This window comes from Geotrypetes seraphini, chromosome 16, assembly GCF_902459505.1.
Source record: "Geotrypetes seraphini chromosome 16, aGeoSer1.1, whole genome shotgun sequence".
Classification (NCBI taxonomy): domain Eukaryota; kingdom Metazoa; phylum Chordata; class Amphibia; order Gymnophiona; family Dermophiidae; genus Geotrypetes; species Geotrypetes seraphini.
Genome location: NC_047099.1, coordinates 50,275,979 through 50,396,084, shown reverse-complemented (window position 1 = coordinate 50,396,084; position 120,106 = coordinate 50,275,979). Strand labels below are relative to the sequence as shown.

The 120,106-nt window shown below is 46.1% G+C and overlaps 6 protein-coding genes across 8 annotated transcripts; 3 read left to right on the top strand and 3 right to left on the bottom strand.

Moving 5' to 3' along the window:
• Window positions 1–4,887: 4,887 nt before the first annotated feature.
• On the bottom strand, window positions 4,888–10,174 carry PGLS (6-phosphogluconolactonase). Its single transcript, XM_033923174.1, has 5 exons — window positions 9,821–10,174; window positions 8,821–8,928; window positions 8,367–8,468; window positions 7,230–7,370; window positions 4,888–5,349 (listed from the first exon to the last, which is right to left on the bottom strand). Exons 1-5 carry the CDS (start codon window positions 10,094–10,096, stop codon window positions 5,212–5,214), a joined length of 765 nt encoding a protein of 254 aa, XP_033779065.1. The 5' UTR covers window positions 10,097–10,174; the 3' UTR covers window positions 4,888–5,211.
• Window positions 10,175–11,216: 1,042 nt separating this feature from the next.
• Window positions 11,217–48,765, bottom strand: SLC27A1 (solute carrier family 27 member 1). The gene is made up of 13 exons (XM_033924312.1): window positions 48,640–48,765; window positions 45,189–45,356; window positions 39,927–40,321; window positions 38,323–38,481; window positions 36,619–36,688; window positions 31,222–31,313; window positions 30,919–31,028; window positions 27,789–27,998; window positions 27,221–27,347; window positions 26,589–26,726; window positions 25,939–26,103; window positions 22,540–22,686; window positions 11,217–16,204 (listed from the first exon to the last, which is right to left on the bottom strand). The coding sequence occupies exons 2-13, from the start codon at window positions 45,353–45,355 to the stop codon at window positions 16,047–16,049; spliced, it is 1,938 nt and encodes a 645-aa protein (XP_033780203.1). The 5' UTR covers window position 45,356; window positions 48,640–48,765; the 3' UTR covers window positions 11,217–16,046.
• Window positions 48,766–51,682: 2,917 nt separating this feature from the next.
• On the top strand, window positions 51,683–58,378 carry NXNL1 (nucleoredoxin like 1). Its single transcript, XM_033923416.1, has 3 exons — window positions 51,683–52,011; window positions 54,142–54,399; window positions 58,276–58,378. The coding sequence occupies exons 1-3, from the start codon at window positions 51,683–51,685 to the stop codon at window positions 58,376–58,378; spliced, it is 690 nt and encodes a 229-aa protein (XP_033779307.1).
• A 3,721-nt stretch (window positions 58,379–62,099) lies between these two features.
• Window positions 62,100–89,347, top strand: GMIP (GEM interacting protein). 3 transcript variants are annotated; one of them, XM_033925234.1, is made up of 23 exons: window positions 62,100–63,209; window positions 65,432–65,575; window positions 74,484–74,577; window positions 75,009–75,075; window positions 76,440–76,503; window positions 76,648–76,773; window positions 77,477–77,541; window positions 78,267–78,377; window positions 78,920–79,000; window positions 79,582–79,770; window positions 80,081–80,218; window positions 82,117–82,307; window positions 83,511–83,638; window positions 83,856–83,954; window positions 84,481–84,576; window positions 84,699–84,859; window positions 85,375–85,563; window positions 85,732–85,869; window positions 86,084–86,289; window positions 86,392–86,665; window positions 87,440–87,560; window positions 88,787–89,207; window positions 89,253–89,347. In XM_033925234.1, the coding sequence occupies exons 1-22, from the start codon at window positions 62,969–62,971 to the stop codon at window positions 89,188–89,190; spliced, it is 3,327 nt and encodes a 1,108-aa protein (XP_033781125.1). In that variant the 5' UTR covers window positions 62,100–62,968; the 3' UTR covers window positions 89,191–89,207; window positions 89,253–89,347. The 3 variants fall into 3 exon arrangements, with proteins under 3 accessions (XP_033781125.1, XP_033781127.1, XP_033781128.1); XM_033925236.1 differs by lacking the exons at window positions 62,100–63,209; window positions 65,432–65,575 and adding an exon at window positions 68,680–68,930; XM_033925237.1 differs by lacking the exons at window positions 62,100–63,209; window positions 65,432–65,575 and adding an exon at window positions 71,206–71,248.
• Window positions 89,348–94,014: 4,667 nt separating this feature from the next.
• SYCE2 (synaptonemal complex central element protein 2) lies at window positions 94,015–102,210 on the top strand. The gene is made up of 4 exons (XM_033925500.1): window positions 94,015–94,025; window positions 96,443–96,552; window positions 99,558–99,768; window positions 101,729–102,210. The coding sequence occupies exons 2-4, from the start codon at window positions 96,449–96,451 to the stop codon at window positions 101,921–101,923; spliced, it is 510 nt and encodes a 169-aa protein (XP_033781391.1). The 5' UTR covers window positions 94,015–94,025; window positions 96,443–96,448; the 3' UTR covers window positions 101,924–102,210.
• A 1,094-nt stretch (window positions 102,211–103,304) lies between these two features.
• On the bottom strand, window positions 103,305–118,224 carry GCDH (glutaryl-CoA dehydrogenase). Its single transcript, XM_033925499.1, has 11 exons — window positions 118,175–118,224; window positions 117,019–117,122; window positions 115,948–116,091; window positions 114,651–114,713; window positions 113,764–113,934; window positions 112,224–112,353; window positions 111,871–112,087; window positions 110,776–110,879; window positions 109,954–110,079; window positions 107,982–108,142; window positions 103,305–103,753 (listed from the first exon to the last, which is right to left on the bottom strand). Exons 2-11 carry the CDS (start codon window positions 117,107–117,109, stop codon window positions 103,680–103,682), a joined length of 1,281 nt encoding a protein of 426 aa, XP_033781390.1. The 5' UTR covers window positions 117,110–117,122; window positions 118,175–118,224; the 3' UTR covers window positions 103,305–103,679.
• Between the last annotated feature and the right edge of the window lie 1,882 nt (window positions 118,225–120,106).

Genomic DNA, 120,106 nt, shown 5'->3' with positions numbered 1-120,106 from the left:
AGTACCAAACTGCAAGCTCTCCACTACAAAGAATGCTGAAACAGTTATGTTAATTAGTCAATGTGTTTCCTGTTACTCATCGATATCAAACCCCCATCTCCACCAGATAAAAATCTTCACCAATCTTTGCTTCTCCCACTAGTGCAGAAACAGGTTCCTCATTTACAGCTGCTGATTCTCCCTTCCATTTACCGCCAGGGCTGGGGAGTCAGTATCCCACACCTTCGACTCCAACTATGGCAGATTAGGCTTCAGATTTCTTGTTCTGGATCCAAAGTACTAGTAAATATAAGCTGGAGTAAGTACATTTTTCCTGGCTCCAGCCCCCAAGTCCTGCTTACTACACCCCACTTCCTTCCCCTTGGGGAAAGGTTTCTCCTAACTATTCCCACTGAACGGGTCTCAGGCCCCCAGCAATCAGGGTAATGTCCTCTGCAGCAGATTATCACATGAGCTGTGTTCCTGGCCTCTTCCCTCCCAACACTGATGACAACTAGAGAATGACACGGTGACAAAATTCATCACCTTTCCCGTCCCCGCGGATAACCGCGGGAAATAATCCCATGTCATTTTCTAGTGTCTATTTCAACCTCGGTCCTTCTACACCAGCATTCTTCAAAGCAAAGCTTGCGGGTCAGTGGTTGTGGCCATTCATACTCTGATTCTTATGGGAGCCAAGGATAATGAAGCCATTGTGACATCATTGATGTGATTGGCTCTTAGGCGTTATGACATCACAATATCTGCTCTGGATACCAGAGACTGTCATTCTGTAGTGTTTGTTTCAACCTCAGTCCTTCTACACCAGCATTCTTCAAAGCAAAGCTTGCGGGTCAGTGGTTGTGGCCTTTCATACTCTGATTCTTATGGGAGCCAAGGATAATGAAGCCATTGTGACATCACTGATGTGATTGGCTCTTAGGCGTTATGACATCACAATATCTGCTCTGGATACCAGAGACTGTCATTCTGTAGTGTCTGTTTCAACCTCAGTCCTTCTACACCAGCATTCTTCAAAGCAAAGCTTGCGGGTCAGTGGTTGTGGCCTTTCATACTCTGATTCTTATGGGAGCCAAGGATAATGAAGCCATTGTGACATCACTGATGTGATTGGCTCTTAGGCGTTATGACATCACAATATCTGCTCTGGATACCAGAGACTGTCATTCTTTAGTGTCTATCTCAACCTCAGTCCTTCTACACCAGCATTCTTCAAAGCAAAGCTTGCGGGTCAGTGGTTGTGGCCATTCATACTCTGATTCTTCCCTCTCTCCTTAAAGAATGACATGAAGATGGTTTCCTGCGGTTATCCGCAGGGACGGGAACGGTGATGAATTTTGTCACCGTGTCATTCTCTAATGACAACTTTTCCATGGTTCTCAAAATGTATCGGCTCTTTACGGATAGTCTTAAACACAGGTGAATGTGGTGGGGATAACTTTCCAGAGACTTGAACACGTACCGCAGCATCTGCGGTGAAAGCAGTTAGCTTAGCAGGGTTTAAAAAAACAAACAAACCCCAGTTTAGCTAACTGGCTAATCGGTGGCTCGGCTGCTAGAGCGCTTTGATCAAATATAGGAGGCTGTGGGTTTTAGTCTAGCTTGGATGGCTAGAGCAGGTAAGTAACATAACATAACATAGTGCTTATTAACCCCGTAACCAGAAGTTCAACGCGGTTTACAAAAGATTATAAAAGTAAGTATATTACATAAAATAAGATGGTTGGTTAGTCAGTCAAGTGCTTAGAAAAAAGATAGGTTTTCAATTGTCTTCTAAAATGTCTGTGAGCAGTAATGTTCGAAATTCTTTGTCATGAAGAGCTGCCTGAAATGCCAAAGTATGATTAAGAAATTTCTTACTCCTACAACCCTGGACAGATGGAAAATTAAATAAAGGATGAGTTTTTTCTACTGTGTCTGTATGAAGCCCAAAAAAAATCTGTTGACCAGATAAAAAGGAGCTATAGCATAAACAGCCTTATAACAGAAGTGGTATGGGTGGATGGGGTTGGAGGTTACTGAGTATATTTGGTAAAAACTCAATAACTGTGGATGGGCCATTGGGACAGATAGGGGGAAGGGATTGGGACTTGTAGCTATACAACCACATTCAGGTATTTCAAGCATTTTCCCTTTCGGTCCCAGTGGGCTCATAATCTTTCTAATGTACCTGAGGCAGTGGAGGATTAAGTGACTTGCTTAGGGTCACAGGAAGCAGCGTGGGGTTTGAACCCATAACCTCAGCTGTAGATCTAACCAGTACGCCATACTGCTTGCCCTGGATCGGTAGCTGCAACTATTTGAGTTTTTACCAGGTACATGTGACCTAGATTAGCCAATCCTGGGCTGCTAAATGGACCATTGCTCTGAACCAGTAAGGCTATTCTTAGGTTCCTAAAACAAAAGTCCATAAGCCATTATTAAAATGGACCCACAGCTTATTCCTAGTATAAAATCTGTTTTTACTCTTTTGGGATCTTTCAACCTAACCCTGTAAACCGTGCCGAGCTCTACGCTTGTGGAGATGGTGCGGTATACAAACCTAAGGTTTAGTTTAGTTTAGTTTAGATAGGTGCTTGGGACCTGGGTTGGCCACTGGACCTTCGGTCTCTCTCCCAGTACAGCAACTCTTAATGTTCTTATGTGAGTCAAGTATAAGACAATCAAGCCATTGTGACCTCACTGCTGAGGCTGGCTCTTAGGCATTGGTGGAATGAGGCATTATGACATCACAGTCTCAGCTCTGGAGTGTTGCTACTCTTTGGGTTTCTGCCAGGTACTGGGGACCTGGGTTGGCCACTGTTGGAAACAGGATACTGGGCTTGATGGACCTTCGGTCTGTCCCAGTACGGCAACTCTTACGTTCTTTTGTGAGCCAGGTATAGGACAATCAAGCCATTGTGACATCACTGCTGAGTTTGGCTCTTAGGCATTGGTGGAATGAGGCATTATGACATCACAATCTCAGCTCTGGAATGTTGCTACTCTGAATTTTTTTGCCAGGTACTTGGGACCTGGATTGGCTTGATGGACCTTTGGTCTGTCCCCTATGGCAACTCTTATGTTCTTATGTTTATGTTGTTATCTGACATACCAAAAACACATACAGCAAATCCCTAACAGCTTAAGGATGCATCTAAGCCATTATACAAAACTAGGACAAAGCTGCATTAGCGCAATAAAAGCTAGATGGTTAACAAGACTAAGAATGTTATAATGCCCCTGTATTGCTCCATGGTGAGACCTCATCTGGAGTATTGTGTTCAATTCTGGTCTGTTTATCTCAAGAAGGATATATGGCACTAGAAAAGGTTCAAAGAAGAGCAACCAAGATGATAAAGGGGATGGAACTCCTCTCGTATGAGGAAAGACTAAAATGGTTAGGGCTCTTCAGCTTGGAAAAGAGACAGCTGAGGGGGGACAGGATTGAAGTCTACAAAATCCAGAGTGGAGTAGAACGGGTACAAGTGGATCGATTTTTCACAGTCAAAAATTACAAAGACTAGGGGACACTCGATGAAGTTACAGGGAAATACTTTTAAAACCAATTGGAGGAAATTTTTTTCATTCAGAGAATAGTTAAGCTCTGGAACGCGTTGCCAGGGGATGTGGTAAGAGCAGTTAACGTAGCTGGTTTTAAGAAAAGTTTGAACAAGTTCCCGGAGGAAAAGTCCATAGTCTGTTATTGAGAAAGACATGGGGGAAGCCACTGGTTGCCCTGGATCGGTTGCATGGAATGTTGCTACACCTTGGGTTTTGGCCTGGTACTAGGGACCTGGATTGGCCACCGTGAGAACGGGCTACTGGGCTTGATGGACCATTGGTCTGACCCAGTAAGGCTATTCTTATGTGCCTTCTTACGAGAGGTCAATGGCTGGCGTAAGAGGATGTTCCAAAGTGCTTCATGCAACATGCACAAATGAGAGTATTACTATAAATGGTCCGTGTCGCTCGGCTCACACCTACACCTACATGGTGAGACCTCATTTCGAATCCTGTGTGCAATTCTGGAGGCCACACTACCGAAAAGATGTGCTGAGAGTAGAGTCGGTGCAACGGATGGCCACCAGGATGGTCTCGGGGCTCAAGGATCTATCGTACGAGGAAAGGCTGAAAAATTTGCGGCTGTACTCACTCGAGGAATGTAGGGAGAGAGGAGACATGATCGAGACGTTTAAGTATATTACCGGCCGTATCGAGATGGAAGAAGAGATTCTCTTTCTCAAAGGACCCTCAGCCACAAGAGGGCATCCGCTCAAACTCAAGGGCGGGAAATTTCATGGCGACACCAGGAAATATTTCTTCACCGAGAGAGTGGTTGATCCTTGGAACGAGCTCCCGGTGCAGGTGATCGAGGCAAAGAGCGTGCAAGAATTTAAGAGCAAATGGGATGCCCATGTGGGATCCCTTAGAAGGTTAAGCCAAGGGAACCTGTCACCAGGAGTGGGATCCCTAGGATAGTAGACTTGGGGGTGGGTCAGTAGAGTGGGCAGACCTGATGGGCTAGGGCCCTTATCTGCCGTCATCTTCTATGTTTCTATGTTACACTCCTGACAGCTGCACACTAAGCACAGTTTACAGAATAACACCCAGCATTAACGCACACGAGTCAATTACTGGCGCCAATCCTGCGCCCAAAGTGAAGCTTTTCAATGAACTAGATACTCTTGGTGTCCAGATGGGCGAAGCGGGTGTAGGATCTGCCCCTGTGTATATTTTACAGAATACGTAAAAGTGTGTATCCTCCATAAACGCGCACCTTTGGAAAATAGGTGCAACCTTTCCACCTTTACGCCCTATTGCAAAACCACCTCCCACCCCATGTGCAAGGAAGAGACTTGGGAAGGGCCGAGTCTGAGGCTCAGGGACTGAAGAACGAGATCCGGATACATTTCTTAGTTTTGATACACTTTATTTCCAGCATTATATATCACAGTAAATGAAAAAATCTGCAAAACAATTTTTATCCATCATCTCTATAAAATTTCCTATCCGCTAGACACCCGCCTCCCCTGATTCAATTTATCGCATCAGACGAAGCGCGTCACAAAGTACCCTCGACTGAAAACTTAAAAAAAAAAAAAAAACACCACGCCTAGTTTCCTGCTACTTTCAGGGAAGGAGAGCGGGGTTATCCTCGGGTCCCTCTCCCTCTGATCTGGAATGTTAAACGGTGAGAGGCCGCAGTGACCCCACTCCCACATGCTTCTTCTACAAGACCGAGTGCTTTTCTACTGGGCCAGTCAGCTCCCTGGCGGCTGCATCGTCCAGGAACCACAGCAACTTCCCGCTGTGCGGCTGGACACGGGCCGCGGGTAAAGGGTCCTTCTCTTCTGTTTCAAGGACATGCTGTTGAAAAGAGAGAGAAAGAGGCAGAGGACAGTTGGAAAAGACTGATCGTGCACAGAACGAAAGACAAATCACAAGAGCTGCGGCAGGATACACAAGGGCAGCCGTAGTGATGGCTGGGGAACCACGAATTGCATCATGGATTACAAACATCCTCTCTAACCCCCTCCCCTCAAAGAGTAAAGGCATATTTTGTGCCGATTAATTAATCAGATTAAACACAGATAAAGTCCAGTGACAAATGCTCCAGTTCTACACAAAGTGAACTTTCAGCGACTCAAATATAAGGAACGAAGACAGGAACCATGTGGGCGAGAACAAGGAAATAAAGAGCAACAGGACACTGAAAACACCATGTTAAGTGAACTTGGGACACTCAGATAGGGTGAAATTGACAGATGCTGGTCCCCATCCCCCATAGTTGGTTCTTTTCCACTCCTGCATCTTCTCTCCATTCCCCAATACCCCATCATATTGCTACTGTTCCCTCACCATCCCCAACCCGCAGTCTTGTACAGTCAAGAAAAACATATTCTTAACACTGGATGGGCCCTTTGGCCTTTATCTGCCATCATGTTTCTATAACCATAAAGCTCTATGATCTCACAATGCAGGTGTTAAGAGCCTTAGCCTATCATAATAAAGCTGTATGAGCTCACAATGCAGGTGTTAAGAGCCTTAGCCAATAGGGAGAAGGGAGGAGATAGTGGATGCTGCCCTTTGGCCTTTATCTGCCATCATGTTTCTATAACCATAAAGCTCTATGACCTCACAATGCAGGTGTAAAGAGCCTTAGCCAATAGGGAGAGGAGGAGATAGTGGATGCTGCGGATGGGCAGACTGGGTGGGCTATTTGGTGTTTATCTTGCATCATGTTTCTATGTTTTCAAAGTCCATAATGTTCTCACTGTTCCCGTGGAATTTACCGCCCAGTGAAATCAGTAGTTTTAAGCTATTATTTTGGTTTTCGTAAGATTTTGAAAACTGGGTTTTCCAGAATGTTACTAATTTAACTTCTGCTTCTTATTGTTTTGGACACTTGTTCATTATTGTTTGTAAACGTATGAGTTATATTTTTTTGCTGTACGGTATAATTGGGGGGGTTTTCTTTGTGAACTGCCTTAATTGGTAAATCCAATCCACTGAGTTCACTAGAGGGATGCATGGATGTACAGCCATTTCTCCAGAAGCTGGCTTGTGGAATTTGGTATACGTGACAAACAGTGAATCTCAGGATACTTCATTGGGGTGGGAGGGGGTGGAGGCTAGTGTAGGCTGGAATCTTATCTTGGCTTAATGAATGTCCAAGCCTGCTGTTTACTACAGAAACACAGAGTGAGACATGATTAGTTTGTCACTTAGCCAGTAATGTGAAAATAGCATAAAAGGAGCAAACGCAGGACTTTCCTTGGAATCCATTGGTGCGCCGTAAAAGGGGTAGTCCTGTGATCGACCCAGTCCATCGGCCGCCTGAAAAGGGGGATTTCCCGGCTGCGAGAGGCGGTATTGCTACGATCATGGTGAAGTTATCATTTGTGTTTTGTATATTAGTGCTATGCAATTTATGTAACGATTAAATTAGTATAATAAGTACTACCTTGTGTATGTCTTTTTGTATGCCGTGAAGTGCTGACTACCTAACGAACTTGGCATTACATAATCTATCCCCCACCCCCAACATAAATGGATCTTTTGTCACCGATATCCCGGATTCCCCCTGGTCCCCATCCCTGTGCACATTTCACACAGCACAACAGTCTGCAGTCTCAGAGGGTTTCTCATCCTCTGCTTAATCAAAGACACACAAGTCCCCCCCACCTCAGTCACAAAACAGCTCTCGATCAACACGTCCAGAACTCAATGGGACCCTCTGCACTCACCTTCAAGATGGTGGCTTTGTTCTCTCCGATTGCCACGAAGACCACAGTGCGTGCTGCATTCAGCACGGGCAGCGTCAGCGTCACTCGCTGGGGTGGCGGCTTGGGGGAATCACTGATTGGTGCAACTATCTTCTCCTCCTCCTGTAGGGGTGTGTGAATAACAGTACGAGTGTGAAGTCTTTCACATCTGTGATCTGCTGTACCACTAATGTGAATTTACAGGAACACCGAGAGCTTAGCACTTTTTCCTCTAGCACAAAACAGAGCTCTGACAACATGAGATGAAATGAACCACGACTCCAAAACTAGCCAAATGCTATCTTAAACATACACAAAGTATTTCAACACACATCAACCCTGAAAAACATACAGTGGAGAAAAATAATTTTTATCAGTGATTTGGTTGTTTCGTTCCACCACCTGATGGATCATTCACCCACTTTCAGCACTTATGGGCTTAATTTACAACCAAAAAACAGACGAGGAGATGGGCACAATTAGAAAAATCTGAGCTGTTTCAATGCTCTCACCCACCACCAGGGGCTCGTACAGTGATGGACACCTTTCACAACTACTGGGGTACAGCAATGTTCTCAAAATGCATATTCAGAAGACAGATGCTCCCTTGGGGATTCCAACAATTTTCTGATGCACTGGAATTCGTTACCAGAGAATGCGGTAAAATCAGTTAGCTTAACGGGGTTTAAAAAAGGCTTGGATAATTTCCTAGAAGAGAAGTCCATAGGACATTATTGAGACGGCTTGGAGAAATCCACTGCTTATTCCTAGGATAAGCAGCATAAAATCTGTTTTACTCCTTGAGATCTAGCTAGGTGCTTGGGACCAGGGTTGTGACATTATGAGAAGTGGCCACCAGGTTACTGTCAGAAACAGGAAAGGGGCAGTGATCACATTAAACCCTTCACTGCCAACAGCTGTTACGAAACAACTGAATCTTGGACTTTGGTATTAAAGCTGCACCAATGAGAAAAGAAGGGTGGTCTTCATCCCTGAGAAATACTGTGATGTTGTGAGACTTACAAGCTACAGATTGTATTAAGGTTACCAAAAACACTTGAGAAAACATGAAACTGTCCCATGTATGTAAGTAAAGATGCTTGCGCTTCTCTGTGGTACCTCTAATAGCGGGTGGTCTGGAAACAAGGACGCAGTGTGTCCATCCGGGCCCAAGCCCAAAACGAGCAGGTCGAAGATGGGAATATCGTCCTCTGGAAACTCCTGCAAAGGCAGAGGAACAAAGACACAATGATGCACTGGGTGACCAAGGAATTCTCTTTCTCACCTTCTGCTCTCTCTTCGTACAAATGACGCAGGAATCTTTACACTTATCCTCTGTCCAGAACACCTTCACTGATAGTCCCAATTCTACACTGGACAGAGAAATGGTTGAGCGAAGCATGTCACATCTTCGGCCTGCTCTCTTACAATAATCCATACAGCAAGGCAGTGATGTGGTACTTCAATCCTTCTCTCCTCCCCTTAAGATAGCAGAGAGCCCCTAAGGCAGGCAGGGGCACCGAGGACAAGGCCTCAGGCCACACAACCCGTGAGCGCAGAACAATCTCCGTACCTCCTTCAGTTTCCTGGCATAGTCTGCGGCGGCCTCTTCCACAGGCAGCGAAGGGTTAATGGCGATCACCTGGTTCTCGGGGATGGCAATCTTGGAGAAGAGGCTTGTCTGTGGAAAAACAGGCAGAAAAAATGTCTCAGTTTTAATTACTGGATTATTCTCTCCATGCACAAGGATACATATCATATTCCTGACTATAATGGACCTATAGATGCGTGGATATATATTGCACTGCTGATCACTCTGTCCATGCACATGAGGATAAGTATTGCATTCCTGATTATCACATGCCTATAGATGTGAGGATATATATTGCACTGCTATCACACTCTCTATGTACGTGTTGCAATCCTAAGTCTAATGGACCTATAGATGCATGGATACATATTGCACTGCTGCTCACTCTCCATGCATGAAGATATGTATTGCATTCCTGACTATAACGGACCTATAAATGCATGAATGTATATTGCACCGCTGATCACTCTGTCCATGCATGTGAAGATATGTATTGCATTCCTGACTATAACGGACCTATAGTTGCATGGATATATATTGCACCGCTGATCACTCTGTCCATGCACGTGAGGATATGTATTGCATTCCTGACTATAACAGACCTATAGATGCGTGGATATATATTGCACCGCTGATCATTATGTCCATGCACGTGAGGATATGTATTGAATTCCTGACTATAACGGACCTATAGCTGTGTGGATATATATTGCACTGCTGCTCACTCTCCATGCATGAAGATATGTATTGCATTCCTGACTATAACAGACCTATAAATGCATGAATGTATATCGCACCGCTGATCACTCTGTCCATGCACGTGAGGATATGTATTGCATTCCTGACTATAACGGACCTATAGATGCGTGGATATATATTGCACCGCTGATCATTATGTCCATGCAATATATCTCCATCTCCTACTTATCACCGAAAGGCGTACGCAGCGCTGTACATGTAGCTATCGCTAGACGGCCCTCACCCGGTAGGCCCCGTAGGTGCTCTCGGGGTGGCCAAAGTCCAGCAGCCTCTCGTCGCAGAAGGCGAGCAGCCAGCTGTGGGCGCTGAGGGCCTCGGCCCGGGGGGGGTCCCGGCTCAGCAGCGCCACCAGGCTCCCGCCCGACAGCGCCAGGCAGAAGCGGCGGCGGGGGGAGGCCAGAGCCCGGGCCTCCTCCTGCACGAGCAGCTGCCACAGCGACGCGGCCAGCTCGGGCGCCGACGGGAACACCTGCACCAGACGCCCGAGGCCGGCGGCCATGGCTCACTCGCTCAACCCGGAAGCGCCGCCTGCGTTCCGCGCCTCCCTCTCGACCCCGAAGCGTCGCTTGCGTTTCAAACCTCCTTCCTGTTTGCAACCGCTTCTTATTGATTGCGTGTTTAGCCTCGCTTTCAACCTAGTAAGGGAAGTCGAGGAGGGCGGGCCCCGTAAACGATTGGAACGCAATAGCTCTCAGCCACGCCTCTTGGTTTCCTTCAGCTGGGAATCTGGCCGAAGAGTGGCGCCATCTGCGGTGTGGCGGAAGTTGAGCACAGTACTAGCCTGAGCACTGTTTTCAAAGTTTTTCGTTTGCATTTTAACAGTTTAATTCCCATATAATCATGCAACTCCACTATTCGCATCCATGGAATTATATGGCATTTTTAGTTTGGGGGTGTGTGCTTGGATGAAAGGGTTCCTTTAGCTTAAATGAGATGTTTATGTATTTGGAATTGTAAATGCTACGTTTTTTAGCAATAGATCAAGTATTCAAATCAAATCAAAAAGTAAAACATCTTCCTACTTGCTAATACAAGTGAGGTCTGACTAGGGTTACCAGATGTTCGCCAGACATGTTCTCTTTTAAAGAACATAAGAATTGCCGCTGCTGGGTCAGACCAGTGGTCCATCGTCCCCAGCAGTCCGCTAACGCGGCGGCCCTCTGATCAAAGATCAGTGCCCTGAGACTAGCCCTACCTGCGTACGTTCCAGTTCAGCAGGAACTTGTCTAACTTTGTCTTGAATCCCTGGAGGGTGTTTTCCCCTATGACAGACTCCTGAAGAGTCTCTGGGTGAAAAAGAACTTCCTTACGTTTTAGAGAGTGCCCTCTCGTTCTCCCTACCCCGTGGGATTTCCCAAACCTGGCAGATTGGCCAGGTTTCGGAAAGGCCCAAACTCAGGGCTGTGGCCAGCGGGCCTTTGCCCATGCATGGACATCAACAGGATACTGGGCTAGCTGGACTTCATGTCCGGTAGTTTGTGGCAGTCATGACATCAGTGTTTCAGTATGGAGCACAGAGAGTCGCTTAATCCAAAATGTTCTAAGCTTCTGATTTGCCTCTCACATTTGCAAGGATAGATACGTTACAAAGAGATTGGAAATGAACATTTCTGATAGTATACAACTGTAAAAATGTCCTTTATTAATACAAGATGGTATATCTTTTTATTGATCTACTAGTAACTTAAAAAAAAGTCATAACAAACCACTTTTCACTGTATTAGACCTGTTAATATCTTTAAAATAACAGCATATCACATTAAGCTACATCACTCAACATTACAGACACAGTCTGTCAAAAGAAAATCCCGCCCAATACTTCAGCATCTATGGTTACAGTTCCTTTCCTCAATAGTGAGGGAGAACAACTTTCCTCGCTCTCAAGTGGAAGGAAGAGTGTATGGATTCACAGTGAGTGACATGGGCCAACAGACAGAAACTCTGCACCAATATTGTGTAGTGTTCATTGCACCTTTCATGTGCGGGTGTCTGAAAATTTCAAGATAAGGCACCTGAAAAAAACATCTACTGTAAGTATTGCTACCAGCAACACAGCTGGATCGGTTCTGCCTCAGAGAATCAGACGGAGTATGGTTGTGTCCAGAGAGAAACAGTGTCTGGACCAGCAGGATTCTTTCTGCCTAAGGCCAGTATGGGGCAGACTCGTACGGTCTGTGTCTGTACAGTATATGGCCGTTTGGTTGAAGATAGGCTGGGGAGGGCTTCAATGGCTGGGATGGTGTAGATGGGCTGGAGTGAGCTTTGACGGAGACTTCAGGAGTTGGAACCTAAGAACAGAACCTGGCAGAGCTTTGGATTCTTGCCCAGAAATAGCTAAGAAAATAAACAACAAATTCTTAGATTGAATCAGGTTGAGCAGACCGGATGGACCATTCGGGTCTTTTTTCTGCCATCATCTATTATGTTACGATAACCTATTATATAACCGCTCAAAATGTGAACGTCTCTCTTGTTTTAAAAACTGAACATATCCTTCCATTCAAACTCAAAGTACTCTATAGTCAGATCCAGACTTCCCTTTATGTTGGTTATCCTACTGATTCCTTACCCCACCTAGAGAACAGGTCGCTCAACCCAACAAAATCTCCTGTCAGTTCCCTCGTTCAGACAAGTATTTCTATATATACACACAGAAATTCATCCTCAAGAATGACTCGGAGTCATATTTGTCCCTGTCCCCACAGGAACTCAATTTCCCTGTCCCTGCCCCATTCCTGTAAACTCTGCCTTAACCGCACAAGCCTTGTACACTTAAGATTTTCAAGTGTTTGAGGCTTGTGCAGATGAGGACAGAGTTTGCAGGACATGGGGCAGGGACAGGAAAAAAACTCACCAGGACTGGAAAATGAGTTCCTGTGTGGATAGGGACAAATATGACCCCGAGTCATTCTCTAATTCATACTTTTCTATTACTCTTTGGAACTGAATTCTGTTCCACTCTATCTCAGGAAAGCAGAGTCTTATAACACTTTTAAGCTTCAGTTAAAGACCTTAGCTTTTACCTAACTCTTTGACAATACCTAGCCCCGGACACTAGCTCTACTCATCACAGCAGAAACTTAATGCTGGAGCAGAATATCCCTATCCATCTGTTTTACCCTTGCCCACTTCCCTAAGCATATTGCAATTCTTCCCCTTACTGCTTACCTTTTGTACTTGTAAGTCTGTTTGATTGCATGTCTTTGTTTTTATTCCCCTCCCCTTGATTTTTGTGATCTGTCAAATAAACTAACCTAACTTACAAACAGTCAAGTTTCTGCACCCCTTGCAACGTGGATAGGGGTGGATTAGACGGGGTATTTATTTTCTGTCATTATCTACTTTGTCAATAGCTAATCCACAGATCCAGTAGGACCCCCAAGGTTTAAAGCCATCGTCCATTGCTCTTTCCCTGTGCTAAGCAGTGGCTTTTCCAAGTCTCCCTGGCTAATAGCAGTTTCTGGTCTTCCAAACCCTTTTCAAAGCCAGCTGCATGAACTGTTCTCATCACATCCTGTGCCCAACAAATCCCACTAATTAATTGCACACTGAATATAAAAATCTTCTCTCTCTCTGATTTATTTCAAATGTGTTAAGTATTAGTTTCTTTAACTCTTCCCTGGTTCTAGAAGTATTTGAAAAGGTAAGAAGCCATCATGCCCTATCTACCCAGCTCTGTGATTTTATACACCTCTTCATCTGTTCATCTTAGAGAACAATCAGCTCTGCCCGACTGCTTTGTAAGCCTTCATCTATCTAGCCTAAAGGAATAAGAGAAAGCCACTAGAAGTTATGCATTAAACCTGACTCTAGCCAAAAACTATTTAATCACAAATACTATATATGCAGCTTCACATTCAAGGACATTTAGAAAGCTCTAGAAGGCCCAAATTCATAGAAGATGGGTCAGCTTTCCACCACAGAAGAGACTGCCAGCCTGAGTCCTTGCTGTCTCCGTGCATCCAGTAATCCTATGCCATGATGAGGGAAATTTGGAGATTATCACACTGTTAGGATCAAATAAACCCTACAGAAACAGTAGGAAGAGGGTTAAGAAGCTACATGCTTTAAAAAACAGATTGCAGAAAGTTGTTTTTTTTAATGACCTATGATTACAGGACTGTTTCGTTCAACTGATCAGCTTTGGCTGGGTTGAAACAATATCAAAATGGTCTGAGGTCTTTTTCCCCTTTTTGGTTGGAAAGGATCCGCGGTCAAGATTTATATTGTTACAAAATAGAAATAAATTCCCTCTGGGCATGTTCATAGTCATTTGTTTACAACTCTACTTTAGACATTTATCTTGGGATTTGCGATTGTAGAGTTTTGTCTGGTTTTTGCCAAGTCTAAAGCACTTATGAAATCCTCTTCCCGCTGTGCATTTTGGTTAGGGGAATGTGTCAGGATTATTTTGGGGTGAGGAATACTTGGATGACTGGAAAATAGGGATGAATAAAAAGGGGAGGGGTGCTTTCCTTGTTAGCAAATGAAGAATTGTACTCCCAAGTAAAAAAAAAAAAACATGGATTACCAAAGCTTAACTGCGGACAGGGCAAGGGGGCCTCCACCCAATCAGAGATAAGGAAGGTGAAAGGAAGCGCTGGGTGTTTATACTGGTCTTGAACACTCACAGGTTATTAAGTATTTTTTGTTTGGTTTTTTTTACAGATGTTTTCAAGTCCTGTAACCATGCCACGCACAAACTGTACTTTCAGCTGGGAGAAGAGGACAAAGCCCTGGCTTGGACAAAAAGGCACTTGAAGAAAGGAGATCCTGGCTCTAGACGTCATATGTGCTCCTGATTGCCTCCCCCCCCCACCAACACTCACAAAATGCTAATCACTTCTTTCAACTTGCTGACCTATATACCGGCAACTGCCTGAAACAGAGGAAACGAGAAATGAAAAAAAGCCAGCCTGTATCTTTTAAAAGAGACCTGCTGTGTCGAGAAGACCTGCCCTCCCCGCTGATTCTATGAACCGTGCTGAGGAGACCTGCCCTGTAGTCAGGCTGCGATCTTGTGCGCTGGGTAAAAGGAGACCTACCCCGGGTTGAAACGTAGACTCCGTGTCAGGTCATCTGCCTGCGTCACATAAAAGGTCCTTTTAAATAAGGTCTTACGTTAATATTAACCTCATTTTCTGAGGTGCCCGAGGTATCGCTTTCTCATAACTTCGCAAAAAAACAAGTGTTTCGTTCCCCTTGTACTGCAGTAAATTGCGACCCGTTTACATCACAAGCCAGCATGAAATACGAGGCACCACCATCTTACTAGCATTGCAGTGAAGCAAAATACCACAGAGGGCAGTGAAAACAGAATGGCCAGGGAGTCTCTGTAGCTCTGGTATCCCGTATCACTGGACTGCAGAATCCACACCGAAACCACCAGCTGCCATTTTGGGGCCTCAAACTGCTCACGAAGCCTGCAGGGCACTTTGCTTTGAAGTTAGTACTGGACAAGAGGACTCCTTCACAAGGGAATAAAGCAGTCTGTCTGCAGGAAGGGGCTGCATGAACTCTGAGACACCCAAAGGTCGGGAGTGAGGGGGAACAGAGAACTGAGCCAATGGATGCTCTGAAGGACTGGCGGCAAAGGCAACTCCTAAGAAGACCATGAGAAGCTTGAATGCCGCTACCCTCCTTGGATTGGTGGGGGTGGGAAGCATATACCCTAGAACGAGCGCCATCCAACGTATTCTGCTTCCAATCAAGGATTCCCCCACGGAGCGCTGGGTCATCTCGATGGCTCATTCCCCCTTCCTTGTCACCTGCCTTCTAAGCAGAAAAAGAGAAACCGCTGTCCATCACCTGTTTAATACCATAAATATATCCCCCCTTCTTTTCCTCCTTGCTCCCACCACCTCCTGAAATTATAAGAATGCGCTCTACATCCCTCACTCTGAACCCAGCAGGCCACGAGGCATCGCCAAGAATAATTAACATCACTTAGGGTACAACAATAAAGTGTCTTTCAGCCAGAATTTATGTCACTCTGTAGCAGCCAGCACCCTGATCTCCTGAGGGAGTATTTGGGATCCTCCTTGGACGTGTAAAGCATCCGGAGGTTGGGAGAGCTTTGCATCACCCAAAGTTTAACAAAAGTCCGCGAAATAAAAAGTTTCATCTGTCGATCGTTGTGGCTGTGCTCTAGAAAATCGTCAGGCCTCAACGATCCCTGCAGACCCCGAGCGATGCGTTCGGCGCTGTCTCTGAAGTTACAGGCGTGAGAAAAAGATTATGGGGTTACTCAGCTGTCCGTGTTCTGCGGCGCAGAGAGGGAGGTGTTAACGTGTCAGAGAGTTAATTGACTTGGAGGAAGCCATCTGTGTTAACCAAGTGCAGCCGTCACTGGGAGACGGAGGAGGGTGGGGGGAGGTGGATTTCTAGTGCACAAGAGTGCTTTTCTCTGCTGATGGGTTGCCGCTCCTTCTGCCTCCACTGTAGCAACATCACAGTGAGATTTTTCCTGTCTCGATGATGCCAAAGAGCCTTTCATCCAGAGGTATGTAACATCCTTGCTTAGCATCCAGGAAGTACATGTGGTCTGATGTGTGGCGGGGGTCAAAGCCCTCCTTCTGCAGACGGGTCTTCTGGATTTTAAAGGTGCCTTGGAAGAAAGGGAAAAGCGTATTAAAAGAAGGGGCCATCAAAATCCTCACAGCTGTGTTACAGGAGCTCTTGACAGAGGGCAACCATAGGTATGAGCCTCCAATTCACTCCTCCCCATCCAGCATGTGCTGTGTGAGCCTCAAAAACTCCTTAACTGCCCCCAAACTCAAACTTTGGTTGTCAGCTCACTGGCACAGGGACACACATCCATGAAATCTTTACCTACTGGAAACTGCAATCGCTTGATAAAAATCATCCCTTCCAAGAAGCAGGTGTATGTTTTAGTTTTACTTACTATATCACGCGTCCTTGGGCCATAACAAATCAGTAAGAATTATTTGGGGCACCCACAAAATCACAACATTTATTTGGGTTGCTCAGAGGACTAAAAGCACAGTTACTTACCGTAACAGGTGTTATCCAGGGACAGCAGGCAGATATTCTTGACTGATGGGTGACGGCACCGACGGAGCCCCGGTACGGACAATTTTAGAGTGACTGCACTCTAAGAACTTTAGAAAGCTCTAGCTAGGCCGCACCGCGCGTGCGCGAGTGCCTTCCCGCCCGACAGAGGCGCACGGTCCCCAGTTAAGATAAGCCAGCTAAGAAGCCAACCCGGGGAGGTGGGTGGGACGCAAGAATATCTGCCTGCTGTCCCTGGATAACACCTGTTACGGTAAGTAACTGTGCTTTATCCCAGGACAAGCAGGCAGCATATTCTTGACTGATGGGTGACCTCCAAGCTAACAAAAAGAGGGATGGAGGGAAGGTTGGCCATTAAGAAAACAAATTTTGCAAAACAGATTGGCCAAAGTGTCCATCCCGTCTGGAGAATGCATCCAAACAATAATGCGATGTGAAAGTATGAACTGAGGACCAAGTGGCAGCCTTGCAGATTTCCTCAACAGGAGTGGAACAGAGGAAAGCTACAGATGCTGCCATAGCTCTAACCTTGTGGCCCGTGACAGAACCTTCCAGTGTCAGGCCCGACTGAGCATAACAGAATGAAACGCAAGCAGCAAGCCAATTGGATAGGGTGCGTTTAGATACAGGATGACCCAACTTGTTAGGATCAAATGACAAAAACAGTTGAGGAGATGATCTGTGAGGTTTGGTGCGTTCAAGATAGTAAGCCAGAGCACGTTTACAGTCCAAGGTATGCAAAGCCTGTTCACCTGGATGAGAATGAGGCTTTGGAAAAAAAACAGGTAGGACGATGGACTGATTAAGATGAAAGTCAGACACAACCTTAGGGAGAAACTTTGGATGTGTACGTAGAACCACCTTATCATGGTGAAAAACAGTGAAAGGTGGATCAGCCACTAGTGCATGCAACTCACTGACCCTCCTGGCAGAAGTGAGAGCTATGAGGAAGACCACTTTCCAAGTGAGAAATTTGAAATGTGCTGTGGCCAAAGGTTCAAAAGGAGGCTTCATTAAAGCGGAAAGAACCACATTGAGATCCCAAACCACAGGAGGGGGCTTGAGAGGTGGTTTCACATTGAAAAGGCCTCTCATAAATCTAGAAACTAAAGGATGAGCCGAGAGGGGTTTTTCCATGAACCGGCTCATGAAAAGCAGCAATGGCACTAAGATGAACTCTGATAGAAGTAGATTTAAGGCCAGAGTCAGACAAGGAAAGTAGATAGTCCAACACCAGTCCCACTGCTAGAGACATGGGATAATGGTGATGTAAGAGGCACCAGGAAGAAAACCGAGACCACTTCTGTTGATAACACTGAAGAGTGGCCGGTTTCCTGGAAGCATCAATGTTAGAACGGACAGGCTGAGAAAGGAGAGAATGAGCCGAAGTCAGCCCGAGAGAAACCAAGCTGTCAGGTGCAGAGACTGCAGGTTGGGATGCAGAAGGGACTGTTGATGCTGAGTAAGCAGAGAAGGAAGCAGTGGAAGAGGTATGGGTTCCCTGGAACTGAGTTGAAGTAGAAGGGAGAACCAATGTTGCCTGGGCCACTGTGGAGCGATGAGAATCATGGTGGCTTGTTCCCTTTTGAGCTTGAACAATGTCCGCAGCATGAGCGGTAGAGGGGGAAATGCACATAGGAAGAGACTGGTCCAATCCAGGAGAAATGCATCGGGCGCCAGACAGTGAGGAGAGTAGAGTCTGGAGCAAAACAGGGGCAGCTGATGGTTGTGGGGAGCTGCAAAAAGGTCCACTTGAGGAGTGCCCCATTGAGCGAAAATGGACTGAAGAGTCGAGGGATCGAGAGTCCATTCGTGAGGTTGGAGAATTCTGCTGAGATTGTCCGCTAAGAAATTCTGTTCCCCTTGAATGTAGACAGCCTTCAGGAATAAGTGACGAGCTGTCGCCCAAGACCAAATCCGTTGGGCTTCCTGACACAACAGGCGAGAGCCCGTTCCTCCCTGTTTGTTGATGTAGTACATTGCAACTTGATTGTCTGTGCAAATGAGTAGTACTTGAGGAAAGAGAAGATGTTGAAACGCCTTGAGGGCATAAAACATCGCTCGGAGTTCCAGGAAATTGATGTGGCGTTTCTTTTCCTGGGCAGTCCAAAACCCCTGAGTTTGGAACTCGTTCAAGTGAGCTCCCCAGGCGTAGGGGGAGGAATCTGTGGTGATGACTAGTTGGTGCGGAGGTAGATGGAACAGCAGACCTCTGGATAGATTTGAAGATGTCAACCACCAAAGAAGTGACTGTCGAAGAGACGAGGTCACAGATATGTGTTGTGAACAAGGATCCGTCGCCTGGGACCATTGGTTCGCTAAGGTCCATTGAGGAGTACGCAGGTGGAGACGTGCGAAGGGGGTGACATGTACTGTCGAAACCATGTGCCCCAATAGCACCATCATGTGATTCGCAGAGATGGTAATCTGTTGAAACACCTGCTGACAGAGATGGAGGATGGCGTGAAGGCGGTTGGATGGAAGAAACGCCCTCATCAGAACAGTGTCCAGAACGGCTCCAATAAATTGAAGTCGCTGGGTCGGAATGAGGTGAGACTTGGGTAGATTGATTTCGAACCCTAACAGTCGAAGGAGGTGAATAGTCTGATTGGTGGCAAGCAGAACCGCCTGAGGGGAATGAGCTTTGATCAACCAGTCGTCCAGATAAGGGAAGACTTGAAAGTTGTGAGAGCGGAGATAGGCCGCTACCACAATCAGACATTTGGTGAATACCCTGGGAGAGGAGGCCAGGCTGAAGGGTAGCACCTTGTACTGATAATGATGTTGATTGATGAGAAAGCGCAGATATTGCCTGGACGTCAGATGGATAGGGATATGTGTGTAAGCCTCTTTGAGATCGAGGGAGCATAGCCAGTCGCCCTGAGCGAGAAGAGGGTAGAGGGTGGCAAGAGAGAGCATTTTGAACTTCTCCTTGACCAAACATTTGTTGAGATCTCTGAGATCTAAGATGGGTCTGAGGTCTCCGGTCTTTTTGGGAACTAGAAAGTACCTGGAGTAAAATCCCTGACCTCGCTGATCTTGAGGAACTTCTTCGATGGCATTGAGAAGGAGGGATTGAGACTTGTTGGAAGCAGACTCTTTTGGCAGGCTTAACGGTGGAGGAGTCTGAAAATTGAGGGAGTAACCATGGGCTATGATCGAGAGCACCCACTGGTCGGTGGTGATGACCTCCCATCGAGAGTGAAAAATGGTTAATCGACCTTCTATGGGCTGTGGAAGAGGACAGGAGGGAGGGAGACTGGCAATGCCCAGGAGAAGGGAGTCAAAAGGGCTGAGTCGGCTTAGTCTGAGTGACAGGCTTTATGGTAGGCGGCTGTTGCTGATGTGCTTGTTGGTGCTGTTGCCGCTGCCTCCGAGGTTGTGGAGGTTGAGGCTGAACTGGCCGAGCAGAAAACCGCCTCTGATATGATGGCTGCTGTCTAAATGGACGAGGAGGAGGAGGCTTCTTTTTATTTTTCAGCAAGGTATCCCACCTCATCTCATGGGCAGAGAGCTTTTGAGTGGTGGTATCCATAGATTCTCCAAAGAGCTCATCACCCAGGCAGGGAGCATTGGCAAGGCGGTCCTGGTGGTTCACATCAAGGTCGGAGACTCTGAGCCATGCCAAAGGTCTCATCGCTACAGACATAGCCGTGGCTCGGGATGTGAGTTCAAAAGTATCATAGATGGACCGGACCATAAACTTCCTGAGTTGCAGGAGACTGGAAGTGCATTGTTGGAATGCAGGAAGCTTACGGTCAGGAAGATACTTTTGAAAAGAAGAGACTTGCTGAATCAAATGTTTCAGGTAAAAAGAAAAGTGAAACGCATAATTACCTGAACGGTTGGCCAGCATTGCATTTTGGTAAAGTCTTTTACCAAATTTATCCATGGCCTTCCCCTCTCTGCCAGGAGGGACAGAGGCATAAACACTAGAGCCTGCCGATTTCTTGAGGGTGGACTCCACCAGCAGAGATTCATGGGGCAGCTGGGGTTTGTCAAACCCTGGAATAGGAATCACTTTGTAAAGCGATTCCAGCTTCCTAGGGGCTCCTGGAACGGTGAGAGGAGTTTCCAAATTTTTGTAAAAAGTTTCCCTCAAGATATCATGGAGGGGTAACTTCAAAAATTCTTTCGGAGGCTGGTCAAAATCCAAAGCATCAAGAAATGCTTTGGATTTTTTAGAGTCAGACTCTAGAGCACAGGTGTCGAAGTCGGTCCTCGAGGGCCGCAATCCAGTCGGGTTTTCAGAATTTCCCCAATGAATATGCATTGAAAGCAGTGCATGCACATAGATCTCATGCATATTCATTGGGGAAATCTTGAAAACCCGACTGGATTGCGGCCCTCGAGGATCGACTTTGACACCCCTGCTCTAGAGGAATGGAAAGGGTGTCCGACATCTCCTTAAGAAACTTGGTGAAGGACGAGTGCTCTGGCTTACCAGCAGGATCTTGCACTGATGTAACATCCTCCTCCGAGGAATAATCTGCCTCGGTACCGAGGGGGTCATCAGAATCACCCACAAATCAGGGTCCCGTACCGATGAAAGACGGCCCTGAGAAAGTGGGGTAGAAGGTTCGGTGTGCTTGGTTTTGCGTACCGATTTACCAGACCTCATGGACACCGTACCGGGTGATTGTACAGCGGTACGGGTGTCGGAGAACGGTACCGGTTCCGAAGTCGAGTAAGCAGTGCGTCGAAGAGACTTCGGTTCCGCCGAGAGAACAGGCATAGAAACAGATTTTTGCGGTGCCGACAACGTCGATGCCGATAAAACAGGCTGCTCGACAATCGGCACCGAAGGCTCAGTAGGTATCGACACTGGAAGGCTCGGAGTCAGCAGAGCCAGGAGCAAGTGTTGTAACTGCTCCTTAAGCTGGACCTGAAGGATGGATGCTATTCTCTCATCCAAAGACGGTCCCGATGGCACCGGTACCGCTTTTTTCTTGCTCGGTACCTGCGGTGCAGCTCGACGCTCCGGAGAAGTCGATGCCGATGAAGAGGCAGTGACTTCAATAGGAGCGGAGCGTTTGCGGGGCCGGCGCGCAGTCTGCAGGACTTGGCTCACTGCTTGTTCGACTGGCGGGCCAAGGACAGTAGGGGATGGCTTCTTAGCCGGCTTACCCATAGGGAGCGACACCGGGGATGGATCTTGCGGTGTCGAAGTCACCGGTGCCGATTTGGAAGAAGATGTCGGTGTCGATGCCGGGGGAACTTCCATGGCGGCACCGAAAAGAATTCGCTGTTGAATTTGGCGATTCTTTAGAGTTCTCTTTTGGAGAGAACTGCAGCGGGTGCACGTTTCTGCCCTATGGTCCGGACCCAGACACTGAAGGCACCACTTGTGCGGGTCGGAAAGAGAAATAGGACGTGCACACCGCTGACACTTCTTAAAACCCGGTGAAGGGGGCATGAAGGGAAGAACGGCCGTAGCAAAATCGAAGCCCGAGGCTTCGATGGTGCCAACAGGCCCCGCCGGGGCCGACCGGATAAAAGTCGAAAAAAATTGACTTTTTTTTTTTTTTTTTTAAATAAAAGAAAGAAACGATAAGGTGAATAAATCACGACAAGAAAATAACGCGCGAGCGGGAAGGTGAGAAAAAATTTGAAAAAAATTTTCCAACAGCAGTTGGAACATGCGTCTTCTTAGCTCCGCGGAAACTAAGAAACTGGGGACCGCGCGCCTCTGTCGGGCGGGAAGGCACTCGCGCACGCGCGGTGCGGCCTAGCTAGAACTTTCTAAAGTTCTTAGAGTGCAATCACTCTAAAATTGTCCGTACCGGGGCTCCGTCGGTGCTGTCACCCATCAGTCAAGAATATGCTGCCTGCTTGTCCTGGGATAATGTGTGGACACAACGTCTTTTTACTCAAACCAGGGGAGAGGCTTCTGAACTGGCGAACACGTACCTGTCTTGTCAACCTGAGGCAGGAAGCGGAGAAAGATGGGACGGGCGTAGGAGGGCAGGGCCTTCTGAAGCTCCTGGTAGAGGACGCTGGGGCTCATTCTACCCTTGGGGTCAGCGATGGCAGCCATCCCCGCCTTCCCTTCCACACCTGGCAAACAGAGAGGGTCAGAGCAGAAATGTTTTCATAGAATAGGAAAGCTGGAGAATTGGGCAACAGTATAACAAAGGGTGATTTCAATTACCCCAACATTGACTGCTTAAATGTTACATCAGGGAGTGCTAGAGAGGTAAAATTCCTAGACGTCATAAATAACTGAGGGGATTTGATAGAGACTTACAAGATCATGAAGGGCATAGAGAGAGTAGAGAGGGACAGAAAGAGAGAGAGAGAGAGATAGAGAAAGATTGGAGAAACTGGGATTCTTTTCCCTGGAGAAGAGGAGACTTAGAGGGGATATGATAGAGACTTACAAGATCATGAAGGGCATAGAGAAAATAGAGAAGGACCGATTCTTCAAACTTTCAAAAAATATAAGAACAAGAGGGCATTTGGAAAAGTTGAAAGGGGACAGATTCAAAACGAATGCTAGGAAGTTCTTCTTTACCCAACATGTGGTGGACACCTGGAATGCGCTTCCAGAGGGCGTAATAGGGCAGAGTACGGTACTGGGGTTCAAGAAAGGATTGGACAATTTTCTGCTGGAAAAAAGGATAGAGGGGTATAGATAAAGGATTACTGCACAGGTCCTGGACCTGTTGGGCCACCGCGTGAGCGGACTGCTGGGCACGATGGACCCTGGGTCTGACCCAGCAGAGGCATTTCTTATGTTCTTAAAAGGATCAGTTGCAAGGGTTAGGACTGTAAACCAGGTGTGGATGTTATTTAAAAATACTATTGTGGAAGCCCAGAACAGATGTATTCCACGTATTAACAAAGGTGGAAAGAAGAGGAAATGAGAGCCAGCATGGTTAAAAGGTGAAGTGAAAGAGGCTATTAGAGCCAAAAAGACATCCTTTAAATGATGGAAAAATCAGAATGAAGAAAATAAGAAGAAACACAAGCACTGGCAAGTTAGATGCAAAGCATTGATAAAGAAAGCTAAGAAAGAATATGAAGAGAAACTTGCAAAAGAGGCAAAAACTCATAACAACTTTTTTAGGCACATCAGAAGCAGAAAAATTGTGAGGGAATCCATGGGACCGATGGATGATTAAGTAGCAAAAGGAGCGTTCAGGGAGGATAAGGCCATAGCGGAGAGACTGGATGAATTCTTTGCTTTGGTCTTTACGTAAAAAGATGTAAGAGATCTACCTGAACCAGAAATGGGTTTCAAGGGTGATGATGCGGAGGAACTGAAAGAAATCTCGGTGAATCTGGAAGATGTACTAAGCCAAATTGACAAGTTAAAAAGTGATAAATCACCTGGACCGGATGGTATACATCCCAAGGTACAAAAATAACTTGAAACATGAAATTGCTGGCCTGCTGTTAGTGATCTATAACCTGTCGCTAAAATGAAGACTGGAGGGTGGCCAATGTTACGCCGATTTTTAAAAAGGGTTCCAGGGGAGATCTGGGAAATTACAGACCAGTAAACCTGACTTCAGTGCTGGGCAAAATGGTGGAAACAATTATAAAAAAAAAATTGTGGAACACGTAGACAAACATGATTTTTAATGGGACAGAGTCAGCATGGGTTCAGCCGAGGGAGATCTTGCCTCATCAATTTGCTGACTTCTTTCAAGGTGTGGATAAAGATGAGCCGGTTGATGTAGTGTATCTAGATTTTTAGAAAGCTTTCGATAAAGTTCCTCACGAGAGGCTCCTAAGAAAATTAAAGTCATGGGATAGGTGGAAAAGTTCAGTTGTGGATTAGGAATTGGTTATCGGATAGAAAACAGACGGTAGGGTTAAATGGTCATTTTTCTCAATGAAGGAGAGTAAACAGTGGAGTGCCACAGGGGTCTTTACTGGGACCAGTGCTATTTAACTTATTTATGATCCGGAAATTGGAACAACGAGTAAAGTGATTAAATTTGCAGATGGCACTAAACTGTTCAAAGTTGTTAAAACACATGCATAAGAACATAAGAACATAAGCAGTGCCTCTGCCGGGTCAGACCACAGGTCCATCCTGCCCAGCAGTCCGCTCCCGCGGTGGCCCAAAAACAGGTCAAGACTTGTCTGAATCATCAGAAGGGGCTCCCTTGCCACCTTGGTTTCCCATTTAAGTCCTGCCTTCCTATCGAAGTCCTAGCCCTCCGGTCTTGCACATGCACGACCAGGTTGGTTTATACTCATTACCTGGTTAACTTCCTATACTTGTGTTACATCCCAGCTCCTCCCTCAGTATCCCACGATCCCTTTATCCCTCAGGAATCCATCCAATCCCTGTTTGAATCCTTGTACCGTACTCTGCCTGATCACTTCCTCCGGTAGCGCATTCCAAGTGTCCACGACCCTTTGGGTGAAAAAAAACTTCCTTGCATTTGTTTTGAACCTGTCTCCCTTCAGTTTCTCCAAATGCCCCCTCGTATTTGCTGTCTCCTTCAGTCTGAAGAATCTGTCCCTATCCACCCTCTCTATGCCCCTCATGATCTTGAAGGTCTCTATCATATCTCCCCTGAGCCTCCTTTTCTCCAGAGATAAGAGCCCCAGCCCACATGCAGATTGTGAAAAATTGCAGGCGGATCCTAGGAAATTGCCCAAGTGGCAGATCAAATGTGGACAAATGCAAAGTGATGCACATTGGGAAGAATAACCCAAATCACAGTTACTGGATGTTAGGGTCCACCTTGGGGGTTAGCGCCCAAGAAAGGGATCTGGGTGTCATTGTAGACAATACGATGAAACCTTCCGCCCAATGTGTGGTGGTGGCCAAAAATCAAACAAGATGCTACGAATTATTAGAAAAGGGATGGTTAACAAGACTAAGAATGTTACGATGCCCCTGTATCACTCCATGGTGCAACCTCACCTGGAGTATTGCGTTCAATTCTGGTCTCCTTATCTCAAGAAAGATATAGCGGCGCTAGAAAAGGTTCAAAGAAGAGCGACCAAGATGGTAAAGGGGATGGAACTCCTCTCGTATGAGAAAAGACTAAAATGGTTAGGGCTCTTCAGCTTGGAAAAGAAAGGCTTGATGGACCATTGGTCTGACCCAGTAAGGCTATTCTTATGTTGCCAATAGCAGCCTTAGGTGAAGCGGTGGGGTGCTGGATCTGAGAAAGTCAGGAGGCCTGGGTTCTAATCCCGGCTCTGCCACAGATATATTTTACTGGCCATGCCACACACACACACACACACGCAACACGTTCTTTCTTTGTAAAGTGGAAGCCAAACATTTCTACTTAATTACATTTCATTCATTTCTGCACCCTCTACCCTTTTCCCCAGTACCTGGAACCTCCACACCGTATACTGCCACGTCCGTCTGACACAGGACACGGCTCAGTATGCCCTCCACCTCCGTTGTGGACACGTTCTCACCCCGCCAGCGGAACGTGTCACCGCTGCGATCCTTGAAATACATGTAGCCAAGTTCATCCATCACCAACACATCCCCTATCAAGGTGAACGAGAAATACAGATGGCATGAAAGACGAATTCCATTTGCTTCTATTGCACACCTTCTTGCGAATCACATTGAGGGATACGGGTAAACAAGGTATTCATCAGGGAACACCTAGCTTAGCCTCCGTGTGCGCGGGTCACCGATCTAGATGGACCTAAGGTCTGATCCGGTGAAGGCATTTCTTATGTTCTTATCTCTGGTACTGCCCTACTTTCTCCTTCCTGCCCCTTTCTCTCCCCGTCAGAAGTTCCTGTATTCCTGGTTATTGCCCCTGTTTTCACCTCCTGTCCCTCTCTCTCCCTCCCTCCCCTCAGCAGTTCTTGAGCCTTTGGCTATTGTCCCTGCCTTTCCCCTCCTGCCCCCCTCTCCCCCCTCAGCAGTTCCTTTATCTATGGTTATTGCCCCTCTTCCCCCCATCCACTCCCTACCTTTGGCAGGCTTCATCAGCGTAAGCCGAGTGCTCAATAAACTGTACCTGACAAATATACACTGTCCCCCTTCTGGAAAACATTCAGTGCGATCTTCTTATTGGTGGCAGTCTCGTTCACATAACCATCAAATCGACGCAGAGGGTCATGCTGGTTAATTCGGCCCACAAGCAGGCCTGGCTCCCCTGAAGAGAAAGGACTAGAAGGTGTGAGACCAACCCACCTTTCCACATGCATGACAGGATATGGGGGAGGGGTTTACAGGATAGAGTTCAAATCCCCAGCTCTGTCACTGATTCTCTGTGCATGTTCAGGGGCGGTCACTTTATCTTCTGTATCTTAGATCCAGTCAGTGCGCACCTATGAGGCACTCTGGGGTCATGTTTAATGTGTCTGAGTGAATAATAATACACAATCTACAAAAAATTCCAGTCAATTTGATTTCATGTATGTGCTCCTGGTGGTTTTACCCTCTGTAAGGTTCAAAGGCCTAGTGCCTTCCAATGGACCACAAGTCCCAGCATGCAGTGGAGCAGGCTAAAACCAGGACCTGATCAGCCTATCCTGCAAACATGGCGGTGACTGACAACCTTAGCAAAAGGAGCTCCACCTTAACAACATAAGCCCCCACCCCCCACCACAACAGCACCAAAGAAGGGTTTACAGTTTAAGTGTTCACCTGGTCGGCAAGGAATGCACAGCCCATGGGCATCTCGGATCAGCTCCATGGTATCCTCGTTCACTTTCACCAGCCGGATTGGGTAGACGTTCGGCAGGATCCGGCTATTAAACCCACAGGCACCAACCTTTAAGGAGAAAGAGAGAGCTAGCTCGATGGAATGTTCCGGAATCCAATAGAGAGAGCTTCAGGAGGATATTCAGGGACACAGTGGGTGGATTGGGGGGGGGGGTCGGGGCAAAGAACCCTCTGAAACTTGAGGAGGGAAAGAGAACCTTCCGGAACCCAGAGTGAGAAAGAACTGTCTGAAACCCAAGAAAGATGAGGACAGTTCAGATATCTCCCTAAAACAGGGTAGAAAACTAATGGAACCTTCCAGAACACAGGATAAGCAATTCATGAGAAGTGTTTGGAAAAATAGACAGCCTTCTAGAACATGAGGCAGAGAGCTCCAGGGAAAAGTTCTAGATTACAGACTGGGAAGCTCAGAACCATCCCCTCCCCCATCCCATGTTTCTTGGGAGAAAGCGAGTGCCTGGTCCCGGCGGCTCTCCCAGAGCCCCCTCACCTTTCCATCGAGGTTAGCGATGCTGCAGTTACACTCCGTGGCGCCGTAGAACTCCCCAATCTGCTTGATGTGGAAACGGCGAGTGAACTCTTCCCAGATAACGGGCCTCAGGCCATTACCCACCGCCAGCCGCACCCGATGCTGGATCTCTGCATCTCGCACTGGCTGATTCAGGAGGTACCTGCAGACCTCCCCGATATACTGAATTACCTGCGGTGGGGGAAGGAATATTTAGTTATTACCTTAAAGTGGAGGGGGATGACTTCTGAAGAGGTGCTGAATTCTTACCCTAGGAACACTTAATGAGGCAATTATGTAACCGGGAGCCACGAGTTCCATGCCTCGTTGCAGCGCGCTGACCACTAATTCTATGACGGCATCTGGGCACCCAGATTCCGTTACCGAATACCGGTTTTAAGTCTGCGCCGATGCACCAACTTTTAGGCGTCTCTTCCGTCAAGTCAACACCAAGCTTAAATTTACATAGTAAACGTAGTACTAGGCGTAACTTACGGTATTCTGAAAGCTATAAGTGGGATCCCAGCTTTGCCCCGTACATGTATATGCGCCCCCTTGCGTTTAACATGCTTAAATTACAGTTGAACGAAAAAATATTAAACTCGATCACCAAAAATCATTCATCCCCCCCCCCCAAAAAAAAGGCCAATGAAAGGACACTGTGTTTAAACTATGACTTAATTACACCACGATCACCTTCTCTCACACCAAGCAGCCTTATGGGGGTAAAGACCTAGATCAACTGCTTTCGCCCACTATCTGCGATGAATTTAGGAAGCGCCTAAAAACACACCTGTTCCTGAAATACCTGAACAACTGACCTGCTCTTCCCTCTCTCCTCTTACCCTTTTCCTCTCTCCCCTCTTAAGTCCGCATAGAACTCTTGGTTCTGTGATATATACAAATTGTTATTATTATCATATCGTAATTTTCGCTGTACTTTCAAAATTGCACATAGAACTCTTGGTTCTAAGATATATATAAATTATCATCGTAATTTTCGCTGTACTTTTTGAATTGCACGGCCTTCTCCTAACGGTGACGGGACTAAATCGCGCGAGACAACTGAGCGCAAGGTTGACGGCGCGCCGAAGAAAAGCACTATTTTAAAGGGCTCCGACGGGGGGTGTGGGGGGGAACCCCCCCCACACTTTACTTAACAGACATTGCGCTGACGTTGGGGGGGGTTGGGGGGGTTGTAACCCCCCCACATTATACTTAAAACTGAACTTTTTCCCTAAAAAACAGGCAAAAAGTTCGGTTTCAAGTATAATGAGGGGGGTTACAACCCCCCAAACCCCCCACAACGCCAGCGTGATGTCTGTTAAGTAAAATAGGGGGGTTCCCCACCAACACCCCCCGTCGGAACCCTTTAAAATAGTGCTTTTCTTCGGCGCGCCGTCAACCTTGTTGGCGTGCCATTGTCTCGCGCGATTTTATCTATGAACCCTCCTAAGGCCCACTTGGAAATTTCTTCCAATCTGTATCTCGCTCAGCAAATTGTATATCTATAATTCTGCTTCCTAAATGTTTCTGCACTCTATATTTCCTCTGACTTTCTGTACATTGTAACTCGCTGAATGTCCAGCTCTCTTGATTGCAAACCGCCTAGAAGTCGCAAGATTGTGGTGGTATAGAAGAATAAAGTTATTATTATTATTATTAATGGAGAAAAAGCCCTCAGTGTCCCTATGAAGTGAGCTTGAGTCTGGGAGCGAGCGGAGAAAAATAACCATGGAGATTTAAAATTTAGTGCTCAAGCCCCCGGAACTTTAATTTCTGCTCTTCTTGCGTTTTGCCGCCAAGAAACGGGACTGCTTGCCAGGTAATTGTCTGGCTATTTTATTTGAAGAATTTTTGAAGGATCGATTTAAAGAATAGAACCCTGCTTGCACCGAAGCCGACAAGGATTCCCCCTCGCAGCAGCCGGAGCACTTTGCGCGCACGCCGGCCGCATCCACCGCTCGTCGGGTACGCAATGAGCACTTTTTTCAGTCTCTTTAAAGCGCTCACCGCGAACCGCTAAAAGGGAAAGCAAAACAATAAAAATCAATCAAAGACAATTAAAAGCTTCCTTTCAGACCGGCACTACCTCAGGATGGGGTTTTTTTGTAAAGTAAAACTTTAACTAACAAATGAACAGACCCCCCCCCCCCCAGATTCTCAAAACTGTAGTCTTTGCCTGGACTATGGCAAGGCGTACGGCTGAGGCACCTCTAATAAAAATTGGGGGAGGTGGGGGAAAAAGAGTGGAGGGACTCAGCTTTCCGAGTGCATCACCCCCGAGGTTGGATGGACCCCCGAAAGGGTCCCCCCCCCCCCCCCAAGATCTGTCCGGGCAACAAAAACAGAGACAAAAAGGCCACTAATCAGATCCAACAGGCCCTAAACTAATCAAAGGAAAGAATGCACAGGCTTACCACCGCCACCTGCTGGAGAATGAGAAGAGACTGATTATAGATGGGACTGCACAGCCCACTTGCACTGCTGCCAAAAGTCAATGTGTTCTCAGGCTCCACCTGCTGGCAGAGGAGCGTAAACTCATCTGTTCTGTGCCGGTCTGGAGGGATGATAAAGAATGGAGTTTTTTTGACCTAGGATGTTTTTCCTTGCCTGGGGACAATGAGGTCATTTTCTCCATAAACCTGGTTTGTCACTTAATTAAGTCGTATTTATACAAGGTGTCCTTTCATTGGCATTTTTTGGATGAATGATTTTTGGTGATTGGGTTAGATTACAGAATAGCATTGCACACCTAAGTATTCATTCACACACTTACGTGCTAGTATTAATATACGGGAGAAAATGCTCAGCAGTGCTTGAATATGAGGGAGTGTTGGGCAGTTCTGATTTGATTCCTAGGTTTGGCCTCTGTTCCTCCTTTCAGCATCGGTGTGGGGGGGGGGGGGGGTGCAGAGAAGACTCTGGACACATGTACATCAAGTGAGATGCAAACCCCACACACACACACCATTAGCTGAAGTCCAGATTGGCAGACTTGGAACTCTTCTGCAGATGAACAGCAGTCACTGCAAAATGCTACTGCAGAGCCCCCTACTGGTGGCTTAGAATAAGTGTCGATCACCCCGAAACACAGATGGATGCTCCTTACCGTGCAGTTATACTTCACACAGTCGTCCCAGAAACGGCTGGCCGAGAACTTCTTCCTAATGACGACGGTAAGGCCATACAGGAGACACTGCCCGACCCCCATGATGTTACCTAGAGAACCCGGGAGAAAGACAGTACTGAAATCAATGGTTCAGTGGCTTCCTCCAGGGCTGAAACCTCCCCACCCCAGCTCTTCTTTCTGTCAGCTCTCTAACTCTATGATGAAGGCCCCAAAATGCCAATTCTCCCCATGCAAGTTGAATTGTAGCATCTCCCCCTCTCCCCTCATGCTGGTGTACCATACCGGCAGAGTGATACAGCGGCAAAGAAGTATACAGGATGTCATCCTGGTGCATCCGGAAAGCATACTGTCCAAAAGCTGCGATGCGATAATACCTGTGGAATGAGAGAGCACGTAAACCATTATGAATAATAAGAAAAATGTAAAATTTTTACTGTGCAGGGGCAGCACAGCTCAAAGTCCACTGTACAAGCCTATGGCCAATGTTCCTTAACCCAAAAATACCAGGCAGAAAACCCCACCCCTCAGGAGGGGATCGATGCGCTCTCTAAGGCTTCCAGTCTCTCCTCATACATCTTCTGGCGCAAGCCTCCTATCATTTTCGTCACCTTCCTCTGGACCGCCTCAAGTCTTCTTGAGATCGTATCTGGCGAAGGACGTAAGAAGACTTGAGGTGGTCCAGAGGAGGGCGACAAAAATGATAGGAGGCTTGCGCCAGAAGACGTATGAGGAAAGACTGGAAGCCCTGAATATGTATACCCTAGAGGAAAGGAGAGACAGGGGAGATATGATTCAGACGTTCAAATACTTGAAGGATATTAACGTAGGACAAAATCTTTTCCAGAGAAAGGAAAATGGTCAAACCAGAGGACATAATTTTAGGTTGAGGGGTGGTAGATTCAGGGGCCATGTTAGGAAATTCTACTTTACGGAGAGGGTGGTGGATGCCTGGAATGCGCTCCCGAGAGAAGTGGTGGAGAGGAAAACTGTGACTGAGTTCAAAGAAGCGTGGGATGAACACAGAGGATCTAGAATCAGAAAATAATAGTAAATATTGAACTAAGGCCAGTTCTGGGCAGACTTGCACGGTCTAGGTCTGTATATGGCATGAGCTTTGACGGAGACTTCAGTAGTTGGAACATAAGCACAGTACGGAGCAGAGCTTTGGGTTTTTGCCCAGAAATAGCTAAGAAAAAATAAATTAATTTTAGATTGAAGCAGGTTGGGCAGACGGGATGCACCATTCGGGTTTTTATCTGCCGTCATCTACTATGTTACTATGTATCACAAACTGTGCGATTCCAGGTGTCCCGTGAGACGCCGGCGAGGTGGAGAGGCATCAGCGCCGGCTGACTGCCTCTTGTGGCGAGAGGCACATCCCGTAGGCAGTCAGCCAGCTCCTCTCCCCCCACTGGCGTAGTAATAGCAAGCTCAGGGCCCATCTGGAGGGCCTCCACGCACGCCAAAGTGATGACATCACACACACGCATGATGTCATCGCGACAAATGTCTGCACCCTCCAGACAGGGCCACGAGTTTAGTGCGCCACGACTTCAAGAAGTGGCCTGGTGTCTGCAATTTTTTTTTTTTTGCGCATGTGCGCGAGAGAGAAGTTCTAAAAAAAAACCCAAAAGTTTTTGATCCCAATATTAGCAATGCACTTCTGTACATAGCAAAAAAAAAACCCACCCCATCACGCATATGATAACTGATTTAATTTAGTTTAATTCATTTTTATGGTTCAATTTTGTTTGCAAGTGGGGCCAGTATTTTTGCGTATAAACGATTGCTCCACTCAGAGGGGCCACAACTTATGACGTGCAAACAGCCCGTGGTTATGTGGCAAATGGTGGCAGACATGGGATTAGAATCCTTCTTGGGCATTTATCACCACAGAGTATCTCGTCACCATCCGGTTTTCAAGAACTTTTGTCAATCGATATTATTGTCATATTCGGATTACTGCAATTCTGTTTACTGTGGTGCATTTGAAAAGGTTCTTACTGGATCACAGTTGTTCCAAAATACAGCTTCTAATCTTTCTGGTTAGATAATTTGATAGGGCAAATTGCACTGGCTTCCAATTAGATACAGGATTAAATTTAAGGTATCAGATCTAGTCCATAAGGCAATTCTCCAAAACAATTAACCTCTCTTTTAAGTATTCCAGATAATTTTATTACTAGATGGAGTAACTGTAGCTTTAAACTTCAGTTTCCAACTGTTTTTAGAGTAATTAGAAAGAGTCAACTGGTACAATTGTTTTTTTATCAGGCAGTTCAGACGTGGAAATTAGAAGCCTGGATTCGTATATTATTTTTCGTAAAGTTTTAAAGACCTACTTTTTTGATAAATGTTATTCTAAATATTTTCTCTCTTTGTGCAATAACTTTTAAGTCTATTTGCTCCGGTTCATAGACAAAATCGCGCGAGACAACGGCGCGCCGACAACTGAGCGCAAGGTTGACGGCGCGCCAAAGAAAAGCACTATTTTAAAGGGTTCCGACGGGGGGTGTTGGTGGGGAACCCCCCTATTTTACTTAACAGACATCGCGCAGGCGTTGTGGGGGGTTTGGGGGGTTGTAGCCCCCCTCATTATACTTGAAACCGAACTTTTTGCCTGTTTTTTAGGGAAAAAGTTCAGTTTTAAGTATAATGTGGGGGGGGGGTTACAACCCCCCAAACCCCCCACAACACCAGCGCAATGTCTGTTAAGTAAAGTGGGGGGGTTCCCCCCCACACCCCCCGTCGGAGCCCTTTAAAATAGTGCTTTTCTACGGCGCGCCGTCAACCTTGCGCTCAGTTGTGGGCGCGCCGTTGTCTCGCGCGATTTAGTCCCGTCACCATTTGCTCCTCTTATCATAGGGCTCTTCTTGTTGTAATCCGCTCTGAATCTGAATTGAAAAACAGCGGATTACAAGACTACCGATTAGGGCTGAGGCGTTTCCAGGATCGTAGCAAGGCTGGTGAAGATACGCATGTGACGCCGGGGATATTCTGGGCTGTATAAAGAGAGGCGTAGTCAGTAGAAGGAAGAAGGTGTTGATGCCCCTGTACAGGTCATTGGTGAGGCCCCACTTGGAGTATTGTGTTCAGTTTTGGAGACCGTATCTGGCGAAAGACGTAAGAAGACTTGAGGCGGTCCAGAGGAGGGCGACGAAAATGATAGGAGGCTTGCGCCAGAAGACGTATGAGGAGAGACTGGAAGCCCTGAATATGTATACCCTAGAGCAGGGGTGTCAAAGTCGGTCCTTGAGGGCTGCAATCCAGTCGGGTTTTCAGGATTTCCCCAATGCATATGCATGAGATCTATTTGCATGCACTGCTTTCATTGTATGCTAATAGATCTCATGCATATTCATTGAGGAAATCCTGAAACCCCGACTGGATTGCAGCCCTTGAGGAGGGACTTTGACACCCCTGCCCTAGAGGAAAGGAGAGACAGGGGAGATATGATTCAGACGTTCAAATACTTGAAGGGTATTAATGTAGAACAAAATCTTTTCCAGAGAAAGGAAAATGGTAAAACCAGAGGACATAATTTGAGGTTGAGGGGTGGTAGATTCAGGGGCCATGTTAGGAAATTCTACTTTACGGAGAGGGTGGTGGATGCCTGGAATGCGCTCCCGAGAGAGGTGGTGGAGAGGAAAACTGTGACTGAGTTCAAAGAAGCGTGGGATGAACACAGAGGATTTAGAATCAGAAAATAATATTAAAGATTGAACTAGGCCAGTTACTGGGCAGACTTGTACGGTCTGTGTCTGTGTATGGCCGTTTGGAGGAGGATGGGCAGGGGAGGGCTTCAATGGCTGTTGGAACCCAAGCACAGTACCGGGGAAAGCTTTGGATTCTCGCCCAGAAATAGCTAAGAAGAAAAAAAAAAAAAAAAAAATTTTAAATTGAATCAGGTTGGGCAGACTGGATGGACCATTCGGGTCTTTATCTGCCGTCATCTACTATGTTACTATGATATTACTGGAAAATCAAAACAATCCCAGCCCATCAATTCATACTGCTGGTGACACATATCAAGATAAGGTCTTCTTTTTAACTACCATCGAGCCTCAGAAGTGGCTTTATTTTCTTGGGCAAAATTACCCGGTAAGTATTTCTACGGCCGCAAGCGGCCTCACCGGCTCCACCAAAATTTCTCAATATATATATAAAGAATGCTTAAGTATTATACGTCCCCCTATGTATTCACGGTTTCACCAATCGTGGTTTCGGTTATTCGTTTGCAGGCTTCGCCCCCAAAATTACATCAGAGAAAAATCGCTGCTCCCAGCGTTGCACAGAGAAAATCTCTTCACAGCACCAGGTCAGGTTATTCACGGTTTTAGAATATTCTCTAGGGTTTTTAACAGAAAAGCGCGAACAACATGCGAAAAGTTATTCGTGGTTTTTCTGTATTCGCCGAGTTGATTTTCCCCTATCACCGCGAATATGGAGAGGGAAGTGTATATTACATCGCTATTTAAGATGAATAAAATTACTATCACAATAATAATAAAACCCTAAGCGCGCATGCGCACTCCTATCTCCGTGATCCGTAGCTCTGTGGCAGAGTAGGCAGAAACATGGTAGTAGCGGCGCGTGTGGCGGTTTTCAGTGCGTGCCTCTGCATGCGCAGTAGAATAGAACTGCCGAGCAGGGAGGAACCACCGAGCAGGGAAGCGTCTCAGGGCAGTGGCAGCAGTCCTGACCTGCCAACCCCTCATTCCTTACCCAAAGCAGCATGGCAGCGCTGTAAACAGGCTGTTCGCGGCAAGCCCTGGCAGGGCCTTTCCTCTGCCTCATCACTTCGGATGCGGTAAAGGAAAGGCCCTGTCGGGGGTGGCCACAAACAGCCTGTTTACAGCGCTGCCACTGAAGAAAGAAAGAAAGAAAGACTTACAGACAGACAGGGGGCAGGGAGACAGAAAGAAAGAAAGACGGGGTAGGGAGAGAGACAGAAAGAAAGGGGGAAGGGAGAGAGACAGAAAGAAAGGGGGAAGGGAGAGAGACAGAAAGAAAGGGGGAAGGGAGAGAGAGAAAGAAAGGGGGAAGGGAGAGAGACAGAAAGAAAGGGGGAAGGGAGAGAGACAGAAAGAAAGGGGGAAGGGAGAGAGACAGAAAGAAAGGGGGAAGGGATAGAGAGAAAGAAAGGGGGAAGGGAGAGAGACAGAAAGAAAGAAATTCTACACATCTATTCTAGCACCCATTAATGTAACGGGGCTAAAACACTAGTAATATAATATTTAAGCATTCCTTATATATATTGAGAAATTTTGGTGGAGCCGGTGAGGAAGCTCGCGGCTGTAGAAATACTTACCGGGTAATTTTCCCCTAAAAAATAAGTCACGTCTGAGGCGCGATGGTATTCAAAAAGATTTATCTTGATATGTGTCACCAGCAGTATGAGTTGATGGGCTGGGATGTTTTGATTTATTGTTGACATCTTTGTCAGTCCTATTAGCTTTCTTATACTACCCCATGTGAAAAGTGATTTATCATAATTGTTTGGTAATATTACTGGGGCCGTTTCACCTCTTGCATCCAACCGCAACACCGCAGGTCCCCTACTCTTCCTAGTCTGGATCGTGGCTTCTTTGCCAGGTCTTAGAGATGGTTGTGGAAACTGTGACTCAAGGGAGGGGGGGGGGCAGGGAGTAGCCATGGACGTATCGTGCATTAACCCACCTGCTTTGAACCACAATAGCAGCCTTGGGCAGCCCTGTTGTCCCCGAGGTGTAGATGTAGAAAAGACGATCTGAAAAACAAAGATGAGCCATTGTTTTGCGAGGGTGGGGGAGGGGAAGACAGGCAGCACAACGTCCATCGCCAAAATTCCTGGGGATAGAGCCGGAGGCCTTGTTAACCACTCAAGAAAGAGCTCCGGCCGAGCTCATCTCGTGCTCAGAGGCAGTGGGAGAGAGCACGGGCGATTAGGAGAGGCTTTTTACTGGACAGAGGCTGAAGGACAAAGCACAACAATGCTTCCTATGTCTTCCAGAAGAATATTCCTCAGCAGCAATTCCTGCCGAGAAGCACAGGAAACCTAAAAGCAACTTGTGGCGTGACGTCCAGGAATTCAATCAAAGTACTAAGATTCGATATGGACACTGTGAAAAGAAAACAACCAGAAAATAAACTGCGGGGCGGGGGGGAGGGGGGTTGCTTTCACCTTGCAGGCTGGCAAAAACCTCCAGTAGCTTTTATCAAGGAATCTAATGCCCAGATCAGGGAGCTGGGAACCGGGTAAGCCAGGGTTCAAATCCCGCCACCGTACCTTGTGGTCTTGGGCAAGACACCCGACCCTCCACTGTTTCAGAAACAGACTGTGGGGGGTCAGGGAAATACCTTCTATATAAGGAAGGAGTGGCACAGTGGTTAGAGCTACAGCCTCAGCACTCTGAGGTTGTGGGTTCAAATCCTGCGCTGCCCCTTGTGACCCTGGGCAAGTCACTTAATCCCCCCCCCATTGCCCCATAGACAGATTGTGAACCCACCAGGACTGATAGAGGAAATGCTTGAGTACCTGATGGTAAACTGCTTAGATAACCTTGATAGGCGGGTTATATAAATGCTTTAAATAAATAAATACATATTTGAAAGTAACTCATCTTGAGCAACGCCAGGAAAAACGGCCCGAGCCAAATTGAAAAAGAGAGAAACAGTGGTATGAACTGCTCTCATGTTTGGCTGCAGCTCACAAGGACTTCCTAAACCCTTGACACGCTGAGGCAGGCGAGCCGAGACCGTTGCCATTCTTAGCTCAGACAAGTGTCTCGAGTTGTGAAATACACAACCTGCTGATCTGAGGTTACAGCTGCTCCAAGACATCCTCCCAGGGGCTGCTCCTCCCCACCCCAGGACTGACTAAGCTGCTCAGGGCGTGTGCCGGCAACATAGAAGGAAGATCACGCCAGCCTGGCTGGGAAGGCCACCAGGCAATAGGTCCCCCCGGGTTCTGCCCCAGGAGTGATGGCTTTTCCGAAACCCTTTTAAAAGCCATCTCCTTCGGGCTTGAAATGGAGACAGCAGTCAATAGATCTGGAGCACACACTGGCTACGATGCCACAAATCTAGCATCTTTGAACAGCACTGGATTTCCTGCTTTAAAAACTAAAAAAAAATCTCCTTTATGGAAACTGCATAGAACACATCCCATGCTTCCTATGCCACTTTCACTCTGCAGTAAAGGAGTGTGCTTAAAGGGAATTTTAAGCAATGTGCCCAGTCAATGCAATTGAAACATTGAGATCAATCCCATGCAGGCACCCCAGGGAGAAAGATTTCAGAGGATACATTAGAAACCTCTCACCCTTTGCTGTATGGGAGATGCAAGACAGCCAAGCAGATGAACCATACACACATGCGCGGCAGAAACACTGGCTAGATTACCGCTAAATCCTTTGGTAGGACAGAGAACCGGAGACTTGGATGCGGCAGCCAGCAGAGGATCAAGGTGCTCCGAGCCAGGGGGCGCCACCCCCGGGTCAAAGTCCCCGCTGCAGAATTTCAGCATGTTCTTCCCTAGCAGTCCATTCACCTCAGCCAGGGCTGCAGAAGAAAGGAAAAAAAATTAGGAATGCCTGTTTATATTAAGAAATTGTCAGACGTTGGAGATTCAACAGAGCAGAGAGGGGCTCAGATCTGGATCCTCCATTCTCTTAAGGGTGCTGGGAATCCAACCACCCCACTCTCCTTACTGACATCACAGAATTAAGTACTGTTTTTATTGATTTCAATTATTTATAATCTGTATTATGTCAATATTCTAAGCGAAGTACATACGACACACACAGTCTAAAACCAGGGCAAACAAATAACCCAGATATAAGTGGTTAAACAAAAGCAAGACAAACCGAAATAAAAACAAAGCTGGAAACAGCTGTCCAGGATAAGCAGCTTAAAATCTGTTTTCCTCTTTGGGATCTTGACAGGTGCTTGAGACCTGGGTTTGCCACTATTGGAAACAGGATGTCAGGCTTGATGGACCTTCTGTCTGTCCCAGTATGGCAGCTCTTCTGTTCTTAGGTGATCCAAGTCTAGGACAATCGAGCCATTGTGACATCACTGCTGAGGTTGGCTCTTAGGCATTGGTGGAATGAGGCATTATGACATCACAATCTCAGCTCTTTGGGGTTCTGCCAGGTTCTTGGGACGTGGGTTGGCCATTGTTGGAAACAGGATACTGGGCTGGATGGACCTTCCGTCTGTCCCATCTGGGTGATGGCCTTCAAGTGCTAGAACCCACAGAGAGTCCAAGTTCCCAAAGATGAAATCAGAGCAGAGTTCAATTCGTAGCACAGACAGAACGACAGAAGAGGCAACTGGATTTGGAGCACTGATGTGACTGAGCTTTCACCCTTAGCCCTCAGGGGACACGGCCATGGACTGAATTCAGGGGGGGGGGGGGTGTGGGGACTAGGAAAGATAACCCTAGGAAAAGCTTAACCTCCCTCTTACCATCCCCTCCCTAACCCCAGATCCTACTTTTCCCTCTCTTGGAAACCTTCTCTGATCTAACGTTGTAACCCTTCTTCCATAACTCTTTTTGTAATCCGCTTTGAACCGAAAGGTAATGGCGGAATAGAAATCTGTCATGTAACCCTGAAAGATGTGATCGTATTGAATGTCACAGAAACTGAGGTGAGCTTAGTTCTCATCTAGTTTGGGTGTCAGTGGCTTTGAGGAAACGGAGGAGTGGGACGGCAAAATCAGCTTCCCTTTTCAGGCCAATCCCAGGAAGTGTTTTAGCCGGGTGTCAGCCAGCTCAAATCCCCGCAACTTCCATCCTAGCCTTAATCCCTGGGTTGTCACCCCCTTTCTGGTGCCTCCGTAGCACCTTCATAAGGCCTGAAAGACAGACGGCAAGCTCCCCGAACCAAACCCAGATTCCTGCGTGGGCTGCTGGATCCCCCAGAGGACTTGGCTACGGGGTGTCCCATCCCCTTCAACCGGCAAGCCATACGCTTCACAAGACCCCGCCACAAATAACCTACCTTTGCTCAGCTCCCCTCCGAAGATCACCGCTTTGGATTCGGAGCTGGCCAAGCAGTGGGCCAGAGAGTCCAGCCTGAGGTTGAAGTTGATCAGGGCAGCCTGGATGCCGGCTTTCGCCATGCCCAGCCAGAGTCCCACGTACTGCGGCCGGCTCTCCATGAAAAGGGCGACGACGTCCCCCTGGCGGAAGCCCCGCTGGGTCAGGAAGTTGGCCACTGCGTTGGCGTACTCGTCCAGCTGCCGGAAGGTCCATCTCTCGTCCGTGGTCTCATAGATCAGGGCCACCTTGTCGGAGTGTCTGCGCACCGTCTCCTGGAAGATCCCTGGGATGGAGGTTTTGGACCGCTGGTGCCTTCTCAACTCCCATTTGACACGAAGCAGAACGGACAACCCGCTAAGATTTGGGGGGGGGGGGGTGGAAGGAATAAACAAATAAAGCAATTACCCTCAACATACAGGTCAAGTTTCACCCAAATATGACAGTGGGTCTAACCTAGCCCTTGAAGCAGTCCTCTGGGTCCTTGTCCTATCTGAAAATCCTGTTACTTTTTGCATCGATTAAGATTCTGTCCCTAGCTGCAGCCTGGACACAGAGTCGCTTAGCTTTAGTAAAAGACCCAAAGACCCACACAGTCTGCCAGGCCATTCCTGTCCGCACTGCCAGTCACTGCCAGTCACTGTCCGTATCCAGGACAGTCCTGGTCCCTTTCCTGAGGGGTAAATGAGGGTCCCAGACCCTGTACTGAACTCTGCAATCAGCCACCAACTCCTTTGTAACCTGTACAGTCACTAATTAGGCTTGAATCCCCTGGCGGACAGTGACCAGCCGCAACCATCCTGCTGTATTTGCAATGCATGCAAATAGATCTCATGCATATTCATTGGGGAAATCCTGAAAACCCGACTGGATTGCGGCCTTTGAGGAGGGACTTTGACACCCCTGGTCTATGGGGTGTTTTCATAGGGGAACTTGGAGGGATTTGGTGCCACTGGGTGATGCAGACTCTGCACCGAATCGTGAGCGGGAGTTGGCTCGTGTGGACTAGAGAGTTGCGCGGGGACAGAAATCCCACCCATCCCCGCCCGTCCCCGCCAGGATCCTCTCCGTCCCCACCCGTCCCCATCAGGATTCTCTCCGTCCCCACCCGTCCCCGTCAGGATCCTCTCCGTCCCCACCCATCCCCGCAAGGAATTACCTCCATCCCCGCCCGTCCCCATAAAAAGCAGCAATTACTTCACACAGGATCATCAATTCCACAGTTCCTTTTGCTGTTTTCCACGTGGAATCTCTTTGGTGGAACCCTTTTTTTGTTTTCTGTTCAGGTAATTAACTTATAAACCCCTTCTTTTACTAAGACTGACGTGTCCATTATATTATATGGACGAACCCTGCTTCCAAAGCCTTCCATCCCCGTGGGAGTCCCGTTGGCTAGAGGGGGACCCCGTGGGAGTCCCGTGGGCCATAGGGGGGGTCCCCGTGGGAGTCCCGTGGGTTAGGGGGGATTCCTGCGATCCCCGTTCCCATGCAGACCTGTAGTGTGGACCCAGACACCTCAGGTATATCTGCTGTATGTAACGTCATAACCTTGTTGCTAAACCTTCTACTACGTATGTAAACTTGTAACCCGTTCTGGGTTCGAAATTCGACTAAATAAATTAGATAGATAAATAAATTTTGTCAGCCAAAGACTAGGCATGATTTGTTATCTACGCAATATCATATATTTCAATGCGTATAATAATTGTTTTTAAAATAACAATTAACAAATTGGGGAGGACAAAACAAGATAATATAGACAAATTTTGGCATTCTATTACAAACTGGTGCAAAAGGGGTGAACTACAAATTGTTTAAGAAAAGAAAAAGAAACATTTAAGGGAAAAAAAACACATATGGAGGGGTCATGGAAAACATATATGGTAGGATCTCACTGCTCAGAGCCTGCATAATTTGAACATGTGCTGTAGTGCTCGATTCGAGAAGTACCACCCGTACGCACACATTGCAACTCCGTCCCGGGACGCCTCCGTGTGCAGTCGTCCATTGTGTACCTGGACACATAACCTTATAACAGCTTCTATCTGCGTGGAAAAGGCACTCGACACAGAAACAACGCTTTCCAAAATTGTGTTTAGGCCTCCCGGGAAGGAGAACAAGCAAAGCCGAGGATGGGAATGACACCCATGAATACATCACTGGCACGCGCAGACAGGATTAGACAGGTACGGGCAGGTGCGCCTTAATTTGTCACTCAACGTATAATTAAACTCTGGAATTCATTGCCAGGGAATGTGGTGAAAGCAACTGAAGTCTGTTTGAAGTCTACAAAATCCTGAGTGGAGTAGAACGGGTACAAGTGGATCGGTTTTTTTTTTTTAGTCTATCAAAAATGACAAAAGACTAGGGGACACTCGATGAAGTTACAGGGAAATACTTGTAAAACCAATAGTTAAGCTCTGGAACGTGTTTGCCAGAGGATGTGGTTGGTTTAGCAGGGTTTAAGAAAAGTTTGAACAAGTTCCTGGAGGAAAAGTCCACAGTTGCTACTCTTTGGGCTTCCGGAATCTCGCTTACTCTTTGAGATTCTGGAATGTTGCTATTATTTGGGTTTTTAGCAGGAACCTATGACCTGGATCGGCCACTGTGGAAACAGATGAATGGGCTAGATGACACAGTATGGCTATTCTTACGTTCTGAGGTTTAAAAGAGGTTTGGATAATTTCCTAAAAGAAAAAAAGTCTATGGACTTATTAAGATGGACTTGAGGTTATCCACTGGTTAGTCCTAGGATAAGCAGCATAAAATCTGTTTTACTCCTTGGGGATCTTGCCAGGAACTTGGGACCTGGGTTGGCCACATTGGAAACAGGATCCAAGTCATTGTGACATCACTGCTGAGGTTGGCTCTTAGGGATTGGTGGAATGAGGCATTATGACATCACAATCTCAGCTCTGGAATGTTGCTACTCTTTGGGGTTCTGCCAGGTACTGGGGACCTGGGTTGGCCACTGTTGGAAACGGGATCCTGGGCTTGATGGACCTTTGATCTGTCTTATGTTCTTATGTGAGCCAAGTCTAGGCCAATCAAGTCATTGTGACATCACTGCTGAGGTTGGCTCTTAGGGATTGGTGGAATGAGGCATTATGACATCACAATCTCAGCTCTGAAATGTTGCTACTCTTTGGGTTTCTGCCAGGTATTTGTTGGAAACAGGATCCTGGACTCAATGGTCCTTTGGCCTGTCTGAGATGAGTATGGCAATTCACATGTTCCCTGGTGCAATTGTAAAGAGGCACGCAGGTACCCAAGGGTCTTTACAAATTATGCAGAAGGAAACAGCTCTGGCAGTGCACAAACGGCGAGACACACATTTCACGAGTGTGTATTCATATGTTTCATACAATACATGCATGCATCACAGCTCTGCCCACCCTAAGAACAGCTACATGCAGAATACATCCTATTCACGTCAACTGGTCCCTGCGTGTAGACCACCATGCAGTCTGAGAAACAGACATTTTTGCATGTGCGAAACCTCTCTATGAAATGGCCCCCTTAAGGGACAAAGTGTCTGTCCTCTCCTTGGGTGACAGACGGTGGCTGCCAGCAAAATCTCAAAAGGAACAGCAGGGGCATTTGATGGAGCGCATCCAGCAAATGAAAGCGTTGAAACCTACAAGGATTTTTACAAAATTAACAGGCAGCCATTGTCGGGCACCGTGAGACTGCATAGGAGCAAAATATCCCACTTTACTGGCTAAAATTCCAATTTTTTATTGGTTACAGAACAGGTTGAGGCAAACACCAGCGCCCGCTGTCTGCCATCATCTCACTTACATCAGCTGGCAATGCCCTGCCGGCTGTCCGACAACATCAGCAAAGAAAACAGCCAGGGCTTCCTCTGGCTTTCTCTCTCTGCAGTAACGGAACATGCATAGTTTCAAAATAAAAAAGGATCCCTTTGAGGGCGGATGTCCTGCTTTTCTCTCGGGTTTCCTTTCTGGGATTGTCCAGTGGGAGGAATTTATTACTGCAAAAAGCTTCTTTATTGGCCAGGAAATGTATCCTCCTCCTGTGGAGACAGGCAAAATTGCTGCCTTTACTCTTTGGAGGAATGAACTGTTCCCTATGCTAAAACTTGAATATTTAGATGTAAAGTGGGGAAGGCCTTGTCAATGGAGAAGGTTTAAGGTCATCTGAGCACCTCTATGGGATGGTTTGTCTGAAAATTCCTAACAAACTGTATATTGTAATATTCACAGTATTTTTTGTAACATTCGCTGCATATTTTGTAACATTCGCTGCATTTTTTGTAATTCGCTGTATTTTGTAACATTCGCTGCATTTTTTGTAACATTCGCTGTATTTTGTAACATTCGCTGCATTTTGTAACATTCGCTGTATTTTGTAACATTTGCTGTATTCTTTCTAATTCGCTGTATTTTGTAACATTCGCTGCATTTTTTGTAACATTCGCTGCATTTTTTGTAATTCGCTGTATTTTGTAACATTCGCTGTATTCTTTCTAATTCGCTGTATTTTGTAACATTCGCTGCATTTTTTGTAACATTCGCTGCATTCTTTGTAATTCGCGACCTCTCTCAAACAGGTCCTCTCGGGAATTTTCGTAACAAACTGTTTATTTTATTTTTCGCTTTCTTAAAGTTTCTGTATTTCCTCTGACTATCTGCATATTGTAACTCGCTGAATGTCCAGCTCTCTTGACTGTAAACCGCCTAGAAGTTGCAAGATTGTGGCGGTATAGAAGAATAAAGTTATTATTATTATTATTATTAGTACTCTGCTGAACCTTTGACACTGTGGTCCTTGGGCGGGAGGGTGGGGGGTTATGTTCTCTGTTTGGGTATTGCTTTGTATCTTAAAGTCTCCGTGAAGGAACCACACGGACGACTTTCTCTTGTCTGTTTTGATTGATCTTGTTGTACGACTGTGTATATTATGAACATTTCAATAAAAAAGGATTTTATCCAGTAAACAGAACAGATAAGAGCTGGAAATAGACAGATCTTACAAACAAAAGACTGTTTTCTTCTCGCCTTTGGAAGCTTTACTGTGTTAACTTCATTGATCCCAGACGTGCCCTGCGTTTAATGCATCTAAAATGTTAACAAAGTAACAGAACCAGGTCAAACTTTTTTAAAAACTGTGAAGCTGGCTCATGCTCTGCAGGGCACGAAATACACTTCAATCCCCCCTCCCTCACCCCTCCCAGCACTGTTTGGACAGAAAAGATACTCACAAGAGATCCCTGGAGGCCGTCTTGAAGAGAATGCGGAGGTACCTCCAGCCTCCGCTGCCGATATAGACCCCGAGGGTGGCAACCAGGCTCCAGGACCAGGGCACCCCCAGGAAGCGCATGAGCCCCAGGGAGCCCAGGGAGAAGGTGTAGGCCCCGATCAGCTGCATCCTGACAAGAGGGAGAGAGAGATAGGGTAAAGGCCGGTCTGAAGCGAGGTCACCTGCCTGCACGACACAGCTGTGTGGGACGGCAGCCAGAAGCACTTAACCCCTTCCGAGTCTGGAGCGAGGTGCACTTCCCTCTCACAAGATCCTGTGCGGCCAGACAGCGATGCCGTCAGAAGGAGCCCTTAACCCCTGCAAGCCCAGGCTGAGTTGGGCTCCCTCTCTTGTCAGTAAGCGCACGTAACCCTTCAGCTCCAGGGATGTTCTCTCTCGGCCCTGGAGTGCAGAAGATCAACAACCTACAATCCACCCTGTCCCGGACTAGGTGAAAGGTCGCTCTCGCTGGAGAGTGGCACCGCTCAGAGGGCTATATGAGGATCTCAAGTCAATGCCTAACCTCATCACCTCAGGAGAACCCTCACCCATATTCCTTGAGCAAGTTCCTTCCTCATCCTCGCCTTGACATCTCCAAAAGCCCTTTAACCCAATGTCCCTGCAAATCCTGCCACTTTCTAAGAAAGCACCATAGGAAAAAAAAAAAAAAACCATTCCGATATCCCCGCTGGCAGCTCGGAGCTATTCCTCCTCCGCTGCCTGCAGCCCTGGCACCAGCATTTCAAAATCCTCTGCTACGCAGATCCCAAGATCTACTCCCCTACCACCTCCTGCGGTATCTTGCACGCTTTGGGAGCCCTCTCTCCATTCTTCCCTTCGAGGCCAGCTCCCGGGATCCCGAAGAGGTTGCCCTTCATTTAAAGATGCTAAGGTGGGGATGAAGGATCCCAGGCTCCAGGTCAGTGACCATCATACCCCAAAACGCCCAAAGACACACAAGCCAAAAAGTGAAAACGACTGAGGACTTTGAAAGAATACAAACAGCAAAATATTCCTCTATTGGGACAACCTGATTCCCTGCTTGTTCTGTGCTGACCTGAGAACTTAGGGGATGATGTCACCTTTATCCCTCTCCTCCTCAGACTGCCCAAGATCTACTGATGCCCTTCACCTTCTTACCCAAATTAAAGCTCAGGGCACTCCCTTGAAATTCTGTGTGTGTGTGTAGTGGGGGGGGGGAGGCCTTCCTCCTCAACCTCCCGGAGATCTCAGGAGACCCCAGTGATATCTCTCCTCCCCTTACCCTCCAGGATCTCAAAGGACACCAGTGATACCCATCCCCCTCTTACCTTCCTTGGGATCTCAAGAGATCCCTCCCCAGGATTTCAGGGATCCCAGTGATACCCCTTCCCCTCTTACCCTCCCCAGGATCTCACAAGACCCCAGAAATACTCCTCCCCTGCTTACCCTCCCTGGGATCCCAGTAATGCCCCTCATCCTCTGCAATTCAGGGGATCCCAGTGATACCCCTGCCCCTCTTATTCACCCCAGGATCTTGGGGAGACCACAGTGATACCCCTCCCCTTCTTACCCTCCTCAGGATTTCAGGGGGATCTGTGACACCTCGCTCTTACCTTTCCTGGGGTTTCAGGGGATCCCAGCAACACCCTCTGCCTCTTACCCTTCCCAGGATCTCAGGGGACCACAGTGATACCCCTCCCCCTCTTACCATCTCTGGGATCTCAGGGGACCCACCCTACTCGGGATTTCAGGAGATCCCAGTGATACCCCTTCCTCTCTTACTCTCCCTGGGATATCAGGGGACCCCAGCGATACCCCTTCCTCTCTTATCCACCCTGGAATCTTGCGGAGACCCCAGTGATACCCTTCCCTTTTTTTACCCACCCCAGGATCTCAGAGGACCCCAGTAATACCCCTCCTCTTCTGCAATTCAGGGGACCCAGTGATACCCTCCCCCTTTTACCTTCCCTGGGATCTCAAGGACCCCTCCCTAGCAATTCAGGGGATCCCAGTGACACTCCTGCCCCTCTTATCCACCCCAGGATCTGGGGGGACCCCAGTGATACCCCTCCCCTTCTTACCCTCCCCAAGATTTCAGGGGATCTCAGCGACACCTCACTCTTACCCTTCCCAGGATCTCAGGGGACCACAGTGATACCCCTCTCCCTCTTTCCATCTCAGGAGACCCCCCCTCCCCAGGATCTCAGGGGTCTCCAACAATACCCCTTCCTCTCTTACTCTCTCCGGGATCTCAGGGAACCCCAGTGATACCCCTTCCTGTCTTATCCACCCTGAGATCTTGGGGGAACCCCAGTGATAACCTTCCTCCTTTTACCCTCTCTGGGATCTCAGGAGACCTCAGTAATATCCCTCCTCTCCTGCAATCCTGGATATTACCAGTGATACCATCCCCCTCTTACCTTCCCTAGGATCTCAGAGGACCCCAGTAATCCCCCTCCTCCCCTGCAATTCATGGGGACCCCAATGATACCCTCCCCCTCTTAGCCTCCCTAGGATCTCAGAGTACCCCAGTAATCCCCCCTCCTCCCCTGCAATTCAGGGGACCCCCAACCTGGGATTTCACAGGATCCCAGTGATATCCCTTCCTCCTTTTATCCTCCCCAGGATCTCAGAGGACCCCAGTAATCCCCTCCTCCCCTGTAATTCAGGGGACCCCCAGTGATCCCCCCTCCCTCTTGCCCTCCCCAGGATCTCAGGGGACCCGTGATACCCTCCCCAGGATCTCAGGGGACCCCAGTGATACCCTCCCCCTCTTAGCCTCCCTAGGATCTCAGAGTACCCCAGTAATCCCCCCTCCTCCCCTGCAATTCAGGGGACCCCCAACCTGGGATTTCACAGGATCCCAGTGATATCCCTTCCTCCTTTTATCCTCCCCAGGATCTCAGAGGACCCCAGTAATCCCCTCCTCCCCTGTAATTCAGGGGACCCCCAGTGATCCCCCCTCCCTCTTGCCCTCCCCAGGATCTCAGGGGACCCCAGTAATACCCTCCCCAGGATCTCAGGGGACCCCAGTGATACCCTCCCCCTCTTAGCCTCCCTAGGATCTCAGAGTACCCCAGTAATCCCCCCTCCTCCCCTGCAATTCAGGGGACCCCCAACCTGGGATTTCACAGGATCCCAGTGATACCCCTTCCTCCTTTTACCCTCCCCAGGATCTCAGAGGACCCCAGTAATCCCCTCCTCCCCTGCAATTCAGGGGACCCCAGTGATCCCCCCTCCCTCTTACCCTCCCCAGGATCTCAGGGGACCCCAGTGATACTCTCCCCCTCTTAGCCTCCCTAGGATCTCAGGGACCCCCTCTCCGTCTTCCTCCCCCCCCAATATATTTCTCAAAATCTTCAAGACCACAGCATGAAAGCTCCTAAAGAGAGGCTAATTCCCCCCTCCCTCTGCCCCAGGGCTGCCATTACCTGCCAACTGCACGCTACAGCCTCAGCACTCAACTTATTTACCAAACAACAAGCAAGAGTGACCCCCCTCCCCACCATAGAGAGGGAGGAAGCCAGCCAGCCCGCCCACCGCAGACCATAGAGAAGAGTTAGCCCGCCCCCTCCGGGTCAGAGAGATGAAAGCGCTTAGAGTGGGCGGGGTCCGCTCTGGCCCCGCCCCTCCCTTTGACTGATCTGCTGGCTCCTCCTCCTCCCACAGACGCCACATGTTTGCAACAGAGTTGCCTTTTTTTCGAACCTTTTCAATCAAAATGTTAGATGCGGGGCTTCTGTGCCCAGATCTAACACTGCAAATGGCTGGGCCTGATTGCAGGATAACAACCCCCAAATGCCCCGTCCCAACGAGGGGGCCAGAGGTTAGGACTGGGCTTCTCAACTGTCCCCCCTGACCGTGAATATGCATGAACTTGATTTGCATACGCTGCCTCCATCGCATGCATATTCACGGGGCATATCCTGAAAACGAATCGAGAAACACTGTTCAAATCTTTGTCTGCTGAGTAGATTGTAAGCTCTTCTAAGCAGGGACCGTGTCTTCAATGTTCTAAAGCATTGTTTCTCACCTCGGTCCTGGAGTACCCCCTTGCCAGTCAGGTTTTCAGGATATCCACTGTGAATAAGGATCAACTTGATTTGCATTCGCTGCCTCCATCACCTGCAAATTTATTTCATGCATATTCATGGTGCATATCCTGAAAACCTGGCTGGCAAGGATGTACTCCAAGACACTGGTCTAGGAGGTGCCCTCGAAGCCCACTTCAGCCCATCCAGATCTGGCTTTCCACATGTGGCTCACAGACCATAGAACTGGCCTTAATCTCCCAACTACTGGATTTGCTCTTAACTTTCCAAAAATACTAGGATTTTTCTTCCAGGAGCTTGTTCAAATCTTTTTTTTTTTTTTTTTTTAACCTTTCTGTTTTTACCACATTTTCTGGCAATGAATTCCAGAGCTTAATATATTGTAGAGTGAAGAAATATTTTCTCCAATTTGTATAAAAATGTACTACTTAATGCAGTAATTTCAGTGTGTGTCTCCTAGTCTTTTGGAAACAGTGACAAAGCGTTTCAACATTCAAGTGGTTTGCAGAAAAAAAAGCCCTTTGCATTGATTTGGAATCGGCTCTGCTTGGAAACAAATCAGGCTTTGTGAGCCAGGCAAAAGCAGAAGCCGGTCACGCTCTGCATCCTATATAGTGTAGTTACTTACCTGTAACGTAGGTTCTCCGTGGACATGTACTCGCCTCGAAACTGCTGTCTCCAGAGTTAAAGGATGGCCTTGGGTTTCCAGGAAATCCACAATGAATGGGCTGGTCTTTTATGTATCTCAGGCCTATTCGTTGTGGATGTTCCCAACGCCTGAGAAACTCCCTTACCTCCCCTACTGGTCCTGTTTGCTTGATTAGATTGTAAGCTCTACTGAGCAGGGACCGTCTCTTGAATGTTTTAACGTACAGTGCTGTGTATGTCTAACGGCGCTATAAAACTGATTAGTACTTGGGGTGTCACAAGTAGTGTTTTGAGAACCACAGAGCTACCGAAGGGGCACAGTCTTTGAAAGCCACACACCGACTCTATCCACTCTGCCCAGCCATGCCCCCAAGACCCACCCACTAAAGAATGACACGGGGACAAATTTGTCCCCGTCCCTGCCCCGTTCTTCTAAGCTCTGTCTTAACCGCACAAGCTTCGAACTCTTACGATTTTAAAGTGCTTGAGGCTTGTGCAGATGGGGACGGAACTTGCAGGAATGGGGCAGGGGCAGGAAAAGAACTCGTGGGGACAAGACCCTGAGAACAAAAGAGATTTCCACAGCGAGGAGAAAGGTTTGGCTGATCCAGTGGCTCCTTGTTTTCATGGGCAGCCTGATCTTGTCCTGGTTTGGTCTTGTGGCATGTGTGATATTGTATTTTGCCTTCTATGTATGCATTATTTATTCCTTTTTCTATGCTGTTCTCCCGAGGGAGCTCAGAATGGTTGTATACATGAATTTATTCAGGTACTCAAGCATTTTTCCTTATCTGTCCTGGTGGGCTCACAATCTATCTAATGGACCTGGGACAATGGGGGGGATTAAGTGACTTGCCCAGGGTCACAAGGAGCAGCGTGGGATTTGAACCCACAACCTCAGGGTGCTGAGGCTGTAGCTTTAACCATTTTAACACTCTAGAAATCAAAATGTAGCAAAAGTGAGCCAAGTCTAGCACAATGAAGCCATTGTGTCATCACTGATGAGGTTGGCTCTTATTGGTGGAATGAGGCATTATGATGTCACAATACCAGCTCTGGCCATCAGAGGCTGAAGCTGTTCGCATTTTTTATGTATTCAATTTTCTATACCATTCTCCCAGGGGAGCTGAGAACAGTTTACATGAATTTATTCAGGTACTCAAGCATTTTTCCTTGTCTGTCCTGGTAGGCTCACAATCTATCTAATGTACCTGGGGCAATGGGGGGATTAAGTGACTTGCCCAGGGTCACAAGGAGCAGCGTGGGATTTGAACCCACAACCTCAGGGTGCTGCGGCTGTAGTTTTAACCACTAGAAATCAAAATGTAATAAAAGGGAGCCAAGTCTAGGACAATCAGGCCATTATGACATCACTGATGAGGTTGGTTCTTATTGGTGGAATGAGGCATTATGACATCACAATCTCAACTCCGGTTACCAGAGGCTAAAATGTTTCATACTCAAGCATTTTTCCCTGTCTGTCCCAGTGGGCTCCCAATCTATCTAATGTACCTGGGACAATGGGGGGATTAAGTGACTTGCCCAGGGTCACAAAGAGCAGCGAGGGATTTGAACCCACAACCTCAGGGTGCTGAGGCTGGCGCTTTAACCACTACACCAAACACTCCCCCCAATGTGTCCTACCTGACCTGGATGGAACCTGCTGACAACCCTACTTGTAGGGCTGTAATCCCTGCTCAGATCTCTGGGATTATTCTAGGATGTTGGAAGTCTCCTGATGCTCCGTCTGTCTATCTAATGCAGGGGGGGGCCCATGGCCGAGCTCTTTTTGGGAAAGGTACTGGTGAGGAACAACCGAGACCGGGATGAATTGGATACGGAGTGGGAGCTCAGCCAGCGGCTGGAAAACCGGGTAGTGCTGCTGTACTTTGGAGCAGCGGGGTGCCCACGCTGCCAGCGCTTCGTCCCCGTGCTGAAGGATTTCTTTGTCCGGCTGACAGATGAGTTTTATGTGACCCGGGCCAGCCAGCTGGCCCTGGTGTACTTGCCAAGAAGTGGGAATGAGGAAGAGGAGGAGGAATTCCTGGAGAAGATGCCCAAAAAGTGGCTGTCGCTGCCCTTCGAGGATCAGGGGTTTAAACAGTAAGCGTGTATCTCCCCAGCTCTCAGCCTAGTCCTATTCCCTAATGGGACTGTCCCATCATCCCCTCTGCTCCCTCCCCCCCCCCCCCATGAGCTGCAGATCCTCTGTATATGTCCAGAATTTTGCCAACGCTAACACTGAGATACCACACGTTCGTGAAGGGTAGAGGGGCACGCATTTGTCCTCCGCACTGTTGACGGGTCACTGAGATGCCAAGTTACCCAGTTTCAAGCTGGAGATTTTGGGACAGTCCTGGATTTCTCACCTCCCCCCCCCCCCCCTGGTGCATTATGGACTTGTAGAAGGCACTACAAATCCCACACTGCTTTGGAATAAGTTCAAAACCAGGACTGGCTACAAAGTCTCCAGCCTGGGACTGGGCATTGCTGCTTTCTCCCATCATGTATTATATAAGGTGTTTGCTGCAGGTGGGTATTTCACCCCCAGGTGTATGAGCGGCAAGACAGCACCATGGGGTGGAGGGTCCCAGGTACACATATCTGAAGCCCACTTGCTGGAAGACCCAGGGAAGACTCTGAAAGTCCCGGGGTAGTGCCACATGTTTATAGACTCCTCCACTCAAAGGAGCTTAGTGATCCCAAGTCTGGGTAGGATGGTGTGTAGTTAATTTTGACGCAGGTTGTGTAGCGAGATCAGAGACAGTGCGGTGGTCGGGGAAGGAGGAGAACAAGGGATTATTTTGGTTCATCACAATTATGATTTTTCACCAATTTTTTTGTGATGTGTTGAGATGCTTATTGTCTAACTTCCAATAACTAGGTTACTACTATGAATTATTTCTATAGCGCTACCAGACGCACGCAGCGCTGTACAGAGTCACAAAGAAGAAGAAACAGTCCCTGCTTCAAAGAGCTTACAATCTAAAACAGGATATCATGGATCCGGTTAAGGGGAATGGTTAATCTGCTGACTGGGTTGGAGGGCAGAGGGGAGTTCAGGACAATCAAGTCATTGTGTCATCACTGATGAGGTTGGCTCTTATTGGTGGAGTGAGGCATTATGACATCACAATCTTAGCTCTGCTTCCCAAAGACTGAAACTCTTCACCCTACTACTATGAATTATTTCTATAGCTCTACCAAACATACGTTGCGCTGTACAGAGTCACAAAGAAGACAGTCCCTGCTCCAAAGAGCTTACAGTCTAAACAGGATGACATGGATCCAGTTAAGGGGAAGGGTTAATCTGCTGGCTGGGTTGGAGGGCAGAGGGGAGTACAGGACAATCAAGCCACTGTGACATCACTGATGAGATTGGCTCTTATTGGTGGAGTGAGGCATTATGACATCACAATCTCAGCTCTGCTTCCCAAAGACTGAAACTCTTCACACTACTATTATGAATTATTTCTATAGCGCTACCAGACGCACGCAGCGCTAGTTCCAAGCAGATTAACAATAAAAATTATTCTAATCGAAAATGACTACTATGACTTCTGAAACAGATAGATCTTCAACCTTTCCCCAAAAGACAAATAAGTGGATTCAGTCCTCAGATCAATCGGTAAGGAGGACCAAAATTGAACCGCTTGATAATGAAAAGCTAATTGCAAAGAATACTTAGATCTAACACCGAAAAATGAGGGAAAGTGAAGTAACTGAGAATCTCCAGCCCGGGAGAAGTACGGAGATATAGGAAATGATAATAACCCAATTATACTGTATATTCAGGACATGTATCATATTTATAATTCGCTTAATAAAGTAAGTGGCTCACAATATCAAATTCATATCATTAGACAAAACTCCATTCATCAGACTTTACAAAGCCAGACTTAAAATTCTAGCCCTGCTACAAAGAAATCAGAATTTTACATTAACTTTTCTTCTAGATCAGAATGATTCCACCATCTCACCTGTAGGCATAGCTTACTAATATCAATTAAAAACCTGGACAATAGATCCAACAAGCCAGTTTGAATAATATACGAGACTTTCCTGGCAGCCAATAAACAAGGAATTGCTTGCAAATCTAGTTTTGCGATCATATAAATTTAGGATTTGCTTATAAAGCAGATTCTATCCCCTGTTCATCACAGGTCAGACTGGAGCTCTCTTGGAATACATGAATAAAAGACTACTTTTCCTTCCTGTTTCTCTTCCCTTCAGGGAGCTGGAGTCAAGGTTTGGGGTGGAGGAGATCCCTGCCGTGGTGGTTCTGAAGCCATGCGGGAAGGTCGTCTCTTGGAACGCTGTGGAAGAGATCCGCCGGCTGGGGCCGACCTGCTTCCAAAGCTGGCAGGAGGTCGGCGACCTCATTGACCGCAACTTCTTGCCGGCCGAGTTCTTTGACGATGTGGCCAGTCGGAGCATCGCTGACCCGATCCGCCGGCTGAAGTATAAGATGGAGAAAGAGAAGAGGAGGAAGCCGGGCAGAGGGAAGGAGGAGAAGGGAGAAGAAGGGCTTTTCTGACTCAGCTGGGAGCCTTTCCCTTCTCCACAAGAAGCTGGGATTTGGCTAGGAGAGTTGGATTGCCAACTGGATCCAAATTCACCCAATAGCGTTGATCCAGTCCTGGATTTACCTCATTGCATGCAGGGACTTGTAGTCTTTTTTTGTCTTAGAGAATGCAATGGGGGAAATCACAGCTATAAATCACTGCATGAAATGGGGTAAAGCCAGGACTGAATAGGGTTACCATATGGCTCCAGAAAAAGGAGGACGGATTGAGACATCCAGGTTTTACTTCCATTGCTTTCAGTAGAAGTAAAACCCGGATGTCTCAATCCTAGAGCCATATGGTAACTCTAGCTACGTGCACCAGTCATGATGCATCTTTTAAAGAGAAAAGGAAGGGGTGAAAGAGGCTGTGTGTCAATCAAACACTGAAATGGAAAGACAGAACAAACTCTGTAATGGTGGAATTTATGTAAAAGATTTACAGCCATTTCTCAAAATTCAACTAGGGAAAGGTGAATAAATGCTCTTTTAACACATTTAAATTCAGTGGTGGCTTCTTTCATGCAGGCTGGTTTTCAGGATATCCACAATGCATGCAAATCTCTCTTATGCATATTCATTGTAGATATCTTGAAGACTCGACTGGGTTGAAAACCATGGATCTGACTGCTCGGACTCTGAATAGATGGGACGTGGGCTTATGAACTGGATTTTGGAGGGAGACTGACCAGCTCTTATTTACATTACATTACATTAGTGATTTCTATTCCGCCTTTACCTTGCGGTTCAAGGCGGATTACATAAGAATTGTTGTGACGATAAGAGCTACATATTGTTAATATATTAAGAAGTAGTTAAGGAATAGGTTGAACATTTTCTAATTTGCTAAGGAGTAGTTGGAATTGCAGGAGGTGTTTGGAACATGTTTGATTGTGTTATATTGGTTTTATATATTTTTTTGAAGAGTAGAGTTTTGTTTATTTTTGGAAGGTTTTGTAATCTGTGGTCGAAATGCCACTCAAGAGTCAAAGCACCTTCGCCCCCTACTCTCACCACATGCTACTTAGTGTATATGTTTAGGGCATGTAAAAGTCATAGAAACATAGAAATAGACGGCAGATAAGGGCCACGGCCCATCCAGTCTGCTCACCCTAATGACCCTCCCCTACCTTTGCCCTGTGAATAGATCCCATGTGGCCTTAAAATCAGGCACGCAGCCTCCATCTGGCAGCTATTAACCTCTCTGAAGAGTGGGGAGCGGTCACTGAGAAACCCCAAACCCCATTAAGTTATGTGATCACATTAGGGGAGAAGGGATGTGCAAACATTTTAACATCAGACTCCCATGACACCTTAACATAGAAACATAGAAGATGACGGCAGAAAAGGGCTACAGCCCATCAAGTCTGCTCACTCTGCTTACCTACCCCCTGTCTATGCCCCAATGACCCAATTTCCTTATCTTGACCCTCCCATTTATTCTTAAAGTCTGGCACGCTGTCTGCCTCGATCACCTGCACTGGAAGCTTGTTCCAATGATCAACCACTCTCTCTGTGAAGAAATACTTTCTGGTGTCGCCATGAAATTTTCCGCCCCTGAGTTTGAGCGGGTGCCCTCTTGTGGCCGAGGGTCCCTTGAGAAAGAAAATATCATCTTCCACTTCGACACCTTCCTCCACAAATTCATATTTTAACAATCTTTTCACCTTAATCTTTTGTCCCTGAAGCTTGGGGAAGAGAGTCCTTCCTGCCTTGCCTCCCCTTTAATTCTCATGAGATTGCATCTAGAGCTCACCACTCCGTTTCTAGTTGTGTGTTGAGTTCAGGGTCTCTGTGCTCCGAGTTGTAGGTTTCTGGATGCGAAATTGTGTTTATGATGAATGAAATGCGTCTGGGTATGCGTTTCGAGCTGTATTAATATAACACTAGAACCAAGACTTCTCCGAGTAAATGTCCAGAATAGAAGTTAGATGAAGTCAATGCATTTATACATACACTCAGATATGTGTAATCCGACCAAGAGCCGTGGCTCCTATAGCCGAACCCACCGTCCCATCACTGTGTAGGACTATAATGCTGGTGCTTCTTAAATAATAAAAGTATTTTTCAGTGGCAATAAAAGGAAAAACAATTCCTACTTAACTTAAAAGGGGTGTTGGTAGGTCCCGACATGGACCATGTTTGGGATCGGCTATAGGAGCCATGGCTCTTGGTCGGATTACACATATCTGAGTGTATGTATAAATGCATTGACTTCATCTAACTTCTATTCTGGACATTTACTCGGAGAAGTCTTGGTTCTACTGTTATATTGTTATGGAGTTTGACCTCTCAGCCCTGCGTTTTTTCAGAGCGTTTTCCTCACCACCAACCCTTTTGGACTTCGAGCTGTATTAAGCCATGTCTATATTGAGTTGTGGGTCTCTGTGTATATGTGCTGTTTGAGAGTGTGTTAAGCTGTGATTATGTTGAGTTGTGGGGTTTTGTATGTGAAATTGTGTTTATGATTAATGATGTGTGTTTGTCTATGGCAGAGATAGGGAACTCCGGTCCGCGAGAGACGTATTCCAGACGGGTTTTCAGGATTTCCGTAATGAATCTGCATGAGATCTATTTGCATGCGCTGCTTTCAATGCATATTCATTGGGGAAATCCTGAAAACCCGACTGGAATACGGCTCTCGCGGACCGGAGTTCCCTACCCCTAACCTAGAGTAACTGAGCATGCCTATGTATGTAACCTATAGAATTCTATAAGGTGCCCATGTACACCCATTTGCATACTAGAGTTCTTCCATATTCCCTTAGAGCAGGGGTAGGGAACTCCGGTCCTCGAGAGCCATATTCCAGTTGGGTTTTCAGGATTTCCCCAATTAATCTGCATGAGATCTATTTGCATGCACTGCTTTCAATGCATATTCATTGGGGAAATCGTGAAAACCCGACTCTCGAGGACCGGAGTTCCCTACCCCTGGTCTATGGGCTCCTTTTACTAAGCTGTGTTAGGGCTTTAGCGCACGCTCGACCTTAACGCCAGCACTGAGCTGGTGTCAGTTCTAGAAGCGTAGCGCACGGTAATTTCCTGCGTGTACTAAAAACGCCAGCGCACCTTGCGTGCTGTGTGCATGGGTTAAGCCATGTCGCATTAAGTCAGGGGTGTCCAATGTCGGTCCTCGAGGGCCGCAATCCAGTTGGGTTTTCAGGATTTCCCCAATGAATATGCATGAGATCTATTAGCATACAATGAAAGCAGTGCATGCAAATAGACCTCATGTATATTAATTGGGGAAATCCTGAAAATCCGACTGGACTGCGGCCCTCGAGGACCGACATTGGATACCCCTGCATTAAGTTGTGCATTTCTGTGTGTGAAGTTGCGTTTCTGTATATCAGTGGTTCCCAAACCTGTCCTGGGGGACCCCCCAGCCAGTCAGGTTTTCAAGATATCCCTAATGAATATGCATGAAAGAGATTTGCATCTAATGGAAGTGACAGGTATGCAAATCTCTCTCATGCATATTCATTAGGGATATCTTGAAAACCTGACTGGCTGGGGGTCCCCCAGGACAGGTTTGGGAACCACTGCTGTATATGATAAATGGTGCATGTAGGGTTGCGTGTGTTACGCAGGACCTATACTCAGTTGTGTGAAGTTTTGTACATGTCGTGTGCAGTTTCTCTGTATGTGTTGAGTTGTGCTCATGTTGCATGCTGTGACTGTGTGTGTAAGCCATGTCTGTATTGAGTTGTGTGTCTCTGTATGTGCTGAGCTGTGCTTATGTGGCATCCTGTGACTCTATGCATGTGCCAAAGTGATTTTCTTTTTGTATCTGTTTGTACCAGACATGGCTGGATCATCCAGTCTGGCTGGTTTGATCTTCTTAACGAGGCTGGCAGCAGGGAAGCAAACCAGGGAGGCTCCATTTCCCAGCCATCTTTCCTTTAACTCAGCCAGATAGACGGACGGGGTATATGATGTGGCTCCACTAGGAACTGGAGGGGTCTGAATCCAGCAGACGATGCCACCCCACATCCACCTGGAGGAATAGCAATAGATAGTGTTTTATCATTTTGCTACTGAGAAACAAGCAAACCCTTTAGTAACAACTGTTTTGGGGATTGTTGTTGTTTTTTTTTTAATAGTATTCAGCTTGGATCCTGAAGTTCAGGTTCAATTTATTTGATAAACCACAAATATAAAACCAGAGTTAAAATCTTAGCGGTTTACAATATAAACATACATATATAAAGGGGAGGGAATAAACGCATGCAAATTAACAAATTAAAATGTACAAACATCTCCAGAAATATGAAGGATTGAAATCTACAAACTCCTGAGTGGAGTAGAACGGGTACGAGTGGATCGATTTTTCACTCCGTCAAAAATGACAGAGACTAGGGGACACTCGATGAAGTTACAGGGAAATACTTTTAAAACCAATAGGAGGAAAATGTTTTCACTCAGAGAATAGTTAAGATCTGGAACGTGTTGCCAGAGGTTGTGGTAAGAGAGGATAGCGTAGCTGGTTTTAAGAAAGGTTTGGACAAGTTCCTGGAGGAAAAGTCCACAGTCTTGTTATTGAGAAAGAGACGGGGGAAGCCACTGCTTGCCCTGGATCAGTAGCATGGAGTGTTGCTACTTCTTGGATTTTGGCCAGGTATTAGTGACCTGGATTGGCTACCGTGAGAATGGGCTACTGGACTAGATGGACCATTAGTCTGACCCAGTAAGGCTATTCTTATGTTCTAAGTAAAATATGGATCTGTTACAATGAAATCAGGGGTATAGGAACAAGGAAAGGGATAAAAACATATAAAGTTTACAGCACACAGGTCTAGGAAGTAAGGGAGGTCCCTTCTTAGAAGAGCTTACAGGCAAAAGTGTTTCCTCTGAATATTTATTTGATGTTTCATTGGCAGGGTGTGTAGCACAGGGTAGGAGACAGTCAGTGGTTTGTTGCATGAGGCCTGGTCCTGAAGAGCTTACAGCTCAGAGCACAAGCAGCCTCAGGACTCACCTAGCCAGTCAGGTTTTCTGGACACCCACAATTAATATACATGAAATAGATTTGCATATAATTAAGGTAGTGCATGCAAATTTATCCCACTGTGGATATGTTAAAAACCTGGCTGGCTGGGTGTGTCCCAAGGACCGGACTGAGAATCCCCTAAAGCAGACTCAGGCACATTTTTAAAAGTTGCAATGGCATCACACACCCCAAATGCCATGTGATAACATAGCATTAAAAAATATTTATGAAAATATTTATGCTTCTACTGAAATCCTTCGCGTTAACCGACAAGATCCTAGACTCCGATACTTTTCTTTTGGACATTTTGCTTTCACTAGCTTTAAAAACACTTCTTACCTCCTGGAAGGATTTGTCCAAAGTTTCCCCACTCCCACTGGTGGAACCTTGTATGTCTCACTTACAGAACAGAAGCCTACTTAGCTAAATCTTCCAACAGATTTTCCCAATTCCAACTAAAATGGAACTCCTTACAATTATATATACAAAATATTTCATCTTAACTTGCTCGCTTCCCTCTTCCCTTTTTCCCTTCTGATTTTACGTGCATTTTCCCTTCTTACTTTAGCCGATTCATGTTTGGTTTACATGGGTAACCTTTCTTTTCTACTGAGATATGCTTTGTTAAGACTCCAGTTCTGTGATTGTTATCGCATACCACTGCTGTATTTCATGATAACTATTTGTCTGTTATTTATGTATATCACTTATTTTGGAGTGCATTTACTTGTTATCCACCATGTTTTGTAAAGCTAAAAAATTTAATAAACAAACCTTGACTAAAAAAAAACAAATATTTATGAAGCGCAGTACCTTTCAGTTGAAAATGATGTACAAAAATTAAAAAACTGACCATTATCGGTGAAATTACATAATATTCAGTATATAAAAACAATTCATATTCAGTTTTTAATAACCTTCTACAGTGCTTGTAAGAAGTAGAATTATGGTTTATTGAAAGCTTCTATACCGCTGCTAATGACTGGGGGAGTCAATTCAGAGCGGTTTATATGAGCTTTGTAATGGTGTTACAACACATGAGCTCAGTTGTCGGCGTGCGCCTTTGTCTTCGGCGTTGTTGTCTATGAACCCATGAGCTTCTGTAAAGGTAAATTAACCAGCAGGGGGCGAAGTTCAGGGTTCCAAAGCGAGTTGCCTGCTAACATATCTTTTGTGGGTGTCAGGTCAAAAGCGCGCCGGGACAAAGGCGCGAGCAGACAATTGAGCGCAGCGCGGAGGCGCGCCGAAGAAAATTACTGTTTTTAGGGCTCCGACGGGGGGGGGGGCATGGGGGAACCCCCCCACTTTACTTAATACAGATCGCGCCGCGTTGTGGGGGGTTGTAACCCCCCAAATTTTACTGAAAACTTCACTTTTTCCCTGTTTTTAGGGAAAAAGTTAAGTTTACAGTAAAATGTGGGGGGTTACAACCCCCCAAACCCCCCACAACGCCGGTGCGATTTGTATTAAGTAAACTGGGGGTGCTCCCCAACAAAACCCCCCATCGGAGCCCCTAAAAACAGTAATTTTCTTCGGCGCGCGCCTTTGTCTTCCGCGTTGTTGTCTATGAACCTCTTTTGTGTCAGCAAGCTTTCACCGAAGGAAAAGCAATGAAAGAGGGACTTCGTTAGGGTTAGCAGACTTCCGGACTTCCCCGGACATGTCGTCCTTTTTGAGGACCTGTCCAGGGGTCCGGACGGCTTTTCAAAACCCGGCGCTTCCTTGAAATCACGTCGGCCAGGAGAGAAGGTACCGGGCTAGGATGGGATTGGGGGGCGGGACTGGGGCATAATGGGGCGGGTCTAGGGGGGTCCGGATTTTACTAAAGTAAAATCTGGTAACCCTAGACTTCGTGACACACGTTCTGAAGATGGAAACAAAAATGCATCAGCTAAATATTTTAGCAGCAAGCCAATTTAAAGCTTTATAAAAAAAAAAATACAGCCAAATTTTAAAAGTACTCGGCCCAGAGCAGCTTTCAATAATAAGGCGTTATATGTTGGTAGTTTGACAATTTAAAAATCAACCCAACTGCGGAATTTTGTATAATTCGAAGTGTTTGAAAAATTTTTGGAGAGCCTGCTAAGTATACAGTATAATACTGCAATAATCTGTAAGCTCTTACCAAGATGGCCGCTCCTACTGGTGCCAAAATGGCTGCCTTAGCAGGTGCAAATGGATTGAAGGGTGCCACTGCTTGAAGCCAGCTCAAACAGGAATTATGTTTTTGGTCCCTTCCCCATTCCCTGGGAGCTTTGAAAGCCTCACTTAAGTGGTGTTAAGCTCTTCCGAGAAGTTTTCCCTGTTGTTAAGAGTTTGTTAGGTGAGAATGAGCCCTTCTAAGGCCTCCAGACCTCCCCCGCATTCCACAGTGTAGCTGTTTGCCTCTGATGTCTCTATCTATATTAAATAATGATTCTTCACCCTTTCCCACCCTTCCACTCCACTCTGTCAGAACCGGTGCATGAAATATTTGTGTACTGGCCTGAAAGAGCAACCTTAACCACCGAGGTCTTCCTAGGCTCCCTGTGAAGAGTTAACCTGGCCCAGGTGGTGGTAGCAGCAGAAGGAGGAGGAAAAGGAAGAGGGAGGATCTGATTCATGGTGTCAGGTAGCAAGGAGGTTGAGCAGTTTCATCACCTCTGGCCGGGAATGTGGAAAATCAACATCTCCTTTGCGATTCAGGACTTCCTGAGAATCTGAGTTTCACCTAGAAAGACAGACAAGACGCATAACAGCCAGTGACCAAAGGGCTTTGGCTCTGACTTGTCTACCATGGGCTGTAAGGGAAGACATGCTGATGTATAAAAGGTGAAGACCCACATGGGGCGGCTAAAATGATCTGGCAAACGTCAGACTTTTCCGGACTCCTCACTCATCTGGAATTGGAAGGCTGACAGAAAACATCTGGGAGAGGAATAGGGTTGGTTCTATGTATGCCCAGGGCTCACTGCCACCCTGCTGATGTGGGACGCTGTGGCAAGAGCATCTTTGGCTTCCACTGCTGCAAGAGTTGGCGCAAAACCTTTGTGGTCTTGGCCGAAGGTCGGATTTTCCAGGTCAATGCATCGACCTTTAAAATTGTCTCTCTATGCTGTTTCCCTCTGGGTCGGTGGGGTCGCTGCTTCTATTGGAAGAGTCCAGTTGGAGACTGGGAAGGAGCCCCTTGGAAGATAGTAGAACCCTTGACCGCTTGATGACTCATCAAAACTCACGGAAGTGTTTGAGTGATGGAATTGGTCCTCCATTTTCCTTTATCAGCCACATAGGGGATTTCCGAGAGCGGCCCAACATTTCGTTCTTAGAAAATGCCACAATCTGAAGACGGTTTTCACGCGTGCGCACTCACATCTCTGGATTATTTCAAATTAAAGAGAATTGGAGCCAGACGGAGATCTAGTTTCCCCCCCGGTCAGTACGGTTCCTAGAGGGTCAGGCCGAAGCAAGAGTCCAGCATCCTTCTGACTTCTTGGGGTTTATGGTCGTTATATCAGTCTTACCTTAGCATGAACAGTTCAGGGACACAGGGAGGCTTTCTTAGCATGGACCAGGGCTACCCAGCTGAGGCTCATGGGCCTAACACGGGGTTGCTCACTGCTCTGTGGGCATCGGTCCAGGACCCAGCTTGCGCTGGCCACCCGAGAGGTCAGGCGAACCTCCGTCCGAAGGAGCTGCTGCAGGTGACAGGTTGCCTAAGGAGCATCGATGAGAAGCTTTACAGCTTCCGTGGCCTCTTCCAGGGCCAAGGTAGGTCTCTTAAATGCTATTTCCATGACTAGATTGTCCAAACAGCATCCCAAGAATCTTCCCAAATGAATCCCTGTGCAGGGCGGTACACTGAGCTTGACAAGCTGCATTCATTTGGCCATAAAGAAATCCCAGCTGGCACCATTCCAAACATTCCTTGTATAGCTGCCCCACTCGGTGACGCTGTCCCTCACCCCGCCCTTCCTTCCCCCTCCCACCATCATCCGTCTATGCATTCCTCTCTCTGTACCTTGGTTGAAATTGAATGGGATCTCCCACTAACTCAGTTTGAGGGACACTCCTTTTCACTCACAGTAACATCCCAATTGGACGGCAGAGGCTACAGGTTCAAATCCTAGAAAACCTCTTCAGGACAGACAAATCAGAGTTATATGTAGGACCATGGTTCCCAAACCTGCCTTAGGGGAACCCTCAGTTAGTCAGGTTTTCAGGATATCCATAATTAATATTCAGGTGAGAGATTTGCATTCACCTCCTCCACCTCTCTCGTGAATATTCATTGTGGATATCTGAAAACCTGACTGGCTGGGAGTTCCTCCCCCTTCCCCCCTACTGGGAACCACTGGTATAAGACACAGCAGTTGTTGGACCTTCACAGTCTTTCCCTCCATCATCTCCTCCATCATCTCCCTCCATCATCTCCTCTGTGACCCGTTGCACCTTCTAATTCCTGCATCCCACCAGTTCATCCGCAGCCATCAACCTCTTCCTTTCTTCGGTTATCCCACGCAGCTATCAGATCTTCCTCTTGCCCAGGCTTGTCCAACCTTTTTCTACCAGGAGGGCCCACATTTTAGAACATTCGAAGGGCCAAAACATGCACCATTGTATTTGGCCATATGCTCCGTCCGATAGTAGCAAAATACAAGAGTGTGTCATCCCCTCCCAGCCAGTCTCTCTCTCTCACCTACTTGTGCTGGACTAGATGGACCTAGGTCTGATCCGGTGAAGGTGTTTCTTATGTTCTTATACTCTCATGTATCCTCTTAGTCTCTTTCCCCTCATCTGGCTTCATTTGCAGAACAATGGGCTTTCTGCTTTCCCAAATACAAAACAAGGAAAGGGAACAGAAACCCCACGTGAAGTCAAACAAAAAAGAACAAGAAATGGTGAGTGGGATAGATAAAACGCGTCAACTTTGAGACAAACAATCTTTTATTTCTATAAGCTTAAAATTAAAAAAGCACATGTATAAAAAGTCCTATAAACTTGATGTCCTCCTTGGCGGGAGACCATTGTGTACCCTGTTGTTTTGAGTCTTTCTAAACATTTTCTTACAATTTGTATTCCCAGCACTGGAGTGACACCTAGTGGACCATTAAAGATACCCCTGAGGGAGGCCTCCATCTGGGGGCCAAAACACGGACCGTGTCGGCTCATCAACGGGATCCTTTCAATATAAAGACATCAAGTTTATAAGACTTTTTATACAAGTGTTTTTTGTTTTTTTATTTGTAAGCTTTCTGCTTTCCCACCATGACTGGGGCTTTTTGCAAGTCTAAGCTGCATAGTTCAAGTTGGTCTCATGAGACTCGAAGATCACAAGACCAATCCAATCTTCCGGCACTGCTCGGCTCAAACGTACAGAGATCTGAGTCATGGTAGGCGAGCAGGCTTCCGAGGACAAGAAACAAGCGTCTGGAGGGCCTTACGTTGGGCAAGCCTGCTCTAGCATCTCTCTCGTCTCCTCTGCACTACATTTCCCGATCCCTCATCCCAGGAATTCCTCTCCCTGTTCTCCCCTAATGGTACCATCTCTGCACACTTTCACCCTCCAGCCCACCTCTCCTCTTTCTACTGGTCCACTCTCATCCTTGGCCCTTTCCCCTCCATCTCTCTGTCTGCTCACCCCCATCCATCTTTTCTCACCCTTTGCCCTCCTATGCATGCAATCACCGCCTTTTCCTGAATTCTCCTCCCAGCTGGTCCATATTCTGGAATTCAGTAAATATCAGTTACTGAGCTGGTTAGGCCTAAAGACCTCTGAAGTCTGGGGGGCTCTCTAGGTGTCAAGGTGAGGTACAGCAGTGCTCCGCAGCTGGGCTTTATCCAAAATTTGAGTGATTGGTTTATGTTTCCAGATCAGCTCTTTCCCTGAGAGTCCAGCAATATCATACCCACCAGAAGTGATTTTTTTTTTTTTTGCTTTTCAAGGTCTTCAGGACTGTAGCTATAACCGTTTCTTATTATCTCTTTGCCAGGAACCGGGTCCCCATCCAAGGGCCAGATAGAAGAGGAACTAACCAAGTTAATCCAGGCCATCTACCTTCTTCTGAGTAAATGTCCCACTCTGAAATCAACTCACATCCTGGCCGACACAACCTCACTTACCACAAGCGTTAATGGTAAAGTCCAACACCCAACTTCCTCCCCCCACCACCCAACTGTGTGATATTATCAAAGTCATAGGCCAGAGAGGTGAGGGAGAGGAATATTTTCAGTCTTATCAGTGCAGTGTGTGCTCCTGTGGTGTCTGTCCGTTTCGCTTATCAGTGCAGTGTGTGATATTTTGCTAAATTAGCCTCTTCTCAGTGTTATCGGTGCAGTGTACTTTTATATGGTAGTCCAGCTCTTTTCAGTCTTATCAGTGCAGTGTGTGCTCCTGTGGTGTCTGTCCGTTTCGCTTATCAGTGCAGTGTGTGATATTTTGCTAAATTAGCCTCTTTTCAGTGTTATCGGTGCAGTGTGCGCTTATTTGGTAGTTCAGCTCTTTTCATTGTTATCAGTGCAGTTTGTGCTCCTGTGGTCTGTCCTTTTCACTTATCAGTGCAGTGTGCGATCTTTTGCTAAATTAACCTCTTCTCGGTGTTATCAGTGCAGTGTGCGCTTATGTTGTAGTTCATCTCTTTTCAGTGTTATCAGTGCAGTTTGTGCTCCTGTGGTGATTCAGCTGTTTTCATTATCAGTGCAGTTTGTGCCCCTGTGGTGATTCAGCTCTTTTCAGTGTTATTAGTGCAGTGTACGCTCCTTCTCTACCACCCTTTTTGCTTCTTTCCTCCTAGAACCAGTGCTTGTTTTGTTTGTCAGTGTAGCTCCTGAAGTGTTTGAGGGTCTCTCTTGTGCCCTGTCTCCTCTGTGGGTTATCCATGTGGGTTTTTAAGTGGTACCTCCTGAGTGTTGCCATCTTAAAACTGTACGAGGTGAGACATAAGGACCTCAGCAGAAGAGAGAGAGGTTCAGCTCCATCCTTCTAAGCGAATGGGCCTCAAAAAGCTCCTAGTCTGTCCTGGAGCTGGTGTGTTTACGTTGGCAGTGAAAGAAAGGCCAGAGCCAGGAGCTGTTTTCACAGGGACGATTCAGCTGTGTAGGAGGAACACGAGGCAGAATATACCAATTGCGTTTTGCTTGTGGTGAGGGTGCTGTCACATGAGTGCAGAAGACGCAGGCCTCACCACTCTGTGGCCCACAGAAACATTCAGTCCGTCAGGAAAACCTCGCTCAGCCCTTCTAATGAGTCCCTGTCAAATCAGGGCAGGGCATGTCACTGAGACACTCAGCCCTTCAACAAAGTTCCTGCGGTTTTCTGACAGCCTGTGTCTCAGAGACATCCAGGCCGCACAATGACGTTACAAACTGCTACAGAAAAACATGGTGTCTGCTGACTCCTGGCAAGATGGGTTATAGGGAACAATCGGCTCGTTTACAGAGAGAGTTGGCACGGTTCCTGCTGTCTGCTGATGTCACAGAGACACTCAACCCTTCTGCACAGTCCAAGTTCAACTGTCCAGAGAGAGATTGTGAAAGATTGGGTAGAAAGAGAGATCGGGGAGAGGGGGGGGGCAGATCAAAAGAGAATTGGGGACAGGGAGATAGAAAAATTCAGAGGGGATGGGGGGAGGGGGGAGAGAATAGGAAGTCCGTGTTTTCTTGTTACCATGAGCCTGGGGAAGTTCCTCTTTTCACGTCGAGGGCTGCCAAATGTCCCATTGGCATCGTGTAACAGGCTGGCACTTCCCCGTGGCGACCTGATGGCAAAGCGATTCCCCACCCGAGACCTCTGATTTGGAGAATTTCCACTGTGTCCCTTTCCTGGTGTGTTCATCCTACCCTGCCCCCGGGGCATGAATACCAGCTTCTGGGTTTCAGCCTCAAGCTGTGGTACCCCCACAACTGGACGTCGCACCACATTCAAAAACACACAAGTGATATGTCAGAGATTTTTACCAGCTGTTTGCATCTTTGTATTAAGGGCAATTTTGGGGTCCAGGGATATATCTGATATCACATAATAAATGATGGCAGATAAAAAACCCGAATGGTTCATCCAGTCTGCCCAACCATGCACGCTCTATATATATTAAATGATTTTATTTAAATGGTCCTTTTTCTTAGATATTTCTGGGCCAGAAACCCAGAGCTCTGCTCGGTAGTGTGCTTAGGTTCCATTTACATGAGTGTCCGTCAAAGCCCATCTAAATCATTTCAGCTGTCGAAGCCCTCCCCAGCCCATCCTCACATCTGATATGTGTCATCACCTTCTTATTAAGGACACCTGTAAGCAGGTGCTTGGATAATGAGGAGGCACACGATAGAGGATTGTGTAACGAGGGTTATTTAAGGGAAGCGCATTTGTTTAACGGGGAAAGAGATAATAACCCAGAGGGCTGCATAATGGGGACATACGAGGATGGTTTGAAAAGTTTGGCATTAAAAAAAAAAACAGGTTATACAAATAATTTTGCCAAAACCTATTTTTCCAACGGGATGGAAAAACTGCACACTAGCTGGAGACTAGTTTATAAGAACTGGCTGTGTAATAAGGGCAAGGAAGGATAACAGAGAGGCCTGGTCATTGATATCAAGGAAGACTGCTTAATGAGGAGACCTGTTTAATAGGGACATGGATACAAGGGCTGGTTGATGGAGACTGGATAACAAGGAGACCTACTTAATAGAGATGTGGATATGAGGACTGGTTAATGGGGACATAAATAACGGAGAGACCTGTTTAATAGGGACTTGGATATTACAGACCTGTTTAATAGGGACGTGGATACAAGGGCTGGTTAATGAAGACTAGATAACAAGAAGACCTACTTAATAGAGAAGTGGATTTGAGGGCTGGTTAATGGGGACCTGAATAATGGAAAGATCTGTTTAATAGGGATGTGGATATGACAGCTGGTTAATGGGGACATGGATAACAAAGAGACCTGTTTAATAGGGACATGGAGACTGAGGGCTGGTAAATGAGGGACATGGATAATGTTATGCTATGTTTTTATACTGCCTTTCTTGGACATAGTCCATATGAAAGACCTGTTCAATAGGGACATAGCTAATCATGATGGCCTCTGAAGCATTGCCAGCCTCGGCAAGCCAGAAGATCAGGAATCGGTCTCATGGACTGAACCCAGGTCTCCCTCCCCTACCAGCAGTGGAGGCAGGTCTGAAGGCGGCACTTTATGTAAAAACGAGATGTTTCCTGTTGAGGAACTTTCTTTTTTTAACAGGAAGTTGACAGGCAACTGTGTCTACAGCTACTCTTGTGGGTTTCTGCAGCGAAGGCCTCAGACCTGCACCCTCCTGGCAATGCAGAGGCCGGGTGGGGGTGGGTTGTGGGCTGCTGGCATGAACGAAGTCAACAGGATCTTGGACTGCGCTCCCCTTGCCACCTCCTGTCCTTGAAGGCCATTGGCTTGGAGGGACCCAGTGGTAGGGGTGGGTGGGATCTCAGCATGGACGACCCCGAAACAGGTGGTAGGTGGCATAAGTGTCTGTCAGTCTGTCTCTGTCTCAGTTGTCTCCGACCTGCTCGTTTTCCATCTCTCAGGGCTCAATTTCTGAACCGGTGAGGCCATGATGGAAAAGGGCGTCCTGACATCACACGGCACTGCTTTTGATGGAAACCCCCCCCAAATCTGGCCCTCTCCCGGAGCAGCAGTTATGAGGGAGAGCCCACCGAGATCTGAGATATTAGATTTATGCCATCACCTGGCTGGGCTTCACTGACACAATTAGATAAATGTTCTGTGGAAGCCCAGTGAAGTGTTGTGAATCTCCACCCTGGGATCACCGATGGCGCAATATGCTTATGTTCATTTCAGAAGCTTTATCTACTGTCCAGCCTCATTGGATCAGGGCGGTTTACAATAAAAACACATTATATTTAGTTGAAAAGAGCTCCAATAATTAAACAGGAAACCCTAACCCACACATAAGAATGACATAAAAATAGACACATTCAGCAAAGGAGAAAATCAGTTTGCCTGAGTCTGTACGCACTCTGGGATTAAGAGTGTGAATTCTGGGACCACTAGATTCTTTAATACATCCCAGGGATGAACATGGAACGAAACAGCGACATGTTTTAAGTATTTTAGACTACTGCAATATTATCTATCTTTCTGGTTAGCAAAATAATCTTTGCAGATTATGTATAATACAAAATACGGTAATTAGTTTACCCCCGCCCCTTTTATAAAACCGTGTTAGGCTTTTTTATCGCCGGCCCCAGCGGTAAGCGCTCCGACGCTCATACCGGCGGTAAAAAAGCCTAACTTGGCTTCGTAAAAGGGGAGGGGGGTGTTTAATTTTTAATCTTAAAAAGGTCAGACCACGTGACACCTTATTACCGCAAGTTAGCCATTTATGTGGCGGGATATTTGAGGCTATGTAAAGCAAGATGCCTTTTAAGAAGTAACTCAAAACATATTTGTTTGTGAAAGCCTTTTACTAGGTAGCGATGTTTCAGATTTTGACAGTCTGTTTTATTCAAGTCTTATTAGCCACGTGCTTGTTTTAATATCAGTTAGAAAAGTTTGGAGGGGTGGGTAGATAATCTTTTACTATTTATGTTTACCGTGTAAGCTGCTTAAGAAAGATTTGGACAAGTTCCTGGAGGAAAAGTCCATAGTCTATTATTGAGAAAGACGTGGGGGAAGCCACTCCTTGCCCTGGAATGTTGCTACTTCTTGGGCTTTGGCCAGGTACTAGGGACCTGGATTGGCCACCGTGAGAACGGGCTACTGGGCTTGGTGGACCAATGGGCTGACCCAGTAAGGCTATTCTTATGTTCAAGTTCCTGGAGGAAAAGTCCATAGTCTATTATTGAGAAAGACGTGGGGGAAGCCACTCCTTGCCCTGGAATGTTGCTACTTCTTGGGCTTTGGCCAGGTACTAGGGACCTGGATTGGCCACCGTGAGAACGGGCTACTGGGCTTGGTGGACCAATGGGCTGACCCAGTAAGGCTATTCTTATGTTCAAGTTCCTGGAGGAAAAGTCCATAGTCTGTTATTGAGAAAGACACTGGGGAACCCACTGCTTGGCCTGGATCGATAGCATGGAATGTTGCTACTCTTTGGGTTTTGGCCAGGTACTAGGGACCTGGATTGGCCACCGTGAGAACGGGCTACTGGGCTTGGTGGACCATTGGTCTGACCCAGGAAGGCTAGTCTTATGTTCTTAAAACTGAGGTCAGAGTATTTTTTAAAGTTTAGATGGTAATGGCGGTATAAAAGAATAAAGTTATTATTATTATAAGGTCTCGCACGGTTTGGCACCTAATTACCTTTGCTGACCATTTTACTTTTAAAAAATCTAGACGTTCGTTGCGTATCGCAACTTTATTCGCACTTCCATCTTGTGAAAGGCTGCTTGTTTAAGAGATATTTCCACCGTTTCCTTTCATTTGAAGCAGCTGGTTGGAGGTTGACTTTCGCCAATTATTAGATCATTCAGATTCTTATTTGCATTTCAGGAAACTATCGACGGCTTGTTAAATTTTTGGAAAACTGATGATTTGTATTTCGCTGTGAATTGCTCGGTCCTAGTGGTGTAGCGAGGGTAGGTGGCACCCCCCCTCCACTCCTTCCACGCCCCACCAGCGCCCTCCCTTCCCACCCCGTACCTCTTTAAATCTTTTTGCCAGCGCGAGCAACGTCTCTGGACTTCTGCATCGCACCTTCATTGGCTTTCCCTCTGATGTCACTTCCTGACCCTGCGACCCGGAAGTGGAGCCAGGCCGGCGTGAGCAGCAGGCCAGAGTAGCTGCTCGCGCTGACGAAGATTTAAGGAGGTACATGGCATGGCGGGAAAGGGAGGACGTGAGCATGGCATTTGGGGGGACAGGCCCTGGGGCAGACCACCCCCCCCCCCCCTTATTACGCCATTACTCAGTCCTCTTATTTTGTTAATTGCAGCTACTTGGGTCAATTATTTTTTACATCTACATCATATCAACATTTTAGGAAACTATTAGACTTATTTATTTGGGAAATTTTTCAAAGATTGAAATGAATTTCATTCTCTGTTGTAGCAGTATTTTTACTTTTGTTAAACCGCGTAGATCTGAAGGGTAATGTGGTATACAAATGTTATGTTATGTTATGTATGTAATATCCACCGTTGGATTGTGGTTGGCTCGGTGCATTTGTGCTGCAGCCTGGGCCTAGATACCATATTGCATTCTGGGTACTTGGAGGAGGATTATGGGCCAGCTTGTAGCAGTGGGTGTGAACCAGGTCATGTACATGGCAGTGGATGTTGTGGGCACAGATACAACACGGGGATCAGGGTGGATAAGAGGAAAACAGCGGCTGTACAGATAAACTAGATTTAGAGAGATTTTTAAAAGGGGGGGAAAAAAGCCAAGAAGACATGGAAATAAGAGCTCAGTTTGAGTAACAGAGCCTTAAATGATGAGAGGCCTGTACCTTTAAGGCTTCTTTTGTGCCCTTCCGTGGGAGAACGTGGCCTCGGTGCTGTGGTCACCTCTGCGGAGGCCACCCAGCCCAGCGTGTCTAGTTTCAGATGCCAGCAGGTAAACGGTTTGTAGCAGTGGCCGGCAATGGGGAGGGGGGACCTGGGTATCTCAGTGCCAGATTCACCCTCCATTGTCTGTTCTTCGCTGACATTACTGTTACACATTGGTGGAGCAAAGTCCCGTCAGAGTACACAGCACTGTACAATCACAGAGCAGTGATTATTATTTCAAAGCTCCTTCAGTGTACACAGCACTGTACAGTCTCATAGCAGTGATGATTATAAATCTCCACTGCACAGTCACGGAGTAATAATTATTATAAAGCGCCATTGGTGTACACAGCACTGTACAATCAGTGCAGAGCTCATTATTTATAAAGCCCTGCTGGTGTACACAGCACTGTAATATCAGAGGACGGGGTCCTATCACGTGCCATGAATTAGGAATTTGAGGGAGAGATACTTCTCAAACCAGGCTATCATCAGCCTATGGCTTATAGTCAGCTCTGAGACTAATGTCTGTTCCCTGGTAGCATATCGTATACCCTCCTGTCACTATTCATTGCCTTATCTGCAGCCACTGAAATTAAGCGATCGCTGTCATTATACTGTGTAACCACATGCTTAACTTTGTGTTCCTGTGAGGAAGTTTTTCTGCTTCTAACATTTGTACGTTCAGGGGCTGAGGAGCAGTTAGTGAGCTGTAGGGTTGCCATTCCCTCAGCTCAGCCTGGAGAGGAAGATCTCGCCTTTCTGCCAGGTACTTGTCACCTGGATTGGCCACCGTTGGAAACAGGAAACTGGGCTAGATGGACCATCAGTCTGAGCCAGTATGGCTATGCTTACGTTCACTTCCTCCGTCCTAGCTGTATGCATGGAGCTGGTAGAACTACATTTCCCTGCATGCAGTGGGCATAAAAACCAGGACTGGGTCGTCCCTGGAGAAGTGGCAATCCAGTTCCGTAAAGAAACTCCTTTTCACGTTAATTTCATGCGAGGGTTACTTCGAATCAAGCTCGCTAAGGGAGATTCCATCTCAGCACCTATATTCTGAGTTTTATCCAAAAAGACAGTGTTTGATTGTAAATCCACTCCTCTCTGTGGCTGAAGCAACCATTCCTTTGTGTCACATCACCACATCCTGTTTCCTGGGAGCTGAGGCAAGAAAGCCTCCCATGTCTAATATTATTGCTTTGTATCTAATGCCTTTGACATTGCTGGGGGGGGGGGGGGGGGAAGTCATGCTGGCATCTTCTCTTCAGGTCCCCTTTAACAGATGACAAGTCATGTACACCAGCTGCTCTGACAAAAAACCTCTGCATTCACCATCCTCTGAACCCTGACGGCTCTGTAAATATAATTACCATATCCACTAATCTCTATAAAATAATAACTCTGCAATGATTGTCACTGGTCCCAGTATACTGACTGTATAAATACCATGACTATACCCACTGACCCCTTATTCTGACCACTCTGTAAATATTATCACTGTTCACACTGATCCCTTACACTGACCACTCTGTATATTATCACTGTTCACACTGATCCCTCACACTGATCACTCTGCATATTATCACTGTTCACACTGATCACTCTGTATATTATCACTGTTCACACTGATCCCTCACACTGATCACTCTGCATATTATCACTGTTCACACTGATCACTCTGTATATTATCACTGTTCACACTGATCCCTTACACTGATCACTCTATATTATCACTATTCACACTGATCCCTCACACTGATCCCTCTGTATATTATCACTGTTCACACTGATCCCTTACACTGATCACTCTGCATATTATCACTGTTCACACTGATCACTCTGTATATTATCACTGTTCACACTGATTCCTTACACTGATCACTCTATATTATCACTATTCACACTGATCCCTCAAACTGATCATTCTGGATATTATCACTGTTCACACTGATCCCTTACACTGACCACTCTGTATATTATCACTGTTCACACTGATCCCTTACACTGATCACTCTGCATATTATCACTGTTCACACTGATCACTCTGTATATTATCACTGTTCACACCAATCCTTTACACTGAGCACTCTGTATATTATCACTGTTCGCACTGATCCCTTACACTGATCACTCTGTATATTATCACTGTTCACACTGATCCCTTACACTGACCACTCTGTATATTATCACTGTTCGCACTGATCCCTCAAACTGATCACTCTGTATATTATCACTATTCACACAGATCCCTTACACGGACCACTGTATATTATCACTATTCACACTGATCCCTTACACTGATCACTCTGTATATTATCACTGTTCACACTGATCACTCTGTATATTATCACTGTTCACACTGATCCCTTACACTGATCACTCTGTATATTATCACTATTCACACTGATCCCTCATACTAACCACTCTTTGTATATTATCACTGTACACATCAATCCAAAGAGAATGCCAATCTGTAAACTTTATTCTCATCTGGAATAATATGCTTTGATAGCGCACAATCTAATGCTCTCTGTCTGTAATCATTGTTTCGGCAGGTCTCAGCAACCAGGGGGCAACTTCAGAGAACAAGAAACGCTACAGCGAGATATTCCGCGGTCTCGACGCCTTGGAGATCAGCTTAGGCAATGAGTGAGTACAAAAATCAACTCCTGTCTATGGCTTCTGCCTCTCTCAGAGAGAAAAACACATGTTCAGATATGATGGAAAATCTTATAGCTGTGTATGCACTCCCTATTTAATAAACCAAAGTAATTATAACCCACTTTTCTGTTCTACAAAACAGACACCATGAGAAACACACTGATCAGTGTCGGTGATAGAATCCACTATTCTTAAGTGCATATGGCCCTTTTTTTTCCTCTACATCCTGGGGGGGCCAGATATGTGCAGCTGGACTATGTGACCCAGAGATCACGCTATACCTCTTTGTTCTAAAGCTCTTTTCGATCCTCTATGCATGAAAGATATCAGATCAACCCTCACTTGTGTTATTTACTAACCAGGTAGAATCACATCTCTTTTTTTCTTAGTGTGACTCCCTCTCTTTCTTCGTCCCGCAGGACTGTTGAAATGCTCGTGGGTGACATTGGTAATACCATCTCGGGGAACACAGCGGAAGAGCTACTGGTAAGTTACCCATGCCGTCAGCACTGCAGGGTGAATCTATCTTTCAGGGGACAGGCTGTTGACCTCCCTGGGAAGTTGTCCTTTGTGTGTTTTCTCCTTGTGAGTTGCTGTGCTGTCCACGGAGAACCTACGTTACAGGTAAGTAACTACACTTTTCAGCTGCAAGGGGTAAGCTGGAGGTGTGGAAGCACTTCCGCCTTGCAGAGATAAATAACTATTCAATTAAATCTTCTTACAGCTATAAGAGAGTGTTGCATGGGGAGAGATAGAGGGAGAAAGTTAACAGGTGTGTTTATTACATCTTATCATGGTAAATCATGTCTCTGTATTGATGTCTCCCTGAGGATCATCAGACAAACTAAACCCCCTGTACTGCAAGCAAAGATTGTCACCGGAATGCAGTGGCGTAGAGAGGGAAGTCTGCGCCCGGCATCGCCACGCCATGCACCCCCACCAACGTTGCCTTCCCCCTTCACCTCTTCAAAACTTCATCAGCCATGAGCAGCATCTGTTACCCGCTACTCAAGCCAGCCTCATCGTTCCCTCTGATATAATTTCCTGGTCCCTGAGAACAGGAAGTGACATCGGAGGGAGGGATGAGGCTGGCACGAGATGCTGCTGGCGGTTACCAAAGATTTGAAGAGGTACGTGGAGAAAGGAGAGGTGCTGGGGCGGTCCTCCCCACCTTACTGCATAAATGCCAGAATGGATTCTCAATTCCTAGGCAAAACTTTTGTAATGTGGATCTCAAAACAGAAGAAGCAAAACTCAACAGTTCAGTTGCTTGAAAAGATCTGTACCTCTGCTAAATGTCCACTCTCTACCAGGGTGTCGCTGGGGGTTAGGGAGCTGGGAGAGTTGGTTCAGCTCTTCTGGAGGTGACGCCATAGTTCACAATACAGGTGGGTAGGAAAGCTGATAAGGACTCAGGGAGGTGCTTTAGCCTGGATGTCGTGGAGTGCCGAGGGAAGTACTTTGGTCTGGGTGCAAATGACGGCAGATAAAGACCCGAACGGTCCACCCAGTCTGCCCATTAGTTAGCCTGTATGTCGTGGAGTGCTAAGGGTGGAAGCATTGATGGGTTTTACAGGCAAGAAAAAAAAAAAAAAGCATCAACAGCATGCCTTGCTTTCCTGGCAGGGGGGTGGCGGGGGCAATAGAAAGGGTCCCGTAATCCATCGGGAGCCGCCCATGTGCTCAGAAGGAGCCTATCGCAGAGAGAACGACCATTCCATCATTTAGTAGCCCTGCCTTATTTAAAGGCACAGGCACCAGAATCTGCTATAGGCCATGTGCCAACCTGCTTCTAGGACTGTGAGGTATAATGGCATATTCTGAACCCTCGCTTCTTCTCCTTTCCCCAGTCTGATGAACCTTTGGGCGAATTCCACAGCAGTTGCGAAGGAAAGGCTTTGAGTGCCACCGCTGGTAATGTATTATATTCTGAAGATGCGGATAGGGAAATGTTGCCACCACAGTGCTGCGCTTCCAAGACTCGCACTGCAAAGGTGGTGCTGCTGCAAGATCTGATTCCCAGTGAAATTCTTTCTCGTTTGTTTTTTTTTTGGGCAGTGGAAGAAGTGGATGACATCCTGATAAAGTGTGAGGGTGGGGTGGACTTTGCTCTGGATTATGCAAAAAAGTGGTGCAAATATGCCAAAGAACTACTGAACTGGATGGATAAACGCCTAAGTTACGGTATGTACCACTTCTCCTGCCTATACGATATCTTTGATAAATAACATCTATATATAAGGTATTGTATCTGTGAGGTGTGTGATATCTTCCATGAACTGCACTGTATCTGTAGGGTGTATGATAATCTGTAGGGTGTGTGATAACCTCCATATTCAGTATCATATCTTCAAGGTGTCTGATAACATCTATATAAGACAGGGGTAGGGAACTCCGGTCCTCGAGAGATGTATTCCAGTCGGGTTTTCAGGATTTCCCCAATGAATGTGCATTGAAAGCAGTGCATGCAAATAGATCTCATGAAAAACCCGACTGGAATACGGCTCTTGAGGACCGGAGTTCCCTACCCCTGATATAAGGTATATTGTATCTGTAAGGTGTGATACCCTCCTTGAACTGCACTGTGTCTGTAGGATGTGTGATAACTTTCATATATCATCGCATCAACATCTGCGCACTTCCAGATACCTCGAGCCACGGCCACTAGGTTTAATGTGCCGCAGCTCGACAAAACTTTGCGGGACACTGGTGTATGATGACCTCTGTGTACAGTATCATATCTGTAGGGTGTGTGATAACCTCCTTGTGTGGTTTTGTATTTGTAGGGTGTCTTTCTGTAGGCTCATATGGGATATTGGAGCTGTAGTGCCTCTTCTCTCTGCCTTTGTGCCCCACGAAGTCCTAACCCTCTCTTTCCTCTCTACAGAAAGTGAGTTTGCCAGAAATCTCACCAAGATTGCCGAGTCGGGCAAGTGGGCAATCAACCAGCAGGTAAAATCAAGCTAAGAATTCCATAATCCTTTGCTTCCTGAAGATTGATCAGAGCCGTTATCCGAAGCAGGAGACAGCTCGCTGGTGAGGGCCAGTGCTAAGGGTTAAAGCTTGGCTCGGCTGCACAAAACTCACTTTCCCATTGGCTGATGCCAGTAAGCAGTGCTGTGACGTCAAACAGTGTAGTGTGACCTCAATAAGGCAGAATAATGTACAGATTTTGAAAATTTTCCATTAGGTTCAAGGAATATAATCAATAATGACAACACAGCCCCGGGTCAGCAGGTGGAGGCAAGCCCAGTCCTGGCTTTACCCCCACCCATTATATCTAAGGACTTACAGGGAGACCACTGAACTACACGTCCCAGCATTCCCTGGGGTGTGTGGCATGGTGAGAAGTAAAACTAGGACCGTCCGAACACACGCTGGCGTGTCTGTTTCCCTGTTAGGGGTGCTGTGTGTGGCGAAATGATTCATCTTAAAACAAGAATGACATTTTGACTGATTTCATGAACATTAAGGGATCAGGTTTCAGGTTTGGCGTTCAGTCCTGGTTTCTGCCCCCCCCTTTTTTTCCTGTGTGCTGTGGTTAGCGTAGTGCCATCTTTATCCTGCTCTGAGGATCCCCTGCTTGCTTCTTGAACCAGCAGACAATCTGTCCTTCTGCTAGGTGGTTTTTGATGTACGCTCAGCCAGACTGAAGAGTTTCCCCGTCTATCTTCTAGGACTGTATGCCCCTCCAGTACATTTACACCATGGTTATGGAGAAAGACGTGAAAATCGCCACCTCGACCACTGACACAGCAGCGCTTCTGAACGCAAGGAAATTCTACCAGGTATGGGTGGCTGCCATGGCCTTGCCTAATTGGCGGTAACTCCAAGGGGATTTGAAAAGCATCTCCTGGGTCACTGTGGTCATTTGCTGCAGAATAGCTCAGAATCCTCCATGCAGCCACCTCGGGGGTGGCTCATTTCTGGCATTGGAGCTGCAGGAGGGATTCCATCACCTCCCCCCCCCCCCCCCGCCCTCCCCCAAGGAGTTTAAGGGCAGATATATGAATTAGAACCAAAACCCTAGAAGATGAAATGATTCACCTTGAAATCAGTGATAGAGCCAGGGATTAACAGAACTGAGGCACAAGGAGATCAAGTGACAAAACAGAGCCGGGGATTAGCACTGAGGCACATGGAAAGTGACTCGCCCCGAGGTCATGAAGCTATTGTCAACTCAGCCCCATCCATTGTGAGCTGGAGTTCAGCCAGTGGAAGCCTTGCCGCGCCGCTTGTGTTTATTAGCCAAGGCTTCCATCAGGCACTGGCGCTTTCCCACTGCTTTTTTTCCTTACTGTACTTTTTCCTCTTTTGTCTGACTCTGCAGCCCCTGGCCGCAAAGCGGAATGAGATAGAGAAGTGGAGGAAGGAGTTCCGAGAACAGTGGCAGAGGGAGCAGAAGAGAATGGTAAAAAAAAAAAAAAAAATTTGAGTTTTTAAAATAGGGCTAAAATAAAGACACTGATGACTGTGTATGTATAATACATATTGTTTTTAGGAGACTGTAGGGCGTAAATGCAGCTGTACCTTGTTGATAACTATTCAGATATAATATGTACCTGCTCCAAGAGCTTATAATCCTGAGGCACCCCTCAATCACTTCTGGTAACCCCCTCCTTCCTCCGTAGCCCCTCGTGGGGTTCAGCATCTCTCCCTCTCGTGGGCTGGTCAAAGACAGCCTGTCATGCTGCTGCTGTCACCGGCAACCAACAAAAAGTTTCCGAGATGGGGTGAGAGTGAGAGAGGTGAGGGAACAGTGTCAGATGCATGGGGAGAGGGAAGAGAAAAGGGAAGAGACTGGACTGGTGGGGAGGAAGATCTTAACCTGTAGACCAGCTAAGGTCAGAGACTGGGTATTTTGGTGTCTTAGCCACCAGGGCCCCTGGCCAGAGCCTCGCCTGTTCCGGTGGTTACACCAGCCCTAAGGGTGTCTTCCGAACGACAGGACCTTTGAAACCGAATCACGCTGTCTCCCCGTTCTTGTTCTAGAATGATTCCCTGGCGCTGCTGCGCAAGGTTCGGGTGCAGTACCTGCAGCGCTGCGAGGAGGCTGAAAAGGCAAAGGTACTCAGTGCCAGGGCAGAAGAGGAGCTCCAGGCCGTGGCCGGTTCCAACCCAGGCAGCGCCAGCAAGCATCTGGAGAGACGCCGGCGGAGCCGCGACGATGCACTGGTGAAGGTAAGGGGGAGGAGAGTTAAGGAAGAGCAAGGTAACAAGGCGATATTTCAAGATCAAATATTCACAGGCCTAATTTATCGCTACCAAGCCATGCACCCCAGGGGTGGCTGCTCACACGGCCCCGTAAGATTTAAGCCAGGTCCTTACTGGGGAAATGTGTGGGAGTGGTCACCTGCAGATGTGCTTAGTGTTTTCCTTGGAGTCTCCAGGGCATCGAGGCCCCCCCCACCCGTGTCTTGTAAACAAAGATTAGTAACTTCCCTCCCCGTCCCTGCTCATGCCCTGTGCCCCCTCTCCCTTTCACTTTTAGGCCAAGGATGCGGAGGTTGCCTACCGGGCGTGTGTCGGCGACGCCAACCGCCACCGACAGGATCTGGAGAAAGTGCGAGAAAGGACTGTGTCCCACATCCGGAAACTCATCTACCAGGGGGACCAGGTGCTGAAGGAGGTGAGAGATTTCTGGCCTGAGCCAGCGTAGTCAGGACCCTCTGCTGAGGACAGGACTCCTCCCCCCACCCCACTCCCGCCACATGGGTAGGGGCAACTTAGTAATAATTATTAAGCCAACAACAGTGGAGTTAGCTTAAAAAGGAGAAAAAGACTTCACGTAAATCAATGATAAACATTCAGCAATGCTGTATATTCCAACCTTAAAGTAATCATAGGCCAAAAAACTCCTTAAAATACAGCAAATTCATATCTTTGTTGCAAATTCTTTCATAAATTATTGTTTGACAAGGTGACAGGTCAAAAGGGCATGACGACAACCCAGCGCAGACAACTGAGCGCAAGGCGGAAGCGCGCCGAAGAAAAACAGTATTTTAAAGGGCTCCAACAGGGGATATGGGGGGGAGCCCCCCCCCACTTTATTTAACAGAGATTGCGCCGGCATTGTGTGGGGTTTGGGGGGTTGTAACCCCCCACATTATACTGAAAACTTCACTTTTTCCCTAAAAAGTAAACACTGTAAACACTGAGCTGTTTACAGCACTGTTTGAAATACAGTAACTTGGTGTGCGAGCATCGTTCGTTCCGGAATTTTGTAATCCAAAGCACTCGTATATCGAAGCGAATTTCCCCCTAAGAAATTGTGGAAACTCAGACGATTCGTTCCACAGCCCAAAAACATTAATACAAAATACTACAGAACAGTCACTACACTCCTGCAGCATCAGAGAGAGAGAGCGCGCGGAGACAACGGCTCAGCCGTAATGACGTGACGTGCGTATACCGTGTGTACATGTATGGCAAGACCTCGCAGCGTCAGAGAGACAGAAGAGCCATCGGCTCGGTTGTGATGGCGTGACGCACGTATACATGGTCATAGGGCAAGAACTTTATCGAGTTAAAATTGAATAAAATGTTATTCAAGTTTCAAGTTCAAGTTTTATTAATTCTTGATAAATCGCCTATTTAATTTCCTAAGCGATGTACAATACAAATTTAAAATATAACAAGTAATACAATAATAAAATTAAAAGACAAACTAAAGAGAGAAAAAAAAGAAAAAAGACAATACACGAATAGGGAGGAAAAAAGGGAGAAGTTACAATTTCTTTTCACGAGTTAAGGAACAAATAAAGGAAAATAACATAAGGGAAATAGGACTTTAAAATAGCAAGTTAACAGGAAATTTTGGTTAAGAAAATCATAGATTAAAAGCATCTTTGAAGAGATAAGTTTTTAGGGATTTTTTAAAAGAGAGAAGGTCTTTATCATTTCTAATAAATTGAGGAATGGAGTTCCTTAGAAGAGGTGCTGTGACCGAAAACATATCCTGTCTTCTGGTTCCGATTATTTTCAAAGATGGAACTGTTAATAAATTATTGGAGGATGATCGAAGCGTTCTAGCTGCGTTGTATGGAATGAGCATCCGTGTAATGAACTGCGGTTCCTTATAAGTTAGGGCTTTGAAAACTAGAAGAAGTATTTTAAATGTGATTCGATGGCTAATCGGAAGCCAATGTGAATCAATCATTAAAGGTGTAACATGATCAAATTTTTTTGCTTTATGTATTAATTTAATTGCCGTATTCTGAATAATTTGTAACCTTTTTTTTTCCTTTTGTAAAATATTTTAAAAAAGTGAGTTGCAGTAGTCAATTTTGGAGATGATCAGAGAATGATGACAGAAACCATATGCAATATTCCCAGGTGCCAAAGAGGGAACGTTGGGGTTGAGGACACTGCAGTCAGCAGCCTAGATTAATTTATCGAGGACGGCCAATCCTGGCTTCAGTCTTCTTGTTTTCACCTTCCCTCCCCCCCCCCAGGTAAAAGCTAAGAATCACCCCCATGCCCTTGCCTGATCCACCCTTTGCTCTCTCTCTTTATGGTTCTGTGAAGGTGACCTTCAGCTACTTCAAGTTACAGTACCAGCACTTTGAGCTCCTGCCCGCTGCCTATCAGAACTTGATGGAGAGCTGTCAGCCCTACGAGGTGGGGGAGAAGTACGTAGAATTCATCCAGAAGTTGCCCAAGAAGGAGCTGCTCCTGGAGGTCTACGAGTTCAAAGAGTTTGTTCCTTCTGGGCAAAGGTAAACCTTATTCAAACAGATATCAGGAGAGGGGTTAGCGGCTATAGCCAGGAAGTGTACTGGGATGTCTGTTCAAATTCAGCCCCTTAGGACGGTTACTCTGTGTCCCTGTGCCTCAGGTTACCCAGATGTAAACATTTCACATCTGCTCATAGCATCATTGGACAGTATTTTTATAATAAAGTTTGCATCCAGATACAGCACTTTATCCCACTTTTAATTTTTGCAATTTCTGATTTTCATGTGGGTTTTCTTTATCCCTTTTTAAAAAAAAAAAAAATCTATATTGCAAACATTTATCTTTCTTGTGTCCCTCACGGAATAAGTGCTGGCAGAGCATCTACCCCTGAGGAGGTTGCACAAAGAGGCCTGGAGCACTTCACGGGCAAGTCAGGGAGTGCCGAGAGCTTCATAGATGTTGTACATAGCCCTACACTAATCCTTGCCTAGTCCAAAAAAATCAAACGGGATGCTAGGAATTATTAGGAAAGAGAAGGTGAATAAGACCAGGAATATTTTCCTCTGTATCGCTCCATGGTGCGACTTCACCTTATCTCAAACAAAATATAGTGGTGCTAGAAAACGTTCAAAGAAGAGTGACCAAGATGGTAAAGGGGATGGAACTCCTCTCGTATGAGGAAAGACTAAAAAGGTTAGGGCTCTTCAGCTTGGAAAAGAGACGGCTGAGGGGAGACAGGATGGAAGTCTACAAAATCCAGAGTGGAGTAGAACGGGTACAAGTGGATCAATTTTTCACTCCATCAAAAATTACAAAGACTAGGGGACACTCAATGAAGTTACAGGGAAATACTTTTAAAAGCAATAGGAGGAAATATTTTTTCACTCAGAGAATAGTTAAGCTCTGGAACGCATTGCCAGAGGTTGTGGTAAGAGTGGATAGCGTAGCTGGTTTTAAGAAAGGTTTGGACAAGTTCCTGGAGGAAAAGTCCATCGTCTGCTTGCTTGCCCTGGGATTGATAACATGGAACTTTGCTACTATTTGGGGATTCCAAATGGAATATTGCTACTCTTTCTGGAATCTCACTTATTCTTTGAGATTCTGCAATGTTACTACTACTGTATTTCGGTTTCTGCAGGTACTTAGTGACCTAGATTGACCACTGTGGAAACAGGACACTGGGCTCATCGGTCTGACTCAGTATAGCTATTATGTTCTTACGTCCCTGCTTTTCTCATGCACAGGTCACCTCCTACTGGTAGAAAGAAACACCTGGTTCACCTTCCCCGCATCGCCTCCTCTCCTTCTGATCTCTGTAGCCCCGAGGAAGCAGGGGCAGGAAAATCACTTCCAGCCAGCGCCAGCGAGCAAAGTGAGCATCTGCCCCTCCTCATCAGGGGGTAATACAGGAAGAATCACCCAGCTCCTTATCTTCTCCATCTCCCCTCCCCATGAGAAACCCCCCCCCATTACAATATAAGTCACCCACCACCTCCTTCTCTTCCCCTGGTTCTCAACTGAGGGCAACACCATTTTACAGGAAGTCACCCACCACTATTAACATCTTTGGTTTCTCCCTCCCAACATAGGTGGACGAGGTACAGGGGCAAAGCCCTCCTACAGCGACACCGAGAGCCTGGGGGGGAGCAGCGAATCCCGATCTCTGGACTCCCCCACCTCCAGCCCAGGTATACTACACTCCCCTCCTACAGGAATAATCAAACATATATGGATTGTACAGGCCACAGTCTGTGTGGATGTGAAGCTTAGCAAGCCACATATTGGGGGCAGCCATTTTGTTTCCTGGTGATGTCATGAACCACAGGCCTATTGTTTCATATCAACATATGACCTGCCAGCAACTGCTTCTTCCCTTCATTTCAAGAGCAGTGTTGAAAATTGATACCGAGTTCAAAGCAGTGTTAGGCTTGGTAGACATTATCCATGACATCTGTAGAAAACAAGATGGCTGCCCCCAATAGAGGTTCAGATCTTGGCATTTAAAAGCATGATGTAGCGATGCACAGGAACAGTGATGTAGTCTTGGCCAATGAGATTAGCAAGAGTGGCTGTTGAGTGGCTTCTCCCTCTTCACCAAATGCAAAATCCAAGGTATCCAAGCCACCGTTCCCCACTTTGCTTCTCTCCTTACCCCACCCTCCATGCCAAGATTCTAAAATCTCTAAACACATTTCCATATTTTTTTTTCCCCAGGCCTCCCACCCAGGAAGCTACCCAAGGCCTCATCCACAGGTACTGTCTCCTCTGACGATGTGGATGAAAAAGATGCCACCCAGAGCTATGAAAATGGTGAGGAGGGAAGAGGAATGGAGTGGTTGATCCCACCTTGGAAAAGGGATATAGCAAAACAACAAAATTAAAATGTTTTGGTCTTCTTTTCTCCCCCGTTTTTTCTGTCCAATCCCGATCAGACTTAAGCGATGCAACTTCAGAGAATGGCCTGAGTGTGAGCCCCTTCCGGAATGTCTTGCTCTCCCGGGCCGCGCAGACCCACCGTCTGCGCAAACTGCGTGGCCCCGCCAGGTGTCAGGAATGTGATGCCTTCATGGTCTCTGGGACTGAGTGCGAGGAGGTAAAATGTAAAATTTTCTCTTAAAAATCTTCCCTCCTCCTTCAAAGTTAACAAAATTTAGCTTACTGAGGCAGTAACTACCCCTCTCACCCCTTCCCTCTTCCTGGGCAAGGCAGTAAGCACCTCAAGGGGCCTCTGAGGGTGATGTCTGTGGTCTGTCCAATATATTTGATGCCATGTTTGTGTAGCATCATGGGAAACGTAGTTCAACATCCATCTGACATCACAGAACTGCATAAGCTCCTGAAGTACATTTGCCATGGGAAACTTGGTGTTATTTCCTTTAAAATTTTGAATCTTTGCAGCACAGAATATTTTTCCCACCTTTCTGGGTGACCAGTTGATTCTAAGCTGTCATGGATGAGCTACGCCAGTACTGGTTTTAACCATCCTGACTGCACATATGATGAAAATCATGTCCATCCTAGCCCATCCCCCTGCGAACTGGGTAACCCTTCCGCTTCACCAACTTTCCACTTTGATTGACTGTATATCAATTATAACATTTATTCCAGTGTTATTTCACATGTCACAAAAAATGTCTGGAAGGTGTCTTGGTGGTGTGCGGCCATCGCAAGCTTCCGGGCCGGGTGCCCGTCTTCGGAGTTGACTTCAGTCAGGTGTCCCGTGACTTCCCAGAGCAGGTGCCCTTCCTGGTCGCCAAGTGTACGGCAGAGATCGAGAGCCGGGCCCTCGGGGTGCAGGTGAGGGACGCTGTGTCTGTGTGTACAAACGTGACTCTTTAATCATCGGTGGGGGTAAAGGGGTAGGGCGGAAGTGAAGGTGATGCACATCCTTTAGAGGAAGAGAGGAAAGGAAAGGGGTTCTTAATTGGCTGGCTCTCCCTCACCACCTCCCCCTTCCCTTGGCAGGGCATCTATCGGATCAGCGGTGCAAAGGCACGTGTTGAAAAACTCTGCCAGGCATTTGAGAACGGGAGGGACCTGGTGGAGCTGTCGGAGACATCCCCTCACGATATTACCACTGTCTTGAAACTGTTCCTGAAACAGGTGAGGTGGGCTGGAATGAGCTGAGCTGGGGTAGGGTGGGTGGAGATCAATCAACATGGAATAGGTGAGTAAAACTCTACTGGTCATGTTGCCCTTGGTATATCCTAGCAATCTCTAATGGCTGACGTGAGGGGGGAAGGGGTGCCTTATAATGAGATGTCACTCTTTCTACTGAGGTTGTAGAATATTATAACATGTGACCTCTCTGTCTCAGCTTCCCGAATCAGTGGTGTCATCTCTGCTCTACCACGAGCTGATAATGTTCGCAAAGGACTTGCAGAGGTCAGGGGAAGATACACCAGATGACCCGGAAAGGAAAGAGAGTGTAAGCAGTTCAGTGCAAGGCATGCAAAACATTCTCTGCAAACTCCCCGCCAGCAATTACAACACGATACGGCATATCATTGCCCATTTGTACAGGTAGGGTAGGAGTGAGGGGGCAAAGAGGGCATTCAGAGTCGGAGCCTCCCAGTCCCGCAACCCCCCTCTTATACGCTTAATATTTATAATCTCTCTCCACAGAGTCGCAGGGAAGTACATGGAAAATAAAATGAACCCTAACAACTTGGGGATAATCTTTGGGCCTACACTGGTCCGCCCATCTTGGGGCAACGATGCGTCACTAACATGTCTCATCGACTCTGGGTACCAGGCCCAGATCGTGGAATTCCTGATCACGCACTATGAGCGGGTGTTTGGCATGGATGATCTTCCGTCCTCCTTGCTATGTGGCTGTGAGAACCCTTCAGTCGAGGACGGCATGGGCACAGCCGGGGACCCCAACCAACATTCGGAGGTATGCTGAGGCGTGGAAGGACTGTCGATTTTATCTCTCTCCTACACTTATCCATATCCCATGTGCGCTAACTAGAGGCACTAGGTTATTGGGGCATAAAGTTATTTACCCTATTTCTCTAGCTGGGTTCTTTCATGGGGGAGATGAAAGCCTAACCTGGATCAACCCCCAGCTCTCTTTCATAGGACCGAGGCCAAGTTGTGCATCCAGACAGTCTCTTTGGGGTAAGCACATGATTGAAGGGACACGTATCAGTATCTTGGTAGTTTTCCATAGAATGTTTTGAAGCTGTAAGAAAACCAGACCCTGTTTGTCTTTCCTTCTTTGAAAATAGTACAAGGACATTTATGTTTGAAAAGATATGTTCTTATCTTGTTGTGAGTGACTTCAATTGTTTTTGTAAGCCGTATTTGCAAACAGCTTTAGTTAAGAGGCTTTGCTGGTCAAGGCTTTTTCTGACCTTTTGGACTCCAGTCTCCAGATAGAAAAAATGCTGATGTCTTTAAAGTTTCATGTGACCTGTGTCCATATATGGTTTGTGTTTACGTCACATGCTGACAACACTGATTCATGTAGAATAATATAAAAGAGATGTGAAGCTGACAATAAACTTGGACATGTTTGGAGATCATTTCTTGCCTCTACAATATGTCCCCAGATGCATCTGACTTTCAAATGACAGAGACAGAGAAAGTATGGGGCAGGAATTGGGACCTAATCCTTTTCAATGATAAATGCTTTCTTTATCATCTTCCTTTCACTGTCTTCCTGCAGGGTTTTTCAGTAAAACTGGATTCCACTGAGGGTGACGTGCTCAACAAATCTTCGTCCTGTGAAGCTATCACAGGGCTGAATCCTAAGGGAGAGCGGAGCTCCATGGACGGTGACTCCTTAGGTAAATGGTAGTTGGCTCATCCCTTTGTCACTGCCCCACCTCTTCCTCACTGCCCTCTTCTTTTTTCCTCCATGCACTTCTTCTCCCTCTGACACCCTCCCCACCACTGGGCAGGGAGGTTTATGCTGGTACAGTACAGAATGCCATGTTCACCCTGAATAACTGTGACCTTATGAACTAACACACCAAAAGACAGTCTAGTGATGTTATGTGCAAGGGACAAGAACACAGCTGGGGCTTCAGGTGCAACTTACCCTCTGAAGTAACAGTGTTAACCTTTTCTCTCAGGGTTTCTGCAGCTGGCATTGTGCTTGTTGCAGGTTTCCGTGTCTTGCTGCGTCTTGTCAGGTAGAAACAGACGTTTCAGCCTCCATCCTGTGGCTTTCTTCAGGGTATGCTCTGCAGTTTGACGTTGTAAATAATGGGTTCACTGACCTGATTGGGAACAGGGCAGTCCACCAATTTGAATTATGGCGGTAAAGTCTGAAATTTGAATTTGTTGTGGGAGTCAGTTGGTTTCTTTTTCCATAAAATTGAGAAAATGTTCCCCCCCCCGTGGAGCTGTGTTATATGTTCTCTCAGCGTTTCCTGAAGAAAGCCACACAGCATGGTGGCTGATGCGTCAGTTTCTACCTGACAAGACGCAGTGAGACTCGGAAACCTGCAACAAGCAGTGTTAACCTTGTTCAAGTTTCAAGTTTATTATGGATTTGATTAATCACTTATTCAAAGTAAAATTACAAGTTTCTGGGGGAGCTTTCTTTTTAAAGACGCTTTCAATATCTAATTGAAATGCCAATTGCTCTTTATAACTGCCGTTCATTTTGTTCAATTGTGTATTATACTCCCAATAAACTATTTTGTTTTCCCTTTCCCTTTGTTCTTCCTTACCTATCATAAAATGTATTTTGTTCCCTTCTATCCTAGTGTTTCCTGTTGTAATCGGTCTATTTTTAAAAGATTTTTATATTTTTTATATATTCTTGTTATTGTTTACCTTATGTTTATAGTTTATGTACATCGCTTAGTAACTGTGATAGGCAATCAATCAAATAACGAATAAACTTGAAACTTGAAACAAACCAAATAAATACCACTAACCAGTCAATTAATCAAACGCTTGCTTGATCAGAGGGTCGGGGAAAGCTGTTATGAACCCTGTGCTATGCTAATACTTAGAGATGTCTAACAAGCGAGTCTGAATTTGAAAGTGTTTTTTTCTCCAGAGTCACACGAACAATCAAGCATCGAGGAGTTCGAGGAGCCACTGCTGGATGGACAGGATCCAGACGACACATGCCTGGTAAGTCAACCGCGAGACCACTTCAGCCGCCAGCCCGTCAAACATCCCAGGACAAAGGCCACTGCCCTCGCGTCATCGCCCCCTGGTATCACTCCTGACGTCCCGGAGAGGAGCCCCAGCCTAAAGAGCACCGGCAGCAGCCGCAGTTCCTCCCCGGAGAATGGCACCCTAAGGCGCTGCCGTGGGAAACAGAAGACTTTCCAAATCACCCAGGAAACGGCCCGCATTGTCTCAAGGTTCCAAGCCTCGGACAGTCTCCCGGTGGCCTCTAGTATCGGGGAACACACAACCAAGCCGAACCCCAGGGAGATGTCGACAGACCTTTAAACCCAGAGACCAAAGAGGTGGGGTGGGAGGGGGGAAGCCCTGGCACCTGAAAGATTCATTTGGTGGCTCACGGCTTGAGGATGAATCGGCCATTTTTGATGTGGACAGACGAGATGTTCCCAGGAAGAAATGGACTTTTGTTAAAGCTACTGGGAGTGGAAAAATACCTTCCCACCATGGGAACGCAAACTCATGGGCAAACCTAGTTTCAGTGGGGAGGGGGGGTGGATGAGATGCTCCGAATATCACTCAGAGAGACATTGGCAAGTGTGATCTCCAACATACGATATAATGAGACAATGATGGCGGATTCCTCCATCAATTTGAGAAAAACGTCCTTATAAGCCACCTGCGAAGAATGTACTCTCTCCCCAAAATAAATCATTTACTCTTCACTGACCCATTGCTGCATCAGATACAGTCTCCTATGCCTCTACTCCACTGACCACTTAAACCCTACCTACCTGACCCCAGACACTGAAAGTGTCAGGATAAGCCTGAGAGATGAACACATGATAAAGAAAATGGTTTCATGACTATTACTGTACTTTATTGAGCTATATGTGTATTTTTTATTGTTCAAAAAAATGTCCCACATGTCAGTATTCTTCAATAAAACGCCATAAAAAATATTCAGTACAAAAGAAAGGCCTGGACTGGGGGTCCAGGCTTAACCGTGTCGTGTTTACTTGGGAGGGGCAGAGTTGCATGTGAAGCTGGCCAGGGATGTGAGGAAAATGAAAAATACTCGCCCAATGCTTGTAATTTCCTGGATTCTCCTCTGGTATATTCAACCTTTGTGCTCTCTGCATTTTGGCTGTCTTCTTTGGTATTTTCAACCCCTGCACTCCCTGTATTTTACTGGAGTCTCCTCTGCAGTGGAGTACCTAGCGTTTTTGACACCCAGGGATGATCATTTTTTAACACTCTCTCCTCTATATGAAAAAAAATTGTTTTTTTTAGTAATAATCCACGAGTCACGCAATAAGGGTGTACCTAGGAAAAGGCAGCATCTTAAACATTGCAGCGAGCACTAGAACATCAATACACCCATTGTAAAACTAAACAAGCCAGATTTACACACAGATCGATCCTGCACAATTAATACCAGCAGAAAATCATGTTTGTTTGCACAAACAGAACACAGATACACTTTTGCCCAGTACGGAATAAGTAATCACAAACTAAAAATAGAAATATGTAGCCAACTGTTAAACTGAACCACCAAGAAGCCAGACTCTACATACAATGCAACACCTCAGAAACAGTAGAAGTTTCTGTTTCTTCCTTATCTCCCCCCCTTTGTTCACCATCTACCCTCTCAATGTCCTTATCTTCCCCCCTCCCTTTGTTTTCTAGCAGTGCTTCTCCGTGTCTCTAGTTTACCTCCCCTTTCTCAGCACTACCCCTCTCTGTGGGCCTATCTACTCCCCTTCAGCATTGCTCCCTCTGTGTTCCTATTGACTGTCCCCACCTATATCCCCATCAACCCTCCATTTCAGTATTATCCCTCTGTGTGTGCCTATTAAGCCATCTACTCCCTTTCTGCATTTCTCCTCTGCATCCCTTATTCTCGATTGTTGTATCACTACTTGTCTTTATTTTCAGCTTATCCCCTTTCTTCCCTTGTTCCTGCACCCTGACACCAGCATTTTTCCATCCTCCCTCCTCCCCCCAGCCCAGTATCACATCTTTCCCTCCTTGCTCCCCCTCTCCACTCCCCCTGCATCTGGACCTCTCCCTTCCCCACGGCCCTCTTTGGTGACTTGGCAGCTGTAGCAATTAAGATAGGCTACCGCTGTCAGAGCCTTCCCTCTGTGACTTCCATCTATGCGGAAACAGGAAGTTGAAACAAAGCAGGTGGGAGTCGCAGATGGAAAGGCCCCCCCCCCCCCCCCGAACAATGGCAGCCCGTCTTAATCTCTGCAGAATTGCTGAAGAGGGTCGCAGGTAGAATGGAGAGGGTACGATGCAGTACTCGCTGGGGAGCAGGAGATGAAAGAGGGAGACAGGCTTAATGTTACCAATTGGTAGATGTGTAGCTGGAATGGTGGAGGAAACAGTAAACACCCCCCACCCCTTACATTACATTACATTAGGGATTTCTATTCCGCCTGTGCCTTGCGGTTCTAGGCGGATTACAATGTGGAAGATATATGGTCATTTCCAGTAGAATTACATTATAGGAGAATTACAGTAGATTTACGTTACAGTAGAATTACATTACAGGAGGAGAGTAAGTTACAGGAACAGTAAAGGATTATGATACTTCAATATCACAGAAAATGATACATATCAACTGAATCAAGTTGCATCGGGTGGAGAATAAAAGAGTAACAGTACATTCTAGATCACTGAAGATGTTGTATGAACTGAATCAAGTTTCTTCAGGTGGAGAGTAGCATCATATGACTGTAAGCGAGGTGTATTTATAATGTTGATGATTGTTTGATGTTGGTTACTTAATGTTGATGATATGGACTGTAGAGTGTTTAGATTGGGTTGGACAAAGAGATACTATAAGTGGGTGTTCCCAAAGGAGTTGATTGGGAACTCGTTAGATGGTAATTAGAGTGATGGGAGATATTTTTTGAACAGTAGTGTTTTTATTTCTTTTCGGAAATCTTTTATATCTGTTGTTTTGGTCAATAGTTTTGAGATGTCAGAGTCAGTTTTAGCTGCCTGTGTCCCCAGAAGGTTGTCGTAAAGTTTCTTACGTTGAGTACCGTTGAGAGGTGGGTAGGTGAAAAGGTTCTGTGTTCTCCTTCTTCTGGGTGAGAGGTAGTAATAAAAACGGTTGTTAAGGTGCCGTGGGTTACTTTGAAAAGGAGACAGTAGAGTTTGAATTGTGTTCTTGCTTTTATTGGTAGCCAGTGAGATTCCAAGTATGCATTGGTAATGTGGTCGTGTTTGCTGAGTGAGTATATGAGTCTGAGGGCTTTGTTCTGGATGGTCTGTAGTTTTTTTATTGTGTTGACAAGGCAAGGTAGGTAAAGGCTGTTGCAGTAGTCTACGATACTTAGCACAAGGGATTGGACAATGATCCTGAATTGGTCTTTATTAAAGAATTTTCTAATTTTTCTTAGATTTCGCATTGTAAGGAATGCTTTTTGGATGATTTTGTGGATTTGTATTTGCATTGTGCAGCATCTGTCTAGTTGTATGCCTAGGATTTTGAGGGAGCTCTGTATTGGGTACTTGATTGAGTTTACTTCCAGTTCTGTTAGGGATGGTTTTTTATCCTTAAGATGGTTAAGATGGTTTTTTATCCTTAAGATCTGCAACTGGGGCGGGCCACCTCCCACCCTTGGTACGCCACTGCTGAGGTGAAGGATCCTGTTAGCATGTAGCTCCTGTCAGTGATGCAGGGAGGGGGGGGATGGACCGCCCCAGATGCCATCTTGATGGGGCGCTGGCAACTCTCCTCCGTCCCCCTCCTCTGTATATCTTTGGTTCTTCGCCAGCTTAAGCAGCAACTCCAACCTGCTGTTCGCGCCGGCCTTGGCTGTCCCTCTGAAGTCACTTCCTGGTAACTAGGTTATTTTTCCCCAATGTGTATCACTTTGCAATTGTCCACAGTGAAATTTCATCTGCCATTTGGATGCCCGGCCTTCCAATTTCCTATGGTCTGCCTGCAATTTTTCAGAGTGTGATGCATATTTTGTACCTGCAAAGTCTGCTGGTACTCAGAGCTGTTATGGGATGGGGGGGGGGGGGGTGGTACTAACCCTCCAAGGCATCAATGTGCAGCTTCTTGTGATCTTGGGCTCACTGCCTCAGGTACAAAGTTAGTGCGGGAGACTTTCTGGGGATAGGAAAATATCTACTGTATCCAAATGCTTGAAGCTACAACTGAACAAAATCCCTTCCCTTCCCCAATGAGACTCAAGAGGGGTGGACGACAAGCACTCTATTCCACCACTAGAGGGGGCTGTGTCACTGGCAGGGGACTCTGGCAATCCAGCTGTATCTTCGGATGAGTTCCCACCTCCCACCAAAATCAGCCCTGCTCCCCTCCCCTGAATTTCTTTAGTGCAGGTAGAACAAATATTTCTATTTTGTGATTACAATTAGAGATTTGAAATGTGTTTCCTGCTAGAGCTGGTGTTAGACAGCGAGCACAAGCCAGGACCTAGCATGGGGTTGGAGAGGACAGGGAGATGTGTGTGTGTGTGTGTGTGTGAAGAGGATGCAAAGAAAACCTGACAATTAATTTTAAAGCTATAAATTCAATTGGCAAAATCAAATTGAAAAATATTTTCCCTCAATCAGACAGCTCTAGTTCCCATCTCCCACCAAAACCAGCCTTGCTGCCCTCCCTTCCCCTGAATTTCTTTAGTGCAGATGGGTCTGTTGATGAGCAGCCTGTAACTTTGTAAGCAGTGATACTGGGATGGAACTGCTGGATGCAGGAAGCACTGGTGAACTGGGGCTGCTGCTGCTGCAGCAGCATTTGGTGCGGACAACGTGCCATTGAAAGAGGCACGAGCGCCGTGAAGTACTGAACGTGCGCGCAGGCAGCAGTGGCTGCGCGAGCTGTTGAGGGAGCTCACTGATTGGCTGCAAGCCGGGGCGGGGGAAGAACTTGAACCAGAAAGGACCTCGCTGATTAGCTTGCGGTCTAGGGCGGGAAGATGAGCTCCTGTCAGCAGGGTGTCTCCCTGATTGGCTGCTGTGCAGGGCGGGAAGGGATTCTGTCAGCGTGAGGTCTCCCTGATTGGCTGCAGTGCGGGGCGGGAAAAGCTACCGGCGTCGGTTGGTTTGAGGCTTCTGCTCTTTATGAGGAGGGCTTTTGGGGGTTGCACGTGAGCAACAGCTGGGAGGAATCCATTAGAGTGTGGTGGGTCGTTCCTGGGCATTTTGTGGGAGAAAAAGTAGTTGGCATCAAATGAATTATCAGGGTTCAATGACAGACTCTGTATCTGAGCAAGTTCTAGACCTACAAGGGGGTGCTGAAAAGTTCTCACCCCTCCAAGAAGGGAATGACATGGAGGCCATGAAACTTACAAGTTATTGCACATATTCATAGGGTTACCAGATTTTATGACTGCCCTATTCCACCCAGCCCCAGCCTGTTCTGCCCAAGTCATGCCCCGTTCTGCCCCCCCCTCCCCCAACCTCGAGCTTGGAGGGCCTCCCGAGCATGCGCAGGTGTACATAAGAACATAAGAAATGCCTCTGCTGGGTCAGACCCTAGGTCCATCGTGCCCAGCAGTCCGCTCACGCGGCGGCCCAGCAGGTCCAGGACCTGTGCAGTAATCTATCTATACCCCTCTATCCTCTTTTCCAGTAGGAATTTGTCTAATCCTTTCTTGAACCCCAGTACCGTACTCTGCCCAATCACGTCCTCTGGAAGCGCATTCCAGGTGTCCACCACACGTTGGGTAAAAAAGAACTTCCTAGTATTTGTTTTGAATCTGTCTCCTATCAACTTTTCCGAGTGCCCTCTTGTTCTTTTATTATTCGAAAGTTTGAAGAATCTGTCCCTCTCTACTCTCTCTATGCCCTTCATGATCTTATAAGTCTCTATCATATCCCCTCTAAGTCTCCTCTTCTCCAGGGAAAAGAGACCCAGCTTCTCCAATCTCTCAGCATATGACAGGTTTTCCATCCCCTTTATCAGACGCGTCGCTCTCCTCTGAACCCTCTCGACTAACGCCATATCCTTCTTAAGGTACGGCGACCAATATTGGACGCAGTACTCCAAATGCGGGCGCACCATTGCCCGATACAACGGCAGGATAACCTCTTTCGTTCTGGCTGTAATACCCTTTTTGATTATACCAAGCATTCTATTTCGCTCTCTTAGCGGCCGCTGCACACTGTGCCGTCGGCTTCATTGTCATGTCCACCAATACCCCAAGTCCCTTTCCTGGGTACTCTTATTCAATAATATCCCTCCCATTGTATAGTTGTACCTGTATAGTGTATAATGCGATGACATTACACACATGCATGTGACGTCACCGCATTGCATGCGCAAAAGCCCTCCAGACATAAGAATAGCTTTACTAAATCAGACCAATGGTCGATCAAGCCCAATAGCCCATTCTCACAGTGGCCAATCCTGGCCAAAACCCAAGGTGTAGCAATATTCTATGCTACCGATCTATAGCAAGTAGTAGCTCCCCCCCATGACTTTCTCAACAACAGACTATGGACTTTTCCTCCAGGAAATTGTCCAAACCTTTCTTAAAACCAGCTACGCTATCCACTCTTACCACAACCTCTAGCAATGCGTTCCAGTGCTTAACTATTCTCTCAGTGAAAAAAAAAATGTCCTCCTATTAGTTTTAGAAGTATTTCCCTGTAACTTCATCGAGTGTCCCCTAGTCTTTGTAATTTTTGACAGAGTGAAAAATTGATCCACTTGTACCCGTTCCACTCCACTCAGGATTTTGTAGACTTCAATCCTATCTCCCCTCAGCCGTCTCTTTTCCAAGCTGAAGATCCCTAACCATTTTAGTCTTTCCTCATACGAGAGAAGTTCCATCCCCTTTACCATCTTGGTCGCTCTTCTTTGAACCTTTTCTAGTGCCGCTATATCTTTCTTGAGATAAGGAGACCAGAATTGAACTCAATACTCCAGGCCAGGTCGCACCATGGAGCGATACAAAGGCATTATAGCATTCTTAGTCTCGTCATTATAGCATTCTTAGTCTCGTTAACCATCCTTTTTTTTTTTTTTTTTTTTAAATAAATCCTAGCATCTTGTTTGCTTTTTTTGGCCACCATAGCAGCCCTGAGCTCAAAACTTTTAAAAACCCAGACAAAGTGCCAGGTTTTTAAAAGTCCTCTGGACACCTGGACAGCCCTCTAAAAAACAGGACATATTCAGATAAATCCAGACATCTGGTAACCCTACATAGTCACCTCTAAGTTGAACACACTTGGCACATTGTGTCTGAAGTTTCTGTAATCCTTCCAAAAAAATACTCTGATGTCTGGTCACTTAAATACTGCTCCACTGCTGCAATCACCTCTGAATCACTTGAAAATTGTTGCCCTTTCAGACTCTATACTCTGAAACCCCAATTGCGTCAAAACATCCATTGTTTTACCAGCCTTGTGAGCAGGTGCACTGTCATGCAAAAAAAAACAAAAACAACTTCTTTCCATGGCTTCCATCTCCTTTTTTTCTTTCAGTGCCTCCTTTAATTGGCACAGCAAGTTATTGAACCTTGTGTAAGTGTGGCTGATGTAATTTTTCATAAAAAAATAAATCTAAAAGCGTGACTTTCTTTATTTAAAGGTTTCAATGTCGGATCAAGAACTAGAAATTAAGGATGAGAACAAAACAAGGAGTCCACATTATAGCAATATAGAAAGAAGTGTGCTGTCTGTTAGTGAGACCCATTCACGGTAAGAAATGGACCTTGTTACATTTGTCTTCATTTCTAGTTGGAGAGCAGAAACTCAAATCAGTGTGTGATGGTCAAATCACCTCTGCCTGATGGTTCCATAGAGATGTGCACCTTGGCTCTTCTCTCAGCAACCAGATCCAGATGTAGTGGCTTTGAAAGCTAAATGAGAATGGGGGATAGGGGTGGATAAGGTGGCAGGTGATAGAGAGCATTCAGGGTTTGGAGATGGGTCTGATGGGTCTCTTTCACTAATTCATACTTCCGGGCTGTAGATCTTTTATGATTTTTTCTCAGTTTTTCAAACTTTGGATTGTATGTCAAAGTCACAGACTCATATCGATTTATGATTCTTGTACTGTTCTTATTTCTTTGCTTCTATTTGAGGTGCACATTGGAGTTTTAATGCTAAAGCAATTATTTCTCCCTAATGCAGTTTAGTATGCTACAGCGCATTTAAACGTAGTTCATACCAGATAGGGAGGGCACTTTTCAAAGGCCCAAATTGGTTGTTCAAAAATTACTCAACCCTCACTCATTTTAAAGTATGCAACACATAAACATTCAGACCCATGCACATTAGATGTTCCCCAGATCCTACTTTTCCCTCTCTTGGAAACCTTCTCTGATCTAACGTTGTAACCCTTCTTCCATAACTCTTTTTGTAATCCGCTTTGAACCAAAAGGTAATGGCGGAATAGAAATCTGTAATGTAATGTAATGTTCCTGTGATTTTGTTTAGGTCAAGAGAGGGAAATAGTTTATTTTAAAACATTCATACTCTAGGTATGCTATTTCTGAGAGAAAAAAAGTATCACATAGAAAAAACAGGTGCAAATTTTTGTAGTTACTTTAATCCCAGAATAATTTTTTATTTTGAAAATGAGCGCAAAGTCTACCAGTAAAGAATGAGTAATTTTGTGGACAGATATGAAATCTGCCCCATTAATTAACTTGATGTAGTGTTTCTCTACTTATGCAGAATCAGCCTTTGTTGGGTGCAAAGTTATAACATGGTACCTATATGAAAATCCAAAAATCCATCTGTTTTTATCAAGTCTCATACAATGATCCCCAATAGAACACAAATGCTTTTGCATAAATTGACCTCTGTCAGAAACATAGAAACATGACGGCAGATAAAGGCCAAACGGCCCATCTAGTCTGCCCATCCACAGTAACCATTATGTATACACAGTGAAACTCCATGGAACACCTACTCATGCACCATTTTGTCAGCACACACTTTTGGCACATGTAAAACATGCTTTAAACATAATAAATTCTTCATAAAATTAGCCCTTGTATGTACTGTATGAAATCTTCAAAAGGTAAACATTAGCATTCAGTGGTAATGATTAAGTAAGTTGTACTCCTGGTTTTATGCCTCTTCATCTAGCTAGAGCAGTCCAGACTTTCCTACCAGCAGAGGAAGGCAAAGAACGTCACAGTACTGATGTCATCTTTAATAAAGTGCCCATTAACTTCCAGTACTCCAGTATTCTCTGTCTCCAGCAAATGGTGGTGAAGCACTGCTGAAAAGTCTATGGCCTGGATTGTAAATCCTGGTTTGAACAGGTAGCCCACAGAAAAACAATCCATTCTTTACTATCTGGGCAATAAGCAATCAATCTCTCTGTTCCCTACCTCATTCCTTCACACAACATAGTTCCTGAGCAACATTTGGCTGCAGTAAAGTATATTTTTTAAAAAACAAATAAACAATGGGTGCCTAGATTGGGAGATTCCTCAGGGTGGAAGATACCTAAACAGGTGCACTGCCATGGGTGCATTGGGAGCAGCTATGGCAATGGGAGAGTCCAAGTGGACCACAAATTTTATTGGGGAAACTGCTACAGTAGTTTCTGCACTTGGGGGGGGGGGAGGACAGAGATTCAGGACTATTGCAGTGGGAGCAGAGCAAGTTTTTGTGGGAATGGGCAGGTATGTTACTCCCTTCATGTACCTCAGGGAGAGCAGTCTGAGACCTCACTAGCTTTATTCCTGGTCTCAGGAAGGTGATGTGTCAGTCTGGGAAGCTGACTGGAATGGGAGGCTCTGCCTCTGTGGGGTGTTTCCCCCCCCCTACACCCCATATATCTCTATTGTTGATATTGTTTAGGCTGGAGCAGAGGATGGTGGAGACTCAGGCTTGTATGGGGTTAAAGGAGTGGCAAGTTCCAGCCGACAGGCTAAGGTGTCTAAAGCCAGGGGGAAGTTGTATCCATAGCTGGAGGAGAGGAAGGATTTGAGGGCTCCACAGGTGGACATATGGGTTACAACTGTGATCCAGAAGATAATCATCTCTGTAAAAGCGGATTTATACCTGAAGGATAGAGGAGACAATACTCTTTTGAAGCAGTGTTTGAGGTGACAGGATTGGCTCTACAAACAGCAGTCTGTAGCAGCTAAGTTGTCAGAGCATCTTTGTTGAGTTCAGGAGGATTAGGAGGGTAACCAGGAGGAGGTTGACTTGTCATCTGAATCAGCAGCTTAGCTAGAGACTGGAGTAGTTTTGGGGGGTGATGTTGCCCTATATGATATTGTTGGGGCCTGAGCCAAGGGCCTGGTCAGTGTGTTAGCAGCTTGGCAATTCCTTTGATTGCGCAATTAGTGGGGTTGGCATCTGAGGCACAATTAGGTAACGTTCCATGCAGTAGACAGCTTGTTTTCTGGAGAGGATCTGGAGAAGCCAGTTTGGTTTAGTGACGATGATTGTTAGACGGGCAGAGAGTTTTGTGTATCCTGCTCTTAGCCTTCCGAAGTGTAACTCATCTTGATCTACTGCTGAAAAAGGTTTGAGAAGAATCCAAATAGATAAAATAGTGGGGTTACACATGGTGGCATCAGTACTTTGATGTTCTTTGCCTCTGTCTTTTGGTAGGGGAGAAAAACCCATAAGTCTGGATGGACTCAATGAAAGGTAATTACCTAGTCAGTAATTAACCCTTTTGTGAGGTACTGTATAGCAGCATTGTGTTTCATGTACATTACTGTTCCATGCAGAAATGATTCATCTGGCCTTTCACTGGGAACTTCCTACACAGACACTGATGTGGCACCCCTGGATGGCAAATCAGAAAACTATTTTGCACTACTGGATTCAAACCTCCAGTGTTTGCAAAACAGAGCCCAGGAACTCATTGATAAAGTTAATGAAAAAAGGAAGGAAGACCAGACTCTTCTGAATAACTTAAAAGAAAGCCTAATGGTGAAGGTAAGAGGCCTCTAGCACTGGGCTAATGAAAGGAGAACCAGCTAGCTCTCACTAAGATTAAGTGGGTTTTGTTTTACAAGTGAAATTTTAGTACGATATGATCAAGCACCAGCAAATGCTGAGAGGCTTGAACAATCCTTGCTGGAGCTCTTTCTTGGGTGTTAGATGCCAAAGCACTGTATTGTGGAGTACACAGGATACAGTAATGTTGCAAGCTTTACTACATGACACTTTAGCTCCTGGAAGAATTCTATGTAATGGTGCAATTTTTTCCCCTTAGAAAGAGAAGCGACTTATGATACAGTTGCAGTTGCTATTCTCCTGGTTCTAGTGCATCAACAGGGCAAGGGGTGGGGGAGTGGGGCAGCACAGCACAGCTCTGGCATACGAGATGGGGCTCTTTACCCTCGAAAAGCGGAGACTTAGAGGGGACATGATAGAGACCTATAAAATCATGAAAGGCATAGAGAAGGTGGAGAGGGACAGATTTTTCAGACTAGCGGGGACAACAAAAACATGAGCTCATTCAGAAAAATTGAGAGGAGACAGATTCAGAACAAATGCTAGGAAGTTCTTCTTCACTCAGAGGGTGGTGGACACCTGGAATGCGCTTCCAGGGGAGGTGATAGGCAGAGTACATTATTGGGGTTCAAAAAGGGACTGGATGACTTCCCAAAAGAGAAGAGGATAGCAGAGTACAGATAGAGGGTTACTTACAGGACATTAAGTAAATGGGATATAAACATCCTAGGTAAGGAGCACTTACAGGTCATGGACCTGGTGGGCCGCCGCAGGAGTGGACTGCGATGGACCCCTGGTCTGACCCGGCAGGGGCAATGCTTATGTTCTTATGCTTATACTGCTCTTCCTTATACAATAACAGAGTAGTTTACATAATCAATAAAACAGTAACACTAACTTTCCTTCTAGTTGCTGGACCTGCCCCTCCTACCTCCTCCCCAAGTGGCCCAAACACTAAAGAAACATCAGCGCTGTGCTGCTTTGTCTTGCTCCCCCCGTCAGACATCCATTGGAAGGGGGCAGGACAAAGGAACTCTTCAATGTGGGCTGTGTTCTTATAGGGCTTATGCAGCGTTGATGCTTCTTTAAGCTTCAGGCCTGCCCGGAAGTAAGGGGTGGCAGCAGCAACAGGCTTGGCAGGGAGATAGGAAGGGAAGAAATGATGGGGTTCAGATTATGAAGGGGAGATGCTCAAGTGAGGGAGAAAGCAGCCCAGCTGAAGATTGACCTAGGGTTGCCACTAGCTTTGCTCTGGCCCTGTGTTTCAGTGGCAGATATAAGACTTTTTTTTCCCCCCAAGGAGAGTGGAAGGTCCCTTTTCTGTTTAGCACCCCTAATCCACTTTGGCTATGTTTTTGTTTTAAAATAGTGTGATTCTGTTACTCTTTGACTATAGAACATTGCTATCTGGAGTAATTATTTCAGATGATTCTTCGAGCATCACTCTAGCTTAAATTACTGTGATGAAGGATGTTGCTTTCTTCTACTACAGTGCTTCCCAAACCTGTCCTGGGGGACCCCCAGCCAGTCAGGTTTTCAAGATATCCCTAATGAATATGCATGAGAGAGATTTGCATACCTGTCACTTCCATTATATGCAAATCTCTCTCATGCATATTCATTAGGGATATCTTGAAAACCTGACTGGCTGGGGGTCCTCCAGGACAGGTTTGGGAACCACTGTTCTACTATATTAAAGTTTGGAGAGAAGGCCCTTGAATCATTTGCACAGCGCTCACCTCTACCTATTCTACCAGCTAATTACAGACCGATCAGGGCACCAAAACAGAACTTGTTTGAATTCTCTGATAAATATTAGCTTTAGAGGAATTAAGGCACATTTTCATCCTCTCTTGTCAGGAAGTTGGGTCCAAATACAACTGCTGGTCTACAATCTTTAAACACAGTTATGACTTTTTAATCTCCTGGTCTTTGAAAGGTTTCAGATCTCTCACAAACACTGGAGGATCAGATGTATCAGATCTACGACCATCACAACAAGCTGCTGCAGGACAAACTGCAAGAGTTCTTGGAGATCATGGAAAGGATCAGTCAGCTGGAAGCCGAACTCAAACAAGTCTGCCACACCGTAGTTACAGTGTACAAGGACCTGTGCGTGCAGCCTGAAATCTGAGGTCCCACTGGCTGTAAAGCGTGACCTCTGTGCTCTGTCACAATCCCAGCCTTAATTTCACCATGTCCCATTAAGCATGGGCTCAACTTTTAGGGCTCCTTTTACGAAGCCGCATTAGCGGTTTAATGCTCGTAATAGCGCACGGTAGTTTTTTGGCTAGCGCAGGGATTAGTGCGTGATTAAAAGTCACGTGTGATAAAGCCGCTAACGCAGCTTCGTAAAAGGAGCCCTTTCTTGTTGTGCTTTGTATTTGGACTGTTGTACTTTGTATTTAAAAAAAAAAAAAAGAAGCATGGGCTCAAATGCTGTTTGCTTGTTTATCTCTGAAAATTATAAGCATGCTACTAGTTCTTAGTTTCTGTTTATAACATTTTTGTGGCATTTATTACATTAGTGTTTTAAATGCCGTGTCAGCAGCTATAGAAGCAATAAACGGCTCTAGTTAATAAAACAAAAGTTTGAATAAGTTTAATGATGTAGTAATTTTGTTTCAATGCAACCAAAAAAGAAGTATCACCTTCCCAGGACACAATTGAAAAAGAAGCAAATCCCCCATCAATGACCCATGTTAACTAAACATCTCCCCCAAAAAATCTGCAGATGTAGTGGAGATGGATACAGAGCTGGTAACATTTAGAAAAATGGAGATTCTGAGCTTTAATTGCATGTCCACTGTTGCTACCCAAGCCTATAGGCAGCCTGAATATAATAAATGTATAATGTTAGTTAGATTTTGAACTTATTTTGGGGGGGATGGGAACAAGGGTACTCATGCCATTTCTTTTGCTGGGAAATACTTAACTGTAATTTATACAGTTAGTAAGTTCAGGGCTCTCTGGGCCCAGAAACCGAAGAGCTGGGGAAGTGATACTTCAGTCTGGACGAAGCTTAAGAGTTAGCACAGTGAGAGGACTTACTCAGAGTACAATTCATATATTAAAACCCTGCTCCACTTTCTCTTATGCTACATACTATTAAAACTATTAGTGTGAGCTTTTTTTTCCCAGTTTCAAGTTGTTTCATAATCTTTTCAAATGACAAACAATCGTGGCATGTGTATTATATATACAAGCTAGGAACTTAGGAGGTAAAGAACCCTCTTTCTGTAGAACAATCATGTGAAATTCAGTCAGCTACAAGTCTGGAGGGTTAGCTAGATACACGTGATTTTCTGAGCTAGCAATTAAGATGGAAAGTGTTAGTGCATTGACCACAAGGCACATTCTTTATTCATATCACTCCCCCAATATTAATTTCCATGGTGGGTATTTAATTCCCTGCTGTTAGTGTAGAGTTGTACCAAATAGAATATTTTACTATTCAGCCAAACAAGAATAATGGGAATTAAGCTTTAACATAACAAATAATAAAAGAAGCAATGTGAAATCAGAGAGCGTGTTTACTTCAGTAGGATTTAACACAGCAGAGCCCTGGATTATTCATATTCAAATTGAAACCACTATTTGACCAAGTACAAATAATGCATTCAGGGCCGAATCCAATCAAATACAAATATTTGGTACAGCCTTGTTAATGTGTATTAAAAACCACGTTCAACACTTAATGCAGCTTGATAAGCAGGATCCTACACGTCCTCAAAGCCACTGTTCACCCAGCACCCTGTTTTGTAGAAATCCTCTGGCATCTGTAAATTTGATGCAGTCCTCTTGTTTTAAACAGCAGCAGCTCATGGATTTGTATTTCAGTCTCTTCAAAAGGTGCTTTAGAACGGCTTGTTCCTCAGACAAATAGTTTTTTAGTTCCCTGTGGTGAATGCCTGAAGTCCTGTAATAGCTCTTCCAAGTATCAGAGCGTGAATGTCATGTGTGCCTAGGCAGAGCAGAATATAATAAAGAAAAAACAAATTAGGACTTGTATGTTCCTGTAGTTCACCTCTGGTCAGCCTTCAAAAGTTAACATAGAAACATGGCAGATAAAGGCCAAATGGCCCATCCACGGTAACCATTATCTCTTCCTCTAAGAGATCCCATGTGCCTATCCCAAGCTCTCTTGAATTCAGACATAGTCTCCGTCTTCACCACCTCTTCTGGAGATTATTCTTCATCCTTTGCCCATTCATTCCAAAGCTTTCTTTCAAATAAAAGAGACTTGACTCATGTGCATTTACGCCACCTAGGTACTTAAATGTCTCTATCTCCCCTCTCCCGCCTTTCCTCCAAAGTATACATATACATATCTGTCCCCATACGTCTTATGACGAAGACTATGCACCATTTTATTGCCTTCATAAAAACATGATGGCAGATAAAGACTACTATTTTTATTCTGTACTTAAGAGGAATGGCACCAGAGTCCACAGGTACTTCACTAGCTCCAGCAGGCCCAAAGTGTGTTGCAGGCTTAAGATACTAACAATTGCCTTTGCTATGGAAACATTAAGAAGTGACATGGTAGAGGGAAGGCCCCGGTAGGGAAGGCCACAAAGCAGCCCATTCAGAGCGCTGCCACTGATGCAGTTTTAGGAGGCCTCGGAGGTATGTCAGGTTGCTGAATCGACGAGTCCGATTTTTTTGGCAAATCAGGCACGCATGGAGTCAGGAAGTGTTGGGGACATTCGGGGGGGGGGGCGATTTGGGGGGGGTCGATTTTAATTAGGGCTTAATTTTGGTGTAGGGCTTATATTAGGAGCATCTTTCAAAATCATGCTAGGGCTTATTTTCAGAGAAACACGGTTTATATACAGTATATATAACATGTGTTAGAAGGAAAGGTTTGCCTCTTTGCAGGTGATACCAAGATTTGTAACAGAGTAGACACTAAGGAGGGAGTGGAAAATATGAAAAAGGATCTGCCAAAGTTAGAGGAATGGTCTAATAAATGGCAACTGAAATTCAAAGCAAAGAAGTGCAGAGTAATGCATTTGGGGATTAGAAATCGGAAGGAGCCGTATGTGCAGGGAGGTGAGAGGCTGATATGCACAGACAGGGAGAGGGACCTGGGGGTGATAGTGTCTGAAGATCTAAAGGCAAAGAAACAGTGCAACAAGGCGGTGGCTGTTGCTGGAAGTATGCTGGGCTGTATAGAGAAAGGCATGACCAGTAGAAGAAAGAAGGTGTTGAAGCCCCTGTACAGGTCGTTGGTGAGGGGAGTACTGTGTTCAATTTTGGAGACCATATCTGGCAAAGGACATAAGAAGACTTGAAGCGGTCCAGAGCAAGGCAACGAAAATGGTAGTAGGCTTGCACCAAAAGACATATGAGGAGAGACTGGAAGCCTGAATATGTATACCCTAGAGCAGTGTTCTTCAACTGCCGGTCTGCAGAAATTTCCTGCCGGTCTGCAGGACTGGCACGTGCATCAGGCCCCAGACAGTGCGATTGATGTGGCGTTGTCTTCGGGCTAGCTCCCTCTTCCTCAGTGCTGCAGTGCACAAAGCCGCAGGCAGAGGCTCCTCCGCGCATCCTGCTCCTGAACCAGAAGCCTGTTCTCTGATGTCGCAACATCAGAGGGAAGGCTTCCAGATGAAGCGCGGGATGCGTGAGGAGCCATTGCCCACAGCATTGTGCTCTGCAGCACTGAGGAAGAGGGAGCCAGCCGAAAGATAACACCGGGGGGCAGCCAGAAGGTAAGGCACTGCATGGAGGGAGACAACAACAGTAGGGAGAATGATTTTATTTTTTAATTTAGTGATTGATTTACATCTGTTGTCTGTTCAGGAAGTAATGCATTTACCTCTGGTGTTGTATTGCATGCAGAGTCTTGCATCTTAGGGTTTGTTTGTATATATAAGTACAGTCAAACCGCGGTTTGCGAGCGTTTTGCAAGACTAGCAAAACATTCCCACAAATCGTGCCTTGCAAACCAAGCGTTGACTCGATATGCGAGCCCCCCCCCTCCCGCGATTCAGCATCCCCCCCCCGGCTGCAATCCGGCTTCCCCCCTCCCCCAGCTGCAATCCAGCATCCCCCACTCACCCACCCACCCATCTCTTACGCTGATCTGGCACCGGCACCAGCACCAATGCACAGGACATGCCGGTGCCCAAAGATCCTCCCTCTTGCTTGGGCTGGGCCTTGAGCATCTGCGCATGCTCAAGGCCTTCTAGTTCTCGTTCTCTCCGAGATCCTAGGAGATCTCCGAAAATCTCGGAGAGAGTGAGAACTAGAAGGCCTTGAGCATGCGCAGATGCTCAAGGCCCAGCCCAAGCAAAAGGGAGGATCTTCGGGTGCCGGCACCAGCATGTCCTGTGTGTTGGTGCTGGTGCCGGTGCCAGATTAGGGTAAGAGATTGTGTTTGGGTGGGTGGGTGAGTGAGTGGGGGATGCCGGATCGCGGTGGGGGGGGGGGCGACGTGAACCGGGGGGAGGGGATGCCGGATCGTGGGGGAGGGGTGTGGAGCTGCACTGGTGGCCTCAGGGGTGGGGGAATGAATCAAGCGAGTTTCCCTTACTTCCTATGGAGAAACTCGCTTTGATATATGAGTTCCACTGTACTTTTAGTTTTTGGTCCCATATTTGCATGGGGTTATCTGTGTTCTGGTAGTGTGCTTTGTGTAGTTTAATTTTGTGGTTAACCATTATGTGTTGTTAATATGATTATATATGAAAAAAAAATGGTGTTACAATTAGTACTACTATGGAGGCTGGATCTGGCCCATGACTTAGCCCAGTGTTCTTCAACTGCTGTTCCGCAGACCAGTGCCGGTCCACAAAATAATTATTTGATTTCTGCTGGTCCATAGGTGTCAAAAGGTTGAATAACACTGCTCTAGAGGAAAGGAAGGACGGGGGAGATATGATTCAGACGTTTAAATACTTGAAAGGTATTAACATAGAACAAAATCTTTTCCAGAAAAAGGAACATGGTAAAACCAGAAGGCATAATCTGAGGTTGAGGGATAGTAGATTCAAGAGTAATGTTAGGAAATTCCTCTTTACAGAAAGGGTGGTTGATGCCTGGAATGCGCTCCCGAGGGAGGTAGTGGAGAGGAAAACGGTGACAGAGTTAAAAAAAAAAAAAAGCATGGGATGAACACAGAGGATCTCGAATCAGAAAATAATGGTATATTTTGAAGAACTAAGGCCAATACTGGGTAGACTTGCAAAGTCTGTGTCCAGTATATGGTCATTCAGTTGAGTCTGTGCACAGTGCCGGGCAGAGCTCTAGGTTTCTGGCCCAGAAATATCTAAGAAAAAGAACAATTTAAATTAAATCATTAAATTATAGTGTGTGTATATTTGGGCAGACTGGATGGACCATTTGGGTCTTTATCTGTTGTCATTTACTATGTTACTAAGAGAGAGAATGAACTAGCAAACATTTTGTAATTTCTTCCAGCTTTTGACTTCTCTTCTAAGAGAAACTGAAACCAAGAGCAGCTTATCAGCTGGTAACCAGGATCCAGCTGCTTTCAAAGCTGAACAAGAGATAAAGGCCTCTCCACCACCTCCTACTACCTTTGAAATACAAGAACATTATTCAGTTGCTATTCTTAGCCAAAATGTCCAATGTTTGCTTGCAAGCCTCTTGCTATTAAGGGAAACCATCATCCCTTTAGACCAGTCCAGAGGCTCCCCTGCCTGCAGGTGGAGTCAGAACTACTGGCTTATGACATTATAACTAGTGTGTAATCAGAAATTTGACAGCAAGCTTGGACTTTAACAGCCATGTGTATGACAGGATGGGGAGAGTTGAGAACCAAGTATGGTACCCTGCTTCTGTCACTAGTCCCAGCTGGAAATGTTGCAAGTCTCTGGCTTACCCCCTTTCTTCCACCCTGGCAGTCATCACTCTTTCATATAATACAAGTATTTTTGTGCAGCTGGTTTTCTGGTCGAGGAGGCCTTTGGGTTCCTACATTGGTGGGGATGGTTTTAAGAATAAGGAAAAGAAATTGTGCTGAACTCCAGCAGTGGAAAAGGCTAGGACCAGAATCCCACTCCTTTCATTCAGTACGGGCATGTACTAAGGGCACGGTCATTGTACAAAGAGAGGGTGCTGGGGCATCTGTATTTGAAGGTCTGTCAGCATGGGTTACTAGAGGTCTGTTCCTCCTTCTCTTTGCAGTTCAATATCCACCGCAAACCTTGTCATCTCACCTTCATAGGTATTCACGGCTTCCAAGTTCATGACGTGCCTGATGACATGATACTCGTCAGATATCCCATTGCCACCTAGCATGTCCCGTGCCTGGCGGGCTACTTCCAGTGACTTCCCACAGGAGTTTCGTTTGAGCATGGAGATCATTTCAGGCGTGGCCCTAGGAGGGGTGGGGGAGGGGAGTGCACCAATATTAGAGAGAAAAAGATCTCTTACTCACACCAGGCTACTGGGAAATCAAATCAAATTGTTACAAAAAGGTTCCTTTCCAGAAGAGCTTCTAATCTTAACATTTGGTGAAAAGTAGAGGATCAATGACTCACTGAAGATTACTCAAAGCTGCAGGACTAGATACCAAGAATTCAGATTTCACAGAAACAATGAGATAAATATTTGGCGGCAGGTTGACTGTAGTATTTTTAACAGATAGAACTGTTTACAGTGCTAGCTACACAAGTCTGTTGAAAATTTGGGTATACAGTGCTCCCCCGCAAATTCACGGTCGGCAGTTCACGGTCCCGGTCATTCGCGGTATTTTCTGACCGCGAATCGCCTACCAGGAGAGAACAGCTGGAGAGGCAGGAGAGGGCAGCCAGAATGCCGGCGAGTGAATGAAATCACTCGCTGTCTGCTCCGACCGCCTCTTCCTCTGCTAAAGTCGGGCCTCACTAATCAGGAGCTGCTTTGACACGCAGTTCCTGATTGGTAAGGCCCGACTTTAGTACAGGAAGAGGCGGTCGGAGCAGACAGTGAGTGATTTCCTTCACTGCTCTCTCCTGCCTCTCCCGCTGCCCTCTCCAGTCGCCCCCACGAAAAACCATATTTGTGGTTTTTCAAGATTCACAGGGGTTCCTGGAACGGAATCCCCACGAATATCGGGGGAGTACCGTAACTTGAAATGGGAATTTTTCCTATTTATAAAACTATACCAGCATTTGTACTTAAAGCATGCAAGATAACCGTTCAGAAGCTCTATTTGACTGCTGAATGAATAACTTTCAGTGTCACCTCTGGCTTTCCCCCAAACATTTTTTTAAACAGATAACTTTGACCCTTGTAATTAAATGGCCAAAGCTACCCAGGTAAGTGCTCCAGGTTTTTAAAAAGTAGTTATGTCTTCAGAGGTAATGCCGATTGGATGCTTCTTAATATATACACTGTATATTTTTATTCCGTTTAGTTTTTGTTTTAAGTATGCAGAAAAAAACATATCAACAATTATTCAACCATCAAAGAAACAATAAGATATGGCAAGTGCGGTAAACCACAAGTTTTTCTCCTTCCCAAATCCAAAATGCTTCTGAATGTTGTTTGTTTGGGTTTTTTTCTAAATTCTTTATTCATTTTTTCATCTTACAACAAGTACACAATATTACATCAAATAAACCTTTTACAGATCACTTGATATTTGGTGGCTCTCCTTCACCCTTGCCCCAGTCATTACTCCCCCAAAATTTGCGGGGGTTCCATTCCAGGAACCCCCAAAATTTGATAGGGCAGTTAGAGACAGGAGGGCAGCTGGAGAGGCAGGAGAGGGCAGCTGGAGCGCCGGCGGGTGAAGAAAATCACTCGTGGTCTGCTCCGACCGCTTCTTCCTGTAGCAAAGTCGGGATACACCAATCAGGAAGTGCTTTGGCACGCAGCTCCTGATTGGTGTAGCCCAACTTTACTACAGGAAGAGGCAGTCGGAGCAGACCGCGAAAGAGTGTGTCTGCGATCTGCAAACCGCAAATTCGCAGGGGAACACTGTACAAGTATTTTGTGCAACTGGTTTTCTGGTCGAGGAGGCAGAACGTCCTGGCCACGGTCTAAGGACGCAGTGGCCCCTCTCCTCCTCTCTGCCCCCCACCACTCGCTCACCACGCCTCTCCTTGCCGCACGCACCCCTTGCCTTCCTCGTACCTTTTATGTGCTCTTTCTGATGTCACTTTCGGGACCCGCGCCTAGGAAATGACACTATACAGCACATACCTGTCTTCATCCTTCAGGCGACCTAACCGCAGGCAGGCTTGTAATCCCAGGGTGATTTCCGTTAGCATGTCTGCCAGCTTCTTCTGGATCAGCTGATTTCTGGCCAGAGGGACACCAAACTGAATTCTAAAGGGAAACGAAGAGTTAGGAATCATAACAACATATGTTTAACGAAAAAAAAAAGAATGCATCTGAAGTTTTGGTGGGTATAATTACTTGCCAGGCCGCGTTATGCTAACTGGTCCTGAAACACTTGCTCTCGCAACTTGGGTGCACAGGCCAGCAAAGCTTCAATGTGGCAGCAATGCACAGATAAAAATACCTTCAGAAGATATCAAAGCAGCTAAATAAAAGTGCACTGCACGTAAGACCTTTTGTTTGCCCACCCTAGAAAACTATCAAAGTCCCAGAGATCATGCATAGTTACAATAACCTTGAGCAGCTACTGTGTGTCCGGTGTTGCATATCCAGCAGAGAAAAGATTTGGAGGGGTAATATCAGATACCAGTAGTCAATGCTTTTTAAGCAGTTGATAGTATTGGGCTGAACTGAGCTTGGATATTCAATGCTGGACCATGTCTTTGGTTACAGTGGCCAGCTGGAATTTAATTGCATACCAGCCAATATTCAGACCTGTGCATGGTTAGGCTGGTAGACTTTTTTGCTGTCCTCACTTAATTGGGTTAATATCAACTTCTTCACGTACCAAATTTGTTTTTGGAGGTTTGTTTTTTTTACAGTGAGCAACCTGCACAATGAGAAAAGAGATTTACAGAATGCGGGAGCCTTCAAGCTTCCGAAATATCAAGTTGATTTCCTCACCTGTCCAAAGTGTACTGCCTGGCTGTCTGCAAACAGAACTCAGCAGCGCCCAGAGCTCCCCAGGCAATACCATAGCGGGCATTATTCAGACAGCCAAATGGACCCTGCGGAGGGAGAAAGACACCCTCGACGTATTTAATGAAGCATAATATACGTAACATAGATAAGCGCAATAACGAGGCAGGATTAACTCTTGGTTAAGAACATAAGAACATAAGAAGTTGCCTCCACTGGGTCAGACCAGAGGTCCATCTCGCACAGCGGTCCGCTCCTGCGGCGGCCCATCAGGTCTATGACCTGTTAAGTAGTTTCTGACCACTTCTATGACCTACCTCTAGTTCTATCTGTACCCCTCAATCCCCTTATCCTCCAGGAACTTATCCAAACCTTCCTTGAACCCCTGTAAAGTGCTCTGGCCTATCACATCCTCCGGAAGCGCGTTCCATGTGTCCACCACCCTCTGGGTAAAAAAGAACTCTAAACAAACAAACACGTGTAAAGGGCCCCCATCCTACATTTTAAAGCTTCTATAAACGGGGCCCTGTGTGATTCTGACTGCAGAGAAGGAAACAGTCAACTCCTCCTGCTAACTGAAAAAACAACAGACACGATTTTTGCGGGGAGTGATGGTCTTGGTTCTTCCGGTTCTCTTTCTTCTGCCTTACTAGGGCAAAAATCTGTCTTTGGAGCCGGTGAATTACACATCTGCAAAGACCCCTTCTAAATATTGGGGCCCTAGGCAAATGCCTAGCATGCCTATGCTTTGAACCTGCCCTGACAAGAATAACGATTTTTCACACCAGCATTCAGCCTGATATGAGAAATCACAGTCACAATCTAAGCCTTAGATTTATATACCGTGTGATTTCCTGAAGTAGGGGCTCGACTCGGTTTACATAAGACTTCAATAAACAAGGAAATCAGTTTAACTAACATGTGAATTACTAAACAAAAGACAAATTAACACTCCTTAGTACCATTTCCCAAAACTGTTGAAGTAGCATTGTTTTCATCGATTTACGAAAAACCTGGAGAGAGAAAATAGTTCTAATATAGCCAACGTTTTCCTTTTTTAAGAGATGTGGGGAAACTTACAGCAAGTCCAGAGACATTCGGTAGCAGGTTCTCCTGTGGCACTTCCACATCCTCCATCAGGATCATGCCGGTGGCAGAGGCCCGAAGTGAGAACTTCCCCTCGATTTTGGGGTTAGAGAGTCCCTTCATTCCTCTTTCCAGGATAAACCCTTTCACCTTCCCGTCGTCACACACGGCCCACACAATGTAGACGTCTGCTACGGGAGAGTTGGTGATCCTGAGATAGGGGAAGAAGCAGAGGGTCTGAGCAGAAAGCAGCGGTGAGGATTTGCTTCTCCTGCTGAGCCAGGAGCACTGCAGTTATGCAAACCATCCTACTCTGAAAATATTTATAAACCTGCATCCTCTCTCACCACGTCTTAGAGCCGTTGAGCGTATACGTTTTGCTGGAAGGGTTGAAACGGGCTCTTGTTTCCATTCCCCCAGGGTCGCTACCATGGTTTGGCTCTGTTAGACCAAAGCAGCCGACCAGTTCACCCTTTGCTGATGAGAAAAAGAGAGGAAATTAATACATGATGCTAACATAAGAATTGGGACAAACCGAAGTCCATCAAGCCCAGTATCCTGTTTCCAACAGTGGCCAACACAAGTCCCAAGCACCTGGCAAGATCCCAAGTAGTAAAACAGATTTCATGCTGCTTATCCTAGGAATAAGCAGTGGATTTCCCCAAGCCATCTCAATAATGGGCGATGGACGTCTCTTTTAGGAAATTATCCAAATCTTTTTTAAACCCTGCTAAGCTAACTAATTTCACCACATTCTCCGGCAACGAATTCCAGCGTTTAATTACACGTTGTGTGAAGAAATATTTTCTCTAGTTTGTTTTAAATCAACTTCTTAGTAGCTTCATCGCATGCCCCCTATCTAAGGGGTGGAAGACGAGAGGCAAAATATTTTTCTGATTTAAAAATGAACAAATAGCAGGCAAGCCTCAAAAAAAATGTAGTCCACTTTCAAGCATCACCAGAACATAAGAACATAAGAAACGCCTTCGCCGGATCAGACCTAGGTCCATCTAGTCCGGCGATCCGCACATGCGGAGGCCCAGTTAGGTGCTCCTTATTGGAGACCCAGATTTCCCGTATCCCCCGATGTGATTTGCAAGAAGGTGTGAATCCAACTTGCGCTTGAAACCCAGAGAAGTAGAACTTTAGGCACTGGCTAGTTGGCTGCTGTCTTGGTACATGTGGGTACCAGTGACACAGGGAAATGTGGTAAGGAGGTTCTGGAGGCCAAATGTAGGCTCTTAGGTAGGAAGTTAAAATCCAGAACCTCCAGGGTGGAATTTCCAGAAGTGCGTCCTGTACCACATGCAGGACCCAAGAGACAGGCAAAGCTCTGGAGTCTCACTGCGTGGATAGAAACAGGATACTGGGCTTCATGGACCTTCGGTCTGTCCCAGCAACTCTTATGTTCTTATGTCTTCCGCTTTGCTCCCTCTCCCCTATTTGCACTTTCTGACTTAAGAGAGCTCAGCTCTTCCTCATTCCATCAGTCTAACATATGAAAGGGCTGGCTTTGCAAATCCAGCTTGCCTGAGTAGTAATGGGCAAGGCTGGTCATGTATTGAACTCAGTTCCCTGCACCCACATGGAGTAGTACATGTCACGTCTGAAATTACACAGGGTACCTTTCAAAGCAAATTATCACAGCCTGGTTCCAATCATTTATTTTTAAACATTTCTAACAAAAATACAAACATAATCATCACATAACCAACATACAAATAAGTAAAGAAACATCTTTGGTCAAGATCCCAGGTCAGTCAAGAGAATGCCTCCACAAAGAAAGTTGTTTCGAATAGTTTCTTAAAATTCTTCAAGATCAGAAAGCAACCTCAGATGTCATATTATCATGCCCTCTGGTTCCGATCGCCAATCGACCATTCTTACCCAGTTTCGGGATATATTTCCGTTTCTGCTCCTCTGTTCCATAGGCGTTAATTGGGTGCATGACCAGGGAGGACTGGACACTCAGCACTGACCGGTAGCTGCTGTCTACTCTCTCGATCTCCCGGGCTAGCAGTCCATATGCAACAGAAGATGTACCTGCACAGCCATAACCTTGCAGACAGCAGAAAAGAGGTTACACAAGACTTATGCTGCAAGATTGGGGGTGGGGGGGGGGGTCAACATGCTACCCAAAACACCCTTACTTCTAAAAGAGCCAAATTACTTATCGTCATAACATTTATTACAGATGGGACAGATTCCTGGCAGAGGAAACACGGTTTTCACTTCAAAGGAACAGAAAAGATAAGAAGCGCCTGTTTATTAGCATTCTCCACAGGCCCGTTTGGAAACCTTGTTTCTTGCACAGGCCAATTCCACCTTTTCCCAATTAGCAACAGTTGTCTATGTGTATGCACATTGGTTCTTCTGTGTGACAGATTTTTGCAAAAAGAAATTATGTAACAGAACTATAGTTGCAGAAAAAAATTAACACCTCCACAATGCCTATATATAAGTACCCTTTATATATTTCCACCTTACCACATTGCTTTTGTAACATGTCATTTGCAATGTGTGTGTGTGGGGGGGGGGGGGGGGGGGGGGGGGAATAATAAGCGCAAAATGCAGGCCCTAGGGAGGCAACATTTCAACCAGCTACACTTCAAACTTTGAAGCTGTGAAGTCAGCATCCATATACAGTACAAGGACAAATTGTGAGGATCATTTTTATACAGTGAGCAGTCTTCCTGGAAACCACCTGAACATACACTCCCCCTTCTTGATCATTGCTAAGAATAATACATTAGTTTATTAGCCCACTGCATTACCTTTGATGGTGGATCCAAGCACTCCCAGCTCACCCAACTCCAATAAAATATTTCTGTCAAACACTGTAAGCAAAAGTCAGCAATTATAGCACACATCAGATTAGAAAAAAAATAAGTCAGAAATACAGAAACCTGTAATATAACAGAGAAAGACTGGTCTATCCATTACTAGCTCCCAGAGCTAGAGGATTAGAATGTGATGAAAACACGTAAGATAGTGGAACTGAAAATCACGCAAGCCAGAGTTCAAATCCTACTTCTGCCAAGGACTCTCCTTGCAACCTCGGCCAAATCTATTTGCTGCCTGTTGTCTTAGGTTGCCACTTACTGTAGATTGTAAGTGCTTGGGAACAGGAATTTAGTGGACCTGAGAACTTATCATTCACAATTAAAGAATGGCATGGGGAAAAATTTGTCCCCTTGGACAAAGATGTCCATCCCCGTCCCATCCCTGCATGCCTCGAACACTTTAAAATCATAAGTGTTTGAGGTTTGTGCAGATGAGGACAGAGCTTGCAGGGATGGGGCAGGAACAGAACTCGCGGGGACAGGATGGGGTTGGAGACAGATCCCGTGGGGACAAATTTGTCTTTTGCTATTCACAATATACATCGGCACAAAAAGACTGTTTTGATTTTGGAATGTTCATAAATTTTTTTTCAGTTCACATCACATCTTCTGTTTAATAAGAATATTTTGACATATATTAAAACTTTGTAATGTACACATGATTGAAACATTCAAAATACTGAAGGGAATAGATTTAGTAGATAAAGACAGGTTGTTCACCCTCTCCAAAGTAGAGAGAACGAGAGGGCACTCTCTAAAGTTAAAAGGGGATAGATTCTGTACAAACGTAAGGAAGTTCTTCTTCACCCAGAGAGTGGTGGAAAACTGGAACGCTCTTCCGAAGGCTGTTATAGGGGAAAACACCCTCCAGGGATTTAAGATAAACTTGGATGGGTTCCTGTTAAACTGAAACGTATACAGGTAGGGCTGGGCTTTGACCTAGGGGCAACCGCGGGAGTGGACCACTGGTCTGACCCAGCAGCGGCAATTCTTATGTTGTATATAAGTATATATATCAATCCATAGGTTAAATTGATTTTGCATGCATACTGATGAACAGAATGTGTGCTCATCACTGCCAGCAGTTCTATAAACATGATAAATATTATTATTACAATATATTCATGCACAATGGTTAGCGGTCACAATAATTCCGATGTAGTCTTGGGGTTACTTGCTCTTAAGGGTGCATATTCTGAAAGGGAAGCTTGCCTGGCCTGAAACACACCTTCATTGCGATTTGCCATGAGAATTCGTGGCATCAGTTTCTCCTGACAATATGCACGGAACGTGTCCCGGACCAGGAGCTCCTCCTCGGTCAGCTGACTGTCCAGGGCCAAAGGATCCCGCCAGTCAAACTGTATGCACGGGGCTGGGAGAGAAAGCAAAAAGTGAGAACTCTGATGGTCTTATTCCCAAGTCACCTTCCTTTTTAATGCATAATGCTATTTGATTCTGACATTTTTGGCATATGTTTGATTGCTAACCATGCGGTTCTTAATCCGACAACCAAATGGAAAACAGGTCTACAGGAAGTCCTCAGCATGGCTTTCTTAAAGGTATCAGGGCTGTAACTATTTTTCCTGCTTTACTCCTTCTGGTGTCATAGAAACATGATGGCAGATAAAGGCCAAATGGCCCATCCAGTCTGCCCATCTAAGAGATCCCCCGTGCCTATCCCAGGCCCTCTTGAATTCAGACACCCGGCCTCTTTTACAAAGCCGCACTAGTGGCTGCCCTGTGCTAATGGCCCCGAAGCCCATAGAGATTTAAAGGGCTTCGGGGCTGTTGCCGAGCGGCTTTGTCCGTCTCTACCACTTCCTCCGGGAGACTGTTACACACATCTACCACCCTTTCTATAAAAAAGTACTATATTTCTTTAGATTACTCCTGAGCCTATCACCTCTTAACTTCATCATAGAAACATAGAAGCATGATGGCAGATAAAGGCCAAAGGGCCCATCTAGTCTGTCCCCTTTAGAAATGCAGCAAAGTAACTTCATATCCTAAACTTCAGACACAAGTTGGCAAGTACAAAATAAATAGAATAAACTTGTCATGTGCAGCAGTGGACCAGGAAGAAAGAGACGCAGGATTAGGAGAATGGGGGCTTCAATCACAAAGATTACACAGGAGCCAATACTGAGCAAGCTCCTTCAGTGTGTTCTGGAAAAGTTGGTTTCTATTAATTGGAAAGGGCCATGCCCTTTCAATTCGGAGATAACCAGGCCCTGGTGTGGCTGCTCATCTGTCTCTGGGCATTTTGTGAAGTCCTATCTTAACAAAACGAGTTACTGACCTTGTTTCACCTGGGTCCTGATGGCACTCACTACCGCATTGCGGCTGGCACGATTTAGGAACTTCAGAGCTGCATGTCTTAAAGACATCATGGTTAGCGTCTCACTGGGGAAGCAATCAAAGAAGGCAGTGTTAAAGCCCAAGGGATGCTTCAGAGCAGGGCTGCCCAAGTCCGGTCCTCGAGATCTACTGGCAGGCCAGGTTTTCAGGATCTCCACAATGAATATGCATGAGAAAGATTTGCCTGCACTGCCTTCTCGGTATGCAAATCTCTCTCATGCATGTTCATTGTGGACATCCTGAAAACCTGGCCTGCCAGTAGATCTCGAGGACCGGACTTGGGCAGCTCTGCTTCAGAGAGTGCAGATAAGATCCCCGTCCAATGGAGAAAAGTTGACTGGACTAAGTCTGTGACTTTGCCAGGTAACTCCAGGCCATAAAGGTGCAATCCTATTTCTGTCCCCTTGATCAGCGTTGGAAGGAAACATTATTATCTATTTATTTTTAGTATTTATATACCACGGGGGTAGGGAACTCCAGTCCTCGAGAGCCGTATTCCAGTCGGGTTTTCAGGATTTCCCCAATGAATATGCATTGAAAGCAGTGCATGCAAATAGATCTCATGCATATTCATTGGGGAAATCCTGAAAGCCCAACTGGAATACGGCTCTCGAGGACCAGAGTTCCCTACTCCTGTTGTATAATATCATGGAATTTTTTTATTTCCCCTACCTTATGTACTTTCCTTGATTGTTCTGCTTCTTTTAAATATTTTGTAGTTCACTTACCTTCTTTTCCCTATCTGTCCTGGCAGGCTCACACTCTATCTCATGTACCTGGGCAATGGGGGATTAGGTCATAAGGAGCAGTGTGGGATTTGAACCCGCAACCTCAGGGTGCTGAGGCTTTAGCTCTAACCACTGCGCCACACTCTTATTCCCATGCCCTCTCTTTTCAAATCTGATCCTCCCTTCTTCCTCTGAAAAAAAGCAAGGGCTGGGGTTAGAAAAGGAGATGTGGGGGTGACCCCGGGTGGGGGGGGGGGTTCTAGCAATCTGGCCCCATCCCTGGGACTCTTGCATGTCCCGACTGCTAGAAATCTTCCTCCCCATCGAAGAATTACCTCGAGAAACGTGTAAGGCCAGGACTCTGCTCACCGTGCAAGATCAGCTGAACTCTGCCCCGCCTGACCCCTGACCCTGCCTTCCTGAGTAGCCTGTCTGCCGACGCCACCTTGAGTGTGGCAAAGGAACGCCTAACTCTGGAGCTCTGTATGGGCCATTGAAGCAGAAACCTAATTAAAATTAATTGGAAAGGACGTCTCGTTTGCTTCTTACCCCTCACTATTCGCTCCCTGTGAAAAGAAAGAAATCAAATCATACGTTCACGCTACTTCCGCCACACTCATGATGTCCTCCAGTCAGGTCCGCCCTGTCTAGCACCTTGCACTCTGATTGGTTGCCTGCGGGAGGCGCGTGGCGGTCCTCACTCCTCCCCCCCGCCCCTCCTCCTTCATCCTGCGCTCTGATTGGCTGCGTGCAAGAGGCGTGCTGCCTCTGCCCCGATCGTTCTGACAGGGGAGGGAAACACATGGGCCGGTGATCTCACTTCTCTTCCCGTTTGGTTTGTTGCAGTTTTAGAAACGTGAAGCATAACAATCAGGGAGAAAGTTTGAAGCACCCTAGAGCAATGCACCTGATCTACAAATGTTTAAACAGTATTATATATAAAGAAACAACCCCCCCCCCCAAACAAGCAGAGGAGCCAGACTGCTCAATGAAAAAGTTGGGAGAGATTATTTAAGAGTATAATAGCGGCTGGGGCCCAGGTGAAGCGGACCCCGTCCTAATTTTTATAAATATAAATTTTTATTCATTTTTAAAACTCACAATAAGTGTAACATAAAATACAATCATTTTATACTTTAACATCAGTTAATATATCATCAAATTTGAACTCTCATCAAATATTCCCCCTCCCTTATACCCAACAATTATTCATAAGCAAAAGAAATCATGAAATATTCCCACCCCACCCTTGACCTGTATGAACAAAAGGGAAAAAAATAATATTTTCACTTCCACCTGCATTCAAAACACAGTGCACCCAACTATAAAGAAAATAGAAGGCTGCCTATACCCCATCCCCATAATTCCCCCTCCCCAAAGGCCTATCTGGAGATGTCCATGAGGGTCTAAGGAAATTGTGTCTTGTCTGATTAGATTTGTAAGCTCTTTCAAGCAGGGACTGTCTTTGTGACTTTGTACAGCGCTGTGGTATGTCTGGTAGAGCTATAGAAATAATTAATAGCAGTAGAGCAGGGCTGTCCAACCTGAGGCCCGAGGGCCACATACAGCCCCGTGAAGTATTTTGTGCGTCCCCAGTCGAGGGCGATGCAGTGTTTTCCTCTGCTGCCCCCGGGTGTTTACCATCTTGCTGGCTCCCTCCTCTGTCTTGCTGCAGCGTTTGCGCAGCCCCAGAAAAATTTTTTCGACCAATGTGGCCCAGGGAAGCCAAAAGGTTGGACACCTCTACTGTAGAGTATAAACAGTCATCCCTGACCCTCCTTTTCACTGTACCTTTCACTATCAAACATGAACAGAGAAGCCAAGTTGTCCTAGTTTTAGGCTGTCCAGGATTTATGACCATCTCATCCTAGTGCAGCACTGATTTCAACGGGCAGCATCAGGCATTTTGTATTTCGCTGATTGTCCAGCTCTTTTTAGTGCAAACCGCCTAGAACTTTTGGTAATGGCGGTAGAAAAGAATAAAGTTATTATTATTATTTCAAATTCCACATTTTGGGATATAAGTTCAAAACCAGGACTGGACAAAGTAGGGTTAACAGACATTCAGATGTGCCCGGACATTTCCTCTTAGAGCTTACGATCTAATTAAAGCAGACAAGCAGTGATTACAGGGTACAAATAGGCTACAGTATAATCTTAACATATTACATCGAAAGGGCTGGATGGTCAGCGAATTACAAAATACAAATGGTGAGGAAAACACTGAACAGTCGAGTGAAGAACAGAATACCGTTAGTGAAGAAGCGTAATATCAGCATGAAGAGAAAAGCTTTAAAAGAA

Coding starts and splice junctions, on each gene's coding strand:
- SLC27A1 (XM_033924312.1), bottom strand. CDS start 45,355: ATGCAGCTGATCGGGGCCTACACCTTCTCCCTGGGCTCCCTGGGGCTC. Junction 38,482..39,926: donor CGGAGGGGAGCTGAGCAAAG/GTAGGTTATTTG, acceptor TTTCTTCTGCAG/CCCTGGCTGAGGTGAATGGA. Junction 31,029..31,221: donor GCCGCTGTATCACTCTGCCG/GTATGGTACACC, acceptor CGGGTTCTCTAG/GTAACATCATGGGGGTCGGG.
- PGLS (XM_033923174.1), bottom strand. CDS start 10,096: ATGGCCGCCGGCCTCGGGCGTCTGGTGCAGGTGTTCCCGTCGGCGCCC. Junction 8,929..9,820: donor GCACCTACGGGGCCTACCGG/GTGAGGGCCGTC, acceptor GTTTTTCCACAG/ACAAGCCTCTTCTCCAAGAT. Junction 8,469..8,820: donor ATGCCAGGAAACTGAAGGAG/GTACGGAGATTG, acceptor CTGCCTTTGCAG/GAGTTTCCAGAGGACGATAT.
- NXNL1 (XM_033923416.1), top strand. CDS start 51,683: ATGGCCGAGCTCTTTTTGGGAAAGGTACTGGTGAGGAACAACCGAGAC. Junction 52,012..54,141: donor GAGGATCAGGGGTTTAAACA/GTAAGCGTGTAT, acceptor TCTTCCCTTCAG/GGAGCTGGAGTCAAGGTTTG. Junction 54,400..58,275: donor GAGAAAGAGAAGAGGAGGAA/GCCGGGCAGAGG, acceptor TGTTTGTACCAG/ACATGGCTGGATCATCCAGT.
- GCDH (XM_033925499.1), bottom strand. CDS start 117,109: ATGATGTCTTTAAGACATGCAGCTCTGAAGTTCCTAAATCGTGCCAGC. Junction 112,354..113,763: donor GAAATATATCCCGAAACTGG/GTAAGAATGGTC, acceptor TTTTCTCATCAG/CAAAGGGTGAACTGGTCGGC. Junction 112,088..112,223: donor CTCAACGGCTCTAAGACGTG/GTGAGAGAGGAT, acceptor CCCCTATCTCAG/GATCACCAACTCTCCCGTAG.
- GMIP (XM_033925234.1), top strand. CDS start 62,969: ATGAACAGTTCAGGGACACAGGGAGGCTTTCTTAGCATGGACCAGGGC. Junction 77,542..78,266: donor AGTGGGCAATCAACCAGCAG/GTAAAATCAAGC, acceptor TCTATCTTCTAG/GACTGTATGCCCCTCCAGTA. Junction 83,639..83,855: donor AGCCAGCGCCAGCGAGCAAA/GTGAGCATCTGC, acceptor CTCCCAACATAG/GTGGACGAGGTACAGGGGCA.
- SYCE2 (XM_033925500.1), top strand. CDS start 96,449: ATGTCGGATCAAGAACTAGAAATTAAGGATGAGAACAAAACAAGGAGT. Junction 96,553..99,557: donor GTTAGTGAGACCCATTCACG/GTAAGAAATGGA, acceptor TGTTCCATGCAG/AAATGATTCATCTGGCCTTT. Junction 99,769..101,728: donor AAGAAAGCCTAATGGTGAAG/GTAAGAGGCCTC, acceptor GGTCTTTGAAAG/GTTTCAGATCTCTCACAAAC.